Source organism: Trifolium pratense, linkage group LG6, assembly GCF_020283565.1.
Source record: "Trifolium pratense cultivar HEN17-A07 linkage group LG6, ARS_RC_1.1, whole genome shotgun sequence".
Taxonomy (NCBI): domain Eukaryota; kingdom Viridiplantae; phylum Streptophyta; class Magnoliopsida; order Fabales; family Fabaceae; genus Trifolium; species Trifolium pratense.
In genome coordinates, this window is record NC_060064.1 from 15,545,128 (window position 1) to 15,667,023 (window position 121,896).

At 33.5% G+C, this 121,896-nt stretch overlaps 13 protein-coding genes, 3 non-coding genes and 4 pseudogenes across 23 annotated transcripts in view; 8 read left to right on the forward strand and 12 right to left on the reverse strand.

Moving 5' to 3' along the window:
* LOC123889019 overlaps positions 1 to 3,188 on the reverse strand; it is a 7,122-nt gene extending 3,934 nt beyond the window's left edge. Inside the window, exons 1-5 of one of the 2 annotated variants that reach the window (XM_045938192.1) lie at positions 2,798 to 3,188; positions 1,480 to 1,698; positions 483 to 866; positions 235 to 375; positions 55 to 155 (exon numbers count right to left, since the gene is read on the reverse strand). In XM_045938192.1, the coding sequence (XP_045794148.1) occupies positions 55 to 155; positions 235 to 375; positions 483 to 866; positions 1,480 to 1,656 (803 nt within the window). In that variant the 5' untranslated portion in view covers positions 1,657 to 1,698; positions 2,798 to 3,188. Of the gene's footprint in view, positions 1 to 54; positions 156 to 234; positions 376 to 482; positions 867 to 1,479; positions 1,704 to 2,797 lie in introns of both variants that reach the window. The other variant, XM_045938191.1, reaches the window with a different exon arrangement.
* A 10,760-nt stretch (positions 3,189 to 13,948) lies between these two features.
* LOC123890467 (protein EARLY RESPONSIVE TO DEHYDRATION 15) lies at positions 13,949 to 15,775 on the forward strand. Its single transcript, XM_045940074.1, has 3 exons — positions 13,949 to 14,267; positions 14,833 to 15,172; positions 15,440 to 15,775. Exons 2-3 carry the CDS (start codon positions 14,872 to 14,874, stop codon positions 15,475 to 15,477), a joined length of 339 nt encoding a protein of 112 aa, XP_045796030.1. The 5' UTR covers positions 13,949 to 14,267; positions 14,833 to 14,871; the 3' UTR covers positions 15,478 to 15,775.
* Positions 15,776 to 16,954: 1,179 nt separating this feature from the next.
* On the reverse strand, positions 16,955 to 21,966 carry LOC123889998 (GTP-binding protein BRASSINAZOLE INSENSITIVE PALE GREEN 2, chloroplastic). Its single transcript, XM_045939535.1, has 4 exons — positions 21,747 to 21,966; positions 20,345 to 21,630; positions 19,734 to 19,901; positions 16,955 to 17,628 (listed from the first exon to the last, which is right to left on the reverse strand). Exons 1-4 carry the CDS (start codon positions 21,856 to 21,858, stop codon positions 17,266 to 17,268), a joined length of 1,929 nt encoding a protein of 642 aa, XP_045795491.1. The 5' UTR covers positions 21,859 to 21,966; the 3' UTR covers positions 16,955 to 17,265.
* Positions 21,967 to 23,169: 1,203 nt separating this feature from the next.
* Positions 23,170 to 30,478, forward strand: LOC123889750. The gene is made up of 14 exons (XM_045939236.1): positions 23,170 to 23,324; positions 23,408 to 23,509; positions 23,606 to 23,644; positions 23,730 to 23,791; positions 24,199 to 24,296; positions 24,418 to 24,469; positions 25,161 to 25,253; positions 26,121 to 26,231; positions 26,838 to 27,177; positions 27,338 to 27,786; positions 28,022 to 28,131; positions 29,280 to 29,338; positions 29,417 to 29,604; positions 30,066 to 30,478. Exons 1-14 carry the CDS (start codon positions 23,222 to 23,224, stop codon positions 30,252 to 30,254), a joined length of 1,995 nt encoding a protein of 664 aa, XP_045795192.1. The 5' UTR covers positions 23,170 to 23,221; the 3' UTR covers positions 30,255 to 30,478.
* A 1,133-nt stretch (positions 30,479 to 31,611) lies between these two features.
* Positions 31,612 to 31,836, forward strand: LOC123893377. Its single transcript, XR_006803478.1, has one exon. It is a non-coding gene; the product is annotated as a small nucleolar RNA U3 (small nucleolar RNA).
* Positions 31,837 to 35,173: 3,337 nt separating this feature from the next.
* LOC123890241 (probable protein phosphatase 2C 43) lies at positions 35,174 to 37,250 on the forward strand. Its single transcript, XM_045939806.1, has 4 exons — positions 35,174 to 35,716; positions 35,814 to 36,172; positions 36,276 to 36,503; positions 36,675 to 37,250. Exons 1-4 carry the CDS (start codon positions 35,440 to 35,442, stop codon positions 37,107 to 37,109), a joined length of 1,299 nt encoding a protein of 432 aa, XP_045795762.1. The 5' UTR covers positions 35,174 to 35,439; the 3' UTR covers positions 37,110 to 37,250.
* Positions 37,251 to 38,237: 987 nt separating this feature from the next.
* Positions 38,238 to 38,450, forward strand: LOC123893382. Its single transcript, XR_006803483.1, has one exon. It is a non-coding gene; the product is annotated as a small nucleolar RNA U3 (small nucleolar RNA).
* A 1,996-nt stretch (positions 38,451 to 40,446) lies between these two features.
* On the reverse strand, positions 40,447 to 45,151 carry LOC123888765 (TMV resistance protein N-like). Its single transcript, XM_045937926.1, has 4 exons — positions 44,161 to 45,151; positions 43,799 to 44,077; positions 42,428 to 43,453; positions 40,447 to 42,344 (listed from the first exon to the last, which is right to left on the reverse strand). Exons 1-4 carry the CDS (start codon positions 45,139 to 45,141, stop codon positions 40,818 to 40,820), a joined length of 3,813 nt encoding a protein of 1,270 aa, XP_045793882.1. The 5' UTR covers positions 45,142 to 45,151; the 3' UTR covers positions 40,447 to 40,817.
* On the reverse strand, positions 45,142 to 47,494 carry LOC123888767 (annotated as a pseudogene).
* Positions 47,495 to 47,769: 275 nt separating this feature from the next.
* LOC123888766 (pentatricopeptide repeat-containing protein At2g22410, mitochondrial-like) lies at positions 47,770 to 52,320 on the reverse strand. 2 transcript variants are annotated; one of them, XR_006802281.1, is made up of 2 exons: positions 49,527 to 52,320; positions 47,770 to 49,252 (listed from the first exon to the last, which is right to left on the reverse strand). XR_006802281.1 is itself a non-coding variant. In XM_045937927.1 (1 exon), the coding sequence occupies exon 1, from the start codon at positions 51,770 to 51,772 to the stop codon at positions 50,048 to 50,050; it is 1,725 nt and encodes a 574-aa protein (XP_045793883.1). In that variant the 5' UTR covers positions 51,773 to 52,314; the 3' UTR covers positions 49,340 to 50,047. The 2 variants fall into 2 exon arrangements, 1 of the variants encoding a protein (XP_045793883.1); XM_045937927.1 differs by lacking the exon at positions 47,770 to 49,252 and having other exon boundaries at positions 49,340 to 52,314.
* On the forward strand, positions 51,906 to 52,129 carry LOC123893370. Its single transcript, XR_006803472.1, has one exon. It is a non-coding gene; the product is annotated as a small nucleolar RNA U3 (small nucleolar RNA).
* A 3,296-nt stretch (positions 52,321 to 55,616) lies between the features above and the next one.
* Positions 55,617 to 60,638, reverse strand: LOC123891807 (annotated as a pseudogene).
* Positions 60,426 to 65,608, reverse strand: LOC123892989 (annotated as a pseudogene).
* A 6,066-nt stretch (positions 65,609 to 71,674) lies between these two features.
* LOC123891808 (uncharacterized protein At4g04775-like) lies at positions 71,675 to 72,634 on the forward strand. Its single transcript, XM_045941694.1, has 2 exons — positions 71,675 to 72,255; positions 72,341 to 72,634. The coding sequence occupies exons 1-2, from the start codon at positions 72,073 to 72,075 to the stop codon at positions 72,632 to 72,634; spliced, it is 477 nt and encodes a 158-aa protein (XP_045797650.1). The 5' UTR covers positions 71,675 to 72,072.
* A 431-nt stretch (positions 72,635 to 73,065) lies between these two features.
* LOC123889818 (glycosyltransferase-like At2g41451) lies at positions 73,066 to 79,041 on the forward strand. The gene is made up of 11 exons (XM_045939315.1): positions 73,066 to 73,637; positions 74,020 to 74,169; positions 74,310 to 74,362; positions 75,492 to 75,600; positions 75,714 to 75,848; positions 75,981 to 76,025; positions 76,539 to 76,726; positions 77,160 to 77,301; positions 77,839 to 77,885; positions 78,142 to 78,229; positions 78,346 to 79,041. The coding sequence occupies exons 1-11, from the start codon at positions 73,302 to 73,304 to the stop codon at positions 78,631 to 78,633; spliced, it is 1,581 nt and encodes a 526-aa protein (XP_045795271.1). The 5' UTR covers positions 73,066 to 73,301; the 3' UTR covers positions 78,634 to 79,041.
* Positions 79,042 to 81,380: 2,339 nt separating this feature from the next.
* LOC123891581 (F-box/FBD/LRR-repeat protein At1g13570-like) lies at positions 81,381 to 86,371 on the reverse strand. Of its 4 annotated transcripts, XR_006803162.1 has the most exons (6): positions 86,262 to 86,371; positions 85,191 to 86,048; positions 83,549 to 84,702; positions 82,568 to 83,395; positions 82,100 to 82,264; positions 81,382 to 82,020 (listed from the first exon to the last, which is right to left on the reverse strand). XR_006803162.1 is itself a non-coding variant. In XM_045941469.1 (5 exons), exons 2-5 carry the CDS (start codon positions 83,116 to 83,118, stop codon positions 81,715 to 81,717), a joined length of 942 nt encoding a protein of 313 aa, XP_045797425.1. In that variant the 5' UTR covers positions 83,119 to 83,395; positions 83,549 to 84,415; the 3' UTR covers positions 81,462 to 81,714. The 4 variants fall into 4 exon arrangements, 2 of the variants coding, with proteins under 2 accessions (XP_045797425.1, XP_045797424.1); XR_006803163.1 differs by lacking the exon at positions 86,262 to 86,371 and having other exon boundaries at positions 81,381 to 82,020; positions 85,191 to 86,251; XM_045941469.1 differs by lacking the exons at positions 85,191 to 86,048; positions 86,262 to 86,371 and having other exon boundaries at positions 81,462 to 82,020; positions 82,568 to 83,001; positions 83,082 to 83,395; positions 83,549 to 84,415.
* Positions 86,372 to 98,313: 11,942 nt separating this feature from the next.
* LOC123888107 lies at positions 98,314 to 100,946 on the reverse strand (annotated as a pseudogene).
* A 2,856-nt stretch (positions 100,947 to 103,802) lies between these two features.
* LOC123892654 (F-box/FBD/LRR-repeat protein At1g13570-like) lies at positions 103,803 to 106,780 on the reverse strand. Its single transcript, XM_045942500.1, has 4 exons — positions 106,590 to 106,780; positions 105,495 to 106,329; positions 104,837 to 104,998; positions 103,803 to 104,762 (listed from the first exon to the last, which is right to left on the reverse strand). The coding sequence occupies exons 2-4, from the start codon at positions 106,317 to 106,319 to the stop codon at positions 104,466 to 104,468; spliced, it is 1,284 nt and encodes a 427-aa protein (XP_045798456.1). The 5' UTR covers positions 106,320 to 106,329; positions 106,590 to 106,780; the 3' UTR covers positions 103,803 to 104,465.
* Positions 106,781 to 111,084: 4,304 nt separating this feature from the next.
* On the reverse strand, positions 111,085 to 113,134 carry LOC123890175 (F-box/FBD/LRR-repeat protein At1g13570-like). Its single transcript, XM_045939725.1, has 3 exons — positions 112,214 to 113,134; positions 111,823 to 111,984; positions 111,085 to 111,748 (listed from the first exon to the last, which is right to left on the reverse strand). The coding sequence occupies exons 1-3, from the start codon at positions 113,033 to 113,035 to the stop codon at positions 111,452 to 111,454; spliced, it is 1,281 nt and encodes a 426-aa protein (XP_045795681.1). The 5' UTR covers positions 113,036 to 113,134; the 3' UTR covers positions 111,085 to 111,451.
* A 980-nt stretch (positions 113,135 to 114,114) lies between these two features.
* On the reverse strand, positions 114,115 to 120,973 carry LOC123890174 (F-box/FBD/LRR-repeat protein At1g13570-like). Of its 3 annotated transcripts, XM_045939722.1 has the most exons (5): positions 120,612 to 120,932; positions 119,571 to 120,399; positions 118,970 to 119,131; positions 118,618 to 118,896; positions 114,115 to 115,148 (listed from the first exon to the last, which is right to left on the reverse strand). In XM_045939722.1, coding segments are annotated over exons 1-5 (1,290 nt in total). In that variant the 5' UTR covers positions 120,614 to 120,932; the 3' UTR covers positions 114,115 to 115,130. The 3 variants fall into 3 exon arrangements, with proteins under 3 accessions (XP_045795678.1, XP_045795679.1, XP_045795680.1); XM_045939723.1 differs by lacking the exon at positions 114,115 to 115,148 and having other exon boundaries at positions 118,342 to 118,896; positions 120,617 to 120,973; XM_045939724.1 differs by lacking the exon at positions 114,115 to 115,148 and having other exon boundaries at positions 118,342 to 118,896; positions 120,612 to 120,947.
* Positions 120,974 to 121,896: the final 923 nt, after the last annotated feature.

Here is a 121,896-nt window from a genome sequence, read left to right on the forward strand (position 1 = left end):
ATCGTCAAAGCTTGAATTAGAGCATAAGAGACAATGCATTGATAGTTGCTGTACATTGAAAATAGTGAGAGTTGGCTCAAGGATCTTGGGACCACATGTCTTTCAAAGATTCTTTTGGCAGCAGATGTGCAATTAATTGCCAGAATAACTGTATCCTGGGGTGAAATTGAAAAGGCACATTAGCATCTAGGACAAAATCTTATATACAAATATGAATAAGGTAAATTTCATTACCAAATCAATGAATTTCTTCTTTTCATGAAGCTCATCAATCCACTTAGGATTCTTAATAGGAGTTTTCGCTTGCTCATTCGAACCAAAATGACACAATGAGAAATGATGAGCGCCATAAGAAGGCCTTTCATAAACTATTACCTACAATTGTTCAAATATGACACATATCTGTTAGAGAAACGGAAAAGGTTTTGACAACAGCTACATGCAGAAAAGACAAGTAAAAGAAGAAATTGTGACTTACATACGTGAACATCATAATCTGACAGAGTTAGTCCATTGCAATGAATGTGGTGCAATTTAGGAAGCCTGTAAATGCCTACATCATTCTGTTCGGAAGAATCAAGCATCAGCACGACCCAATTACTTTTTCCAATAAAAGATTGGCTACTTTTCCTCAATGATCCATCTAATTGGAGGAAACTGCAACTCTTACAGTTATTCTGTCTGTGTACACTTATACTACCCTCTGCCCATGCATTGCCACAATCAAAGAACTTTTTTTTATCAACGTCTGCTTCAGCTGTCAAACTATTGCTAGTAGTTCCAGTGATACACATACCAAGTACAGAGAACGCAGACCTCTCCTTAAGAATTGTGGGCATGTCCCCGTGTATACCATGAATGATCTCCTGATAGAGAGCAGCAGTTCATGATGTTAGTGGTTCTCAATTCCTCATTATACCATACCATTTCAGAAACCATATAGAATAACTTCTATGGAAGAATTATTAGAAGATTTAACAGAGGGATTTTCCCACAACTATCACAAAAGTCATATGGTCAAAAAAACAAGAATTTTATGACTAACAAACAAAATAGTTATACAAAATTTCATGTAGGAATTGTGCCCAAGAGGCCATCCTAATCAATTTCTTGTCCCGTCAAACGTTTTCTATTTTTCCCGAAAATTTTCCAATAAGCGGGCATGAATTACATATGGACCTTATATTTAGGTGAAAACCTATCAAAATTCAAGATATTGATACCCTACTGAATATCCTAAAAGAAAAAAGGTTAATCTTTGTTTAACATGACAACTATTCCAATATCTTGACTAATATAATATTGCCAATATCGCAAAAAAGGAAACCCAAAATTTCATCAGCAATTATGGTCGGAAAAAAAAAGACAAATAATCATTTCATTGCTGCGAGTTGCGATTGTTATTTCAGTTGTTTTACTCTAAACTGCATGCAATAGATTGTGAAGTCAGGTATATTTAATTTAATTATATTAATATACCTCGATGCCAGGACTAGAACTAGAAAACAAGACTTCGCTGCACGTAAAGGCTACAACAATGTCAAGGGATGACGGTGAGCAGGTAACAAACCACCCCAATAAAAAACTAGAAGAGGATTCTTGGTTTGATGTGAGCTGCCTTGGCCACCAAAGTCTGCAATGTTTTCTCATCTTCATCTTATGATCTTCATGTGAACTAAACTACTGATCATGAAGTCCCTACACTGGACACAAAAAGCATCATTTCACTATTATAAATTCTTAGATAAAATATAGATGCAAAATTTAAATTAACTTGGCCACAAATCATCAATAGATATTATTAAAAACATAATAAACAACCTTTCCACAGTTTCATACAATTTGCAATCATTATGTACTTACATATTACGCACTCTCCATACATTTCCTTTTACAACCAACATAAGCTTAATTTCCAGATTATTCGTGGTAGTTAAAATTTGCAGATTATTTTGTTAGTAGGCCTCCTATCAAGTTTGTCGATACTAAGCGTGCAACACCGAAAAGCCCAAGTGCCCAGGTAATTAACCCCATTTATGTTATTTGGTTAGCTTTAAATAGAAATAAGAATGACAACTAGTTGTCACCAGATTGTGGTTATTATTAGTTGTCATCATAATGACAATTAGTTGTCATCAGAATGACAATTAGGCTCTACAACACCTAGAGGTTTTATTACTGTTATTTACTTTAATTTGGCAGTTACACATTGCTGCTTGTTTCTGTAACTGTTGCAATTGAATAAAGATAGCCACACTGTAATTGCTCCTTGCATACAGTGATTATCCTAATCCACACGGTAATACTTTCCTCAGCAATTATGTGATGGCTAGAGTTTCTAATTGAACATGATCTTAATTATTTTTAAATTATTATTAACTAACATAGATTATTTTTAACCATTAAGCTCATTTGAGAATAGGCACTAACAAGGTATTATTAGTTACTTAAAAACACTCAGAAAAATTAGTAAAAGTTTTTCCATGGCTACTCAACAGCATATCCATCCAAATCCAAATAATCTTATACATGTTAACTGAATCATAGAATAAACAATTTCTAATTAAAACCTAATTAAATAAACACTGCAAGGAAAATAAAGTGAAAAATTGAATAGAACTAAGGCAATTACTGAAGCTGAAATAGTTAAAACTCGATTAAGGATCTGAAAATTTCATAGGTAGGGTTCGGAGGTTCATAATTGTAGTCGTCACTACTAGTTAAGCGTGAGGAGGATATGCATTTGGATCATATAACAGCGACGGAGAAGAAAGAGTGGTGAAATGAGAAGACGTACCACCGTGGAGTTAGTTGGCGGCGGCGAAACGACGGTTGACAGCACAGAAAAGGCGAGAATTTGCGAATAGCGGACAGTGCGAGGCTGAGTGAGAGTGCAAGCAAAGGACGACGAACATTCTTTTCTTTTTTGATATAAGGGAAAAGGAAAAGGAAAAGGATACGGATCCTCTCCTTCAATAGTGTGACAGCTGTATCTCAACTACATATATCAACCCGTTGATATATCCAATGGATGAAAGAGTATTAAAATACAATCAATGACAAAAATTAACGCAATCACTAACCTTAAATCTGTAACGCCACACTCAGACCCTCATCTTCTTCACAGTTAATTAAACCCCCATAAGAGGAGGGAACCACCATGGCACCATTGGAGTTGTAAGTTCATTAATTAACTTCTTAAAAGAATGTTAAAAAAGGTGGTATCCGTGAGTTTACCTCGTTAGAAACATTGCATTATATATGTAAGTGTTGGAGTTCGAATTTCGACACTCCATTTATTCACATATTTGCCGTAAGATGTGTGTGAATAAATTTGGGAGCACGCAGTCCATTGTAGAGAACTTTTAGACTTCAAATTTGTTGGCGCAGCAGAAGCAAGAGTTTGCTTGGTTCAGAGGATGCACGGTTCAGAGGATGTGTTGCCTCTGACTCTGTTGCACTTCAGAGGATGGTTGCAGGCAAGCTCAGCAGGCACGCAGGCTTGACTGTGGGCAAACTAGCAGTTTTGCAGAAACTGCTATATACAAGATGAACAAGTTTCTTGATGAATTGATTAACAACTGAACATGAAAGACTTAGGGAAAATAGAGATTTTATTCATCCTTAATGGGCCAAAAATTGAATTGATTACAGTATAATGCACTAGTTGCACTTTATATAGGGTGACTTATGCAACAAACCAGCTCATCCCTTAGACCTAAACTAATTCCCTAACTACTTAGTTAGTTACTAACAAACTTTAACTAACAAGTTGTTGTAACTAACTCTAACAACACCAAAAAAAACAAATTTCAAGATGAATTAACCACTTTCTTAACACTCCTCCTTAATTCATGCTTGAATTGCAAACAACCAGTCCTAAGCTCCTCCTTAAAAACTCAAACCTGTCAAGCTTCACAGCCTTTGTAAAACCATCTGCAAGTTGTACTTCAGTTGGACAATACTGCACTTCAATCATTCCATTTGTCACTTGTTCCCTAATGAAATGAAATCTGGTAGCAATGTGCTTGCTCCTGCCATGTGAAATTGGATTTTTAGCAAGACTTATAGCAGACTTGTTATCAATCCTTAGGATTAGAGGCTTCACTGGTTCACACTTGATTTCTATCATCACTGAATTCAACCAAATTGCTTGACATGCTGCAAAGGTGCCTGCTATATACTCAGCTTCACAAGATGAGAGAGCAGTCACAGCTTGTTTCTTTGTACACCAAGAGATTGCAGCATTATTGAACTTGAAAACATACCCTGATGTGCTCCTCCTATCAGTTATGTCTCCACACCAATCACTATCAGAATACCCTATCAAAGTACTCCCTGCACTGTTTGTACCAATAGGGAATAGCAAGCCAATTTCCAAAGTACCTTTGAGGTATCTGAGGATTCTCTTAGCAGCTATCATGTGTGACTTCCTTGGATCATGCATAAATCTGCTGATAACACTCACAGCATAGCATATATCAGGCCTACTGTTGCACACATACCTCAATGAGCCAACTATTTGTCTGAACACAGTTGGATCAACCTTCTCTTCATTTGAGCACTCATTAATTTTTGTATTTGTTTCTGATGGATTTGATAATGGATTGCAGCTTTCCATTTCAAATTTTTCAAGCAATTCACCAATATACTTCTGCTGATGCATTACTATACCATCTCCTCTTCTCATAAATTCCATTCCTAGAAAGAATGAAAGTTCACCAAGATCAGACATTTCAAATTCACTATTGAGCTTATCTTTCACTTTTGCAATTTCTGCAATTCTACTTCCAGTTATGAGCAAGTCATCAACATACAAGCAGATTATGACTATATCTTCATCTTTAGGGCAATGTACATATACACCAAACTCAGCAGCACACTTTTTAAACCCTATCTGAATCAGAAAGTCATCAATCCTTTTGTTCCATGCTCTAGGAGCCTGTTTCAAGCCATATAGTGCCTTATACAGCTTATACACCATTGATTCTTTTCCTTTTATTTCAAAACCTGGAGGCTGTGACACATACACTTCCTCATCAAGTGGACCATTCAGAAATGCTGATTTCACATCCAGATGGTACAGGCTCCATTTGTTCTTACAGGCCAATGCTACAACCAATCTCACAGTCTCTATTCTAGCAACTGGTGCAAACACTTCATTGTAGTCAATTCCATGTTTCTGTAAGAATCCTCTAGCAACTAACCTTGCTTTGTGCTTTGAAATTGTGCCATCAGGGTTCAATTTCACTTTGAACACCCATTTCACATCAATTTTCTTTTTCTTGTCTGGCAAGTCAACTAGCTTCCAAGTCTGATTTTTCTCAATTGACTTCAGCTCTTCTTCCATTGCCCTCTTCCACACATTACTTTTCAAAGCATCTCTGTAGTTCAATGGTTCAGAATCAGCTAGTAATGCAAAGTGAATGAGATCACCCTCATCATTCACTGCATTGTCTTGAGTAACTTCACAATCATTCAATCTAGCTGGTACACGTTTGGTTCTTTGAGTTCTTGCAATCATATGAATTCTATCATCATCATCACTTGATAAATTCATATTACCATCACAATCAGTACCTTGATTCTGAATAGTTTCAGCAGCAGGTTCACCTTCATCACCTTCATCAGATTCATCACTTGAACTTGGATAGATGAAAGTTGACTGCAATTCACTATTGTACACTGGTTCCTTCTCCCATTTCCATTTCTCTTCTTCATTCACAATTACATCTCTGCTAATGTGAACCTTCTGAGTAACTGGATTGTATAGCTTGTAGGCACCAGTTGGATGATATCCTATGAGTATCATTATTTCACTTTTATCCTCAAGTTTGGTTCTTCTAGCATCTGGTACATGCTTATAGCATAATGAGCCAAAAACCTTGAGGTGTTTCACACTTGGCTTCCTCCCACACCAAGCTTCCTCTGGCACAACTTTCAGTTTCTTAGTAGGACATTTGTTCAGAATGTAGGCTGCAGTAAGTACTGCTTCACCCCAGAACTTGTGTGGCAAATTCTTCTGCTTAATCATGCTCCTTGCCATATCTAACACTGTTCTGTTTCTTCTTTCAGCTAGTCCATTGTGTTGTGGTGTGTATGGAGCAGTAACTTCATGTGTAATGCCTTGATTAGTACAGAAGTTCTCAAACTCTTTTGAGGTATACTCTCCACCACCATCTGTTCTCAAGATCTTAATTGATTTCTCACTTTCTTTTTCAATCAAGACTTTAAACTTCTTAAACACTTCTAAAGCTTCACTCTTTAGCTTCAAAGTGTATAACCAGATCATTCTGCTATATTCATCAACAAATGTAATGAAATACTTGCTTCCCCCTAATGAAGCAACTTCAAATGGACCACAGATGTCACTATGAATCACTTGCAATACACCACTAGCTCTCTTGGGCATTTCAGCTACAAAAGGTTTTCTACTGTGCTTACTCTTCACACATATCTCACATATGGACTTCTTAGTCTTAAACTTAGGCAGGCCATACACCAATTCCTTAGAATTTAAATCACTGAGGCTTCTATAGTTTAAGTGTCCATACCTTTTGTGCCAAAGTGCTTCAACCTCATCAATCACTGTGGTAGACATGCACATCATATCTACACTTGAGATTTTACACCTGTAGGTTCTGTTGTTTGACAAGCTGCACATCAGAACCAAGTTCTTCATTTTGTCAAACAGCTTCAGTGCATTGTCCTCCATGCTTACAGAGAACCCTCTTTGCACTAATTGACCTAAACTGAGCAAATTGCAATTCATACTAGGGACATATAACACTTCAGAGATGATCACTTTACCTCCCTTCTTACTTTTGATCACTATGTTACCAATACCTTCAGCAGCAAGCTTTCTCCCATCTGCTAGTTTTATACTAGACCTTTTGCTTGCATCAAAATTGGTTAACCATTCTCTATGTGGTGTCATATGATTTGAACACCCTGAATCAAGAAACCATTCTTCATTCTTCTCACACTCATCCCCTATAGTAGCCATCATCAAGACTGACTTTACATCACTTTCTTCTGCAACATTAGCCTCTTGTTGATCTTTCTTGTACCAACACTCATCTGCAAAATGGCCAAGCTTCTCACAATTGTAGCATTTCACCTTGCTTTTATCAAAGTTCTTCTTTTTGTTTTTACCTTTGGCAAAACCTCCTCCTTTAGAGGATTCAGCTTTGTCATCAGTTTTTGAACTCTGATCTTTAAGCCACTTTGGTTTATCTTTGCCTTTCTTTTTGTAGTTCTTGCCATTATCTTCTTTCTTGTTGGTTTGAGCTTGCAAGGCTTGTTGTTCTTTCTTTTCTGAACCTCTACTGAGAACTTTAATCTCATGTGCTTCCAAAGCACTTTGTAATTCTTCAATTTTCATAGTAGCTGTATCTTTCACATACTCTATAGCTATTACCACATTATCAAAGTTTGGAGTTAAGGATCTAAGCACTTTCTCTACTACCATTTCATCAGTGACAGTCTCTCCACAATTTTGCATTTGATGAACAAGTGCAAGAAGTTTTGAGAAGAAATCACTTACTTTTTGATCCTCTTCCATCACCATAGACTCATATTGCCTCCTAAAGGCCTGTAATTTCACCTTCTTGACCTTGGCTCCACCATCATGGTAACCCTCGAGTATATCCCAAGCTTCTTTGGACTTAGTTGATTTTGAAATTTTTTCAAAATGCTGTGCATCACAATTCTGCTGGATATAGAACAAAGCCTTGCAGTCTTTTTTCTTGTTTTCTTTGTAGGTATTTCTCTGATCATTGGTTGGATTTGCTCCCAACTCATCGTATCCATTCACCACTACCTCAAGACACTCTTGTGCTCCAAATAAGGATTTCATCACTGCACTCCATCTATCCCAATTCTTTCCATCAAGAATCAGAATGTTTGTACCAAAACCTTGGGTGTTCATCTTGAATTTTCAAGAAATCAATCTACACAGCTCACTTTGTGTTTCTCCACTTGATTCCTTCACAATTCACTCTTGTTACCTGTGATTGAACCAGGCTCTTGATGCCAATTGTTGGCGCAGCAGAAGCAAGAGTTTGCTTGGTTCAGAGGATGCACGGTTCAGAGGATGTGTTGCCTCTGACTCTGTTGCACTTCAGAGGATGGTTGCAGGCAAGCTCAGCAGGCACGCAGGCTTGACTGTGGGCAAACTAGCAGTTTTGCAGAAACTGCTATATACAAGATGAACAAGTTTCTTGATGAATTGATTAACAACTGAACATGAAAGACTTAGGGAAAATAGAGATTTTATTCATCCTTAATGGGCCAAAAATTGAATTGATTACAGTATAATGCACTAGTTGCACTTTATATAGGGTGACTTATGCAACAAGCCAGCTCATCCCTTAGGCCTAAACTAATTCCCTAACTACTTAGTTAGTTACTAACAAACTTTAACTAACAAGTTGTTGTAACTAACTCTAACAACACCAAAAAAAAACAAATTTCAAGATGAATTAACCACTTTCTTAACAAAATTCAGGCATGACATTGATTGTAATGTTCTTTTTTATATTTTTAGGCGTGCAAGAATATATTTATGAAAAAAGAGACGTTAGTGAACTTTTTGACCGACTCACAAGAAAGACGGTCACACTTTCAGAACGGCAGATGTTATGGTGTACGTATGGGTGGATTGGCGGAAAGCATGCATGTGTGGATTTGACCGGAGTTTCACCACTTGTTGATAATTATTAGTATTAATTTTATAAATTTATCATATTTAATCCTTTTGCTAATGAGATTCAAGCTAATGAGATTCAAAGTATCCGAAATTTGCTTGCTAATGAATGGGATGTGGTGATTAATCATACGCTTCGTGAAGGGAATGCGTGTGCTGATGTTATGGCGAAGTTTAGTGCTATGTCTACCTCTCCGTTGGTGAAAATTGATGTTCCTCCTCGTGAGTTGTTATGTCCACTCTCCGCTGATGCCCGTGGAGTAGTGTTTACAAGAGAATAATATCTTTCTTTTGCTTTTTTTTTTCCCTTTTTTCTCTCATGTAACCAAAAAAAATATTTAATCCTTTTAATTTGATAATTTTATAGAGACAAAAAACATATTTGACCCTTTCTAATTTTATAGATTTCATGTAAAACAAGGATAATTAACTAATGGATTTTTGTTGATATTTAATAAAATAAAATTAAAAAGTTCATTCAACTATGTATTAAATATTTTTTAAAATAAATCAATCCAACGGTAGCAATATTAACACTAAATAATGGTTTAAAAGTAGCGATGTGGTCAAGAGTTAGTTCGATTTTTTACTCATGGGTATGACAAAAATTCGATTGGGAGGGAAGAACTCATCTTATGTGCACCCATATGTTCTCTCATGGAGATTAATCATCACTAACGGTGGTGGAAACTTCGTACTAATATCATAGTAAAAAAAAAATGTTTACTTAATTCTTAAGATTACAAAGAGGTCTAATAAAGTTTACAAACATAAATGTTGGAAGGGAACGCAACTCAAAAGTGGTCTAATAATTAACAAAAAGAGCAGTCAATTCTATCATTATCAAGAAAAGAAAAAAAAACCCAACCAAAATTCGAAAGAGCACCGAAAAATAAAAATGAAACATAAATTTGATGTCACAGGTCAAGCCTTCAATCTAAAGTTTCAAATAATCATTAAGTCATTTGTCAAAAAAAAAAATTAATTAAGTAATTTTTGTAAGTTATAGTTTTCATATTCATGTTTACTTACTAGAAAACTATCAATTCTTAAGGATCTTGGAATATATGATTCTCACATGATAAAGACTTTAAATGACATACCTTCATCCATGATGATGGAAGTAGTAACAATAATTCTCTGATTCTCAATCTATCTCTTTCCCGTCCGTTCTTTCTCATACCCATTCTTGATGGTAATATGGTAGAGAAACATTTATGGAAGAGACATAACCCTTAGACATTCATTGATTGGTTAGTAGCTTCCATCAAGTTACATACATTAATTATAGAAATTCACTTGTACCTCTTCCTGAATTCTTTATCTTTCACATTAATATTCATTCCCTTTCACATGAATATTCACATCCTTACATATATATATTTGCACCCTTTCACGTTAATATTTACATCCTTTCACACGAGTCACCATACATGAAAAATGATAATTAAATTATTCTTACAATTTTAATTACTATTTGTTTATAAGTCTTTTTAATTATGTTTTATGGTACCATCGTGTTATGGACTAGGTCTAGAAGCCCAACAACTGAGGATTTGATAGCTGGGCCATATAGCAAGGCCCAACGAGGATCATCCAACAAATGACTTCTACGAGTCAACGGTCTCAATGCTCGACGCATTGTAACGGCCGATTACTGGAATGATGAACATTAACTGCTCATCATGGCTCTCTAGCTGTTTTCTGGCAGCCACTTGATGGTCATTAATGTCATCAAAGGTCTTGGCCCAGCGCTGGGGGCTATATATACAACCTTCACAAGCATTCACATGATACACATTCTAAACACCCAGAGAAAACTTTTGCTTCACTCTCACTGACTTGAGCTTCGGAACACCTGCAGGTACACAACCCACCGCTTCACCGAGGGTTTCAACGGAGCTATGCCGGATGCGGTCGCAACTTCTGATCAGGTAAGATCACATCGTAAGACCGGTGATGTTTTCGGTAAAGAATCACAAATAAATATAGTGAAGACGAAGATGTTGTGTCGAGTGTGTGCGGTAAAATTATACATGATATTATTAGAAATGAAAGCATCAAAGAGAGTTGGGATAACATAAATCGTTGAAAAGATTGTGGAACTAGACTTGGATGTTTTGAACATGTAGAAAGATTTGTAGATTATGTGGTAAAAATAGGTGGATCGGGTGGATGGTAGTCAAATCACTATAGATGCCAAGAAAGACCTAAAAATGCTATAAAAGTATTTATTAAGCAAATAAAGATTAAATATTCGTTTGATGTAAATAGGATAATGATGTGATAAGATAAGCAAGATATTAGTTATTTTATTTTATATAAATTTTAAACGTACAAAAAATTATATAATTTTGTAATAAAAATCATTGACACTACTCTATAAACATGATAGTAGTTATCTTAATATTTCTTTGAGTTGTGTTGTTGACATTGTAGGTATTTATTATCCACCAGTTCAGTGAACTCTTTTGTAAAGCTCATTAAAAAATAAGTCAATAAAATTGTTCATAATTTTGCTAAAGTGACTCCATGTTTTCATCATATTTCTATATGCATGTATCCACAATATTTTTATAATTATGAATGAAATGAGATAAGATCTTTTAACAGTTAAAAATAAAAAATAAAAACATATAGCTCTAAGAGAATGCTGTTTTCGGTCTATACATGATTATGAATGGAAGTATAGTACTAGTACTTAACTTAAAGAGCAACTGAGGAACAACTTAATTATTTATTTTAAAATTTAAAGCAAAAGAATAATAATTGAACCACATGTGGCAGAACTTTACGATATTATTTTTTTGATAACACGAGCTTTGCTTTACGATATTATAAGTAGGTATTTTTTTATGTTTCATACTATAATATACCTAATTGTTAGGTTAAAAAATATCAAAATTATTAGGTTGAACTTTATGACTGGAGTTCGAATTTTGGCTCTCTCACTTATATGAGTGAGTTTATCATTTCATATTGTGTGATAACGGTGCATACTTTTAGTAAATTAGTGGTGAAGAAATGCTTTCGTATACTTGTCTAATTAACTATAGTATTTATTTGGTGGCCAAGAGAAACATGCCATGTTCAATGAACAAATTATTAGGAGATTTTGGATCAGTGCTCCCAAATAATCAGACATGGAATTGAACTAATTAATTTATGTTTGAATTTTATGATGATAAATTTTAGTTAGATTTTGCCTAATTTTAAATTGAACTACAGATAATCATGACTCATTTTCCCGAGAATACGAGAGTCAACACAAAAAAATATTTGTAAAAATAGTGTTCTTAATTTTTTTGGGTAAAAATAGTGTTCTTAATTTTTTTTGAACCGTCAAAATAATTTTATTAAAGAGCATTTAATAAAGTATAAGTAGTACTAAATCCACCAATATCGAATCAGTACATAAGGTACTTCAACAATAACCCGGAAAAAATAAAAAAGAGCCTCAATAACAAAAATGGGAGACTTCCATACCCAAAAAAAAACTTATAACCACCCTTCCATTATCTAACAATACAATCGAGAGGATATACATTCCATTCATAATACAAACATGGGATATGCTTAATTTTCTCCACCGCTTCGCAAACTTCATGAGACATGAGAGAAAGATAACATTGTTTTTTAAAATAGTGTTCTTAATTTTTTATTTTTTTTTGGGCTTGTTGCCCTCTTTATGTACCAAAAAAAAAATAGTGTTCTTAATTTTAAAAAGAAGAAAGAGTACACCATTTTCTCTCCTCTAAAACTCAACTTGCAAAACAAAACTAAAGGCGGCATTTTAATTTGGTCATGCATTTTTTGTTATAATACAATTTATTTTTCACTCAATGATCATAATACAACTTATCATCTATATCTATATATCCAAAATCGTCATCATCAAGACATTTTATTTATCCATTTTCATACCAACCTTGCTCAAAAGTCACACAACCCATGTTCAATAACTTAGAACATGAAACTTGGAACATGCATCACGTTGTGGGATCCAAAATGGACACACATGCATGCATGAATGCATTTTTTTTTTTTTTTTTGGGTTTCTAATTGAGGCATCTCATGATCTCAAATTGTTTTTCCCTAAAGATTGGCTTTTTACAAAGAGTAAATAAGTAATTTAAGGGGTGTCCATTTTATGGATCACAAATTTATTTTAAGGAAATTTTGGGAATCCTTCATTCTCATGTCTGTTTTAAGTTTTATAAATTATGCTTAGGAACTTTTTATTCATAAAACTACAAATTATATGGCCTTCCTCAATCAACAAATATATTTGGGATATGCTAACTAATGTTTCCGAAGAATCGGTTAAGAAAATAAAAAAGGTAAAGTTTGTATTGAAAATAAACATTCTTTATAAATTTTTTTGAAAAAGTTAAATTAGGTCATCAAATGGGAGAAAACTCATGGATACGTATAATCAAGAAACATGCTTCTATTTTCATTGGTCAGTGCAAGTGGGTTGCCCGAATTTCGGGTCAAAAGCTAAAACTGGTTGTCTATCAGCTATATACTATCTCATATGAAATATGAAATAGTATTAGAAATAGCTAAAACTGGTTCTTTATAAATTAAGGAATAGTACACTCTCAGATCTCAAGTCAATACCATCATACCCATCTAAGTGGATTATAATTTTAAAAATATTGACTACACAAGTTTCAACATAACATTACTATACTATTTGATTTCCTTATTTTTTAGGCCGAACTGGACGTGAACTAGTGTAGCTTCGAGAGAACTAGTTAACATTTTTTTTATATATTTTTCACAATTTAGTTAGCAAGTCCCATCATATCAATTATAATAAAAAAGTCTCATCGTATTTCATTTATCCAATAATAAAAATTAACTCGTACATGATGCAAAACTTATTATTCACCACAAAACGAGCTTCTTTTTTGTCCTTTTTTTTATTTTGATATTTTTTTCCTTTCGTGTCCTTCCTGATCCATTATTTAAATATCAGCATACATAAAAGTTCATTTATACAGTACATCTCAATGTATGAATGAACACATGAGAATACAACAATTTTATGATCTACTGATTCACTAATTTATTAATAAATGTCACAACCATGAGTTGTGAATGTTAATTTAGCTAATGTTTATTGAACATACATTTTACTTTCACAATTAACCAGTTTAGCTAAATTTTTGGAAGATAAGTTTAGATAATCGTGGCACAGAATCTATAATTTATCTTAGAAACAAATTAAGAACCGTAGAACAAAAACACAAACGAGAAAAATGATGAAAAGGTGAGAGATTTAAAAACATTAAACAATTATTAAAAAGATTTCAAGAAAAGTCAACAAAAAAAAATTAAGAATACGCGCACAGTTGAATTGACCAAGCCACCACCACGTTGCGTCCGAACCAAGACGCACACTGGACGGTGCTTTCACCAAACCTACAATAGTGGGCCCCATTTAATTCCCGAACCAAATTAGGTTCGGATATTCTTTTCCCCCTTCTATAAATTCACGTTCTCGATTCGCTTCAACGCGTGTCTCTCGATTCTCGCTAACGATATTTCTCTGGTAATTCCTTTTTCTTCGTTCTCTCTATCCTCGAACTTTCGTTTTCATTTTCTCTACTTTAATTAATTGCACCAAAATTCAACTATTACTTATTCGTTCAATTTTCAATAATTATTTGCTTGATCGATTATCTGAAACTATTGAATTTCATTTTTTGTGTGAATTTTTTATTACATGAATTTAACCGATCTTTACTCGAAAGGAGTCAAAATAGAGTTGATTTTGAATTTTCATTTCAGATCTGGCTTTTCATTTTCTTTTTCTTTTTTTCTTTTTTTTTTTCACGTGTGATCTAATTTTATTCTTCCACCTGCAAAAATCATCACAATTTTTTATGTGATTTATTTTATGATTTTTGTGAAATTATTGGAATTGAAATTATCTCCTGATAGTAATGTTCAGATATATTCAGAAAAATTAGAATTAAAGGTTTATGTAGCAGTTAGATCATAAATTCATAAAAAAAGTTCATATTTTATTATTATGATTAGAATTTTGCGTTGTTTATGGTTTTCTTGGATTATTGATCTTTAATAAGATTGTTGAATGTTTTTTTATGATGCAGATTAAGGAAAAAAGTGATATAAGAGTGAAGGTGATCAAGATGGCATTAGTATCTGGAGGAAGATCAACACTAAACCCTAATGCACCACTTTACATTCCGGCTGCTTTTCGCCATGTGGAGGATTTCTCTCCGGAATGGTGGCAGTTGGTGACAACACTTACATGGTATCATGATTACTGGGTTAGCCAGCTAAATGAAGATGAAGACTTTTATGATGATGATGAATTTGTTGGCAATGATGTGGTTGATTTGTTGCCTGATGCATTTGATCTTGATGTTGATGATGATCTTTCTATTGAAGCTCAACTTGAAGAGTTTATCAGGTCTTCTGAAGCACAAGGTATATAATTGTGTAACATAATTTGGTCTTTGAAATTTTAGGCATGAATAATGGTTTTGAAGATTAGTTATGAAAAATATCTAATTAGTCACAAAAGTATTAATCAATGTTGTTGAATAGAGGCACTAGAATTTGGACAAATTGTTATTGTATTTGAACAAATCGATATTATCTGTAATCTGCGATTGACAACATTGGGATTAATTTTTTATTATGAATAGTTGAGTTTGATTTTTGATTTGCTAATGAGGGGTTTTGATCTTTCAGAGCAAACTTTTGTGGAGGCAAAGAAATTTACTGGATGAGCCGAAGACGGAGCTTCCAACACATCTACCAAAGAGGCCGAATGCGATGATCTTGCTTTAGCTTTCGGTCGTTTAGCTAATGTATCATGTCAGATTTAACTTTCTGTAACTTTTGTATAGGTAAAGTTTCAAATTTCAATCATTCCTTCTTACCAAAATCTATGGTAAATAGAGAGAAGGAAAAGAAAAAATGTAAAAAATATTTCAAGTATTGACGTTGTAATAGCTGCTACAAGTAATATGGCAAAATGAGAATAGAAAAAAGTAAAAAAGAAGTAAGATTTGTTTTACTCATAAATTTTTACCTATCTTCAAAATGGATGCATTCAACTTCACGCTGCCTGTAAATTTTGTTTGACAGAACTCAGTGTGATGGAGTTTGACAACACCATACTACTAATTTAGAAGCAATCAGTTGACCAATATTAAACGTATTCAAACACAAATATTATAATCTAATTCTTGAATATTTAAACAGAAATTGCTAAAACATTCTAATGTATTTTTTCTCGGAACAAAAAATGTATTTTAGCTTCTCTTCTTGTCTGATGAATTGCAAATACGGTGAATCCCTTGCTCCCCAGTGATGTTAATCCAAGACACTCGTGAGTGCAAATTATTTAACTTTTATTAATGATTATCATATTTAATGATTATCATATAAAAATAAAAAACATGAATATTAGAATTATAAGAATTCAATGTATCTATTACTCGGCCTCCTCTTCCTCCCGGAGTTGTGCTTTTCCTTTGTCTTTTGACAAAACCGAGGTTCTGAGGGCTCCCCGAGTTCCGCTTTTCCAGCTTCTCTCGCTGTTTTGGGGAGCTGTTCCACCAGTTGAGTTAGAGTCGAGGTGGGGAAGATCGGTTATTCCTTCATCCCAATATATAGAAGAAGAAGAATGTATATTTACTCTGAGTAAATAATGATTTTGGTCTTCGAGTGTATAAGACGATATTGTTTGCACGTCCATTGAAGAAAAATGCACATCCACACACAACCTTTCCATCGTGGAAAAATACGTTTGTGATTATTCCTCCTTTTATTCCTCTCCAATTCCTTCTCCTTTTGCTTGTTTTGTGAGTGTGAAGAGAGTGAAATTTAAAATAAATAAGTGATGATGAGAGAGAAGAAATGATGAGAGATATAGACACATAAAAAAAGAAGAAGAGGGAATTGGAGAGGAATAAAAGGAGAGGATTCAAATCCAGGTTTACCTTAAAGGTTTCTCACTTAATGCAAACAGACATTTCTCAAACTTTGTTTTAGATCTTATTCTTTGGTGATATAAGGAAAAAAGATAGTACAAAGAGATTTGAGAAGAGGTTCAAATATAAAAAATAAAGGTGCAAAATTTGAATAATTATAATATTAGTAGAAGTTTTTCTAAGTGAAGGAGTGCAGGTACATGATAGAATTTCAAAATTTGTTCTTTAAAATCCGACAACAAAAAGTATGAGAGAATATATCTGTACATGAAAGACACAACACAACAAATCTTACAATTTATTAAAAAAAGTCTTACAACTCATCTAAAAACTACATACAGTCACCAACTTTGACATCTATCTAAACAGCAGCCATGGAGTGTAGTACTAATCTCTATATTCTCTTTCTAAGGTTGGTGGTTGAAATCACATTCACACCAACATGGTGGAGAAAATTGAACGCAAAAGCTTCTCATTGCAAACACATTATTGCCTCTAAAACAAGTCAGTTCAGTTACAGGCTTACAGCTCCTACTATCATTCTCAACGAAAGCCACAGGCAAACCGATTCAATTCTTTTCATGCAGATATCTCTGACCCTGCCCCTACCAATTCTGTATCTTCGTCTTCAAGTTTTTTCCTTCTTTGAGCTTCAAGTTTAGTTTGGTTACCAATAGCTTCAGATATAGCTTTTGGTAACCAAAAACCAGCTTTCTCAGGAGATGGGGCCCGGTCAAGTACCAATGGTTCTCTCAAAGTTATTTCAACTCCATCATAGGTCGATAATTTCATGGTTGCTTCACCTAGAAGACCCAAAGAGAACCAACCGAAACCAGCTATTGATATGTCCATGCAGTTGACATCCCAACTTGTTCCAGATACTTTTACTTCCCTTTCTTTCCATGTACCTAGTTCTGCTCCGCGGTCATTACCGATCGGAGGCTGGAATAAGAACAAAAATGAAAATTTAAATTAGAGAAAACATAGTGTTAGAACAGCAAATCTGTCTCTAAAGTAAATACATAAAAACACACAAGACATAAATCGTTGGTCACAAAATTCGGCCAATTGTCCCTACGTCTTTGACAATAGAGTGACTACTATAGTTTCTATTATCATCTGCAGTGTTTAGGGTTATACAGTACCCTACAAAGCTGTGATTAAATACCACAGTCCAAATTACAGTGTATTGCTACAATCGAGTGTCCGTTCATTTAGCAGTGAATATAAAGCATAAACCATGCAAGCTGCACAAATTTGCCAAGCAATACATATATACCTTAAAACCAAGTCAGCCTACACCCCCCATACTTACTTTCTGTCATATTGAAGTGATCATCTATAAATTTACATCTGAGATCCAAAGATTTACACTTTAATGTGAGAGTATTAGCAAAATTACACTGACAGCTCACTGTAAACTTTAAATAATAAAGGATTATTGAAGACTTCAGAAACAATTTCTGTTCATCAATAATTTATATTACTAGCAACTAATAAGACAGTGTATAACTTATTTCTTTGTGGACTGTAATTGAAAGAAAAATTGTTTAGGACATATCTTCTTTGTTTATTCAATTACTCCATTATGCAGAACAGTTGCCATGAACAGGATTTTATAGTTGTGTTAACATAGGATCTTAAACTAACTAAGCTACAATTAAAAATAATAAAACTTCTACGGCATTAATAAAAAAACTGAATTTAATATTAATATACAATTAAAGAGAAGCGATTACACTTGCCTCTACACTTATATATACCTACAAATTTACGCTTCTAAAATAATCCCAACCCAACTTACATGCAACTGATATGCATAATAAACTAATCTAAAAAACTGAAGAATGGAACATGTATATGGGACCTAAAAAGGTTTTTTTTTGATAAAAGAAATCTCAAGTTTATTTACTTTTTTTTTGAAGAAGCTAAATTAGCCCACTCAAATTGGCGCCAGAGAGAATCGAACCTCAGACCTCAAGAGGAGCACACTCCCAGGTCCCAAGCCAATACCAATGCACCAACCCAAATGGGTTTAAGTTTATTTACTTAATAAAAATTCCTTTTTTTCCTAAGCTTGGGGTTGAATTTAAAAGTGCTTATTTTTAAATAAATTCTAAAGTTTACACAACATACTCCGGAGTATGTAGTATGAAGTATTTTCATCGTCAAAAGACAACGGAAAAGCACCAATCCGGGAGGAAGAGGAGGCCGAGAAAGAAGAGAAGTGGAAGGTCAATCTATCTTCATTCACATGTTTTACAACTACCAACATATGGGGCTTGATAAAAAATAATAATTAACACCGATAATCAATATTATATATCACTGAGCGTGTGGCAACCGCAATCAGCAACAAAGAAGCAAAAAAGCTTCCGTTTTCAGAGTGCTACTGTTAAATGAGATTCAAAGTTTATTTACTGATTAAAATGTCCTTTTTTCTTCTAAAAAGTATGTCTTAGATTTCAGGACATAAAGTAGCACCTTTTTTGCTTCAGGAAGTCCCGAAACGAATTTGTGAAGTTTGAATAGCAAAGCAAAGATCTTTCCAGCATATTCCATGCCCACATTGCCTAGACACCCTACCCTAGACACCCAATTGTATAATGTGCTCAAAAGTCAAAACTCAAATATATAAAAGTACACTCCCCCTACCCTAGACACCCTTTCGAAAATCAAAAGATATATTTCTCGTTAGATTCTTCAAATACAAAAGTATAACATGCAGAGACACCATGCAAAATCTTCCTTTCTATCACATGTTAAGTGAGATATGCAAGAGCATAAAGGGATCAGGAAAAATATGAAATGAGCAAAGATTTAATAATCTTTATGCTTGTTTCATGTAGAAAATCTGTTCTTCCCTAGAGTTCTTCAAGATGGAATTCAGTATGAGCAAATCAATCAAACGGATTAAACAAAAGATGGTCAAGATACTGAAAAATGCAGTCTTATACCTACTCAGTAAAACAAAGTATAACCGCATAAACACTATTGATATTGATGGAAGAATATTTAGTTTTGTAGGATAATAAGAAAAAATTTACCTGAAGCCTGACACCAACATGATTATTCCAAATCTCATTAGCGTTTTCGATTTTTCCCATGTGTAGAGAAACATTTGCCGATGCCCAAACTGTGACATATATTGTTTCAACAGAGGATTCAATGAGGTCAAGTCTCGCCAAGCCGCCAACATGTATAGCTTGTCCTGCCTGCAAAATAAAATCAGCATGTATGATTCAAATAGTATCTCGTGTTTGAAAAATACATCAGTACTGTCAGTTGCGGATTGCGAAAAAAATAGTTGTTTGTTCGAATTCCGCTACGCTACGCTGCAATGCTATAGCGCCGCTGTTTGACAACACTTTGGACTAAATAGTGTATCACATGACAATAGCAATTTGCTCAAATACCGCTATGCTATAGCTGCAATCTAATAACACTGATATAAATACTAATACACACAAAAACCTTATAATCTCCATATACCAGATAATTGCACGGATCGTAAACATTCAAAGAAAACAAAACACTTACATAAGAACTATTCTCATTTCTGTTAGCTATTAACTAAGGGACATGCAAAAAGCACACATATAAATGTATAATCTATGCAAGAAAATAAGAGAATGACAGGTAGCAATAAGTAACTTGCCTTAATTCTATATGTCTGAGGTCGAAGTTCCTTCCGTATCTCAATCATCTTTTGTTCCTCCCGGTTCAATCTCATCGACAATAAATACGGATGCAAGAGCCCTGGAGTATCAAACATCTTAGCTTTAGCCGACAAAATTCCTCCAATTCTCAATATCCCAAGCGTCGTCCCAGGAACTGGAGCTTCTGTGAGCTTTGTAACTTTGGCTCCTTCTTTCTTCGCAAAAGCATTGATTAGAGTCGACTTCCCAGCGTTTTGAGCCCCAATCACCCACACATTCCCACGAGGACCGGCCAAAGTCTTTACAAACGACAACACATTCCTCACTCCCAAATCCTTTCGAGAACTGACCAAATAAACCGCACTTAACTTAGGCGCTCCTCCAGCACTTGCGCGGTGTCGAACCCATCTATCCAACCTCGTAGGAGAAACCTGAGACGGCAGGAGATCAACCTTAGTAGCCACAAGAACAAGCTTCGGCAATCTCTTACCCTTCTTCGAATTCTCCTGAATACCTTCAAAAGCCTTAAACAACGATTTCACAGCCGTTCTCGGGAAAGAACCATCAAAATCAACACAATCAACAACCATAACAACAACAGTAGAACTACCACTACCAGCAGGATTCATTAACCTAGTCGAAATCAACCTATCGAAATCAAAATCAGGGATCAAATTCTCAGCTGTGTTATTCTTCACCTGCCCATAATTTCTCAAGGAATGACACCTAGCACAAACAGTAACCTCTTCTTTCACCTTCTCAGCTTCTCTAACCATTCTCTTCTTCTCAGCTTTTGATACTTTCTTCTTCCTTGCCCTCTCCAAAACCTCCTCAGTAACATTACCATAACCAACCCCTGCTTGTTTAAACCCATCTAAATCAAGCTCACCATCATTTTCTTCACCAAGTAACATAGCTTCTAACTCATCAAACTCATTAATTGACCCCTGAACTTCTTCACCCTCGTCGTCATCATCATCATCATCGTCTTCTTCTTCATCATCTTCGTCGCCGTCTTCTGGTTCTTCATCTTCATCAAACACATAATCATCATCTGTAAAATTTTCAACTTTGACCTCTTTTTGTTGGTAAAACCCAGGAAGGTTTTGATCTTTATCTTGCATGAAAATTCCACAACCAGGGCAAATGAGTCCAAGAGCTTCATCTTCATCTCTACCTTCACTCAAAACCGGGTTTCTACTATCTCTTCTGGGTCTCTGAGTGGGGTTACCGTTCAGCGCAAAAGCAATAAAAGACGAAGCTTTATGAAAGCGTTTAGTAGTATCTAGAATTAAATCATGTAAAATAGAAATGGGTGTGAGAAAAATGAATATGGGGGTGCTGAAAATTGAAAGAGGAAGAAGAAGAATAATGAAAGGAGTAAGTTAGTTAGTTAGTTACCTGTGAAATGGCGAAGAGATGGAAATGCGTGATGTTGTGGGTTGTTGAAAATGGGTAGTTTTGAAGTGAGGTTAGTGGAAGGAAGTAGAATTGTAGAGAATAAAATTGCCATGGCTTCAAAATCAAATTGTGGAGATAATGAGATAAACTGGTTCAGGAGCCAGGACAGTGGCACCAACACAGTATAGTACAAGTAGCGGCAGTCTACGGGGAACAGTCTTGTAAATGTCCAACTTAATACTTGATTTTTGCAAAATTGGCATTTTTTTTTAAATTGTTAAAGTTAGTGGCTAATTCTTAATATTAGATATTTTTTTGGCGAAATGTATCATTTAAGTTTATATTAGATTGATCATTTAAGTTTTTTAAATTTTATGTTTATATTACATTTAATTATTTAAGTTTTTTAAGTTATAAGTCCTTTAGATTTTTTAATTAATAAATAAGTTTTTAAGTTTGTAATTTTTAACATCAAGGTCTTAATTTTTAAGACTTGTCTGTTACAAACGTAAAACTTAAATGAACTATATGATACAAACGTCTATGATACAAATGTAAAACTTAAATGAACTATACATGCATTTTGTTTTTCTTAAAGAACCTATAAGATACAAACACAATTCTAGACCTTTATTTTTAACTTCTTTCATTCTTAACAAAAATCAGGTGAGCGATCCATCCCGCCGCGCAAAATTGGCATACTAGTGCCCTAAATTAACGAAATTTTACGTTAGTCTTTAGTTTTAAAAACGTCAATCACGTAGTCCATCTGTCATTTTTAATTAGTTGATAGAATTAACGTTGCTGACATACTATGTTATTTTCCACATGGCAAATCTCAAAGACTAAATTGAAACGTTTGACTCGAATTACAAAGACACTAAATTGACATGTCAACAATTTGTGGGACCAAATTTAGACTTTTTTGTATTGTTTAAACCCCATTGGACAAGCAACCCTTTGTCTCCTTTTTCACTCTCTCAAAACACTGTTTCTTCCGTGTTTGCCCATTCATGTAGCTCATCCTATACCGCTTTGCTTGCATTTTTTTTATTCAATCAACAAGATTTGTGCTCATTTCGATAGCTCTTCTGTGTTTGTGCTCATCCTATACCTTCATTAAATTGATAAATACTCTCCCTCTGTAACTTCAAATTTAGTGGGGCGTCTATGGAAAGCTAACTTGATTACGATCATTTTGGTACCGGTTTGGTGAATTATTGATCAAAATTGAGTTCTGTTCGAAACTTTGAAGTTGAGGCTCAGAAGCAGATTTTGTGCATAATTTGGGGTTGTAAAATTCCAGATTTTAAAATAGGAGGATAAAATTTCGATTTATTCAAAATAAGAGAGGTAAAACTGCATTTAAGCCTTACTAAAATTAAAATATAGTACTATATAAGGAAAATAAAAATGCGAGTTTAGGAAGGAGCTAGAAAATAGCCATTGATTGCTTTAATAAAAAAAAAATAGCCATGACCTCTCCCGCTTCTATAAAATCGAAAAAGCAAACCCAAATTGAACACCAAAACAAAAAAAACATGGCGCCAAAACCAAAAAACTCCTCAATCTTCATCGGTGATTCATTCTTCAAACCCTAACATCATTCCCTTTTCGATTCCGATAACTGCATTTCTAATCTCATTCTTCTCATTTCACAGGTAACTGCCAAATTACTGTCGAAGCCACCACTTTCACCTGCAATTCCACTTCCAACGATCTCTTAATCACTCTCCCTCGTAGCGGAAAGATCAAAGTATCTGGTAATTTTGTCTTTTCTTCAATTAACAATGTTTCTATTTCTATTCATTTGATTCGATTTGCGATTAACAGTTTTTACTGTGTTTCTTTGATACAAGATGTTTCTGGTAACCATAAAAACGCTTCTGAAGAAACTGGTAAAAAAGTTATCTTTACATTCGATTCGTTGTATTATTCATTTGTGTGATTATAATGATTGTTATTCGGCTAATATTTTTGTAGAACGAGAGTTTGTGTTGCTTAATCCTAAAGATGTTGATGATATTAGCAAAGGATACATTCAGGTAACACCCATTCATGGCTTATTTGTAATTTCTATGAAGAACGGACTCAGTGATCAAAATGTAATGTCTTTAATGTCTCATTGATCAACATTGTTGTTTCGACACATCTTTAACCCTTGTAAATATGTATGTTTTTAAGGAGTAAAGAAAAAATTAATAATTTTGGGACACTTGCCCGCATGTGTTGTACGAGTGTCTTACAAGTGTCATACACCAATCCAAAGAGTGTTAGAGTAAAGAAAAAAATGATTTTATTTGGACACCTGCCTGAGTTGTCCGGCTCCGACACGTGTCGTGTTGGACACCACAACACCCTTAATCATAGATGTATCCGTGCTTATAGTTATGTATAAATCTAGAAATTTTAAAAAAATTAATGCTTTGAATGTAAATTGATGGGTTTGCAGGAAGTATTAGAGATGTATATGACAGAGCTACCTGGAATGAATTATGCTGCGAATACTGGAAAGCAATCGAAGTTTCTTGAGAGATGTGTGACTAATGGGTAATAGATACTTTTCACTGTCTTTGCTTCTCCGCTGTGATCATAATGCACGCTAGATAGTTCACTAACTATGGTGATTTTAATAGATTATTTCTAAAGTATTAATTGTGTGTTCCTGCAGGAAATATCGAACACTACTTCTGAAGTCCAATTTGACCGGAGATTTAGGGAAGGTATTTGCTCGATGACTATAGAAGGCTCGTTTTATATTGGTGTTTTATGTTTGTGAGTCCATATTTTGGTCTTGTATTGTGCTGCGATAAATAATCTATGCTGCACTATCCCATAAATCAGTTAAAAGGACAATGCTTTGGTCCTAGTACATTTCCAAATTAAGTAGAGTCCGTGTCTATTTCTTAATCAGAAATCCTAACACTTTTTTTTTTGTACCAACCCTCTGGTTCCCCGGGGAACAAGACCCCGGTAATCTCGAGTTCGGTCGTGAGGTAAATAAAGCTTGGCCAAGATTTGTTCCTACCAGGAACCAAACTCGGGTTATCCCGAACGATTCGCCCCCAAGATTCCGAGTCTTTGTGATTGTGTATCAAATTACATCATGTCTTTACGTTTAGTCATCATTGCATGCAGTGTTGATTCTACAAGCGGGTTGACATCGTCTCAATAATAGCGCTGGTTGATCTTTGCTGATACTCTCTTTTTTCATCCTTTTTTCATCCTAGGACCATCCAGTTTAGAAATTCCTAGGACCATCCAGTTTAGAAATAAAAGAATACAATATTTTTGCTGCTTCATCTAATTTGAGCTAGAAAATAATGCATACCAGCGGATTTTAGAGAAATAAAAATAAATATCTATTTTAATTCACAACATCTTAAGTTACTACTGACTTTCATCATTTTACAGGTTATTGCTGCAATTACTTATCAAATCATCCCTGCAGATACCCAATATGCAGAGATCCCACTTGCAGCTGTCAATGCAATCTATCAACGGAAGGTCATCTACTGATCTTATATTTTATATATTCCAGTTTTTTTTTTTTTTTTTTGTTATTTAAAATGTCTCCTCGAAAGACGACTGATAGCGCTATTAGGAAAAACTTCATATTAAGTCATGTTGAACGGAAATGGTCGCGAATGTCTAGTTATTTGGTCAGAGTTTCGATCGTTTTATTCTGCCTTCTATTGTTCTACAATGTCTTTATCTTCATTGATTCCGATCCTCTTTTTATGAGGTGGAAATTTACAATCATCAACAGGGCTCTAAGCCTCATCTTTTTTCGACTCGGGTTCGAGGGTCTGGCCGCCTTGGCTATTGGCTTTATGGTGCGAGCACTATTCAGTGCCGGCGTCTTGAGTCAGTTTCAAGAAATTAACTTGCAATGGTCAACCACAGCAACATTCTTTTGGTTTTGCTTACGAAATTTTATATAAAGCTTCTGATTTAGTTCTAATGTAATTTCCTTGTTTTTACTGGGTATAATGCAGTTAATTAGATACCTTCATGATGATATTCTAAGTAACCAGGGTTCGTGCAAGAGATATTTAGTGAAAACTTACATGGTCATTTTGTTTCCAAGGGCACCAATGTTTAGGAATTTACCTGAATTTTTCTTGTCAACTCCAGGATTATGCATGTTAAAGAAGTCTTATGCCATGCAGTATTTAGATGTTCTTTTGATTTATTTGCATCTCAATCATTTTGAGCTGTAGCTACTTACATGAAATGTTAAGCCTTTTCGAATTCTCCTACTCATGTCATCTGCAGCCTTTTTATATATATGGATAGGTGTTCACAATAAATAACTATAATTTACGGCTTCATATAAGGTTTCTTAGTTAGTTACTAGTTAATATCCTGCAGGGTATTGGTCATCTGTTGTTTCTAGAGCTACGGAAGAGACTTCAGAATGTTGGCATTCGCTCCATTTTTTGTTGGGGAGACAAAGAATCTGAAGGATTTTGGCTTAAACAGGTAACGTCTAAACAAAAATTCTCTTGAGTCTTGGGTAGATCATAGTATTGAAGTATAGAAACTGAGAGAGAATTCATAGAGTGTAGATCTGAATTCTGAAATCTTTGATATACCGACTTAATGAAAAGAACCTGCTTACACCAGAATATATAGTCATAACAAACTGTAACTAACTCTAACAGACTTTAGAAGTCTCTGGAATATACGGTGGATTGGGCTCAGGATAGCTTGTTCAATGCCACATTACAGAAGCTATACTACCGACAATACAGTATATCATAAGTGAAGAAATATTCATTTTTGCAAGAATGATTTTAGTCTAGAGTTTTTCTACAGACAGCTGTTTATTATATGAATGATCATTCATTTTCAGTCTAAAATTTTCTATAGATTTGTGATCATCCTTGCAAGAATTCCATTGTGTTTGTTTTCTAGTTTTATCCGCTGCTAGAAAAACTTTACATTTATGCAAAGAGGCCAGTAAATATAGTAAGATAAAGATTTAATGATATTAATACAGTTTGCCGAATTTAGAAGCATGCATTTTATTCAGTAAAAGATGATTCTTTAGTTTGGGATTATAACTTTCTTCAACAAAAATTGCAGGGTTTTTCATCAATAGCACAGGTGGATACAAAAGGTAGAGCCCGCAGGCTACCTGTAAAAGCTGATATTCGCAAAGCATTATGCTTTCCTGGTGGTTCGACTCTCATGATTTTACACCTAAGGAAGGAATTGTTGGAGGACAATTCTAACTCTGGGAAGTGTCTCCCCTCACAGCCTCATCAGAATTCCTTTACACCTGCAATTGTTGAAAATGAGGGGCCTGAATCCTCAGGGGAACCACTCATTAATTTGAAAACTTCCCGTAGAACAGGCACAAATCAAAGTAAACCTAAGGCTTTGGTAAAAGTTGGAACTTCACGAGGACATGGAAAACTCAGTGGTAATTCATCAATCTCTCTCCCATACTCCCAATCGAGATAATTTTCTATATTTTAATATTTTTGGCTGGTATTAGAAAAAGTAAATAAATATTTTATTATGACTATTAGGTATTTTATGCTATATTTTTTATAAGTTGTGAATTCTTGGACAACGGACAGGATTTGACAGTCAGAATCCTAAGAACTGCTGCAATGACACTGTTGCTTCTGCCAGAGCAAATGATGATAGACAAACAAGTGGTGCAGATTGTTCCCAGGATGGAAATAATGCTAATGTAGCAAATTGTTCTCAATCTACAAAAGTTGCAAAGAGGGCCTGGGAAGCTTCTTCATCCTCGTTGAAATCAAAGAGAGTGAGAGGAAGCCAGATAGCTGACTGTCATTCAGATTCTAGCTGGGGTTTTGTCTCAGAGGCTGATAGGACCAATCCTTGTTCTTTGGAAGCCCCTCATTGCAATACTGCAATTACAGAGAACTCAACAAAATGTATTGGAGACCATATGCATGTAGAAGCTCCCCTCAGCCTAAAACTGCAATCAACTAAACAATGCTTTAGAATCATGTTGATGAATATCACTGATGATGCTAAGAAAACACAGCTTGCAAAGGTTTGTGATGAGTAACATTTGTTTTCTTTCTTAAACTGTAGTTTTTATTTAGAGACCTGGTCTCTACGTTTTGACTGTAACGCTCTTTCTTTTTAAGGTTTGGTTTACTGCAGATAGTAGGAAAATAATAGGGGATCTGATTTTTCGTTTCCTATTTTTTTTTTCTTTTCATAGATCCTGGCAATTAATGTAAATACTGGGGTCTAGATTTCATAATGATTTGTTTTACATATAGGTGATTGAAGACCTTGGTGGCACTATTGCCTCTGATGGAAGCACAACCACACATGTTGTCACAGGACAAGTGAGAAAAACTCTGAATTTCTGTACCGCCCTCTGTTCCGGGTAGGTTCAAAACTTCCAAAATGTCAGCCATCCTAATTTTAAACTGAAATTTTATTTATAATTGAAATAAAGTTTTAATTGTATTAAAATTTGCAGATAATTGAAATCTTGGCATCTCTTGGTGTTTTAATAAATTTTTTGAAGTGCATTTCCCTAATCTCTAGAGTTATGAATTTTGCTCATGTTTCTATACTACTACTGCCAGATAATTGATTTGTAATTTATAAAGAATATTATTTTTGCGCTATTTAAAGCTAACTTACGATCTTTGCCAGAGTCATTATTTATTGCAAACCTTATATTTTTGAATCGTCAGTTTTCCGCAAAATATCAGTTGTATGCAATCTGTCAAACTCTAGATGTTTGAGTAGATTAATTTGGGTCTGGTCATTTAAGAACTCATTTGAGTTTGGGAAATATTATACCAGTTTTTTAATTTCAAATTTACCATTCAAATGTGCCAAAAGGTAGCGGTCCATAACTTAGAATTGAGAATGTTGTTGGTTCCACAGAACATGATTAGTGGAAGTACAGTACTAGATTTACCGTGTAATTTCATAGGATCAATGTCATCTACCAATTTATTGTTTTCGGTGTTCATTACTCATTTTAATCAAGTTAAATAAGTAAAACACATGCAACAATATTGGAAGTTGGAGTGTTGGACATTGGATGAAAACTGTGCGCCAGTTGCAGTCTTTTTGGAGTGTCTAGCTATTGAGGGACACAAGTGATGGTGCAGTTTAGTTGTTAACGGATGGAATAAACTGAATAAGTAACTAGTGAAGGCTATTTATTGTAAGATGGATACTTACAGCAAGCTTAACCTTTTTTCTGATGATTAATGGATGCTTTCAAATGAATCCTTTTCTTGGTATGGTATTAGTAATTCATTTTCCACTAAACATGACATTATTTCATATTCAATATCATACCCAACTCAATAAAATGCAAAACAGCATCCTTTGGATGATTAATTGATCCTAAAAAGATAAACAAAACCAAAGTGCTGATATTGTTTTATATTTTTATTCTTGTGAAGTTGTTCTTATTATCCACTAATAATAAATGCCCTACCACATTCTTAAATGCATTCCTTGTTTTGATTATTTATAAATTATAACAAGGATATATTGTTAACTACACAGTGCTTGGGTGGTATCATCAAGTTGGTTAAAAGAAAGTTTTCGGAAAGGCAGATTTGTTGGTAAGATGGATCAAACTGTCTTGTCTATATTGAGTTATTATTCAGGTTGCTAACACAATCTTAAAAATGAATATGCAGATGAATCACCTCACATTCTGAATGATAAGGATTATTTGTTGAAGTATAATTCAGATTTAAGAAGTGCAGTTTTCCGAGCAAAAGCTTGTCCCCGTGCTTTGTTTAAGGGGTATAATATATGTATTGCAGCTAATGTTGGAACTTCTGCAAAAACTCTGTCTGCTATTGTTAGGTCTGCTGGTGGTAATGTAAGTTTTATTTTTCTGGAATTTAAATGTTAACACCCCTTCATCGATGGTTGGTGTATTACTTTTAAAAAAATGCATGACAGAAAGTAAAAAACACCAATTCTAAGAACGGAGGGTGTATACCCTATGTTGGGGGAGATAACTAAAAAATCTGTAAAGCAATTAAAGACAAATACTAGGGTATTAAGTAAAGATATTTTAGTCCAAATATAAATCAATTTACTTTTCCTTTATGCCAAACATGTACTTCTTAGTTTTTGTTTGTGCTCCAAGCTATTTTTAATTAGAGAAATGAATTCAATAATCATATCAAGAGTCATTTATGTTGCATCTTGGATGCATTTTCTCCTGATACATCTTTATTCACATCACTGTAACACATCTACGCACATTCTGTTTTCCTTTTTTCTTTCGGAAACTGAGGCTCACTGGTTAACAAATTTCATTAATTCTTGTATTAGGTTATTAGTGGACTCGAAAAAGTAAATGAAGGATCAACAACAATCTTTGTGACTTGTGAAGAAGATATTGAAGAAGCAATCATGGCTTCAAAGAAAGGTATAAGGACTTTCAGCAGTGAGTGGTTTATGAACTGTGTCATGAGACAAGAGCTTGACTTGGAAGCCCCCCAATTAATAGAGTCCTTATGAAGATATTAACATTCATTTTGGTATGTATAGAAGAATATTTATGTTTCATCTAAAATTTAAATAAATGACTACTTTTTTTTTAGCACAATAAGAGCTTGTTAGCAAGCATGTTCTTTGCATGGAGGATGGTTTACTGGATTAAATCTCAAACTAGGTTTCAAAAGATACTGTAATTGGGCATATGTTAGCTTTTGCAATGATTTTTTCGATTGGAAAACGTATAATATCCATTTGTCAAGGATCAAAAGACTAGGTTTTTCAATTTTCACAAATTTCTTCAAAATATTGGCAACAAAGAGGGAATAGAGCCTCCACATAGATTCCTCTATCAGCTCCCATGGCAAGTCCAGATCTAACAGTTTTAACCTCTTAAGCAGCCCATCTTCAAAGGCAACCTCACAAAAAGGGTTTATTGGCGTTTTCAAGTTTTGGGTCACCACCCATCTCTTTAAAAATCATGTATTTTTCAGCGAAAATTGCAAACTTATAGTGCAGCAGAAAGGGTACCCATTTTAGTGTTCATGAATCATAGTATTAGTTAATAATTAACCTATAACAAGATTAGTAGAATTGGTACTCTCTAGTTGAAAAGTTGACTTTTGCTTATAATTAAGGATGAATGGTACATGTTATAATAATTTGGAAAACCATAAAATTATCCTAAAAGCAAGAAAGAGATTTGTCATTATTAAGGTTGAAATATTTATATAATTTTTTCAACTTAAAATAGTAACACGTAAATGATCCATGTTAATGTCAACGCTACGATAGTAAGTGTAAATTATTTTATGCCTAACTTTGATAGTATAAATACCACCTTATGACTCATGTAAATGCATACTTGACTAGTAATATGAAATCATATCCAAACATTTTCATTCTCCTCAACATTTCCTTAATCAATAAAACACATATTTGTAATATTATAACTGATTAAATATTAACAAAGAATACTTAAATATCTAATTCTCTCAACGGTTGTTAAGATATTAAAGGAGTTATAATAAAATCCAATTAGATTAAAAGGGATTATCAATGCACCAAAGTAATGCTATATTGCCACCTGAAGTCTACTTTATATTCCTGTGTTAATAAACTAAGCATAAAATAAGAGTTTTCAAAGTGTTAAACACTATTCAGTTCCTCTTGTTCTGAAACCACGAATTCAATGTATTCATTGAGCATCAAAAGATTTTTCGTTAAATCGAACTCACTTTGTTATAAAAGCTGGAATAACTTAAAGAATCAGAAGCATTTTTACAAGCGAGTATTACAACATAAACAAGTTCAAAGTCCCACATTGTTAGCGCTTAGTACAAATCAATTGTTTATATACTCAACGCGTAGAGCAACGAACACGATCTTACTTGAACAGGATTTGTTCTATAGGATTGTACTACTGTGTCCTTGATTTCTAAGGAGACAGGAACATACGTCTGGTGGATGAACCACGATCGTGTTATCAGAGCGTGATTAACAGCCTGGATGAAGTCTCGTCTGTGAGACCTCAACCTTCGCTGTGGAGGATCGTTCTTGGCCAGTTTCAACTGACCGGGGTGGTCACACGGTGGTCTGACAGACTCAACATTTTTTTTTTGTAAAACGGCATCGTTTTCAAGAACCCTAAGAGAGACAAAATCCGCTAATTGAAAACTCTAATTTTTCCCCCAAATAAATTTTATGAATTTTAATTAATATTGGGAATAATAATAATCTGTTGCAGGTTATGAAACTATTTTTTATGCTATCACATCACTTTGAAGAAAAATGATAGCATTACACTTAGCATCTTGCTTTTACTGTTGTTAGCTATTTGCATTTTGAACATAAATGGATTCGTCATCACATTCAGCTTCTGTTGCAGGAATTGATGATTCTATGCAACATCTGAACAGCTTAACTTCAATGTCGTAAATTTTTCCGCCAGTGGTCTTGTTGTGGAGCTTGACAACATATGGTTAATTAAATTGGCAGAAATGTGCAACATCCCAGTTCCTATGGAGGTTGTAAAGTGAGTATTTTACCAAACTCATTCATGAATCCATCATTTTGACAATGCACTGGTTTTCAACAAATCCTTGAAACTCAACTTTGAAAAGATATATGATATAACACAATCAGGTAACTCATTGTTGAGCATTTTACTCTTCTTCGTAGTTGCTGCAACCTGCAACCAATAACAAAGACACATCAAACTTCTCTTTTTTATGATCATTGATGTTTCTTTTTGTAGTGTTTTCACTTATTTGGATCATTCTTAGTTATGTTTATACACCGTGTATTTATATATTTTATTTTTAATTTAATTTTTTATTAAAATATTCCGCCAGCTTAACTTCAATTCCTCATCACTTCTTATTCCTTCTAGAATAAACTCTCCGCACTTTTGGCTTTGGACCATAGTCAAGGCCCATTTCCTCATTCACATTCCTATCAACACCCTCCTCCATAATAACAGCCTTGTCCTCAAGGCTAAATTGAGGAAACTAACCTCGTATCATATCATCATCTTCCCATGCATCTATTGATTTATTCTTCCACTGAACAAGGCTTTGAGATATTGTTAACCCATCCTTCACTGTTAACCTAGATCCCAATACCTTTTCAGGGTACACATCATCATTAGGAGATATATCTAACTCTTTAGGGAGTTCACCTTGGACTTGATAATTCCCAATTGCTTTCTTCATTGAGGAGACATGGAAAACTGGATGTATTTTTTATTGAGGGGGTAAAGCTAACTTATAAGCAATTGCTCCCACCCTCTCTATTATCTGAAAAGACCCATAATAACGAGCAACCAACTTCTGATAAATTCTTTTAACTACAGATTGTTGTCTGTGAGGTCTCAGCTTAAGAAAAACCCATTCTCCTACTTCAAATTGCACATGTTTCCTTTTTTTTATCAGCTTGTTTCTTCATTTGCTGTTGAGCTCTTAGCAGATGCATTTTTAATTGATTCAGAGCTTCATCTCTTTCACTAAGTTCAAGTGCCACTGCTTCTACTTTTGTTTCATTACTCAGAAACCTCACAATAGTTGGAGGTGGTCTGCCATACACAACTTCAAAAGGTGTTTTATTAATTGAGATATGATATGTAGAGTTATACCAATATTTAGCCCATGACAGCCAATGAGACCAAGACTTAGGTTGTTCAGATGCAAAACACCTCAGATATCCTTCCAAGCACCTGTTTATCACTTCAGTTTGCCCATCTGTTTCTGGATGATAAGCACTTAGCACTGCTCATTTTGAGATTAGTTCCTTGCAGCTTGAACAATTCCATCCAGAAATGACTCGTAAAAATTGGATCTCTATCACTAATAATAGAACAAGGAATTCCATGCAGCCTGACTGCTTCTTTGACAAACAATTCAGCTATAGTTTTGGCATTGTAAGGATGTTTAAGTAAAATGAAATGACTGTACTTTGACAACCTATCCACTACAACTATAATTGCTTCATACCTTTTAGATTTAGGAAGACAAGTGATAAAATCAATAGATAAATCCTCCCAAATAGCATTGGGAATTGGTAAAGGTTGTAAAAGACCTCCTGGACTAGTAGCTGAATGTTTCTGTCTTTGGCACACATCACAAGACTCTACTTAAAAAAAATTTTGGAGTAAAAGAAAATCGAATTTTTTTTGTAGTAAAAAAAAAAAAAGTTTTTTTGCAGAAAAAAAAACCGAATGTTTTTTGTACATAAATTTTTGCTTTTATTTATGTTTCCTTAATAATTGTCTTGGAGACGTTGTTTAACATGAGCCAATAAATAAATTTTTTTAGGTTCCTTGAATAATATATATATATGAAGAGGGATCCGTTGACTTCAGGAGTAAGTCTCCATTGACTTACTCTGCTTAATAACTCGATATCGGCATTATATTTCTTCAATCCAATCGTTGAATTTAAAGATCTCATCGAGTAGATCAACTCCACACATTTTTATAAAAATTCAAAATCGTTTGATACTTTTTATGATAACTTCAATTGAATGTACAACAAACTTTTAAAAAAACCGTTGAATTTCAATAGTCTAAATACATAACTACTTTTTTTGAATTTTTAATGATAGTATACCAAAATTGACTGTAACAAAAAAAAACCAAAATTGACTTTTCACACTATATTTAATGATAGTATACCAAAATTGTCCTTTGTACTTTCTATAGTCTTTTTATTTTATTTTATTTTTTTTGTCAAATAGCTTAGTGGCTAGAAAATCCACCTTAAAAGTGAATTATTTGGGTTAAATATCTCAGTTTTAGTCATTCTGACTTTATATCACAAAATGTTTTTAGTCGTTATACCCATGCTTGTTCGACCTTGGCTCTGCCCATGCCTCATGTTAGACGTGTTATGATGTTTGACATGCGCCGGTGTCCGTCATTGACACTTTTTTTTTTGTTTACAATATTGACAATGAGAATCGAACTTAAGACCTCATACATACTACACAAATTCCTCACCACTAGACCAAACCTAGTGACTTACATGCGTCGGTGTCGGTCACAGACACATTAAATTATTATATTTTTTCAAATTATTATAAGTGTCAACGTATTTGTTGTTCATGTATGTCGAATGTCCGTGTGGATCTTTGTGCTTCATAGTTATAGTGAACATTCCGTGTCAGCACGTGTTATACTTAAGTTTTAAATTTCTTTTGCCTACGGATCATTGTCCAGGGGTCTCAAATAAATAATTTTTCTTCCTTTTTTATTTTGGCACAAAATAATTATTCTTTTTTTTATTAGAAAAGTAACAAAATTGATTAAAATTATTAAACCAGGATTGGAAAAATGGAAAAACATTTTACAAATGGAAAAATAATAAATTTTGATCTTCATATATAGCATATCATTAATAATATGAAATAGTCAATTTTTACAATAAAATACTCTACATAGTCAAAATTATATTTATCCCATAGTCAACACAAGTTTCATTCAATATTTCCCTTTTCCCGCCAAAACAAAAGTTTACAGCTGGCATTGTTAGATTCTGTTAGCATTCAGTTAGATTATTCAGTTTTCTGTTTTTCAGTTACTTTACTCTCTTGCATTTTCATTCCACATTATAAATACATCATATTGCATCATTCATTTCAATCACATTCATTCACTATTTCTCAGTTTTCATACTTTCAATTCATCACTCTCTCTCACAAATCAAGATCCACAATGCATAAGGTTCTAAAAACTGTAGTTGATCTTTTCAGGAGGAGGAAAGATGATCTCATTACATTTGATCAAGACCGTTACACGAGATCGATCAATCTGAAACGACATTGCTTTGGAGAATTTTCTATGGCTAATGCTCAAGCCAATGCAATTATGGAAGATCAAAGCCAAGTTGAAGTTGCCTCTCAGTATGCACTCTATCTTGGAGTTTACGACGGCCATGGTGGCGTCGAAGCATCTCTCTATGTTCTTAATAACCTCTTCAACAATCTATTGAGTGAGTATCTTTCTTTAATTAATTCTTTTTATTAATTTTAGATTTGTTTCTTGATTTGGGGGAAAATTGAATTTTTACTTTTTGTGGTTCGATTTAGGGTTTGCTCATGAGAATGATGATGCTATAGCAGATAGTTTGAGGAATGCTGTTGCAGATACTGAAAATGGATTTTTGGATTATGTGGAAAATAATATTGGTCTAATTCGGACGATCGGAAAAGTTGGTTCATGCTGTCTTGCTGGGGTTTTGTGGAATGGTGTGCTGTATATCGCGAATCTTGGAGATTCCCGTGCTGTAATTGGTTCTGTGGTTAACAAAAGAGTCAGTGCTGTACAATTGACAACAGATCACAACTGTAATGATCCGGTTATTCGAGAAGAACTCATCTCATTGCATCCCGGTGATCCTACCATTGTGATGGAGCAGAACGGGTGGCGCGTCAAAGGCATCAGTATGGTAATTTTGTTTTTCTTTTAATAAATTTATATAGAGTTTTGGTTTGATTCAATATTTGATAGTAGTTTATGACTGTTATAATGTTTTCTTGAACTTATATTAGGTAAGTAGAAGTATTGGTGATGCATATTTGAAGAGGCCTCAATTTTTGTTGCCGACATACGAAGAAGTTCCTCATCCTTTTGATAGAGGAGTGCTATCAGCAGAACCAGAGATGCTTACTAGAGTTATAGAAGAAACTGATAAGTTTCTTATATTTGCTTCTGATGGACTTTGGGAGCTCATGACAAATGATGAGGCAGTTCAAATTGTTCATAAGAATCCAAGAAAGGTAAGTAATATATCTTTATTTATATCTATGCCTTGTTCTTTCTTAGTTTTTCCTTTTGTGTTTAGAAAAAACAAGAAGACTTGTTTAATTTTTAGGAAATTAGAAGTGTCCTGATTCTTTATAATTTCAAATGCCGTTTGAATTAGTGTGAAGACTTTGAGATTTCTGTAGGGAATTGCGAAGAGGCTTGTGACTACTGCTCTAGTGGAAGCTGCTAGAAGAAGGGGTATTACCTATAGGGCCATGAAGACTGCGACTCCAGGAAAGGAAACTTGTGTTGGCAGGAGGACTTTTCACGATGACATAAGTGTGATAGTCGTGTTCTTAGACAACAAGACGCCACTTTTCAAAAAGCACTTACTTGATCTTTCCTACAGAGGATCAACCAACGGGAGTCAACCATCGGCCTTTGCACTGTCTGGATTAACTGCTACGGAATCGCACTCATTTACGGGGGATCTGAAAAAAAGTTTCATAAAACGGTTTAAGGGATCAACCTCAAAGGGTCGGAGCTCTCAGACTGAGCATCTGCGCCATCTTTATATGGGTCGGATTGATAGTGATGAGAGTTCGCAGACTGAGAGCTCTGTTAACTTTACTGGTTGAGTGATTCTTTCCTTTTACTGCATCAAATATGATTCTAGAAGTTTCGATTTTCTGTGATACATTGATTTTTCCTCAGTTTTTTAGGCATCATACAAATGGAGTTTATGTGATACAGGATTATAGCAAATAAAATTGTGTGATTGTGTCTAGTTTTTGAAATAAAATTTAGAAAATGTTCTGAAATGTTGTATACTGTTTTTTCATATCTGCCATTTCAGTTCTTGGTTGCATAATTTGAAATGCTCTCTAAATGTCATGCATAGTATTAAATAATTGACTTGATCATTAGAAACTAGTCTATGATAGTAAGGAGTAACTTATAGTAGATGTATTTCAGTATAAGGGGGGTAGTCTCCTACAATGTGACGGATCAAAGTTTGATATATCCTTATTACGTTTTATAGTGTTTGACAATGAGTTGAATATATGATTACCTCGCGTGTAGGAAGGAAGGCTATTGCAAACCAAGAAAATGTATATAATGCAAATCAAATTTAAATACATGTGCAAACCAGAATCGAAATTATCTCAGACACAGTCTCAGCTACCTTTAACTGTTATTGATTTCAGCAACTGCATTCGAATAACACGGTGAATTCCTTGCACTTTATGATAAGATTAATACAAAGCTACGTATATAGGACTGTGTATTCTCTGCTATGAAACAACTCCTAGATTTGATAAGACACAATTTAATTAAAACTAAATTTTGTGGAGACTTGATTTTGTAACAATAGTTAAAGGTGAAAGCAATAGCATATGATTGATTGATACATATATGTTTCAATGGTAGGACTAAACACAGCATAAGGCCCGGATCCTTCAATACCTTTGAGGTTGTGATCGAAACACAGCATAAACACACACACACTTGGGAATCTTACCACTTTATGAGCAAAAATGACCAAACTTGGAAATTTGCGATAGCATCAAATTTCCAGACAATCTTTTGGACAATGCGCACGTACTATTCAGTTCCTCTTGTTCTGAAACCACGAAGTCAATGTATCTATTGAGCATCAAAAGATTTTGCGTTAAATCGAACTTCAGTAACAAATTCAAAGTCCCACATCGTTAGCGCTTAATACAAATCAATTGTTTATAAACTCATCACGGAGACCAATAGACACGATCTTACTTGAACAGGATTTGTTCTATAGGATTGTATTACTGTGTCCTTGATTTCTAAGGAGACCAGAACATACGTCTGGTGGATGAACCATGACCGTGTGATCAGAGCGTGATTAATGGCTAGGATGATCTCGTGTGCGAGACTTCAACCTACGCTGTGGAGGATCGTTCTTGGTCAGTTTCACCTGACCGTCTTGTTATTTGCAAAACGGTGCCGGTAGTAAATATCTGAACACCTAGACAAAAACATCATAAAAACTTTCAGCATTATCCATCAAAGGTTCCAGCGCTGGCCACAAGCCTAGTTTTCTCCAACAGCTTACACTATCAGCACAACATAGGAAAAGATGCCAGTTGTATTCAGTATAAGTTTGGCAAATAACACAATTTGAATTACAATCAATGCCCTTACTAATTAGCCTTTGTCTGTTTGGTAAACAATTCCTTCCAAGACGCCACATAAAATGCTTAACCTTCGGAGGAATAGGTAATGACCAAAGCTTTTTCCAGTCACCTTCTACTTTCCATTCATCTCTGTTTATTATAATACGGACATAAACACGATAAGCACTTTTCACTAAATACAAACCTTTTTTGTCATACCGCCATATTATAGCATCCTTATTTGTAAGATTAACAAGTGGAATCTTGAGAATTTCATGAGCATCCCTTTCATTAAATAAGCTACCAACAAGAGATGCATTCCAACTTCTCAGCGTTGTCTATCAACATGCTAACAGTGGCTGAAGCTATAGGCTGAATGCAAGGAGTTGATAAAACTGGACACTTATCATTCCTAAGCCAAGGAGTATTCCAAATCGGTATATCAGCACCATCACCAATTCTCCACCGGTATCCTTCCTTCAACAATATACGAGAAGACCAGATGCTACGCCAAACATAACTAGGATTGTGCCCCATGGGGCGCTCCTAAAAAATCCCCATTTGGGAAATATTTATAGCTTTGAAAACTCTTGAAACCGTAGCATCGGGGTTGGTCACAAAATTCCAACCTTGCTTTCCCAACATTGCTAAGTTGAAACCACGGATATGTCGAAAACCCATACCTCCCCACTCCTTTCTCATAGTTAGCTTCTCCCAACTCATCCATCAAATACCATTTCTACCTTCACCTTTTGTACCCCACCAAAAAGAATTGAGCATCTTTTCAATTTCATCTCCTGTAGACCGTGGTAGCAAAAAAACACTCATACAATGGAATAGCTTGAGCTACCGATTTAATCAAAACTTCTTTTCCTGCTTGAGAAAGCATTTAACTACTCCAACTAGATATACGTTTCCACATCCAATCTTTGAATCAAGAAGTTATTCAAACCAGTTGAACTACCAAATGGAGATTTAAGGGTTAAAGTAAAGCATTGAGTGATAACTTATATATCTGATGCATTTGTTTCTCTATAATTGGTAGCATGAAACTGTCAATATTTCTTTCTTTTTTTATGGCTTTATTTTTTCATTTGTCTGTATAGTGCAATATTCAGCTCAGCACTGCTTCTGTATTCCTATAGCTCTCTAATTTTTGTTTACGTTTTATCTATCAAAATGAAATGAAACACAGACACAACACCAAATCCAACACTGCGCATAGTCATCAATAGAAGTGACTGATTGTAACTACATATATTGGTGTTGATGCAAAATATTTTATAAAGAAATTCTTATATGCGCAGTTTTTTTTTTTTTTTTTTTTTTTTTTTTTTTTTTTTTTTATCAACTTTTCATGATAAATCTATTTTAAAATTTACACTCCTTCTGTCTCACAAAATCACAATTTGAGTGAGTTTTTGGCTTGCCTTGAGCCAGTCTCACAGGCTATTAATGATATTTTTACGTCCAAAATATTATTTTTTTTGACTAAACGTCCAAAATATTTTATGCACTTCTTAAAAATACAGTATATAAAAAGAACATTTCACAACAAATTTGATAATAAAATTTTGATGTTCAAACATCATTTCTCTTGAATAAATTATCTTTCATTTCAATTTTTTTCTTAAACGAATAACATGTTTTTTTGGTAAAAAATAACTTTAATTGCCAATATTTTACTTTAAACTTCTATAATGCAAATCTTAATTTTAAGTTTTTTAACTAATTCAGTCTTGATGGTCACAGTTTCAACTACTTTGTCTCGCTTTATAATGCTGTAATTGTAAATTACCATTGTTTTCCCTCCCTTTTCCTCTAAAACAGAACCATTCTTTTATCTTCCTTCCATCAAAATCCATCTTTTCCTTTTGTTACTATAAAATAAAATAAAATCAATCATATGATTTATTGAAGGATTTTGCTAATATGTATCCTTACGTCGCTTGTTAAGGAATCACAAAAATAGAAATTGTGTTACATGTTTTCATTTGTATATAAATAACAAAGAGTAACTTGGTGCAATGGTCTGTCCCAATCATATTCACAATTGTTTCTGTCATTGACCAACCCCTGCATCCGATTTAGGATCCACTACTTTCTGATTGAACACAACATTGTTTTTGGCGTTCCACAGCTCCCATAGGATAGTGCAAAATAATTGTGACCCTGCAGCATCTCCAATTGGAACTACATGCATGGAAGCTGAACATGGAGGGCATCGGCCACCAATGGCCACCGAAGCTGTTGTGGTGGAGAAGCATGGAAGCAATAGACCTCATGCTGCTCAGCTCCAAGTTTTGATAAAATATCTGCACAAGCATTATCTTCCTTGACAGAATGGACCAAATTTAGGGACCAATTTCTTTGCTTGAGGGAGCGTATGTCAGACACCAAGCTACCATAGACATCATGCTCAATATTGGCCTCCTCAATGTAATTGATAGCTTCCATGGAATCACTTTCAACTAATATATTTCTGTAACCCAAATCCCAAGCTGTGACCAAACCTTGACAAATGGCATAAAGCTCAGCTTTTATATTAGTTGTAAAGCCCAGAGAGCCATAGAATCCACCAAGCCAATTCCCCTCTACATCACGAAAAAGACCCCCATAACCGGCATTTCTAGGATTGTCCATGCAACAACCATCCACATTCAACTTAATAAAATGTCTGGTAGATGAGGTGTGTACTTGTACTAGAGACTTGATCAAAGAATACAATCCATTATCTGTTAAAGAATCTCCCTCGGGGATGGAATTTTCTTCGTCCTTCCAGAGCAGAAAAGTAGTGACAGAAAACCTCAAGCAGTCAGCATCATATGCTTCACAGTTATTTGGCAACCAGGACTTACGAAGGAACCTATGCATCCAATCATGAAGAGAAATTGAAAAAAACTCATCATGCACTTGAGGAGGAACCATTTGAACCCAAATTGCATGAGCTCGCCTACAGTCTCTTAAAACATGGATAGTGGCAATCCCTTCCATGCTACAGAACCTGCACTTAGCAATAGTACGCAAGCGTTCACATAGGACATTCAACAGGAAAGGTTTGAAACATCGGGGAACCTTGAGACAGCTTATCCATCTCCATGATGATGTAAAAGAAGAAGGAGGAGAAGAAGATAAGCAATTGCCTCGTGAAACACATTGGTTGGCAGAAGAAGTGTTGCATTCAGACAGTTTTTTGCGCATGAGTTGAGAATCTTCCTTACATAATATGCGCCACCCACATTTATTTATAACTAACTTACTCTTAAGACTAGAACTGTAAAATATCAACTCAAACTTGTCTTGAACATAAAACCAACGGGATGAAGGACCAGGAATATACAAAACCAATAGGTGAGGATGCTTGGAATTTGGTACTCCAGAAATGAAACCATGCTCATACAACTTTTGACATAGCTGACGCAAAATATTACTGGTAGCAGGAAATTTTGAAAACCAACCAACACGATAGTCCTCGGAAGGTTTAGAAGACACCACATCTTCTATGACAAGGCAAACCAAAATTCCCCACCATTCACTTCTATCATACCGTTGACGAAGTTGAGCTATGTCTATCGATATTGACGCAGTAGAATCAGCCCATATGTAGTTATCTTTTAAATATTGAATGTCCCGATTAAAATAATTTTGATAGAAAAAAGTTGATGGAATTTCATTTCCAGGACTTACCAATAAAGTTTTGATCGGATTTTCATCTTGCAACTGTTACAGGGAAATCAGAATGTTAAAAATTTAACAAGAAACTGTATTATAAAAGAAAGAGATGTATGTTTAGTGTATTGTACCTTATCAAAAGCAAAAGATGACAAGTGACTCCATATCTCTTGTGGATTTGGTAAGGGTTTCATTGAACCACAATCACTTGCATTAACAACATGTACATTTGGCGGTAGCTTAGGCAATGACTGCAGGTTTTGGCAACTACTCAACACAAGTCTTTCTAGCTTCAAAAGTTTAGATATGCAGCCATCATGAAGGTTCACAAAATTGTTCCCACTTATATCTAATGTTACCAATGATGATAAACAGCCAAGATCATCAGGAATTGATCCATCATGGAGATTGCAATAGCTTAAGTCTAGTTTCTTCAATGAGGATAGACCAGAAAAAGAAGGCAAGACTAATTTCTTGGGAATTGGATCAGTACCAAACCTGAAAAGCTTACCCAAAGAGAAGTGTTTGCTCTCTGAGTTCCATGATAGTCCTTTGCATCCATGAAATGAAAGTAATACAAGATTTTTCAAATGAACAATGGATGAAGGAACTTCTCTTATAGCAGTGTCACTCACATTAAGATACTCCAAAGCCTCATTTTCATGCAAATTATCAGGAAGCTTGTAAAATTTTGAGCAACCAGATAAATTGAGCCTTTTGAGAGATTTCAAATTAGAAAATGTATTTGGAAGGGAAGCAATATTTCTACATTCCCGTAAACGCAAGCTATTAAGACCTGTCAAGTAACCAATAGTTGGAGGTAGTTCAGCTATGGGAATCTCATCCAAAGCAAGTGTGGATAGATTTGTCATACTTTCCCCGAAATCAGGAAGCTTTCTAACTGCTGTGCAGCCTGATAGAATGAGACGCTCCAAAGAATTCATTTCCAATTTTCTCGGAAGGCTTTTAAGACTTTTGCAATCTTCTAATGTCACATATGAAATCTTTTTAAGAAGTCCAAGAGAAGCATGAACCTCAACTAGGTTTATGCAGCCTTCAAGATCCAAATTTTCAAGATTTGGAATTCCAGTGAAGTCTGGAGTTTGATGCAGATATTTGGAATTTCTCAAATTGATGATCTTCAAATTTCCAAGAAGCTGAAAATATGTAAATAAATACATTATATATGATTGCATGTGTTGAGATCTCTCACTGACTAGAGATATGACTAAAATAGTCATTATATAAGGCTTGGGCAATCCTTCCCTCTTGGGTTAGCTTTTTGGATTGAGTCTACAACAGATCTAATATGGTATTAGAGTCTACCACAGATCTGTTGCGTTAAGGGTTTAAATCCAAACTCTTAAGTATGTGTATGAGTATGACTATGTTTATACATACACATGTATATACGTGTGTGCAGTGCACACATATGTACCGTGTACGTACATGTTATCTCTTAAAATTAAATAGGTTCTGGAGATTAAATGGAAAATTATTACCTTTGTTCCTCTCCAAAGGTACTTTATTTTGCTATCACACATATTAAGGTCAACAAGTTCGTCCGATTGGTCTCCAACTGGCAATGACACGAGCGGACATTCCCTCCATTCAAGAACTTTTAACCCACTGGGAAGACATTTGAGACCAAGTGGAAGTTGCAATTTATTTAATATCATGAGCAATCTAAGATTACCCATCTTTGCAAAAGCTTCAGGGTTCCAACTTGCATCAAATGCTTCAGGCAGATTGAGAACTATAGCTTGAGTGGATTCAGTTCCCTTCAAAAATAGGACAAGAGAATCAACGTAGGTAATAATGAGAATAAGTTATAAATTCAGTACATATTCATTAAAAATCTTACCTTATTATTTCTCAATACTTGATCAATGTCTTTGAGAAACCACAACCTACTCCGCTTGCCGGCATCATTAAGAGATTCATGGAGAACAATATTTCTACCCATTTCTTGAAGCAAATCATGCATCCCCAAATTCCACCCATCATAAGTTATTAATGATTTTTCAATAAGAACGTCTATACCGATCAATGGATTAAGACCGCAATTTTTCAATATTTGTGTTACATGATCTTTGAGGCTCCCTTTGAAAAAACAAGCAATATCTAGAAATATCGCCTTTTCCATGTCCCTTAATCCATCATAACTTATTCTCAATGTCTTGTAAATATCATTTTGAAGATCCTGCTGCAACATTTTCAAAGCGTCTTCCCATACAGACGCCCTCCTTCCACAGAGGAATGAACCCAACACTTTGAGTGCCAAGGGAATACCTCCAGCGCATTGAACCACCAGTTTTGACAACTCTATGAAACCTTCTTCAGGTATTCCTCTTCTAAAAGCTTTTTGACAAAAAAGTTGAAGGGATTCATCACTGTTTAAGATTTGAGCATCATAACTTTTACACACGCCTAGTGATGCTAGGAGATGCTTGTCTCTAGTAGTTATTATTATCCTGCTCCTTGGACCAAACCATTCTTGCTTTCCAGCTAAATTCTCTAGTTGGATATCAGAACTTAGGTCATCAAGGACAAGGAGAACTTTTTTATTGAATAAAAGATTACGTATTGTCTCCCTTCCTTGGTCCAAACTTTCAATTCTCATGCTGCTTAATTTTAGATGAGAAAGCAATTTTCTTTGTAAACAAAGCAGACCATCTATTTCACTAGAAATCTCTCTAACATTCTCAAGAAAGCAACTAAAATCAAATTGGTGATGGATTTTATTGTAGACAAGTTTGGCTAGAGTTGTCTTTCCTATGCCGCCCATACCCCATATCCCTGAAAAGCGAATTTCCTCAGACTCTGTCCTTAAAAGTGAGCACATGTTGTTTATCCTTGAATCAATTCCAACCAGTTCATCATCATAATGTGGCAATTTAGGTTGTAACCTTTTCCATACTTCTGCTACGATTTCTTCAATGAGTTCTGTTTCACGCCTATAATTATGAACAACTGTGAAATGCGTTAACTAGTACTAATTTTTTTTTTTGGTAGAGTAACTAGTACTAATTTAACGTGAATAATAATAAATCAAGGAACAAAATGATCGCGAGTAGCGACCTATTTGGATTATGGTTTCATTCTATATCTATATTGTTGTATAGCACATTACTTTTGGCAATACTTTTATTATATTATACATCTTCATTAAAAACGTTTTAATTCTATTTCTTGTCCTTAAAACATTTCATCAAGGAAATAGTAGAAACAAAAAATGTTAGTTTCTTCAGAAAATTTTAAAACAAGTAAATGTTCCCAAAAGGATTTAGTGCCTCTTCTAGTAACCCACTTAGAATCATGAATTGAGAAAAAAATTGATCATTTTTTAATTCTTAGTGTCATTAACCATCCAAATATACAATTAACTACGACTCTGAATGTAATTAACTATGATTCTTAAGTGTTCAAATATACATATAACTATAGGTATCATCCATTAACCATCCAAATTGTGTTCAAATATACATGATTTTTAGGTGTTCAAACATATATGATATCGATTAACTACAGTTTTTGTTCAAATATTCATTTCAAAAACGATAATGAGTTGCAACACCTTTTATTTTCATCAACTAAGCCTATGTTTGGAGCCCCAAAAATTGATTCTAAAGGTGTAAAATTGATGCTGGCATGTTTGGTTGCTCTCGGGTAGAATTGGTTCTGCCTTCATAATTGAGTCTAACTTGAAACTAGGATTTCATAATTGTTTCACTGAAATTTATTTTTTTGACAAAACCGAAATTTATCACTTTACATTCAACTCATTTTTAACTAAAATCAATTCATTCAAAACCAATTCTTTTTCACCATAGAACCGATTCCAAATATCCACCAAGGCTCTGTTTGGGAATGTCAATAAGCTAGCTTATAGCTTTTAGCTTATAAACTAAAAGCTCTGTTTGATAACAGGTTTTAAAAAAGAGCTTATAACTTATTTTACTAGATCATAGCTTATTTTTCAAACGCTATTTCAAGTAGCTTATGAGCTTATAGCTTATCATCTTTTCTTCCAATTTTATCCCTATCATCTTACTTGGAAAAAATTAAATATTAATTTTTTATGTCATTTTACACTTATAAGTTAGTTCAACCGCTAATTTTACCAAACACTGCAAATTCAATCAGCTAGCTTCTTATTCGCTATAAGCTCATCCGCTATAAGCTAGCTTATCAGTTATCAGCTATTTTTTACCAAACAGAGCCTAAATGTAATTAACACTGTTTTGATTGACCGAGCAATCACATTTTTTTTTGGATAAGCACTGATTAATCACATTTAAAATGCTATAACCACATTGTTTCACGAAACTTACCTTCCCTTGGAGCTCCAACCAGACAGCTCTGCAACCTGAGTCAAAGCCTCCCTCCATTTCCGAACCTTTTCACTATCATCTCCAAATCTTTCACCATGCTTAACAAAAGCCTGTGCAAAAGACCCTCGCTGGTGTCTCACATCAGTAGGATCCACGTCGTGGAAGACAGGGAAAACAAAATGACCGAATTGAATTCGAGATCAGAGAATGGTAACTAGCTCATCCAAGCACCACCGCGAAGAAGCATAATCAGGAGAGAGAATCACCACGGAAGAAAGAGATTGATCGATCGCATTGAGAAGCTCTGGAGCAATAATTTCCCCTCTTTGAAGTTCTGTGTCGTCCTTGAAAACTGTTAAGCCGCTTGATTTAAACGCTGCGTAGAGGTGATCGGTGAATTTGTTGCGAGTTTCTTGTCCTCTGAAACTTAAGAACACTAGAAATTTCCACGATGGAGAATCGCTCGTCATTGCTGTAGGAAAGATGAATCGGAATTCACAACACTTTTTTTTTTCTGTGCTCTCTCGTTTTTTTCTTCACTGAATTGGTTCAACTTCCATTTTTAACTACAACTTCCATTTTCTTCAGCTAGTCATCATCATCAATGAGTATCACCAAACCTTTAATTCACGTGCCAACTAATTCACGTGCAAGAGTTGCCAACAATTAGTTTTGATAAAGAGTTGCCAACTATGTAGTTTGGTAAAGAGTTACAAGAGACAGTTGAAGTGTCTCGCAGGGACGGATCTACTCTATTTACAAGACATGTTTTGATGATATGCCCCCACTTCAAATGGTATCGTTGTCCCCACAGGCATTCTAGAGATAGAGTTTTAAGCAACTAGGCCATTTGAACAAAAACAAATTTCAATGTGGTCAATTTATCTCTTGCATTTATATAAATAATTATAGGTCTTGTTAACGAATCTCACCGGGATACTCTTTAAGAATTTCATTTATAGAAATTATTTAAAAAATAATACATTTCAATTTTCAATGTGCTAATTTCACAAATTTTCACGAAAATTTATTATTTAAGGTGCTTAAAGAGTAATCGGGAACACTCGTTAGTATTTTTCAATAATTATTAATAAATGACTTTGACCAAACTAGTTAAAATTTCTGGATTCGTCCTGTCTGGTGGAGGTCCTTTCTTTGTGGACCTTAAATGGAGGATGACTTAAAAAGACCTATGAAAGTTGGGGAGTTAGGTTTGTACTCGAAAGTAGAGATTGTCTCGTGAAAATTGCTCTTAGGCCCCCCATGGTACTTTCAGGCCCCCAAAAAATCCAAAAATACCCCTGATTTTGGACCTAGGTTGGTATGTATTATACAATACGAAATCAAAACAACTAGCCTCAATCCCACTAGAAACCAGTTAGTATCTTCATAAAGTTGAATCTCCATGGGTTTGCTTTTAATTTTGAATTGTGAGTTTATTTGGTTAGCGCAAAACAACTTCGGAAGTTAAGATCCGAAAACGCTTATGTTCGGAAGATGCAATCCGAACTCGCTTAGGTTCGGAATCGGCGGTACGAATTGGGTTTTTATAGGCACAAAGGCAGAGTTGTTCCATCAGTTCAGTTTTGTGAGTGAGCAATAATAACAGAGCACTATCTTTTGGTTAGTGAATAAATTCTTTGGATGTGTTTGCTGAAATCAAATGATCCACAAAAATATAGGATCTGATTAGTGAATAAATTCTTCTTAAAGTCCATCATAACTTCTTAAAGTCTTGTAAATATCATTTTGCAGATTCTGCTGCAACATTTTCAAAGTGTCTTCCTATACAGATTCCCTTCGTCCACAGAGGAATGAACCCAACACTTTGAGTGCCAAGGGAATACCTCTAGCACATTGAATCGCCCGTTTTGACAACTTTATATAAGCTTCTTCAGGTTTTCCTCTTCTAAAAGCTCTTCGACAAAAAAGTTAAACGGATCATTTGCTGTTTAAGATCTGAGCAGCATAACTTTCACACAAGCCTAGTGATACTAGGAGATGCCTAGCTCTAGTTGTTATTATTACCATTGTCCTTAGATCAAACTATTCTCGCTTTCCAGCTAAATTTTCTAGTTGGATATCAGAACTTAGGTCATCAAGCAAGGAGAACTTTTTTATTGAATAAGAGATTCCGTATTGTCTCCTTTCCTTGGTCCAAACTTACAATTCTCATGCTTAATTTTAGATGAGAAAGCAATTTTCTAGTAGTAAACAAAGCAGACCATCTCTTTAATAGAAATCTCTCTAACATTCTCAAGAAAGCAACTAAAATTGAATTGGTTATGGATTTTCTTGTAGACAAGTTTGGCTAGAGTTGTCTTTCCTAAGACCCTGTTTTTAGAAGTGAACACATGTTTATCCTCGAGTCAATTCCAAACCTTTTCACTATCATCTCCAAACCTTTCACCGTGCATAGCAAAATCCTGTGCGAAAGACCCTCGCTGGTGCCTCATATCAGTGGGCGAAAGACCCTCGCTGGTGCCTCATATCAGTGGGATCCACATCGTAGAAGACAGGGAAAACATAATGATGGGTATGTTGCAAAGTTACCTGAAAGAGTAAAACAGAAAATGTAGCTTGTCCATGCCGTGATGTGCTCTCCCCTCTTTCCTGCAACACCTGTAAAACAAGTTCACTGAAACTATTACAGGCACAGGAATGCCAGAAGAAAAAGAAAAAAGACAAAGTGAACAGTGTCTTTTCCCATTGGATGACAAGATAACCTTCATTGCATATATTTACTCATCAAAACCATTCAACAAAAAGTATTTGATACAAATACAGACATTTATTAACAGATGCAAGCTACAAGAAAATTGTTAGCATTTACTTGCAAAAACAAATTTTACAATTAAATGTTTTTAAGATGTATAAAAATTTCAAGCTCTTATACCCTTGAACTTGAGTGCAGATACACCAGTGTCTAGTTATTGACAGTTGAAAGATGTTTCTGGATGTCAAAATATATGTTGTTGGAAAAGGGGTTTCCTAAGTCAAGGTGTCTTCTTGGTTAAAAAAAACAAAAAAACAAAAGTCAAGGTGTCTTCCCTTTCAATACCCAGGTGAATAAGCTTAAACAACCTTTGCCCATGAATTTGATGATGTCCTTTAACATCATTATCCCTAGCTGCTATATGGCTCATCTTTTTTGGATCGGTTTGTTCCATTTTGTGCTGCAGCTTTGATGAGTTATTATAATAGCTGTATATAAGTTAGCAGCAGCCATGAATGATAAATACTCGGCCTGTAATCCACAATAAGCAACTATACTTGTATCCCTTGGCAACAGATAGAAGTCACTTGTAAGAAATCGAAGACGACTAGGCCATCAAGGGTCGGGCGTAAATCACAGGGCTATTGGTTTTTCCCCTTGTATTGACCATGATGTCCCACAAAAGAAATCAATTTATATAGTTATAAACGATTGTTCTCCATAACACTCAATTTGGTATCCTGAGAACTGTTTGAATCACTTACTTCTATGGAACTGCTAGCTGATGGTTTCATTACATTACTATTCTTCATCAGTCCTCTCATTTTAACAACATCTTCCCACCTATTGGACACTGCATAAGTATTAGAGGATAGTACATAGTTGCCGCTATTAGAAGGATCCAGCTCTAGAAGCTTTTTTGTTGCAATCTCAGCCAAGGGTAGATTTCCATGAACCTGAGAAGCACTCAGCAATATCATCCATACTACAACATCCGGATTCACAGGCATTCTCCTTATGAACTCATATGCCCTTTCTAAATTACCCGAGCGACTCAAAAGATCAACAACACAACCATAATGTTTCATTTCCGGTTTCAATCCATAAACTTTTTCCATACTTTCAAAATATTCCAATCCCTTATCAACCACTCCAGCATGAGCACAGGCCAGCAAAACTCCTACAAAGGTTCCATGAGTAGGCCTAACACCTTCCCGCAACATCAGTGAAAATAAATTAAGTGCGGAATCTACTGAACCATTAACAGCTAGGCCTGAGATCACTGATGTCCACGATACCGAGTCCTTCTTTCCCATCTCTTCAAACACCGCCAATGCTTTCTCAACCGCACCACACTTGCAATACATATCAATCAAAGCATTTCCAACATAAACATCAGCTTTCACACCATATTTCCTGATATAGTGATGAATGGCCTCCCCAACATCAAGGGAACCAATATGAGCACACGCAGAAAGCGCGCTGGCAACGGATTTTTCATCCGGCTTCACCTTAGCTTCCATCATTTCTTTAAAAAGTCTCACTGCATTCGCAAACTGGCCTGCTTGAGAGTAACCAGTGATCATAGAAGTCCACGAGATCACATCCCTCTGCGGCATTACATCAAACAAACCCCTTGCAGCAACCAAGTCTCCTGTTTTCACATAACACTTGATCATAACATTCCAAGTAACCAAATTCCTATCATGCATTCGATCAAATACTCGCATGGCCAGATTAACCATACGGCGCCGTCCATACATATCAATCAGTGTATTTCCCAGGTAAACATCAACCTCCACCTCGTTTTCCTCAATATACTCAACCATGGCATCAGCAACATTCCACTCACCCAAAACAGAACAAGCCAAAACAACCTTAACCATTGTCACAGCATCACCCTTCACATTATCCATCCTCATCTCTTCAAAAACATCTAAAACCTCTCTAAACCTCTTACACCGACCATACCCACAAATCAACGAATTCCAAGAAACCAAATCCCGTTCAGACATTTCATCAAACACCTTACGCGCGAAACCCAATTCACCAAATCCCGCATACAAATGTACCAAAGCATTAGAAACAAACAGAACTGAGTCAAACCCAAGTTTGAAAACACGAGAATGAACCATTCTAGTGGTGTAAGAACCATGTGGTATACGCCCACATGCCTTGATGAGAAAAAGGTAAGTGATATTATTACCAATTAACCCTTTGCTATACATGATGTTGTAAGTGTAAATTGCTTGAATGGGTTGTTGAGTTTGGGACCAACCACGGATCATGATGTTCCAATGGGATAAAGTGGGGTTTTGAATTTGATTGAAGAGTTCTTTGGCTTTGAGGATGTTATTGGGTGAAAGTGCGTATGATTTGAGAAGATTGAAAATAGAGGAAGGGTCTGTGTGAAGTGTTTTCGCCATGTTTATGTTTGTTTTCAGTGGCAGGATGAAAGATAATGGAATTGGGTATAGCTATATATAAGAAACAAGTCCCACATCGCTAAGAATGAAACAAAATCAAGTGTTTATATAATCAACGCAGAGAACAACGGTCACGACCTTACTTGAACAGGATCTGTTCTATAGGATCGTACTACTGTGTCCTTGATTTCTAAGGAGACAGGAACAAACATCTGGTGGATGAATCAAGACCGTGTGATCAGAGCGTGAGTAACGGCTAGGATGAAGCTCGTTTGCGAGATTTCATTCTCTGCTGTAGATGATCGTTCTCGGCCAGTCTCACCTGACCGGGGTGGTCACACGGTGTTCTGACAGACTCAAACACTTTTTTTTTTTTTTTTGCGATTAACTACACTTTTGGAAAAACTGAGTTGAGAGAGAGGAGAACATGGTATGTGGTTTGTTCTTGAATCCCGTTCCTTCATGCATTGAAGCTTCTCTTTCCTTGACCATGTCCTCTTTCTTCTTCCTCCTTTTCCCACAGAGGTAACACAGTAAAAATGTAGTGCAAATTGGAGTGAGAAAATATCAAGCGTTTATAAACGGAGAAAGAGCATTTTTGTCTATATCATGGAGTTGCCACGTAACAACTAAGTTCAAGCATTCAAGCAATAGGGGGTAATCAACTCTAAAATTGTGACACGTTTTTGGTTTGTAGTACAAGATGGCCTTCTAAAGAGAAAATAGTGTATTGGTGCACTTAGAGCATCTCTAATGGTAGGATTTCCTGCAACTTTAATCCTAAGCAAAAGTCTGATCTTAAATATAAGCAAAAATCAATAAATTCAACTCTATTAATACATTTATCCCAAAAATGCCCCTTCTATTAATACATTATGCATCGGCATGCGTGAAACAGTCAACTGTGTCAATCAAATTGGGACGGAGGGAGTACTATCATTGGAATAATACTCATTGAGTACCTAATAGGTACTGCTTCTCAAATAGGTATCTTCTCTCTCCTCATTATAGTATATTTTTGTGAGACCAACTTATAAAATGTAGAATTATGGCTTAATTAGTAAAATGGTCCCTTAAAGACATTTTTGGTTTCACATTGGTCCCTTAAAGAAAAAATGTCTGAATAGGTCCCTTAAAGAAAAAAAAGTCTGAAGAGGTCCGTAAAAACATATCCGTTAATTAGTTTGGTCCTATTCAGACCTATTAGGGACCAACTAATTAGATGCCTTTAAGGGACCTATTCGAACTTTTTTTTCTTTAAGGGACATATTCAGACATTTTTTTTCTTTAAGAGACCAATCTGAAACCAATAATATCTTTAAGGGACCATTTTACTAATTAAGCCTAGAATTATTGATGGGATATAGAGTTATTAGTGGGACTCATTTAAAACTTTTTAAGAGGTGCTGAGTTAGAGGGATTGAGTACTTAATAGGTACTATTATTAAAAAATAATAAATGAACATGTGTACAACTCAGTTAAGTACTCAAACTTGGAGAGCTCCATTGTGGATGTTCTTATATCATGGACATAGAAGTAGACATGCATAGACTTGTTGAGTTTTTTGTAGGATTTTTTTTTGGAGTTGGATTACATGCAATTATGATAGATGTAGAGTATTTCAAAATCGTCTGATCAAAATTTGACGGTTCAGATCTTCAGTTGCCTTTTATTCTAATTATATATAAAATTTTGATATTAAATTGAATTGTCTAATCTTAAATAGATGGTCCTAGATTTTCGTATGCACGATTGTATGTAATATATGACTGCATCCAATCCTAATCCATTTTTTTTTTTTGTGAATACTATAGTTGTTGTCCATTGGATTTTGATAGAAGATTAATATAGTTAATTAAATAATTATTAGGTAGTAGTTTATTAAATAATTTAGGTATTAATAGTATTTATATTATTAGTTGGACTTTACTTATTGGTAGTTAATTGGGCCTTTAGGCCCATCTAAGGTTTTACCCATTTAGAATAGTATAAATGTAGTGTGTTGAACACAAATCAAATCAATGAAGGAAAATTAATGAATTTATTTTATCTTTATCAAGTTAGAACATCTATAGCAAAGTTCTTTCAATTTAAATAATCTCACGTATACACATCATTTATTCATAATTTTTTAGTAATATTATTAAATAATCTAATAAGTATTCAATTTCTCAAACACATGGTTTCTAAAAATATTACTACATGCCCCAAATGAGCAAATTGACCATGAGAAAGGAATTTGGAGTTATGAATTTTAGACACTTTTACGATTTTAATTTGGTTATGCTAGGGAAGCAAAGTTGGAAATTGTTAACCGACCAAGATGCTATTGTTACTAAAATTTTCAAAACTATATATTTTTCACAAAGTGACTTTTTGGGGGCTCGACTAGGCCACAACCCAAGTTTTATTTGGCGTAGTATCACTTCACTGGTAATAGTCAAAGGAGGACTAAGATGGTGCGTTGGTGATATGGAAAAAATATAAATGTATGGAATGAGCCATGGCTTAGAAAAAGTGAGAATTCATACATCACGAGCCCAGTGTTACAGGGAGGGTGAACATCTTAAAGTGGCAGACCTTATGGATGCAGCAACGTGCACATGGAAATGGGACTTGATAAATGGCAGCAATAAGTGGAGGGGAAGCTGATCACAAAGTATGGAAATTTAATAACAAAGGTTAAGTCGGCATAGGTATTCAATGGAAACTCTAGTTGATAATGAGGAGTATAGAGTCCCCGGCGATCGGATGAAAATTTGAAATTTAAAGATACCACGAAGTTAAAATTTTGGCTTAATTATATTTTTAGTCCTTATCTTTATTTTAGGTTTCAAGTTGATCTCTTATCTTTTAAAAGTTTCAACTTGGTCCCTTATCTTTTGTGCAAGTTTTCAAGTTGGTCCTCAAATTTTTCACTATTACCGTTAAATTTGGACACATGTCATCTTTCCAAGTGTAATTTCCGTTTGTCACGTGTCCAAATTTAACGGTAATAGTGAAAAATTTGACGGGAAGGACCAACATGAAACCCGCAGAAAAGGGCCCAATTTGAAACTTTTAAAATATAAGGGACCAACTTAAAACCTAAAATAAAGATAAAAGACCAAAAGTGCAATTAAGCCTAAAATTTTTATGTGGAGAGTCTTAAGAGGGTGTCTACCGACGCGGGACAAGCTTCAACGAAAAGGAGTACAATACACGGATTTATGCCCACATTGCGAGATTATGTATGAGAATGAATGGCATCTGTTCATAGGATGTGAAAAAGCAAAGCTGAGTGTGGAATGAGGCTGGACTTTGGGAGGATATATCACAAATTGTTGTAGCAGCATATTCGTTTAACTCACTTGTTTTCTCTTTTCTGACAGCAAATTTAGAGCAAAAGTGCAGCGACTTTGTGATGATCGTGTGGTGCTTATGGAAGAGAACAAACGAGAAAATATGGGAAGAAACAGAAAAACCAGTCCATCTGACAAACATGGTGCTGGACTTTTAACTGTTACCCCCAGAAGTCTTTTAACTGTTACACCCCAGAAGTCGTAACTTATCCTCTCATCTACAGAACATTCATTTCCATTCAAGGATTCTCTAATTATCTAATGGGATGATGAACAATAAATGCCTAGCTAAATTTTCACCAGCACTATCAAAACTGACATCACTTCCTTTAATGGTGATAAGGTGAAGGATAATGAGATTACTTGGAAAGCAAGTTAGTTAGTGATTAGTTCACAACTAGCTATCTATAGTGATGTACTGTGCATTTCCTATATAAGCATGTAAGATCACAATGTAAGATTCAACCCATTTTCTGTGTGCTCCTATTCTACGTCCATTTTCTGTGTGCGGCTATCGTGATCCTATTTTCATGGTTTCTCTTTTCTAGTTTTTCAATTCCAAGCATGGTTGTGTAGTGAAACATTAAGTGATTCCAAATTGGATTTTGTGAATGTGACAAGATAATGGATTCAACTCATGATAAACAGGTTCAATCTAATTCCAGCTAGAAAAGCTGAGTGCAAGTGCAATATTTGCAGATCAAGGAAAATGTGAAGACTGCCAAGCTAAATTATCAGCACTTCTTCACTGTAAATTACCACTAGATATTAACATAGGGATTGCTTAGCATTTGTAAGACCAAAATGAATCCTGTGAAAATAATTGTTTGGTGTTATTAAGCTCTTTATCCCCTGTCCATAAGAAAGTTACTGCCATCATCAAATGATTCTTCAACTTCAAGAAAGCATCCATCCTTCAAGTGCTTATAATCATTCCCTCTCCAAACTACAATTTGTTCTATATCAAAAGTCACCAGAATACAGGGAACTAGGTCCTGCATCAACACATGAGTTAACCCAATGGAAACCAGAAATTATGCAATTTGTGCAAACATTTTGAAAGGGTAAACCAAACTTTACCCCCTTGGTTTGACTCACTCATCATGTGTCAAAATCTGACACATTATCTACATGTGGCTTGTTTTGTTATTCCATAGCAACCATGTGCTATTTTCGATCAATTTTTCATCGGAATATATATATAGAAATAGCTTCTTTTTAATTTCTTGTGTAATCAACAATAAGTATAGTTACTCCAGAGAAGATTTTAAGATGTGAATTTCAAATAAAAATTGAAACATATAACCATAAGAGTAGAAGAGTTGACTAGAATTTGCAATTTTTATTTATTTCATATAATTCAACAGATAACCATAAGAATAAATTAGGCAGCAGCCACCATAGGGGGAAATTGTTACACCATGGCCAAGCTTCATTTTAGTCAAATTGTAGTTGACAACATCGGTTGGTGGTTACTAGTAGAAATGAGAGCAAAATGACCAACAATGATACTTGTTACATGGCAGAAGTTTTTCTCAATAAACTACAGTGATAATTGTTCACACAAGTAACTAAAAAGAACTGGTTGACCATGCTAACTTATTTTATATAGTGACTGTTGTTTTGTTCAAAGAAGAAACAGAAAGTGAATTGAGTGTTACTTTTTTAAATATTTGGCAATTTTACTGTGTATATTCCGTTAAAAAAGATGGATGAAAATAATCAAAATATCACAAGTTGGCTATATATAAACGAGCAAACATCAGGAGGGTATGTGTCAATTTTACAAGCCATAAAGACTGTTATTATTGAGGCAACCAAGGATAGTCAGTTGTAAATTGCCCTTATTATGATAACCAGATGAGACAGTGGTGTGAAGACTTTCCATTCAGCTCTCATAAATTAGAAGGAAAAAGTAACAATAATGGTGCAGGGTGCTGGTGGTGGTCTGGCTATTAGATGATAACCATATTTTGCAGAAATAGAATATATAGTACATTGATAAAGAAAGAAAAAGCAGAACAAGTTACATCAATTATCAACCAACCGAAGCATCACGTTGCACACAATTACAGGCAAACAAAAGAAATATTCTCGTCAACTGAAGATATATCACTCATATATCACAAATAAAGTTCTTAGCCAGTTTCTTTTTATGTTCTTTTTTTTTTCTCTAGTATTTAGTCTATTATATTGTGTAGGGTCTATAATCACATTTGGTCCTCAAGAATTCGGTCTTACAATAACCCCGCTAGACCTAGTTTAGGTAGTTTTTCAAAATAAATTCTAAAAAGTTTTTATGTCGTAAAGCTAGTTATTAAAATAGCCTGATTCGGAAAGCAAAATAGATTTGTCTTTAGTCGTTACCCTGAGTTTGTAGCCAATTTTCTTGTAATCACTCCTTTCGAGACCCTGGCAGTCTATCCGAACAAGTTCACACAACAGAAAGCATCTCTGACCATGGTTACCAAATGAGCATAATAGCCATTTTTTGCTGCAATTCAATTATTAGTCAAAAACATTTAAGAAACGTAAACTGGCAACTGAGATTAGGCTGTATAATAACAAGCATACCAAGTTTTGTTAAAGCGGGAACAGCAAATCCTCTCTTCCTCATTGCTTTCGTTTCCTCGATACTTAAGCCATCGATTGTTGTTTTGATCAGTCTCGGGTATACAGGTTCATGAGGTTTCCACAACATCATAGGAATTACAGGCCTCTTTCTTGGATTATAATTCCTACCTCTGTATAATATAAGTGTACCCCCATATCTGAAAATGATCTCTCCAAATGTTTTGTCCTGCAACAAGAACACAAAAATTACTTATGCTAGTGTTATTGGATAAGTTTAGACAAAAGAATGACACAATTCAAAAAGGGGTTCAACCAACAAAGCATATGTTTCAACTGATCATAATCTACACATTCACATTAGAATGCGAGGCAGTCCGTAGTTTTTTTTTTTTTTTTTGAACGGCGAGGCAGTCCGTAGTTAGATGCAAAAGAATCGAAAGAGTATAAATAGTTGGTATGTATGAACCTCAAGCTGAGTGCAAACATTTTTCATATCAACAGTTGGAACACCCATGCATTTGATCCTAACAGCTTCAGTATATTTCCAATGGTTATGAATTTCAATCATGTTGTGAGTTAAACCGTCCCTCCCTGCAACCGTACCAAATCAAAGTCAATCATGAACACAGAGTCACAAACCTCACATGTACTTACACAGACACACATAAATATGCATCAGGGATCCTCACTTACTTTAGAAGTAATTCTTGTTGTGTACATCAAATTCAGCTATCAACAAGTTGACTTACACTATAGCATCACAATGATCGTGAACATCAAATACAAAATAAATTGGACATTTCTAGTTATGCTTAAAATGACCATTAAAAGTTAAATTGAAGTTGTCATATTTATAAAGCATCAAATAATTTTAAAAACTTCATAAAAAATTATCAGAGTTATCATTTTTGAATCAGTTAGCAGAGTTATCTACACAACAATAATTTATAATTTAACAGTTGAAATGATCAAATTAACTGAAGAATTCCAGCATAGAAGACTAAAATTAGAATAGTAGTAATTTATTCCACCATACCTCAACTAATTCCAGACCGGTATTACCGGATTTCAAATCAACAGCCGAACAAGAGAGATAAAGAGCATTATCATCTAGCCTGAAAGATAAGTGTTGATCCCCTTGAAGGGCAACTAAAACGATAATACTCACTAATAATTTCTAATACTCATTAACATAATATCAGCAATAAATTATCATAACGAATCACTAGACAATAACAACACTAGGTGTATATAAAATTACACAAACTTTGGCCCATTCAAGAATCCCATGTAGGTCAGTTATATCCTCTTATCTCGAGATTGAAGCATCTTCTGTCTCAGTATCATCATCACTCCTAAAATTTCCATCTTCACAAGGTGATCCTTGAAAACTGCATAAATCATACCATATGTTTGAAATGCATCATTACTGAGAAATGGATGATATTCACTTCTAAGATTTCTATGTTTACAATGTCAAATTTGGAACCTGCATAAAGCAGACTATATGTTTTGTATGAACTACTTGAAAGGAATTGAATTTGTTTGGACAGTAAATATAGTTTATTAAAGAGAAAATATAAAGAAAAAGAAGAATAAGTGATTCTCTTTAGAGAAAACAACCACCCCCAGCCCACCACCCCAAGCAAAGAGAAACTACAGTTGAGCTGATACAAATCAGAGACTCCAAGATAGTTGCGATGACTCATTGATGTCTACATTATACCAGATCAACTCATTCCATGTGGCATGTGCGATAATGCACCACGGAGCATAAGTAACAGAGACTGAAAAATAATACTACTTTATGCCTATGCCTCCCACTTGCATATAACAAAATCCATTAACATATGATCTGTCAAATGAAATCATACTACAAAGAAAATTCTTTGAACCTATACAGGAAGTTCATCAAACAACACATAGTACAGATTAATGTATAAAACTAGTTTTTATTTTTCATACTTTCAGATCTGATTACAAAAGAAAAAAAATCATGAGATTGGTAATGGCATGAGGCCCAGTAAGGGCTTGGCCCAACGGATCTAAGATAGACATATGATACCATAATAAAATTTGAGATAGACCTAACAAAACCAACAAAATCGGCTTGAAAGATGGGGACGGCCACCACTTATAACCATTATTCCCATTCTGGCTATATCAACAGATTGTGTTTTCAGCCCATATGAGTTTCCTGTCTTTTTTGGCACACTTTATACTTTTCCAACACCGTAATGCCCCCAAACTTAAGTTACAAGCAACCATTACCAAGCTCGGCATGTCTTTTAGACACTGCTAATTATGTGTTTTTCCCAACACCCAAATCTAGATTTTAAGGTTTAGGGATTTACTAAAAATGGAATTTGAATTCTTCACATTTTAAAGATTTAAACAGCATGCAAGAGTAAAATGCCCTTGGTACATAAGTTTCAATTCTATTATACTGTCTTAATAATTAATATAATAAGCACAATGCATAATATTTCTGGAAGCATAGAATTGCATAAATAAAATACCTGCCCGGAATGAATTTCGTTCAACTCACTCATCGAAGGGGTTTTTTCAACAGCATTAACCTAAAATCACATCCAGGAAAAAGAAAAACCTAAGTAAAAACTTCACAGAAGTTATTCACGTGAAAATAAATAAATCTAAAGACAAACATGTACATAAATCTACAGATGACACGCAAAATCAACAAAGCCAATTAAGGCACAAAACTTAACTGTCAAAACAGAAGAACAATAAGTGAATGTCCGAAGGTCAAATGACTACAAAGTGAAACAACAATACACAAATTGTGCTAAAGGTGACTGACTTAGCACATCAGAGGACCAACAATTCAACAAAGAAAAATATCAACTTAGATGTGTCTTCAAACCATAAGTTTCAAACACACCAATGAGCCACCAACATAGAAATACTTGCAGTGGTAGTAAAGAAACATGTCTTCAATCTTCAGTTGTAGACAAACTATCAGCAAACATATTCTCAAACTGAGATTTCTCAAAACAAGTCTGAAGCCATCAACACATATCAACTAAAAAAATGGAACTAAATATGCTCTACAATCATCATTCAAGGAACACTAATACTAACTTCCATCCAAAATTACTCCACAATCTGTGCTGTCACATGACAAAAATCCAAATGCCAAATTCACTATTAATTTTCATGCTACCAATTAAATCTATGAGGCAATCCAAAAAAAACTGTTGCAGGGCTTCAACGAAATAGACAATTGTAACAAGTTCCAAATTACTAGTAAGCTACACAAGCTAAATCTATGAGCATCATAACCAATCTGCTACTCTAGAAGCTTTATCCATATTGAGTAAAATAGAGAATAATGTGCATTGCTATTTCTCCTCAAATTACATGCTTGAAACCAAATAATGGCCAAAATCCAACAACCAGATAACCAAAGGAAAATACAAGTCCAAAGATACGGGAATGGGGAGATATGACATACTCTTGGATATACTTTTTAGGATTAGTTGGATCTGGAATCCAATGAATCTCACTCGTGTTTGGTGTCTCAACACAGGACATGGTAAATTCCCCTATTTTCTCAAGCTTCCCTCTCTTACCAGCCCCTAGAACAAGTTTACGATGCTGATAGGAAAAGATACCATTGGTTATATAAATGATGTCACCTGAATCAAAATAATCACATTCATCTCCCAAAGCTGAAAATGAACTGCAGCAGTTTCATCGGCTACAAGTGCCAAACACATCTTATTTTGTCCGAAAGGGTTTGCAGCGTCTTTAAGGTCCAATCAAGAAGCTAAAATTCTTTTCTGTTTCTACATTAATAGCCAACAATTTAGAGGTTGTAAGACTCGAATATTGAATTTTGCATTCAAAGTCATCAATTAATATATACTCAATTTCACATCACATCTAAGGTAACCAAAAGCACACCACCATCATGCATTCATGCCAACTTATCATTAATAAAAAAGCATCATAGAGTCACTGTATCATGGGTCGTCTCGATATGCATATCAAGTGATAAATAAAAATTCATAATGAAATTGAATTTAGGCCAACAATTTACGGTCATCACGGGATATATATTCAATTTTTGCATCTAAGATCACTCGGCACAAAATCATCATCCCAATTTACCATTACCAAAAACATAGTATAGTCATTGCATCAAGGGTCGTCTCCACTTACATTTCAAGTTAGGACTAAGCATTCACATTGAAATTGCATTCATTCAAACCTTCAATTTAGGGACATCAAGGACATATATTCAAGTTAGGGACATCGAGGGACATACATTCAAGTTAGGGACATCGAGGGACATATGTTCAATTTAGGAACATCGAGGGACATATATTCAATTTAGGGACATAGATGGACATATATACTATTTCGCATCTATAGCACCAACTGTCATCTCCACTTACATTTGAAGTTATGAATAAGCATTCACATTCAAGTTCCATTCAGACCATCAATTTAGGGACATCGAGGGACATATACTCAATTTAGGGACATTTGAGGGACATATACTCAATTTCACATCAAAATTAACAAGTCACACAACCTTCTTCGCAAAGTTTCAGCTTGCATTTAGACCATCAAAATTTTCATGTATACCATCGTGATTCCATATGAATATATAATTCATATTGTAAGCCGCATAATTGGTAAAAAAAATCATGTTATTGGGTCATCCAAATACAGCATCCCAAGACTTGTCTTAAGAATTCTTTAAGCAACTACGCAATTTCATAGGGGCCAAATTAACCTTCTTAGGCATGAAAAATTAAGATTCACTGGCTAGCAGACTCTTGGATAATCAATGCATACAAAAACTACCCAAAACAATATTTCTGTCGAACAATATTTCGGAGAATTTGCGTTACCTTCACGAAAGACAAAATTGAGTCAAATCAATTAGAAAACATTCCAAAAGATAAAGGATAAAAAATTGAAAACAAAGATGTAGAAGTGATAAAAATCACAAGAAATCAAATTGATACAAGCAACACTACTAAATCTGATAGGATTTACAGAGTCATAGAAGGTCCAATCAAGAATCTTAAAATTCTTTTCCATTTCTCATTAATAGCCAACAATTTAGAGGTTGTAAGACTCAAATATTGAATTTTGCATTCAAAGTCATCAAGTAACATATACTCAATTTCACATCTAAGGTAACCAAAAGCACACAAGGTCACTGTATCATGGGTCGTCTCAATATGCATATCAAGTTGTGAATAAAAATTCATAATGAAATTGAATTTAGGATAACAATTTACAGTCATCAAGAGACAATATTCAATTTTTGCATCTAAGATCATTCGGCACAAAATCATCATCCCAATTTACTGTTACCAAAAGCATAATATAGTCATTGCATTAAGGGTCATCTCCACTTACATTTCAAGTTATGACTAAGCATTCACATTGAAATTGCAATCACTCAGACCTTCAATTTAGGGACATCCAGAGACATATATTCAATTTAGGGACATCGAGGGACATATCATACTATTTCCATCTATGGTGCCACAAGTCATCTCCACTTACATTTGAAGTTATGAATAAACATTCACATTTAAATTCCATTAAAGCCGTCAACTTAGGGACATTGAGGGACATATATACAATTTAGAGACATCGAGGGACATTTACTCAATATAGGGACATCGAGGGACATAGACTTTATTTCACATCAAAGGCATTTGAAGTTATGAATAAGTATTCACATTTAAATTCCATTAAAGCCGTCAACTTAGGGACATTGAGGGACATTCTCAATTTAGGGATATCGAGGGACATATATACAATTTAGGGACATCGAGGGACATAAACTCTATTTCACATCAAACGCATTTGAAGTTATGAATAAGCATTCACATTTAAATTCCATTAAGGCCGTCAATTTAAGGACATTGAGGGACACTGTAAATTTAGGAACATCGAGGGACATATATACACTTTAGAGACATCGAGGGACATTTACTCAATATAGGGACATCGAGGGACATAATCTCGGCATTTGAAGTTATGAATAAGCATTCACATTTAAATTCCATTAAAGCCATCAACTTAGGGACATTGAGGGACATATTCTCAATTTAGCGACATATATACAATTTAGAGACATGAGGGACAGTTACTCAATATAGGGACGTCGAGCGACATAAACTCGAGAGCAGCTTTGCTCCTTTTCTTAAGGCTCCTTTTTCTCCTTTTCTTTTTATAGATTGAAGACATGTGGCAATAATAAATCTGATGGTTGGAAATTAAAGACTATATTAAATAATTAAAAATTTAAAACAACACAAATTAAAGAAGGAAAGCGCGCAATCAGTGTGTCTCTCATTCATCATCCCGCTAACCTACGCTGCAGCCAACGCCCCCTTTCCGGCCGTCACAAGGCGGCGGTTTTCCTCACTTTTCATCTTCGCGATAATTCAACAACAGCAACAAAAATGGTAAAACAATAATTAACCCAGAAAATCAACCTTCATCCTCATCGTTTAACACCCTTAATATTAATCTCATAGGTAGAACATTGGTTAATCAAGCCCATAAAACTCACGAAACATAAAGAGAGGATGTGAAGGAATTGAAGGAAGAACTATACAAACCAGATCTAGAAATCAAACAACTCAAATTCTAACAACGTATATCTATAAAATAAAACAGTGGGGATAAGTTTGAGGAAAGAGATTGATTTTGGAATCGAAGAAAGCTTATTTTTTTGAGGAAATCAAACATCTCATGAGTTGATTCTGTAATTGAAAGTGAATGGGAATATGCTGGTGGTGTATTAATGGGGTGGAAGGGAGATGGGTGGAGTTTGAAATTTGTGTGATTTTTTTGTTTGATTCGTGAAAGGCTCTAGAAACTTCTCAATAGGATAGTCGCCGCCTGTTTGCCGGAAAGGGGAATTGCCGGCGGTGGCTGATGCGGAGGTTAGCATGATAATGAATGAAGAAGATGGAGAGACAATATAGTGAGATTGTGGCTTTCATTCTTTTATTTGTGTTTTTAATTTTCAACCATCAGATTTATTATTGCCACATGTCTTCAATCTATGAAAAGAAAAGGAAAAAAAGGAGCCTTAGGAAAAGGAGCAAAGCTGCTCTCCATAAACTCTATTTCACATCAAAGGCATTTGAAGTTACGATTTAAATTAAATTCCATTACAGCCGTCAATTTATGGACATACTCAATTTAGGTACATTAGGGACATATATACAATTTAGAGACATCGATGGACATGGACATTTACTATTAGGGACATCAAGGGACATATCCAAACAAGACCCAATAAAATAAGAACAACATTACAGACGAAAAAGACACAAATCAATTACCTGTAAAGTTATAACAACTTACTAGCATTGTGACTTAATTGTGGATGAGAACTCGGAGTAACAAGTTCCTACAATTCCAGCAACACACAATTAAACATGGATTTAAGGAAAAAGCAATAAAATAATAACCTTTACAATTCGAATTGAGAGTGAAGTGAATCCACACACCTTAGCATCGTTGTCGTTTAATGGTTTGATCATAAGTTGCAAGGGCATAGAATTCTTTTCCATTTCTACGTATCTCTTTCAAATCGAATCAAGAATTTTAGGGTTCAGAAACATGAAACCCTAAAGTGACGATGTTGAATCGTTCAGATTTTTTTTTAGGGTTTGAGTAATCAAAGATTAACGAAAGAATGAATCAACGCTAACAGAGAAGAAATTGGGTCGAACGAGAAAGATTAACGGAGAGTGAATCAGTTTCGCTAACATTGTGGGTTTCTAACTACGGTTGAATCGATTTGATTCGATGATCAATTAGAAAGAAATTGAATTCACAGTTGGAAAGATTGAAAACGGTAACAAAGAAACCTAACACAAACACAGAAACCAAACACACGCATATATAGTGTGCTTTTGTTCTACATGAGTCGTATTTGAAAAGAGCAATTTTGTCCCCACGAGTTAGCTCAATTGGTTGGGACATCAGCATTTTATATGCATGAGCCAGGGTTCGAACCCTGGACACTCCACTTATCCATCTTTAAAGGTGGAATTTCAAGCCACTAGGCTACCTGACAAAAAAAAAGAAAAGAGCAATTTTTTTTTATTTTGAAGCAAAAGTTATTTATTTATGGACCACTATTTTTTTTTTTAACATTCATTTGTATTTTTACGATATAATTTATGGGTCATGCTAACTAGTGTCCTCGGGGCACTAGTTAAGGAACTAAAAAGGGAAAGAAAAGAAAAAAATTGCATTGAAAAAACAAAAATTTAAACTTTTAAGATGTTGACTTCACAAATTTCAAGATAATAATACTATTTTTAGTTACCTTAACTAGTGCCCGGGGGCACCGGTTAGCATTTTCCATAATTTATTTATGAGCAGGGATCCGTTGATTTTATGAGTAAGTCTCTATTGACTTATTATGCTTAATAACTTGATATTGACATTATATTTTTTCAATCCAACCGTTGAATTCGAAAATCTCATTGAGTAGATCAACTTCGCAAATTTTTATAAAAATTCAAAACTGTTTGATACTTTTCTGATGACTTAATTGAATGTACGACAAACTTTTAAAAAAATCGTTGAATTTCAATAGCCTGAATACTTAACTACATTTTTTGAATTTTTATAAAATTTGCGGAGTTGATCTGCTCAATAAGATCTTTGACTTCAACGGTTGAATTAAAGAAATATAATGTCGATATCGAGTTATTAAACGGAGTAAGTCAATGGAGACTTACTCCTGGAGTCATCAGATCCCTCCTCTTTATCTATACTTATATATAAAGAGGATATAAAAAAAAATTGGTGTGCACTTTTCATAATAACAATACCCTTAACGCAAAAATATTTTATTTACAAACTTAGCAGCAAAAATCTTGTATCAACAAACTCACCATAACATAAAACACGTCTTTTTTTTTTACATAAGTTAGACACAGGCAGCGTGGAACGCTAATATATATAAAGAGGATACAAACAAATTTTTATTAACAAACTCACCCTAACATAAGATTTTTTTTTAGGCAGCAAATTTTTTTTATTAACAAATATATTGTTTTTTTTTTAACATAAGTTTGGATGGCTTGTTTATCAACTAGTAAATAATAAAAAAAAAAAAAAAAGGAGAGATGAAATTTATCGGACCTACCACATTTGCATAATGATGTTATGTTACAATAACCATACCAATAATACTTCACCTTAATCTCATGAACATATCTCAAATTATAAAGATGAAAACTACACATCACAAAAAAAGAACATATAAAAGTTATTGTACACTCACGATTGCATATTCTTTCTCCTATGTGAAGTTGTGAACATGAACAATGAACCGGACATTGTTTCACAAAAAACAAAAACACACAAACCACAAATCTTAATCATGAAGAAAGATACCAAGGAAGCCTCCCACCACGTGTTTAACAATCACAGCATCCAAAACAACTAAACAAAATAAACTAGTTTAACTTACCCGTGCGATTGCACGGATTAATGTTCAATGGAAAATATAAATTATTAAAATTTTATTATTTTGTGATTTTTTAATTATTTATAAAATTATTTTTTTATTTAATGTAATTTATTTAAATATAAAAAATAATACTTTTTTAGTGATTTTAAAAGGGAACCAGGGTGGAGAGTGATCTTTCACTCCCATGTTATTTTTTTTGTTAGTCGCAACTCTAACTTTTTTTATTATTTAATCATTTAAAATAATTATTGTGTTAAATTTATATATAGTTACATCGATAATTCAACTAATAAAAAATTTCCATAAAAATATTTAAAAAACAATTGGGGAAAAAGACAAATTAATTTCCTTGATTTTACGAAGTTAAATTTATGTTCCTGAACTATCATCTCAACTATTATTTACATATGATAAAATTATATAATCATGTAAAATTCTATCAAAAGTTCGTGTAAATTAAATATTCATTCCCCGTATGTTGTAAAATAATCGTGTGAAATATTCATTCTCCGTAAATTGTCAGAAATTAGAATAAAGATCGAAATAGGAAGAACATCGAAATTGTAAATATGATTTAATATTAATTTTATAATAATTATCTGATTAGTTAAGTCTGTGTTTGTCAAAAAAAATAATAATGATTATCTGATTGATAAATTATAGGACAAAATGATCTTGTTTCCATTTTTTTTTTGTAGAGTCTTGTTTCAAACTTTAATAGTAATTAATCATATTAATAATTAATTGGGATTGGTTTAATTAAATATATTTCAAAAATTAGTGGATTAATAATTAAAATTTTCCATATTTAATGTTTCAGTTGAATCAAGACATGAATATAGACATTGTTCATATAAAATAATCTGGTCAATAAATTATTTGATTTATTATATATTTGATTTTTTTTTAAGAAATTTACAATAATGTGCATGAATATCTATTTTTTGGTGGAGCACATTAATGTAAATTAACCGACAATAAATAATTAAAAAAAATTCTAAATTGGAAATAACGATTTTTGCCAAATAAAGTAGATGAAGTCCAACTTTAGAATTTGATTTATAATGATAATCGTCATATTGCCAAATAATTGACTTTATAAAAATTAATATAGTACATGAATTCATGCTAATTGAAAAGGTTGTGAGAAAATGGCATCTCAACAAATGCTTATAGAGAACATCCGAATCATTTTGAGGAGGAATAAAAATTATATAAGAAGTGATGATTAGTGTTTTTTCTCGTGAAATCTTGAAATTGAACCCCAAACTATAAATATTGGCTAAATTACAAAATACAATCATTAAACCTAAAACTACAAATCGTTCTATATAATAGACATAATTAAATTATTGAAATCTAGCATCGAATTTCTTGTTGCATGAAAAATTATGCTTGTAATTGTTCCATCTAAAATAACGACTATGTCCTTAGGATCATGGATCAATATGGATTTAACGCATAAAAAATCACCTGAATCACATGAAAAAAAAAATTAGATCATGAGAAAAAAATATGAAAGAAAATAAAGAAGAATAAAAGAAAGAATGAATTATGGGAGAAAGTTGGAAAAAATGTATCAGAAGAGTTGTTTATATTTATACTGAGATGTGGAATACAATATTAATTAACATTCCTTAATTTGTCATTTTGGTTCCTACCATGATATAATTAGTAACAAGTATTAAAACAATTAAATAGAAAATGTGTAATAATTAAGGCAATTGTGAGAATGGTGGTAGTGATTGATTAATAATATAAGATCAAATTAATTAAGAAGATAAGATCGAAATCAAAATCAACCAAAATTGGGTATGTAAACCTTAAGGAGTTTTAACCAAACGACACATAAGCAAATGTGGTCTTAGAAGATGCCATGTAAGATTAGAAAAAAATTGGTTGATCAAGAGAATGCCATGTATGAAAGTTTCCATGAGAAAAAACTCCTAAACATATAAATAATAGATCCCAAAAGTGCCGACTCAAAACATTTAAATAAAGAGTTTGCTAATTTATACTCTCACCAATCACTGTTATACACAAAAAGATTCATTACATTAGTTTTCTAATTAACCTTTTTTTTTCTTTTATAATAGTGGCCGGAAGGAGTATCTATCTCGACTCATGTTAAGGTCATTAAAAAAAATTATATTAAAAAAGTAACTTTAAATTTTTAAAAAATTAAATGCACAATTTTTAAAAAACTATAGATAAAAATTTGTTAACAAAAATTGATTTATTTGATCTAAATTTTGAACTAAATACATCATTTGTGGGATAGATACATGATTGATCATTGATTTGAATATTTGTAAGACTCAAATTTTTTAATCCTTGTGTGATGCAAATAAACTTCGTGAGAAGTTGTTCCCTTTAGATATTGAGAGGTTAATGTTGAGCTGAAATTGCTTGGCGGAGTTGTTAGTCATGAGAGAGGTTTTATCGAGGGAGTAATCATGAAGAGAGCTATCAAGGTTTTTGAGTTAATGCATCTTCTTCCTTAGTTAACTAATACACTTGTGAGCTTTTTCTATTCTGATCATGCATTGGTATCACAAAAAAAAAAAAAATTGGTCGAAAGACGTGCCAACTAAACTATGTTGTTTGGTAAAGAGTTGCAAGACACACAACAATCACAAAGATTTTCTTCTAGCTATCCTTATTGATGGGTGAGACCAACATATATAACTGGTAGAGTAGCATATTATCCTCAAGTATCACCGCATGATTATATTATTTCATATTGATAAAGTTTAGTCTATTTGTTGTATGGAGAGCACACAATTCATTATAAGGAGTTTTCGAGCTTCAAATACAGACATGATTTTGTCATGGATGTTCTTTTGATAATTTTAGGCACATGAGAGTATCTGTGAAGAAAGTGACACCTGTGAACTTTTTGACCAATACATAGAAGGAAAGATCGACAATTAGGCCAGTAAAATATTCTCTTGTAAGCGTAGGTAGGAGGAAACATGCCCATGTAGCCAAAATTGGAGTTCCTCCCACTTGTTTAAAAAATGCCCATTGGCTTAAAATATCATTATTTTAATTATTTAACTATTTAATAATTAGTTTAAAAATAAAATTTGGTATATTTAGAGGGACGAAAAACATATTTAACCCAAAGTAAACTAAAAAAAAATAATCTTTATATTAACTTATTGAATTTTCTTAATTTAATCAATAAAGTGTTATACCTAAAAAACAAATAACTTTATAAGAAAAAGTCCTATACCTCAAAAAAGAAAATTAAGATTAAGTCTTATACCTCAGGCTCAGGTTAAGTTGTTTTGGTCAAATACCTCAAAAACAGTTGCTTAGTCAAATATTAAAAAAATGCACAAATGCTTAAAGTTTTGCTTGGGAGGTATGTTTCTCAAAACTATATTTTTTCAAAACAATAAAAAGGTATATTTCCTTTAAAAAGATATATTTACTAAAAAAAAAATCTATACTTCCTAAACATGAATGGAAACTATATTTTGTTTCAAAAAAAAAATTGAATGCCGTCAAAAAAAAAATGAATGGAAATTATATTTCCCAATTTCTTTTTTGGCACAAAAATATTAGCCAAGACCCAATTTTATTTTGTTACTACGTACTACTTATTAGCATGCTTTTCTTTAGGGAACTTACTTTTTAGCATGCTGACGAGCACTTTGCTCTTTTTTGTTGAATGAAGATATATAACTCGCCTCTATGAAAATTAACTTTGACATACTGTATATTTTGAACCAAATTTAATCAATTAGTATTACTTTTTATTTCATTGTCAAAAAAATTAATTAATTTTTTATGAAATTTTAATTACTATATTTAAAATCTAAAAATGAATTAGAATTCATTTAAACTTTATTTGTAAAGATTGGTTTAAAAATCATATATCAAAATTGATTTGGTTTAAATTAGGATTCAATTCATTTATTTAATAAATAAATAAAAAATCTTTGTAATCCTAAAATAAATAATTCAAAACCAAAAATTGCGCTCAAGTTGTTAACGAGTTTTCCCTAAAACTAATCGTTTGGTAGAATCTAAATTCGATTTCTAGTGGGAATAATTTTTAAATTTTTTGTCAGACTTTACTTATATCACGGTTGAACTCTGGATTATCATACACCTTTAACCGGAACAAGAGGGTTAATAACAAAAAATAAAATAACTTGTTCAAAAAAAAAATAAAATTGGTGCGTATGGAAAAGCATTAATGTGGCATAAGTGGTTGGTCCCTTAATCATTTGATCATGTGTTTGATCATCAGTCAGTGCGTATGGAGAAACATTTGTTAGAAGAAGTCAATCCCCTTAAATTGATCTCAATTACCTCGAGAGTGATTAGTCTCTCGGAGGATATATTTAGTTTAAAAAAAAACCGTTGGATATGCTAGAATTTCTCATCAATTAATTAATTATCTTATTAGGTAAAAATATATCGCGTTCTTTAAAAAAATAAATTATTACTTTATGTATTAATTGCGGAGTAAACTGTCACTTTCGTCCCTGAAAGTGGCACTCGCTGTCATAATAGTCCCCGAATCATCAAAAAACAATTTAAGATCCCTGAAAGTGACTTCCGTTAGTCAGAATAGTCCCCGTCGTTAGTTTGCGTCAAAAAACCGTTTGGTAGTGTTGATGTGGCCGTTTTGTTGACTTTATTGACCAATACGTGTCATTTCTTTTTAAAAATTGAAGCCACGTAGGCAGGGACCAAATTGAAGGTAAAAAAAAAATCAAAAAGGTAGATAACCGTTGAGGGACTAAATTGACGAAAATAGAAAATAACCCCCAATTATAAAACCCTAAATCAATCTCCATTTCTTCCTCTTCTCATCTCCATCTTCTTCCTCTTCTCATCTCCATAACCATTTTCGATTAGTTGAAAGATGAAAGGAGTTCCACCAATTTCACAGCAAAGAGAAGCTTCAACTACCCAAATTGGAAGTCAATCATCATCCTCACGTTTTGATTGGAGGCCTGACTGTTTTTGTGAGAGAAAGACAGTGATGCTTAGAGCAAAAACATTGAAGAATCCAGGGAGACAATTCTACACATGCCCACTAAACAAAGTATGTCATTTTTGTGGTTGTGTTTAATTTATGTTTGTTTATAGTTTTGTGCTTGTGTATGATGCTATGTTATGTTAATTTGCAGGAAGATAGTGCAAATTGCAAATACTTCATGTGGGTTGATGAGTGGGAAGACTATCTTGCAAATGAATCTTTAAGAAGAGTAGAAAGAAAAGAAGGAGTAAAAGATGATGAAATGAAAACTAGTGTTGACAACAATTATGAAAATGATAAGTTCAAGAGAGATGTAAACTCAAAGTTGGATATGTTGGTTGTTGACATGAAGCTTATAAAATACTTTGTATTTGCTTGTATTGTGATTCAACTTTTGTATATGGTTGTTCACAATGGAGGAAGGGTGATTGATGAAGAAAGATGAGTGACAATTGCTTTGTCACTTTGAGAAATGAAGAATGAAAATGAGAGGAGATAGAGAGATGAAACCAAATAGAACCATCTACCGTAAAAAAAAAAAAAAATATCCATCTACCTTTTTTTTATTTTTTTACTTTCAATTTGGTCCCTGCCTACGTGGCTTCAATTTTTAAAAAGAAATGACACGTATTGGTCAATAAAGTCAACAAAATGGCCACATCAGCACTACCAAACGGTTCTTTGATGCAAACTAACGTCGGGGACTATTCTGATTAACGGAAGTTACTTTCAGGGACCTTAAATTGTTTTTTGATGATTCAGGGACTAGTATGACAGCGAGTGCCACTTTCAGGGACCAAAGTGACAGTTTACTCATTAATTGCGAGTTGAATATTTTTCAAAAAATAATAATTTGTGAATTGAATAGTAGTATATGAACTGATACCAACGAGAAAACGGCTTTCATTGATTGAGCAGTTGTGAAAATTCTCTCTCAACTCGTTTTCAGTTTCTCTCACTCTTCTCTTCTTTTCCCTCTTCAACACGATTCATTCCACCAAATTTCAATTTCATTTTCATTTTCATTTATATTTATATATAAACACCAACACCAACATTCTCTTCTAATCCAAAATCCAAATTCAATTTCTTCTACTTGCACCTCCCTCACCATGGCAGGTGCAAACTCATCATCTCATCATCACAAACCCACCGTAACAACCACTTCTTCCTTCTCTCGTCTCCTCGTTCTTCTAACCGTTCTTCCTCTCACCCTTGCCGCTTTCGCTTTCATCCTCCAATGGCGCGGCGGTGTCACCGACCCCGTCACCCGTTGGTCACCCGATCAAAACCTTTTTCCCGGCATGTCAATTTCTACCAATCATCTTCAATCTCAATCTCATCGTTCTCGTTCCGATTGTTCCAATCTCATCGCTAATACTCATTCTCCTTCGTTTCCTTACTTCCGTGATTGGAAACTCGATTATTCCTCCGATCTCTCCCCTAAGGTATGGTTCTATTGTCGTTTTCTTCAATTCGCTTGGATCTATCGTCGATTTTTATATTCTTAAACCCTTCACAGATTCAATTTTATCAATTGATTTTATTATTATTGTTATCATCGTTTTTGTATTTATATTTATATTTATATATTTATATTCTACCACTCATCATATTAGGCATGTCCCGGTGTCTGACACAGACGCATATGATTACATTGAATTACTTCATTTTTTAAAATTATGATCGGCGTGGACGTGTGGGTATGCCGTGTCCGTGTTTGTGCTTCATAGTTTATGTTTGAATCCATAGATTGTGGAATTGTGATTTTTCCCGTTTTGTTGTGAATTTGAATTTGAAATTGTTTTTTTTTTGTTATGTGTGTTGTAGATATGTATTACGACGAGTACTTCTGCTGGTTTAGAGCAGACACTGCCATGGATATTTTATCATAAAGTTATGGGAGTTTCGAGTTTTTTACTTTTTGTTGAAGGGAAAGCTGCATCACCTAATGTATCTAGAGTTTTAGAAAGTATTCCGGTGAGTTTGATTAATTTCGATATTTTCAATGTGAAATGGTTTATTTAAGTTAACACTAATGTTATAGTTTTGATTAGTTATTACTTATTAGTATTGCCCATGTTTTGATCCTTGATTAAAATGATGATTTTTTTGTTTAGGGGGTTAAGGTTATACATAGAACAAGAGAATTAGAGGAGCAACAAGCTAAAAGGTACATAAATATATGCTTTTTCTTGAATTCAAAAGTTTTTTTTTTCCCTTTGTTGAACATGTGACTGTTTATATCAATAATCGTGCCTGTAGTTGTAATGATTGAAATAAACTCCTAGAGTCTGGATTCAAAAAAGAAATTTGTTTTAATTTGAATGAACAATGTTGAGCAGTTTATGTATACTTCATTGCTAGTATGTTTTTGTGGATTTAAAGTTCGACACAAATTCTGGATCTGGTTTGGTTTTACTAGTATTCAGATTGTGTCTTGTTTTTACTCCCAGATCATTGGTAGAGGTTTGTGTTTGAACTGTCTAATAAATAACTGTGTTAGTGTCACATGTCGATGGCAATGCTTCTTACATTTTTTACTCCCAAGATAATTCTAATGTGTTTTACTTAAATGTAAATGCAGTGATGCTAAGTGGCTATTTGGACAATGATCAGATTCAAATAAATATCTGATCAAAAGCTAGTCATGTTTCCTGTCATAGTTCATGTGATTAAGATTTTGTACTTGCAAAGTTTTCATTCCTTTTTAGTTTTTTCATTTTTGTTATGAAAACGAGCTTTGAATAGTTGAAACTTGAACCTTTGCTTAGTAGCTAAAGTTAGATTGGTCAACTGATTCTTTGGCATTAGATCAAAGATGGTTGGTCTTGGTCAAATAATCTGTTTTTTAATTCTTGTTTATTACATTTATCATCACACCCATTCATTAGTTTTATTTCATTTTCCTAAATATCCATTTGCCTTTTCTATTCCTAATCTTATGGGAGCGAGCCTTGTGCCTTAGAGTAGTGGTAAGTTTTCTGCTTTGTAACTGGTAGTCAGGTATTTGCAAAAAAAGTCTCACAATGGTGGGTCACAATGGTGGGAGCCAAGTCTTGTGAACTGATCTCCTTTATATGAAAATAAATTGGGATATAATTTGTGCATGAATTTTGAAGTATAAAATCCATTCTTGGGATTTTGTTTTACAGCTTAAGATATTGAACTTTTATAATTTAAATATTCATTTATAGTGAGACTACAGGATTTTAATATTAAGTGCTAAATTTTGTTACCTCCTCACAATGCTGGAAAGTATTTTGATAGGTTGATTAACTTTGAATTTTGTTATGTACCAGCCGTATATGGAATGAAACTTGGTTGTCAAGCTTCTTCTACAAACCTTGTAATTACGAGTTGTTTGTGAAGCAATCTTTGAACATGGAAATGGCGATTGTAATGGCAAGGGTATGGATTTTCATTTCTTTTATCGGTTTATTTTTATATACCAGCATTCATCTTTTTAAAGTAATTTATCTTTCTAAGATTTTAATGTTAGTTTTATAATATTATTTACTCAGGATTCTGGCATGGAATGGATCATCCATCTAGACACTGATGAACTGATACATCCAGCAGGAACCCAGGAATACTCCATGAGACAGTTGCTATCTGATGTGCCTGGAAATGTTGACATGGTTATTTTTCCAAATTACGTGAGTTTGGGAGTTTTATTTAGATCCAGAAGTCACTAATTCAATACAGTTAGTTTATCTAACTGTGATCTTGTAGCCTCTTTGATATTCGTGGATAATTATAACTTAATGCTGGAACGTTATTTGCTTCAGGAAAGCAGTGTTGAGCGAGATGATATCACGGAGCCTTTCAGCGAGGTATTTGCTTAGATAGATTTTCTTAGTTTTCTAAAAGCTGCTCTATTGTTGGTCGTTGCCTTTGTTTGGAAAATTAAAATATGTACTGAAAACTGAACATGAATTACCAAATCTCTTTAAAGGTTGTCGCTTCAGGAAACAAGATAATAAAAAAATTTGCACACATTTTATATTAGAATAATGAAAGCATACCTGCATAGGCACTCCCACTCAAGAGTTCTGTATATTTGTTACAATGAACCTTTTAAGCAATGGATTCAGTGCAGAAACAGAGTATTAGTTGGATAAAGCTATATTATTGACAACCTTGTAATGTAGTTGTTTTAGTTTCTAAGTTTTTTTTTTCATTTATTTAAACACAATGTTAAAAGTGTCTATTTTGGTAAAAGCCACTGGTGCAGATCCATTTTTACCATGTGTTGTAGCCATTATATTGTTATCGTTTGTTGTTCCAATTTTTTTTCTTTTGGAAACCAAATTATATTCAATGACATTTAACTTACAATGTTGTAGGTCTCAATGTTCAAGAAGAACTATGACCACCTTCCAAAGGATGTATATTTTGGAAATTACAAAGATGCAACTCGCGGAAATCCAAATTATTTTCTTACTTATGGAAATGGAAAATCAGCTGCTAGGATTCAGGATCATCTCCGTCCTAATGGTGCACATAGATGGCACAACTATATGAAGTCACCTAAGTATGTTGATTCTGCACATTGTTAAATCATGAGCATGCATATATACACACACACACAGCATTAGTTCATAGTTAAGGAAGATATTACTGAATCTGTAATATTTTGGAGTTTATGACTACGCCTAGTTGACCTAGGCTAACCATCAGAAGTTCATGGTTATATTGGTTTCATATCATGCAAGTTAACATATGATTTTTCCAAGTTTTCTGCTAACTGCTGATCTTATATTTAATGTTTTTCCGGTTTACCGGCAATTTATGCTATCTTTGGATGGCTGTCTTTATTTTTAGACATGGGCATTTTCTGTCGTAGTAACTACTTTGTGTTAATTTAAGTAGTTTTAAGTAAAATCTATAAATCCATATATTAATAGTGAAGAATTTATTGTGTCTGTATATATTTACACTGATCTGTATTCTAAATATTTGAACAGTGAGATCAAGTTGGAAGAAGCTGCTGTTCTTCATTATACTTACACCAAATTTTCTGATTTGACTTCAAGACGTGATCGGTGTGGCTGCAAGCCTACAAAAGAAGATGTGAAAAGATGTTTCATGTTGGACTTCGACAGAGCTGTAAGTTATAGTTGCCGTTTACATGCTCTCCTTGCTTCTAGTTTTAATTATTAATAATTACTACTGGCTTCAGGAAGTGTTTTTTTTCCAGTACATTTTTATCTGTTGTTGCATTATTATCTATTAGTTTTTGCATCTTTGTTTAAGGTCTTGCACTCAGGTTTCCTAGTGATACCAGAATGGAATTCTTGTTTTGTTTTGTTATTTTCTGTGCATGGTTGGTTATATGATATTCCCTCAGTTTTTTTTCTTCATTTCTTAAAATTGTAATTAATAATCAGTTGTTTCCCAGTTTATTAGTTCATTTCTTAAACACCATTGCCTCTTTTTTCCTTGATGGCTAACCTAACTGAATGGTGTTTTTTCATTGAGCTTTTTTCTTTACTTTCTAGCATATTGGGCTGCGAAGTTGCTCAAGTGCACATTTTGGGTGTGTTTGTTTGGTGGGGGTAGGGGCAGGGGATATTTACATTGCACCCACGTATATATACATACATATACATAGTCTGACAATTTTTTGTTCTGTATATGATGTAGGCGTTTATAATTGCTTCAACTGCAACTGAGGAAGAAATGCTTCAATGGTAAGTTCAGGAATATGAAAATAATACTTCAAACTTTTTACTAACAATAATGAGAAACATAAGTATCTTACAATATAAATTGAAAGTACTGTAACATGAGACATAGATGAAGACAATATTTTAAAATGAATCAATCTCTCAAACATACTAAATTTGTGACTTTTAATCTATAGCAGCCTCCTTGTTTAATTTACAACACGACAAAAATGCATATCCAATGTCTCCAAGTCAGTTTTTCTTTTTTTCTTTCACTTAGGTATCGTGAACGAATTGTGTGGACTAACAAAGCACTAAACATAAAACTAATGAGGAAAGGCATCTTAACTCGCATTTATGCTCCCATGGTAAGTTCATTTGTCTCAAATTTGCATTATGGTTTCTCTCCAAACAATGTATACTGTTATCTGACATAGTTACTAGAGAACATCCTAATTTTTCCTCCAAAAACCTACTTTTGCAGACCATTATTCAAAGTTTGAGGGAATCTGGTGTTTTTAGCTCTGTGATTGCAAAAGCTGCTCAGACAACAATATCAAAAGACAATTTTTTAAAATCTGTTGAGAGTAGCAATTCAACTAGGAATACCAGATCAGAAATGTTATCTTCTAGAAAAATTGATGCTGGTGGAGTATCCCAAGCTATTGGAAGAAGAATCTTGGAGGTTATAGATGATTCAATTCCCTCAGCAATCCCACCATTATCTCCACCCGACCATGATGACACCGACACTGACATCCTTACATCCTAATTTTTTACTGACTCCTTGCCATGGCCGGAAATTATTTTAAACATGTGTCTGATACTTGAATTATGGAGATACTTTTTTCAAGAAATGCAATGATAGAAGCACTGGCTGCCATGATGGGCTTTTCAGGTTTACGACTCATGGGATTTTTCTCGATCATTACCCAAGCGCATTTGTAAATTTCAGGTATAGACTTAGTGTAGGAATCATACAGAGCATACTGTTGTATCTGTTCATTATTCTTTTCCTATTTCTTTTGGGCAGATCTGCGATTGTAATGGAAATTAGTGGCCTGTTCTATTTTTGTTCACACACATTGAGAGAGGCATGTTATACATACAGGTTGAGATTATCTCCCCTGGTTGGAGGAAAGGAGAAATGATTTATACAATGAAAATGATGTTTTACCAATTTTCACCGGCATTTGAATTGACTTCATTACTTTAGTGCCCTACATCCAAAGGGGTGTGAAAGAGTTTTTAGAATTTATGTCACCTAGTGTGGTCAATGAAAAGGTGGTTAGAGTTTTAACTTGGTAAAATACTTTGTCCGTTCTTAATTATAAGCAAAAATAGGTAAAAAGAAAGTTGATATAATTTGTTTAAAATTTAGACAAAATATATGAAACTTTTTCAACTCTTTTAGAGAAAAGTAATTTAAATGAGACTATATTTGTTCCTACCATTTGTTAAATTACTTGCCTAACATGGACATCTTGGTGAGGTAGTGCCCAAGCCTAGGAAGAGTCTTCTGAAGGAGTTTGAACATTTTATTTGAGCAGGTTTTCTTATGTCAATAGGTAAACTGAGATTTTGGGGTATACACAAACTATTTATTGATGGGTTAAGTACTTGACTTAGTTGTACATGGAATTTAAGAAAGTTTATTGTTTTTCAAAGAAAAGTTGATGAAAGTTGGTAGGCATTTTGTGACTGATATGTGGCCCGTTTAGATCGACTTATTTTGAGCTTATGCAAATAAATAAGTTTTTATGTATTATTATAAGTTTTTTAAAGTGATTTATGAGAAAATAACTTATAAAGATACAATTTTTTTTAGTAAAAACTTGTAAATTAACATAAAAAATTATTTATTTATTTGCATAAACTAATAAATAAATGATATCCAAACGGGCCCATAATAGGGAGGCTTCATTACATCTCGATTGTAATTATATTCGAGACGAGATATTGTTAGACCTTAAAATTAAATATAGATATCTCTTTCGTACTAAAAATTGTGACTCAAACAAATTTATTGTTTTATCAAAAATAAAAAAATAAAACAAATTGGGTACAAGAGGAGTGTGTTTGTTAAAGAGTGTGTTGCTAGCATTATTCATGGGTACAAATCACTTCTCTCTTTTTTTAGGGACCACCCATGGTCCTAAGGAAATGACTTGCAATAGTGGGTACAAATCACTTCTCTCTTGTTTACCTCTATTTCACTTTTTACACCCTCATCTGAAATTGGTTTCCACGCTTCACTCATCAATCTTCAGCCATGTTTCCCACCCGGATTCCATAACCATTTTTTTTTAAAATCAACAAATTTTATTAGATAAGAAAACAAATATTCCAACCACAAGAAGTGCAATAGAATAATATGCTGCATAAACAACAATAAGGTTTTTGCTACATAAACACAAATTGAGACCACAAAGCTCAAGGCCTTACACCTGGGAACCGAAAAAGCAAGATAAAAGGGAAAACAAAGGAAAAGAAACAGAAAATACACAGAGAGCAACATCATCTATCTAAGCAAAACAAATGTTATATTGAAAATTAGATGATTAATTGGTTTCTGATTGCAAAAACTCATCCCATTGCATGTACAATGTGAAATAGAGGCAAAAAAGAGAAAAATTATTTGTACCTACTATTGCCGGTCATTTACTAAGCACCATGGGTGGACCTTAAAAAAAGAAGTCCATATTAGGGGCTCCCAAACAAATTTATTGTGCCTAATTATTTACAAAGAATATTATAAACCAATTTTCTAATTGATTGAAATTTAAATGAATCTCATTAAATTATACAGGTGACATTTTTTTTTTGTTCTCTTGTTATTGCTAGTGTTTTTGCTGCCATTTTGTGGTGACTAATATCGGTCGGAAAATCTGCTAAACACACAATGTGAATTTTCCTCTTTCAATCGAAATTTTTCAATATTTCCAAAACCAATTTTCGTCTCAATCAAATCGCCAACACCTTGGCCAATATACTTTATAAAGGCAACCAGCTAATGGTTCGAAATTCCGACAACCTCTAAGAATTAGAAATCTTCAAAATTAACACAATGAACGTGCAATTCGATCCACACACCAGTCTACAATGAGAATAAAATTCATAAAGTCACCTTTTACCTCATCCATTGTTAGTAGTTCCACATAAATTTAATAGGGCATATTTGAATATGAACGAATTAAAGAGAGTGTGTTGAGAAGAATGTATTAGTATCCTAATTTTTTTTTTTTGGAATAGTATCCTAATTATTTATAATCAGTAATCACCAAGTGTCCCCCTCTGTTCAGCAGCCCTGATTATTTTTTTAGCAAATTTTTAAATATAACATTAAGTAAATTAACCAAAGAAGTATATTATTCTTTTTATAAAACCATGAAATTTATATAAATTTTATTTACACCCTATATGGTTAGGGATGATAAAATGGACTAGTCTGTCTCGCCAGGTCAACTAGAGTTATAAGGGTCCCTGTAAACATAACTCAGTTGGTGGAAACACCGCATTATAAATGCAAGACCAGAGTTCAAACCTGAGATTTCTAATCTCACTTATTCACCTCAATGGGTGAATATCTAATTACTAGACCACTTGATCCAAAAAAAGACCATCCAAAGGAAATTTAACTAGTAAACAAATTCAAAAACATACTAATTGTCATTTAAACATACATGATTCATCATCCAAGAATCTAAAATCATCCAAAAAATAACCAAAACAGAAAGTTAACGAGTCTAAACAATGGCCACATAATATCAAATGGCCTGGGGAAAAAGAAATTAAACACTGGTTCAATGTGACAACCATTTGGCTATCATAAATTGTTTGTCAATAAACACAACTAATCATCACCAAAATGAAGGAACTCAACCTGTGCTCTTTGTGATGCTCGTTTCATCAATAACAAGTCTTGTGAAATTCCTAACAACACAAGTGCATATACTCTCTGAGGACCAAGACCAACTCTAAAAGTAAGAGTCTCCAACGACGCAGAATTTGCAAGTATGAACTCAATCAAACACATTGCATACTGAGGGCAAGACTTAATGGAGATATCCACTGTCTGGAGTCGATTAAGGCAACAGCTACTGCATTCAAACTCCTCCAAATGATCGGGCGCTGGAGTAATATCTATACAGTCGTAACCCTGAATTATAAAAAAGTAGAGTCAAAATACGACTAAAGTAACAAGCTAAGAAGCATAGGTATTCCGTATTCATATTCACCTGTATAACAAGTTCAACCAAGCTAGGAGCACTTTTGAGTACACTAACAATATACAAAAGTTCTCGACATTCATTCAAACACACACCATCCAATTTCAGACACTCTATAGAGCCAAATGAGCTTTTTAACAGCATGGGTGGAATAACATCTGCAATCGGGAGGATCTATGCATACAAACAACCAAACCATGAGAAAATGCACAAACAACACTTAAAGTGACAAAAAAAAAACACAACTTTCAATGTAAATATTGGTTTGGACCATCAATCAAAATCCGACAATGCTTCTCTGTTAAATATGCAATAAAAGAGTACTAAGATACAGTCTATAAAAGATCAAACTGTGAGGCGATATTAGATAGAAGTGGTCACAAAAAATAATCAAATGTAAAACAGAACATATGGGCTAAAATCTTGCCCAACTACAAAATAATAAATACACAATTTATAGTGATGTTATTTTCTAACCTTGTTATCGAACCATAAATGAATGTTAAGATTCTGAATTTTTGGCAAACTTTTGATCAAACCAGATACCCAACCTCCATCAGCCACAAGTGTAAGATCAATCAGATTCTTTGCTTTCTTGAGACAAATTGACTTTGTATCTTGATCAATGTCTAGATATAAGACTTTCAGAGAAGGAGCAGCAAAGTCAAAATATTCAAAACCATCACAGTGTTGAATGCTGAGCTTTTCAAGTAACGGACAACTAGAAATAAGACCCTCAAGCGCACCGGACTCGAATGCAACACAATGTAAGTAGAGATTAACCAATTTTTTAAAGCAGCAGGAATTAGGAGGAATTGATAAGTTAAATCCGTAAAATTTAAAGTCGGTCAATTCCTTCCAAGAAAAGACAATATCCGGCATTTGATTGAAAGCTGTACTGAAGTTCGCTAGCTCAAGATATTTAATGTCCCTCCGCCCTGACAAAATCTGAAACCACTTACTGAGGTGTTCCATTGTGATCTCGTCGCCATATGGTATGGAAAGAGTGAACTTATAAATCGGACCATTGTGGATCATAATAACATCCGTGATGACATCAACAACTACAGGGCCAGGGTTATCGAGATACTGGAAACTATCAAAAAAGTTTGTGTCAAATTTAAGTTGTGGGACTGAAGTCCACAAATACCTCCACTTTGTTGATAAAATACTAGTCCTAACTTGGTCTTGGATGTCCAAGTGTTCTAGGATGCCATCAATGACATTACTTGGTAAGTCACTGATTCGATCAATGTTATCCATCTTGATTGCCATTCTTGTTGAGCACAGACATATATAAGGGACCTAGAAATTCAAACAGAAGTGGTAATATTACGAATAATTGAAAAAGTTTATTCCAACTTTAACAATACTAATCAAATCAAATTAGATCATCAGATAACCAAATCATGCAAAGTAAATGAAAGGGTAAAGATTTGTAATTTTATGAAGGCTTACCGCTGACAGCACGAAGGCTCCGGAGATGATTGCTGGGAGCCGCCGCAGTGCACCTTGTTTCTGATGCTTAAATGTCCGCGCTAGGGTTACTAGTTGCTGCGGTGAGAGAGAACTAATTTGTGTGTCTAACTGCTAATGGCACGACCCGGCCCATATTTCAATATTACTATGTTTGTTTAAAAAATAGATGCAATGAACAACAAAGATACTTTTTTATTTCTTTCCACACACACCAATGACATTTTTTTTGGTATTAACCCCCTGGTTCTCAAGGGAATGGGGCCCAAGTAATCTAGAGTTCGGACGCGGGGTAAGTAAAGTCTGACTAAGAATTGTTTCCACCAAGAATAAATGACACATTGTTTATTCGCAATAGTATATTTGCTCAAATAATGTGTCATTTATGTAAGATTTTTATTGACAATGAATGCACGAACATTATGTTCAGATGCAAATTACTGCAGATACATACCACATAAATTAACTTCCATCAAATAAACTGCATGCCTAGGAATGTGCAAGGGTTATGAACCCTTGGTGATGTCAATTATAGATTGATACAATAAAATCAAACCAATTTGGAATGAAGGGGTCTCTATTAATAGAATTGAATTAAAGAATCTCCAAATAATGCATTAATCCAAAGTACACTATAGAAGCCAGCATAAGAACAAGAGTGAAAGACTAGACTCCAAGTTCATTTCACTCTCTTTTTACCAAAAGATACTAATATCCATACATTTCAGTGTTGGAATAATGAAGCACAGAAAAATAATACTAGTAACAATAACATGAATAGATAGATCACTAAGTATTTGTCAAAAAATAAGCAATAAGTAAGAAAGCACAGAAAAATAGCCTGAAGCACTTGCGACGGCATGTTACAGTGTTGAAGGGCGCAGAGAGAGATTGTGATTGAGAGCTACGGTGGAGTTACGGACGAAGGAGTAAATGCGGCGCCGGTTGAACGGAGGAATGGCGGTGCTTATTGGATCGAACGGTGGAAGTGAAGTCTGAACTCTAGTCTCTGAACTCTGAACTGAAGTAGTAGGGACGGCAATTTGACCCGTATTTAGCGGACACCCGCAAAAAATATTCATATGGGTAGGGTAAAAACCCGCATTTTGAGTAGGAGCATGAATATGGGTAATTACCTGCAAAAATAAACGGGTATGGATGTGGGTACGGGTACCTTAGTACCCACCCCGCCTCATACCCGCATAATATATATTTATTTATTTTATATATATTATTATATAATTACATGTCTATATCAATTTTAAAAAATACAACATTATTAAACTATTACACATTTTTAATACCAAATATATACTATGAAGCCCGGACACCGGACACCAGACACGACACAAACACTGACACGTCAACACCATTAATAATTTGAGAAAATGACATATTTAATGTAATCATAAGTGTCGGTGTTGGACATCGACGCTTGTCCGGGACATGTCTAATATGAGGAGTGTTCGTGCTTCATCTAAACAAGATCATATATGTCAGCATGCATACTGATACTTTTATGGTCTTTGTTTCATATCAAAACTATCAAACTAACATATGAGCAACAATCTTACCCAACTGTAAAATAATAAATATACATCTAATAGTGATGTTGTTTTCTAACCTCGTTATTGTAATTTGAACCAATGGAAAACCTCTGCAAATTTTTTGGCAAGCTTTTGATCAAACCAGATACCCAGCCTTCAGCAGCAATGAGTGTAAGATCAATCAGATTCTTTGCTTTCTTGAGACAAATTGACTCCACATTTTCATCAAAGTTTAGCGATAAGATTTTGAGAGAAGGAGCAGAAAAATCAAAATATTCAAAACCATTACAATATTCAATGTTGAGCTTTTCAAGTAACGGACAACCAGAAATAAGACTCTCAAGTGCACGTGACTCGAATGTAACACTGATGAAGTGAAGTTTAAGCAATCTTTTAAACCCAGAGAAATTAGGTGGAATTGACAAGTTAAAGCCGGCAAATTTAAAGTAAGTCAATTCCTTACAAGACAAGACAATATACGGCATTTGATCGAGATGTGTTCCGTGGTTCGCAAGCTCAAGATATTTAATGCCCTTCCTTGACAAAAGAGGAACCCATGTATCAAAGTGCTCCATTGTGATCTTGAAATTGTATTCAGGAGGTATGAAAAGAGAAAAATGATATATTGTCCCATTGTGACGCATAAGAACATCCGTGATAATTTTAGAAACTACAGGGCTACAGTCAACGAGATGCTCATACTCATAAAAAAATTCATCATGCTCATACTCATCAAAAAATTCATCAAACCAAAGTGTTGGGACTGAAGTCCACATATACCTCCACTTTGTTGACAAAATGCTAGTCCTAACTACGTCTCGGATGTCCAAATGTTCTAGGATACCATCAATGACATTACTCGGTAAGTCACTGATTCGATCAATTTGATCATATTGATGGGCTTTCTTGTTGAACTGAGACATATTATAAAGGACCTAGAAATTCAAGCAAAACAGTAAATATTCCAAAATGCTTAGAATCATACTAATTTAACTTAAAAGCCTCTAAACACCATAAAATGAAGTAATTTCAGTGCCCTAATTTTTACTAAATCATACTATCATCACTAGTTATGAAAAGAATGGATGATGATAAAATAATAATAATAACAAGTAAATGAAATGTAGCAATTTGTGATGAAAACTTACAGTTGAGAGTGAGAATCGCTGCAATGAAATGCGTTCACACAAAACTAAGGGTTTATACAGTGATTGAGAATTTGAGATATATGTTCAAATAAAGTAGTATTAATCCGAAGGTGCACAAATCTGTATTTTTACAGTAAAATAAGCAATTTTGGATTTTGGTCCCCCTTTTTTTTAATAATAAGTAATTTTGATCCCATATTTTATCAATTTTCGAAATTAGGTTCACATTTTTCTCTTAAGGTGATGCGGTACATTTTAATATGATGTGACATTTAAATTTAATCTATTGGCCTCTTTGATTCAAATTATGGAGCTGAATCAAATTGGTCTGGAATAGTGGAATTTTAATCGAATCTGATAATTTGTGACAAAGTTGAGTCAAATTTTGAGATGATTCCGATTTTGTTGAGTTGAGTCAAGATGAACCAAGTTTTTCGATTTATTTTCTTGTAGAGATTAGTTATTTGTTAAACGAAAAGGTGAAAACTTCATACCAATAACATAGATATTTTACTCAAACTTAAACTCAAAACCCAGAGGGGTTTCAGAGGGTATTCGGGAGGTGCGGTCGGACAGTGCACCAAGCTTTTAGGGGCACCAAAGTTATTATTTTTAACTATATATATATATATATATATATATATATATATATATATATATGGGGGCTGCTAACTTAGACCCAGTTGGGTCTAAGTTAGCAAGGTGCACCTTTTGAGTTGGACAAAAATACCCATGTTTTTAATTTTTGAAAGAATTGAGCAACAGGGGCATTTCTGTAATTTTCTGCAATTTTACACGCGCCCCCCACTTCTTTTTCCCCCCAGACACGTGGCAGCTTCTCATTTGACAAAAATCGAGCGCGTGCATCACACGCGCCGACAGGCGCGCGTGGTGGAAAGGATGACGCGGAGAGAGAAAGCCTTTTTAAAAGGCAGGCCACGTGTCAGCATATGATTGGCTGCGTTAATTTTTTTTCATTTTATACTTTAAACTCGATTATTTCGTCGTAAATTAATTTTTTATTTTTTAATTTTTATACCAAAATTCATAATTTTTTTTTCTCTACAAATAGAGACTTGGTTCGTTTGATTTGGACACCGAAAAAAAAACGCAATTTTTCACTACTTTAAACTCGATTATTTCGTCGTAAATTAATTTTTTATTTTTTATTTTTTATACCAAAATTCATAATTTTTTTTTCTCTACAAATAGAGACTTGGTTCGTTTGATTTGGACCCAGGAAAAAAAACCCAATTTTTCACTACCTTAATCTCATTTTTCACTACCTTACATCAACTCACTGAAACCATTCTACCAGAAAAATGGTTTCGGAGTACAAATCTCTGAAACCATTCTACAAGCTAAATGGTTTCAGAAGCAAATAACTAATAATCAACTTACTGAAACCATTTTACCAGCAAAATGGTTTCAGATTACAACTCTCTGAAACCATTCTACCAGATAAATGGTTTCAGACGCAAACACAATTAATAAATTACTCACTGAAACCATTCTACTAGTAAAATGGTTTCATAATACAACTATGTGCAACCATTCTACAAGCTAAATGGTTTCAGAAGCAAATAACTAATAATCAACTTACTGAAACCATTCTACCAGCAAAATGGTTTCAGATTACAACTCTCTGAAACCATTGTACCAGATAAATGGTTTCAGAAGCAAACACAATTAATAAATTACTCACTGAAACCATTCTACCAGTAAAATGGTTTCAGAATACAACTATGTGCAACCATTCTACAAGCTAAATGGTTTCAGAAGCAAATAACTAATAATCAACTTACTGAAACCATTTTACCAGCAAAATGGTTTCAGATTACAACTCTCTGAAACCATTCTACCAGATAAATGGTTTCAGACGCAAACACAATTAATAAATTACTCACTGAAACCATTCTACCAGTAAAATGGTTTAAGAATACAACTATGTGCAACCATTCTACAAGCTAAATGGTTTCAGAAGCAAATAACTAATAATCAACTTACTGAAACCATTCTACCAGCAAAATGGTTTCAGATTACAACTCTCTGAAACCATTGTACCAGATAAATGGTTTCAGAAGCAAACACAATTAATAAATTACTCACTGAAACCATTCTACCAGTAAAATGGTTTCAGAATACAACTATGTGCAACCATTCTACAAGCTAAATGGTTTCAGAAGCAAATAACTAATAATCAACTTACTGAAACCATTCTACCAGCAAAATGGTTTCAGATTACAACTCTCTGAAACCATTCTACCAGATAAATGGTTTCAGAAGCAAACACAATTAATAAATTACTCACTGAAACCATTCTACCAGTAAAATGGTTTCAGAATACAACTATGTGCAACCATTCTACAAGCTAAATGGTTTCAGAAGCAAATAACTAATAATCAACTTACTGAAACCATTCTACCAGCAAAATGGTTTCAGATTACAACTCTCTGAAACCATTCTACCATATAAATGGTTTCATAAGGATTTCGGTGTCCAAATCAAACGAACCAAGTCTCTATTTGTAGGAAAAAAAAAATTATGAATTTTGGTATAAAAAATAAAAAATAAAAAATTAATTTACGACGAAATAATCGAGTTTAAAGTAGTGAAAAATTGCGTTTTTTTTTCGGTGTCCAAATCAAACGAACCAAGTCTCTATTTGTAGAGAAAAAAAAATTATGAATTTTGGTATAAAAAATAAAAAATAAAAAATTAATTTACGACGAAATAATCGAGTTTAAAGTATAAAATGAAAAAAATCACGCAGACCCATTCATATGCTGACACGTGGCTGCCTTTTTCAAAAGCAAAATTTTCTCTCTCCAGCTTATAATCTAGTGTGGCGCAGACAGGATGATCTGATAGATCAGGATGATCTGGGCTGTCTGATTGATCAGACAGTCTTAATGAGATCACATCTTGGCTGTCTGATGGAAATCAACGATCTGTAACCATGGTCCTTACAGAAATGCCCCTGTTGCTCTATTCTTTCAAAAATTAAAAGAATGGGTATTTTGGTCCAATTGAAAATGTGCACCTTGCTAACTTAGACCTAACTAGGGTCTAAGTTAGAAAACCCCTATATATATATATATTAAAATAAAAAAAAAATTGAATAAGTAATATAAATACTTTTTACAATAGAGAAAACTTAGGTCAAGTACCATACATCATTTTGGTCATGTTCTCCACTTAAAATTTGGCACATCAACATCTTATTTAAGTGGAGAACAATTTGTTAAAGCTGGCATGGAAAAAATTGTTGATGTGTCAAATTTTAAGTGGAGAACAAGACCAAAAGGATGATGATACTTAACCTAAGTTTTCGCCTTTTAGAATAAGCATAAACTCCACAAAAAAAAAGGTTTACACTAACATACAATACAAAGGAGGATAGATTGTCCACATATGACATGCGTATTTAATTAAAAAAAAATATAGGGTAAATAGGGTTTTACCCCCTGCAAAATAAGCCAATTTTGTATTACCCCCTGCAAAAAAAAACTTGGGATTACCCCCTGCAATATTAAGATTCTCTCTTTTTACCCCCTGCTTGACAACTTGGCATAGAATCTTTATTTTTTTATGAGGTGACATGCATATGTGGCATTTAATTTTTTTTAATTTGCACATGTCATTTTTATTATTAAATAAACTAAAAATTAAAAAAATAATAATAAATTCTTTTCTAATTTCTCCTTCATCCCTACCACGATAACTTTCATCATTCAACAAGAACAACAACATCAACACCTCCAAGAACAACAACAACATCAACAAAATCATCAACACCACCAAGAACAACAATCCAAAAAGAACCCAATTTTTTTTCTTCCAAAAATCAATCTCGGTAAACCCAGAAACATAATCATAAATTTCTTTTGTTCTTCTATTCTTCATCCCTTTGCAACAACCCAATTTCTTCCTAACCCAAAAACATAATTCTTCTTCCCAATTCTTCATCCCATCAATTCAATCCCTAACCCATAAATTCAAAAACTCAGTTTCTGCCTTTATAGGAAATCCGGTTCCTAGTTCCTGCCTTTGTTCTTCATCAATCATTTGTTTCGACGAATTCGGCGGAGTGATTCGGCGGATTTCTAGGTTTTATTTTAGAGAAAAAGGATTCTGGGATTCTGAGTTTGTGTTAGAGAAAAAATAATTTTGGGTTTTGAAAAGAAGAATGAGAAGGAGAAACATTTGTGTTATGTTACAGGAAAAGATTGTGAGTTTTTGTTTTTTTTTTTGCGTTAGAAACAATGGATTAACATATCTTTTTTAATTAACATATTTTATTTTTAATATTTTTTTTTGACACAATATTTTTTATTTTTTAAAAAACTAATTAAGTGGAATTTTTTAAATATTTGTCACCAATTTATTTAATAATAAAAATGACATGTGCAAATTAAAAAAATAAAAATGAAATAAATGCCACATATGCATGCCACCTCATAAAAAATAAAGATTCTATGCCAAATTGTCAAGCAGGGGGTAAAAAGAGAGAATCTTCATATTGCAGGGGGTAATCCCAAGTTTTTTTTTTTTGCAGGGGGTAATGCAAAATTAGCTTATTTTGCAGAGGGTAAAACCCTATTTACCCAAAAATATATTACTCTGTAACATATTATAATTAAAAAAAATGGGGCATCAAATTCTCAGGGACGACCATGTCAAAACCTCGTAATTGTGTATATGAATTTCAATGATACTTGTCAATGTGAGTTGCAAGTGAGTATGTTTTTATCATAATCATTTTATAAATAAATAAATACCCATAGTTTGTCCTACCTTAATTCAACTCCTAATACTTACATTTTACGGATCAAACAAACCTTGTAATTTTTTAACATATCAAAATTATAAACATATCTACAATTTTTTTTTTGTCAAACTAAAATGTGTTTTTTATTGATTAATTTTGTTCACAAATTATTAATAGAGGCACTAAAAAAATATATACTAGTTGAGTTTTGTTTTAAAAACTCGTTACAGTGACAATACTTTACACATAAATTAGGACTATACTAGTTGAGTTTTGTTTTAGACAAACACTATGGTATCTTGTAATTTATTTTTATTTTTTTATGAAAGCAAATCATTTTATATAGGCTTAACTACACATTTGGTCTCTTTGGTCTCTTACGTTTATTTTAGGTTTCAAGTTAGTCATTTCCGTCAATTTTGACACATGTGGCAGTCAATTTGCATATGTGGACAGACACGTGACACTTGTATACGCTGACACATGTACTGTTCAAACGTTGTTAGTGACAAAACTAACGGAAATGACTAACTTGAAACCTAAAATAAACGTAAGGGACCAAATTGATACTTTTTAAACATAAGGGACCAAATTAAAACCTAAAATAAACGTAAGGGATAAAATGTGTAGTTAAACCTTTTATATATATATATATATATATATATATATATATATATATATATATATATATATATATATATATATATATATAGGGGGCTGCTAATTTAGACCCAGTTGGGTCTAAATTAGCAAAGTGCACCTTTTCAGTTGGACCAAAATACCCATTCTTTTTAATTAATGAACCAAATTACCATCAATGGACGCGAATCCAGTGTCGCGCGAGTACCGCAGGACCATGGTTACAGGCCGTTGATTTCCATCAGACAGCCAAGATCTGATCTCATCAAGACTGTCTGATCAATCAGACAGCCCAGATCATCCGAATCCATCAGATTCCAGCGCTTGCACCACACTGGATTACACCCTGGAGAGAGAAGAATCTACTTTTTAAAAGCAGGACACGTGTCGCTGTCTGATTGGCTGGGCGTGATTTTTTTCCATTTAATACTTTGAACTCAATTATTTCGTTGTAAATTAATTTTTTTTTTTTTTTTTATACCAAAATTCATAATTTTTTTTCTCTACAAATAGAGACTTGGTTCGTTTGATTTGGACACAGAAAAAAAAAAACCCAATTTTTCACTACCTTAATCTCATTTTTCACTACCTTACATCAACTCACTGAAACCATTCTACCAGGAAAATGGTTTCAGAGTACAAATCTCTGAAACCATTCTACCAGCTAAATGGTTTCAGAAGCAAATAACTAAGAATCAACTTACTGAAACCATTCTACCAGCAAAATGGTTTCAGAAGCAAACACAATTAATAAATTACTCACTGAAACCATTCTACCAGTAAAATAGTTTCAGAGTACAACTATGTGCAACCATTATACAAGCTAAATGGTTTCAGAAGCAAATAACTAATAATCAACTTACTGAAACCATTCTACCAGCAAAATGGTTTCAGATTACAACTCTCTGAAACCATTGTACCAGATAAATGGTTTCATAAGCAAACACAATTAATAAATTACTCATTGAAACCATTCTACCAGTAAAATGGTTTCAGAATACAACTATGTGCAACCATTCTACCAGTAAAATGGTTTCAGAAGCAAACATTAGTTTTTAATTACCGTTTTATCTCATTTAATTAACTAAAAATAGTTTCAGGTCTCCAAAAATTTCATAAAATATACCAAAAGTTCCAGAATATTATCTACTATTTTCCTGGTATAATGGTTTCAGTGAGTTGGTTGAGTGGTGCGTGTTAAATTACAACACACAAGTAACGTATTTAGTAGACAAAAAATGAGATTAAGGTAGTGAAAAATAACATTTTTTTTTCGGTGTCCAAATCAAACGAACCAAGTCTCTATTTGAAGAAAAAAAAAATTATGAATTTTGGTATAAAAAAAAAAAATAATTAATTTACAACGAAATAATTGAGTTCAAAGTATTAAATGAACAAAAATCACGTCCAGCCAACCATTGTGTGACACGTGTCCTACTTTTAAAAAGCAAATTTTTCTCTCTCCAGGGTGTAATCCAGTGTGGCGCACACGCTGGAATCTGATGGATCAGGATGATCTGGGCTGTCGGATTGATCAGACAGTCTTGATGAGATCAGATCTTGGCTGTCTGATGGAAATCAACGGTCTGTAACCATGGTCCTTCGGTACGCGCGCAACACTGGATCCGCGTCTATTAATGGGTATTTTGGTTAATTAATTAAAAAGAATGGGTATTTTGGTCCAATTGAAAAGGTGCACCTTGCTAACTTAGACCTAACTAGGGTCTAAGTTAGAAAACCCCATATATATATATATTATAATTATAATAATTACATATGAACAAAAAGTTGACCGGCAACAAGCTGCGCCGCAAAACCGTTTTGGATAGCAAAACCCAATCTTTAAAAAACCACATTCATTAACTTAGGCGACACAACATTACTATGCATAACCTTTTAAACTCTCTTTAAAGAGTTTACTGTGGTGCTAGAAATTTTATAACCAAAAGTTATGAGAAATTTTATATTTCCTAAGAAAATTGATCATTGACCACGGCGTAAATTAGGGCACATATATGGTCCATTTTTTTAGTATCCTTTAGGGGTGTATTTAGGGATGACAATTTTATCCATACCCAGTAGGCACACGCAAAAAATATCCATAACGGGTAGGATAAAAACTCGCATTTTGGATACGGGCACGGATATGTGTAATTACCCGCAAAAATCAACGGGTATGGGTGCGGGTACGAGTACCTTAGTACCCACCCCGCCCCATACCCGCATAATATATATTTATTTATTTTAAATATATTATTATATAATTACATATGTATATCAATTTTAAAAAATACAACACTATTAAACTATTACAAATTTTTAATAAAAAATTTATTTATAACATAATACAAACACAATGTGAATATGTCAATAAATAAATGAACTTTAACATGAGATTAGTAAAATTTTTGTTTATAATTTTGATGAGTCAACATTAAAATCTTTAAAAAAAAATTAATTATATTAAAACGATATGATATTTTATAATTGATCGATTTATTTTTAGTAAAATTGCAGGTAACGGGTACGGGTATGTGTACCTAGGTACCCATATGGTATGAGGACGGGTACAAAGGTTGTTACCCACGTGGGTATGGGGATGGGTACGAGTATTTTTTCAAACTGCGGGTATGGGGATGGGTACTATAGTACCCTACCCATACCCTACCCATTGTCATCCTTAGGTGTATTGGATTAAGATTTCAACACAATACAATTTTAGCAAATTTTTTTTTGAAGATTTTAAAAGACTTTGTGAGATTGTATTGATTTTATGAGATTTTAGAAGACTTTTTTTTAGGGATGACAATTTAACCCATACCCAGTGGGCACCCGCAAAAAATACTCATAAAGGGTAGGGTAAAAACCCGCATTTTGGGTACGGGCACGTGTATGGGTAATTACCCGCAAAAATCAACGGGTATGGTTGCGGGTACGAGTACCTTAGTACCCACCCCGCCCCATACCCGCATAATATATATTTATTTATTTTAAATATATTATTGTATAATTACATATGTATATCAATTTTAAAAAATACAACACTATTAAACTATTACAAATTTTTAATAAAAAGTTTATTTATAACATAATACAAACACAATGTGAATATGTCGAGAAAGAAATGAACTTTAACATGAGGTTAGTAAAATTTTTGTTTATAATTTTGATGAGTCAACATTAAAATCTTTAAAAAAAAATAATTATATTAAAACGATATGATATTTTATAATTGATCGATTTATTTTTAGTAAAATTGCGGGTAACGGGTACGGGTACCTAGGTACCCATAGGGTATGGGGACGGGTACAAAGGTTGTTACCCACGCGGGTATGGGGATGAGTACGGGTATTTTTTCAAATTGCGGGTATGGGGATGAGTACTATAGTACCTTACCCATACCCTACCCATTGCCATCTTACTTTTTTTAAGGGTCTGTTTGGTGCACAAGATAAGAGACAGGATAGGATAACTGTATCATATCCTGCCGCAATCCAGTGTTTGGTGATACAACAGGATATGATAAGTTAACCCTGAAGCTTATCCTATCTTGTCTCTCTAGTTATAATTCTTATCCTGAATTTGAGCTGGGTTACCAGCAGGATAGGATAAGAAAAAAAAATACTGATTTATTTTATAAAATATATTTTAAAATACATAAAATAAAATTAATAAAATATAAATAATAAAACAATTAATTAATTAATTTTTAAATATATATGTGATTTTCTCATAGGGGTAATTTTGTAATTTATATATTCTAAAAAATCAAAATTTTACTAAAATTACAATATTTTAAAGTAAAACGATTATTAAAAAATTGACAAATAGGGATATTAATTTAAATTTTATAAAAAATTAAATATAATTCTTTTGCAATAGTAGTTTTATTATTTACGTATGAGATATATCATATATTTATTTGGCTTATCTAACATGTATATATTATTGAGTTATTTATTTGATCATGATTCATATAAAAAATTAAACTTGATTATTTTCTCATGATTTTTATTTTAAATTATATAAAGTTATTTGTTTACTTATTTATATTTTTTATTTATAAAATTCAAAGTATTACAAAATAATTTTAAAAAAATAAAAATTGTTTTATAAGAGTATTTTTGTCAATTAAATATGTTATATATCTTATCATATTATTATGAACAAGTATGTATTAAAAACAAAATATAATAGTTATCATGTTTGTCCTTTGTTATCCTGTGTGCACCAAACACAGGATATGATAACTGAGTATAATTGTTATCCTGTTGTTATCATATCCTATCCTTATCCTGTTTTATATCATATCTTGTCACTATGCTATCCTGCGTACCAAACGAGCCCTAAAGACTTTTTACAATCAAGATTCTTATACACAAGAATTTGTGAGACTTTAGAACACAAACTTTTGATATTTCAAAGTACTTTATAGACTTTTAAAATTTAAATGACTCAATAAATTCATTATAAATTTCTTCCAAAATAATAATGAATGAATCAATGAAAATGAATAATTCCTTAAAAAAATCAACGATGTCATTAATATCACATAAATGAATATTTTTTATTCGAAAAAAAAGAAGTAAAAATCAATAAAAAAGATGAATAAACATTGTAAAGAAAACAACAGTATTTTGACCATGTCATTGGGTTTAAGTGGTTAATGAGCTTCACTCAAAAAGGACGAACTTCGGGAGAACCCGAGTTCGATTCCTGGGTGGAACAATTTTATTGTCAAACTTTACTTACCTCGCGGCCGAACTCTTGACTAATAGGGCCCCTTTCCCCAGTAACCAGAGGGTTATAAACAAAAAACTAGTGCTCTTTTAACTATTCTTACCACTTTGTTATAAACGTTGCAGAATCACAAAAAATTCTATAAAAACAAGAGAAACAACTACGAGGCTTGGTTGCAGAATATTTTTTTGGTAGCCAAAAGTTGCAAAATTATGTCACAGAATTATTCAAAGTGGCTCATATAATAATTGGAATGAAACATATATAGTTTGCTTATTTTCGTGTATGAATGTATACGATGAACAATTTTAAACTGGAATTGTATATGATAGCCATTCAAGAAGACGATTGAAAGTATAAGATGTTATAAAAGAAAGAACATAAACTCCAATTTTGCCTTGTTCAAAAAAAAAAAAAAACTCCAATTTTGCTGGAAGAAAAAAAGTCTTTAGAAGAAAAGAAAAGCTTTGAGGGTTTGAGTGAGATTGTTAGATGACAAAAATATTTATATTTTCAACTAAAAAGTCCATAAAAATCCATCTCAATCCAATACACCCCCTAATCTAGCTAGAGTTGTTCGTGGACGTTAATCGAGTCAAGTTCAAATTGATAAAACAGCTTGTGACATATTCAATGTTCAGCTCCTATTACTTTTTTAACGAATTTTTAAATATAACAATAAATAATTAATTTAACCCAAGAAAAATATATTATATCAAGTTGCATGACATTTACATAAATTATTATTATTATTATTTATTCTCATTAATAATTTTTTTATATAGAATATAATCATTTTAAATGTTTTTTTTATCTGAATATGAACTACTATAAAAATGATAATAATAATAATAATAATAATAATAATAATAATAATAATAATAATAATAATAAACTACAGATGAAGTAATATACCATAATTGTCAACTGAATCAAATTGTGGATGCAATTTCATAACATTTGATAAATCTATTGCTCAATTTTTGGGCAAGAGTGAAACTCAACAGATAAAATCCTATAGAGTCAAGACATTTGTTCTTTGTTGGAGACTTTAAAGATTGGGTGAATTTTAACCTCATTACTACTGGATGGAGAATAGAGAAATTAGAATGGAAAAATGTTTGGGCTACAACATGTTATTTCCTTTGGCAATGGAGGAACAAGGCTGTTCATGATGATACGTATCAAAGACCCTTTCATCCAGCTAGACAAATAATGCAATATGTTCAAGATTATGAAGCTGGTGTCACATATGGAGTTAAAACAGAAGCAAGCCAACATGTTACAGTTCAGGTTCGATGAATGCGTCCACAACAAGGATATCTAAGTTTGAATACTGATGGTGCAGTTAAAAATGGAAGTCAACAAGCAGGTTGCGGCGGCGTGATCAGGAACGACAGTGGCAACTGGGTATGTGGTTTTGCGAAAGCCTTGGGTCCTTGTAGCGCCTTTGTTGCAGAATTATGGGGAATTCTTGAAGGAATTATTATAGCAAAAGATAGAAACATAATGAGGATCGAGGTTCAAGTTGATTCTACGGCGGTTCTGCAATGTTTGACAAGTTCAAAGAATGGCAGCGTCCGCGGTAGAAGATTGGTGCGAAAGATTCGGGAGTTAATCGAGCAAGGAATTGAAGTTCAATTCAAGCATGTGTAGAGAAGCAAATAGGGTTGCGGACTGGTTAGCAAACCTTGGATGCAATTTGGCCAATGGAAGTACTTTGTTTGAGTTTCCACCTAGAGAAGTGCAGTTTCTAGTCGATGATGATGTAATGGGAGTCTATACTTCCAGGATGATAAGTGTATAATTTCCTCTTTTGGGCTTTTTAGCCCCTTTTAATCCCAAAAAAAAAAAAAAAAAAAATCCTATTCTCAAAAATAAAATTAAGCAAACACCGTGGTCTTGAAAGTTAAAATATTCCCAATTTTCCATATGTTCACAATGAAGGAAGGAACTTAACTTGTGCTCTAGGTGATGCTCGTTCCATCAATAACAATTCTTGTGAAATGCTTGCCATTGCCAACAAAGGTGCATCTAATTTCTGATAACTAAAACCAACTTTAAAAGTAAGAGTCTTTAACGATGTAGAATTTACAAGTATGAACCGTAACAAACTCATTGCCTGCTGAGAGCTAAATTCAACGATGATATTCACTATCTGAAGTTGATTAAGGCAACCGTTACTGCATTCTAACTCCTCCGAACAGACACGCGCTTGTGTAATATGATCTTCGTTGCTGTGAGTGTTACTCTGAATTATAAAAACATAAAAAATAGAGTCAAAATGCTACAATAATTAAGTAAGAAGCTTAGGTATTCATATTTACCTCAGTAACAAATTCAACCAAATGAGGAGCACTTTTAAGTACACTAACAATATACAAAAGTTCTCCTCTTTCATCCAACTTCAGATTACCCAATTTCAGATACTTTATGGATTTGAATGAGCTTTTTACCAGCGTCAGAGGAATGATATCTGCATAAGAGATCTATGCATACAAACAACAAAACTATGAGATGCACAAACAACACTTACAAGTGAAAAATAACACGACATTCAATGTAAATATTGGATTGGAATATCAATCAAAATTCAACATTGCTTCTCTTTTATATATACAGTAAAAGAGTAAATAAAGTCTGTTAAGTTAAAAAGGGTATTATATAGAAGGGGTGATAAAATAAAAAATCAGATATATCTATAAAGCACGGACACCGGACATCGACACGTCGACATTGTTAATAATTTGAGAAAATGACATAAATCAATGTAATCATAAGTGTCGGTGTGTCGGTGTCGGACACCGACGCGTGTCCGAGACTGGGACACACCTAATCTGAGGAGTGTCTGTGTCTATGTTTCATATAGTATATATCTAAACAGGTCCATATATGTCAGCATACTGATACTATTGTGATCTTTGTTTCATATTAAAACTACCGAACAAACATATGAGCTAGAATCTTATCCAACTGAAAAATAATAAATATACATTCAATAGTGATGTTGTTTTCTAACCTTTTCAGTTAAATCATATGAACCAATAGAAAACCTCTGCATATTTTTTGGCAAGCTTTTGATCAAACCAGATACCCAGATGTCATTAGCGTCATTTATGAGTGTAAGATCAATCAGATTCTTTGCTTTCTTGAGACAAATTGACTTCACATTACCATCAAAGTATATCTCTAAGACTTTCAGGGAAGGAGCAGAAAAATCAAAATATTCAAAACCATTACAGAAATAAATGCTAAGCTTTTCAAGTAACGGACAACCACAAATAAGACTCTCAAGTGCACCTGACTCGAATGTACAGGGACGGATTTAGTGTGGGGGCAGTGGGGTCAGCCGACCCCACTTGCCTATTATATTTTTAGTTAATACTAGTATTATTTATGCAATGTGACCCCATATATCTGGTATTATCGTTTTTATATAGTCAATTTATTACACTATGACAAATATAAAATTAATAAGACTAATTTATAATACTAATGAGTATTTTAAGAGTATTGACTAATAAACCAAGATAAGTAATTTTGTATAAGAAAATGTTAAAATTATATAAATAATAATTTATATTTTTTTACGTTATAATTTTGACCCCACTTACTAAATTTTTTGGATCCGTCCCTGCGAATGTAACATACTCTAAGTAAAGATTAAGCAATCTTTTACACCCGGAGAAATTAGGTGGAATTGACTAGTTAAATCTGCCTAATGTAAAGTAAGTCAATTCCTTACAACAGAATACAATATATGGCAAATGACTAAGAGCTGTTCCGAAGTCCAGAAGCTCAAGATGTTTAATGCCCCTCCTCGACAAAAGGGGAACCCACTTGTCAAAGTGTTCCACTGTGATCTTAAAATTAAAGTCCGGAGGTATGAAAAGAAAAAACTTATATATCGGCCCATTGTGACGCATAAGAACATCAGTGATAATTTTAGAAACTATAGGGCCAGGGTCATCGAGATGCTCATACTGTTCAAAAAAGCTTGCAGGAAACACAAGTTGTGGGACTTAAGTCCACATATACCTCCACTTTGTTGACAAAATACAAGTCCTAACTTGGTCTCGGATGTCCAAGTTTTGTAGGATACCATCAATGACATTACTCGGTAAGTCACTGATTCGATCGATGTGATCTTCTTCATTGGGCTTGTTGTTGAGCAGAGACATATATAAAGACCTAGAAATTGAAGCAGAACAGTAAAAATTACTAATTGACTTCAAAATACTTAGAATCATACATACTACAAAGATTGAATGAAACAATACAAAACTGAGTTTATCATATTAATTTAAAAGGCTCTAACCACCATAAAAAAGTGCCCTAATTTATATTAAATGATACAAACTGGTTATGAATCACTGCAATGGATAATGAATAATGACAATAATAAAGAAATGAAATGTAGTGATTTATGATGAAAGCTTACAGTTGAGTGAGAAACGGCGATGGCTTGTGGGAATCGCTGCAATGCACTGTGTCTGTGTACGGTGTTTCAGACTTCAGTGAGGGAGTGGAGAGTGAGAAAATGGAATTGCCTTGTCAAAAAATGTTAAAGTAGTGTGAGAAAATGATAATGTTCAAAAAAAAAATGTTTATTTACCCTTGCAAAATTAGTCGGTTTTTCTGTTTACCCCCTATAATGTACAGATTTTCTCGTTTTCCTCCCTAGATGGACAAGTTGGCATCTGACTGTGTATCTTTGCTGACGTGACATGCATAGGTGGAAATACATTAAATTTATATTTATTTTTAAAAATTCACGTCAGTTAATATTTTAGTTTTAAAATAATAATAATTTTTTTGAAAAAAATTTTCTTAAAACTTTATTATTATTTCCTTTTACTGCCAATTTTTTTTTCAAAAAATAATAATTTTTAAAAAACAAATTCTTAAAACTTTATTATTATTTTTTTAAGAATTTTTAAAAATTATAAATAAAATTAAAAAGAATTTTAACAAATAAATTTTAAAAATAATAAACTTATTTTTTATTATTTTTATAAATTCTTAAAACTTTATTAGAACTGTTTTACAGTAAAAAAATATTATTATAAAAAACATAATAATAAAGTTTTAAGAGTTTTTTTTATAAAAAAAAAAAATTATTATTCCTTTTGACAGGAAAAAAAATTATTAAAAAAATAATAATAAAGTTTTAAGAATTTTTTATATTTTATTTTTTGAAAAAATAAATAAAAAAATTTGAAAAATAATTTATTAACTGACGTGGATTTTTAAAAATAAATATAAATTTAATATATTTTCATGTATGCATGCCACGTCAGCAAAGATATCCAGTCAGATGCTCATTTGTTCATCTAGGGGAAAAATAAGAAAATCTTCACATTGTAGGAGGGTAAAGAGAAAAAAAAAATTCACACAGGGGGTAAACGAAAACTGGCTAATTTTGCAAGGGGTAAATAGGCATTTACCCTAAATAAAATATATCGTAGAGTTAAATATATTTTAAGTCTCTATATTTTGACAGATTTTTAAAAGTAGTCCCTATATTTTTTTTTATTATTTTTTTAGTCCCCATGATTTTGCTGTTTTCAACAATGATCCTTATTAGTATGAAATTTTGGTTGATTGAATAGATGAATAGTGCCACATAAATGTCACACATACTCATTTAATGATTTGGACAATTAAAGTAACCATTAAATGAGCCTGTGTGACATCTATGTGGCATTTTCCGTCGGTCCATTCAACCAAAATTTTACAGTAGGGTTCAATGTTGGAAACGACAAAAACGTTGAGGACTAAAAGTATAATAAGAAAAATGTAAAGACTTTTTTAAAAGTCCGTCAAAGGTTTAAAAACATATTTAACCCTAATAAATATATGGTGAAAATCCTGATGAGCTTATATCAGTTGGTAGGACATCATATTATATATGTAAGGGTCAGGGTTTGAACTCCAAGACCTCCATTTATTCACTTTTAACGTAAAAAATTTAGCCACTAAATTACTTGACCAAATATATATATGTGGTGAAATACATTCAAGGGTTTTAAAGTTTCGCGTTTGTATTATAAAAATAATAAAATAAGTTTCGCATTTGTGATAGTTAAATCTTTAAGTATTTTAAGTAATAGTAGCATCCTTTAAGTTTTTTAGATATAGAACGATCATTTACATTTCTAACTTGTTGTATTGTTACCCTTCTAATTAACCTCAATTACCTCGTTTCACCGTAACTGTTAAGGTTGACTATTTTATGAAAAAGACACATATGATGGAGAATATTAACCTAAAGGTAACAGTGATACAAATTTCTGTAATAGAGGATAACAATAAGGGTAATGGTGTAGTAGCAAATTAGAAACTTAATTAAAGATATATTTATTACCTAAAATACTTAAGGACCTAACCGTTATAAATGTAAAACTTAAAAGACTTTTAGTCTTTAGATACATTTGAAAATATCTAAAATTCTACTGTTGAGAGAAAAACCAAATTCGAATGTTAGAATCTAGCGTAATAAAATACCAAAAAATATTTTTTGATTTTTTTTTTTTTGTACTTTCATCACCAGTTTTATGTGGTCAGTGGTTAGCTCTATAATCAAGTGATTCAAACATCCTCCTGGCCGCATGGGGATTTTGAAATGAAAATTTTGTCCCGTAAAAGTTAGAAATGTTGTCTATAAATATAATTCTTATGACATCATGAAGATAAATAGAGTTGTTTTAATTATCTTGTATAAGTTAAGTCCAACACAGAATATCAACTTAATTAAATTCTTCCCAATTTTACTATTCAAGTTCCACATTAGAATCTTTCAAAAAAAAAAAAGTTCCGCATTAAAAATAGGGTCATGCTAAACAGTGCCCTCGAGGCACTTGTTAAGCATACCTAAAAAGGAAATAAAAAATAAAATTTATATTGAAAATAACTTTTTGTACTTTTGAGGCATTGAATGCACGTATTTCGAGATAAAATTTCTATTTTAACATGCTTAACCAGTACCCGGGGCACTGTTTAGCATTTTCCTTAAAAATACTGTATACTTTTCTTACGCTCTCTTTTTCCCCTCTCTCTTTATCCTCTCTCTCTCTATATATCTCTCTCTCTATATATATATATATATATATATATATATATATATATAGAGAGAGAGAGAGAGAGAGAGAGAAAAGTTTAAGAGTTACGAGAAAAAATTTCGTTTATAAGATCTTTGAGCATAGTATAAATTATATGGCACATATGTGGTCCATATTTTTTATTATCTTTTGGTCTATTTGATTTGAACTATGGAACTAAATCGAATTGTTCGTGAGTTTTAATCGAGTTGAATTTAAATTGGAAAAAATTCGTGATAAATCAAGGTGCTCCGTTGTTAAGTACAAAGGTATGAAAATACAAACCTTATATATCGGTCCAAAGATATGATTTCATTGTGAAGTAAAGAGATATGAAAAAAAAAATTGTGACAAATCAAGGTGTTCCATTGTGAAGTAGGGTGGATATATGAGTCCAGCCATGGGAAGACACAAAGATACGAAAACACTCATGTCATGTGTATGGAAGAAAAAAACAAAGTGAAATTAATGACTATTGTGCAACTTTAGACTACAAAGCTAAAACTTTAGCTAACACCTCAAATGTTATTTATCTGATTTTTTTTAAACTGTAAATATATTAATAGACTGAAACCTATGCACAAGCAGTACAAATAGGAGAGAAATAAGGTTACACTCCTGAACAAACAGGAAAGGATAGCCGGGTTCTCAAAATAAACACAAACTATATCCTTAACTAGTCTTGTGAAATGCTTGTCAAAATAGGTGCATCTGATTTCTTACCAACTTCAAAACTAAGTATTTAACAATGATGAATTTGAAAGTATAACTCGTTTCATCAAACACATTGCATGTTGAGGACATAGATGATATTCACTGTGAAAGTTGATTAAGGCTGAACTACTGCATTCTAACTTCTCGGAATGGTCCAACACTTGGGCTAGTCTGGAAAATTAAATAAAGCAAAGACACCGAGCAGAACTGTGGTGTTTACAGATAAAATCCAATACATTCTCAATGAATGAACTTAACCTGTGCACTCTGTGATGCTCGTTTCATCAATAGCAAGTCTTGTGAAATGCTTAACAACATAGATGCATCTAATTCTCGAGACTCAAGACGAACGTTAAAAGTAAGAGTCTTTAACGATGTAGAATTTGCAAGTATGAACTGTATCAAACTCATTGCATGTTGATGAGAAGTAGCACGAATGTTGATATTCACGGTCTTAAGTTGATTAAGGCAACAGCTACTACATTCCAACTCCACCGAGCGGTCAGACGCTTGTGTAATATCAACATGGCCGTTACTCTGAATCATAAAGAATAAATAGTTAAAACACAACAATAGGAAAGAAGCTATGAAGCATAGGTATTCATGTTCACCTCTACAACAAGTTCAACCAAGCGAGGAGCACTTTTAAGTACATTAACAATATACAAAATTTCTTTTCTTTCATTCAATTTCACAGCACCCAATTCCAGATACTTTATGGAGTTGAATGAGCTTTTCACCAGCGTCAGGGGAATGATATCTGCATAAGGGATCTAAGCATACAAACAACAAAACTATGAGATATGCACTAACATCACTTACAAGTGAAAATAACATAACTTCTAAATGTAAATATTGGATTGGACTATCAATCAAAATTCAACATTGCTTCTCTTTTATATATACAATAAAAGAGTAAATAAAGTCTGTAAAACATCATACCGCGAGGCCAAGCTAGATAGAAAGGGGTGATAAAATAAAAAAAATCAAATATCTATAAAGCATGGACACCTGACATTGATACGCCGACATTGTTAATAATTGAGAAAATGACATAAATCAATGTAATCATAAGTGTCGGTGTGTCGGTGTCGGACACCGACGCTTTTCCGAGACCTAATCCGAGGAGTGTCTGTCTTTCATATAGTATATATGTCAGCATACCGATAGTATTATGATCTTTGTTTAAAACTACCGAACAAACATATGAGCTAGAATATTACCCAACTGAAAAATAATAAATATTCAATAGTGATGTTGTTTTCTAACCTTGTTAGTTAAAACATATGAACCAATAGAAAACCTCTGCATATTTTTTGGCAAGCTTTTGATCAAACCAGATACCCAGCAATCCATAGCTATAAGTCTAAGATCAATCAAATTGTTTGCTTTCTTGAGACAAATTGACTTCACATCTTCATCAAAGTATAGCAATAAGACTTTTAAGGAAGGAGCAGAAAAATCAAAATATTCAAAACCATTACAGTCTTCAATGCTGATCTTTTCAAGTAACTGACAACCAGAAATAAGACTCTCAAGTGCACCTGACTCGAATGTAACATTGTATAAGTTAAGATTAAGCAATCTTTTAAACCCAGAGAAATTAGGTGGAATTGACAAGTTAAATCCGCCTAATTTAAATTTGGTCAATTCCTTACAAGAGAAGACAATATATGGCAAATGACTAAGACCTGTTTCGTAGCCCACAAGCTCAAGATGTTTAATGCCCCTCCTCGACAAAAGGGGAACCCACATATCAAGGTGTTCCACTGTGATCTTAAAATTGAAGTCCGGAACTATGAGAAGAAAAAACTTATATATCGGCCCATTGTGACGCATAAGAACATCAGTGATAATTTCAGAAACTATAGGGCTAGAGTCATCGAGATGCTCGTAGGATTCAAAAAAGCTTGCAGGAAACACAAGTTGTGGGACATAAGTCCACATATACCTCCACTTTGTTGACAAAATACAAGTCCTAACTTGGTCTCGGATGTCCAAGTTTTGTAGGATACCATCAATGACATTACTCGGTAAGTCACTGATTCGATCGATGTGATCTTCTTCATTGGGCTTGTTGTTGAGCAGAGACATATATAAAGACCTAGAAATTGAAGCAGAACAGTAAAAATTACTAATTGACTTCAAAATACTTAGAATCATACATACTACAAAGATTGAATGAAACAATACAAAACTGAGTTTATCATATTAATTTAAAAGGCTCTAACCACCATAAAAAAGTGCCCTAATTTATACTAAATGATACAAACTGGGTTATGAATCACTGCTAAGAAGAGTAAGAAATGGATAATGATAATAATAAAGAAATGAAATAGTATGGATTTATGATTGAAAGCTTACAGTTGAGAGCGAGAAACGACGGCGATGGCTTGTGGGAATCGCAGCAATGCACTGTGTCTGTGTCTGTTTACAGTGTTTCAGACTTAAAGTGACTGAGTGTGAGAAAATTTGACTGGAGTGGAGAGTGAGCAGTCCCATATCCAATTATCCACCATTAAAATATGAATTTAATTGTCCATGTGACGTTAGCTCAATTGTTAGCCACATAGAAGCGGGTTCGAACATGATATTTATCTATAAGATGGATTTTCTAACTACACCAGACTATTTAATAAACAAAAATTAATTTATTGAAAAAAAATAATTAAATCATATACATGGACGGCGTAAAACTTTTTTAAACTCGCATCAAATTAAATTATGACATCTAGATACTTGTTGAGATATTTTTGATCGGATGCATCTGTAAAATCATAGTAATTAATATCTTAAAATATTATTATCTCTTTTTTTTTAAATTTTTTTATAATTTAATTTATATACACTGTCGGTGTGACAAAATTATTTTACACAGTCCAATAATATATCAACACATAATGTATTACTTTTAAAAAACATGATGTGTCACGTTCATTAATTGATGTGACAACACATCATTGGATGCATGTTTAAAATTTTAAATTTCTAACTTGTTATAATAGTTACTCTTAAGATTAACCTCCATTAAAATATTCATCATGATGTGGAAGTCAGCGTTACCTTTCAAATTAATCTCTATTACCTTGTTTCACAGTAACCGTTAACTTCCATTGTGGTGGATATTTTGATGAAAAAACACATATAATGAAGAAAATTAACCAGAAGGATAACAATGCTACAAATTTTTGTAACAAATAATAAAATTGGAAGGATAACAGTGTAGTAAATTAAAAACTTAAACACTTAACTGTTATAAAGGTGAGGGGTGAGATAGCTCAACTAACATACTACAGCTATATTTTTTTATTTTGGTCAATTCTATTGTTTATAGAAAAACCAAATGTGAATGTTAGAGTTTAATGTAATAAAATACTAAAGTATATTCTTTTGAAATGAAAATTTTGTCACATAAAATTAGAAACATCGTCTATAAATATTCCCTTCGATTCTATATATAAGAAACATCTCACTTTTTCCCTAGGGTTTTGCTTGGCCCTAGCCATGCCGCCGTATGTAGATGGCCTTGCTTGGCGCCTCCATCTCCAACGAAACCTGCTATTGGTTCTACCCAGCTCCGGTCGTTCTCTCAAGTCCTTCATGACTCCTGCGATGTTCAAGTGAGTCAGTTACCATCTCCGGCAATCAAAGAAGATTCATTATGTATCAAAATAACTCAATCAGAATATGAAAAAGGGTTAGCCAACTGTAACAAACATCTCCATGGAAGATTGGTTCTTCACAAAGGGGATAAACCAATTTCGGCCAGAGATTTAAAGAGCAAGCTGATTGCACTTTGGAAGACAAGCTATTCGTGGCATATGGTATCGCTAGGGCGAGGATTTTATGAGTTTTAGTTTACCTTTTTTGAGGGCATGCATTTAGCATGGTCTATAGGATCCATGAATCTTATGCCTAGCGTCCTGCGACTATCGAAATGGACGAACGATTTCAAGTCTTGTACTCAGCGGCAAAGACATGCTCAGATTTTGATACGCCTTATAGAATTGCCACAAGAATATTGGAGGCAGCGCACACTTTTTGAAATAGCTAGTGTTATTGGAACACCTCTCTCGCTTCATGAGTCCACCAAAAATAGAGCATTCGAACATTATGGGCGCATTCTAGTGGATATGGACCTTTCATGGCGTGTGTTTGACGTAATTCGGGTAGAACGTGATGGTTATGCATTTAATTTGGAAATTGTTTACGAACATCTACCTTCGTACTGCTTCCACTGTGGAATTTTAGGGCATGATGTTACTAACTGTCAGCGGCTACAAGAATTGAAGCCTGTCGACAATGGAATGAAGAGGTCAGAACCTGTCAAGCAGAAAAAACAGTATGCTGCCAAACCAACGACGACTCAAATTGAGAGTAGCATTCCTAGGGTTGAAACTGTGACTGCAGCACCTGTGTTTAATGAAACAAATACAAATCCTGCTGAGAAACTTGTGAATGCAGCTCAGGTCGTTGTTCATCAGCAGCATGATTTGGTGCATGCTCAGAATTTTGGAGACAATCAATTAAGTGTTGAGACCAGTACTAACACATTGGCTGCAACCTCTCATAAGCCAGCTGCAGTGTCTACTTCTTCTGATAGACAATATGATAATATTATTGTATTGGAACCTTTAATATGATTTTGTGCAAACTGCTATTTCGACGCAAGGGGATGGCGTTATCAGTGATAGTGATGATGAAAATACTATTGTGGTTGAACCAGTGAAAGTTAATGTGATTGATCCGGTAGCGAAGACTGCAACCATGACTAAAGAAACAAGTTAATGCAGTTCATGTGGTGAAGGGTATTACACCTAAACAAACAGATGTTGGTAATTTTGACACTATAGCAACACAACTCACAACCCTTAATATGTAACAAAAATCCTACTGGTGTTGATGATAACGTCATAATGCAAAAACATGTTGTCAACAACTTCAATGATGTGGGTGGGCATGAGAACACAAGGTTGGAAAATCAGACATGGGATAAAGGAGCTAACACCATCTTGGTTGAACCAGAACAAGAATATGTCCTGGAGACTCAAATAAATATGACCAATCAACCCTCTGCTAGTAAGCGCACTGATCCTGACACTTGCGTGGACAATATCTTTCGAGATACACAAAGGTTGTGCTCTTCCTTTGGTATTACAAAGAGATATGCAACCCATACGACAAGTGTGGGTAGACAAAGGAGAGCAAGCACAAGAGCAAGAGTTCACAACAGCTGTATCGAAGCAACGAAAAAAGAAAAACAACAGATTAGCCACCAACACTGATCAACCTTACCAAACTCGGTCCAAAGGTGCCCGCCGGTATGAAGTGTCGGTACACTGAGATTGGAGAATAGTAATGCTTTTAGGCATAAAATAGATATGAAAGATAAGTCCTTCATGTGGTGGGTGTTTGGCTTCCACTACCGGATTGATGAGTCTTTGAGGGACATTTTAGAATCTCATTGTTCTCGTAGGTTGTTTCACATTCGGGGTTAGGCCTAGTCCCCCCTTGTATATTTGTTTTCCTTTATTTATTTATATATGAGCTATTGGCAGAGGAGACGAGTGATTAGGCTTCGTTGGTTTGCTTAGTTATTCTCTAATGTCATGATGCTCTTAATTCAGTAAAAAAATAAATGTATCTAGACAATAATATAGTCTAAATACATATATTTTACAATGAATCTAAAAAGTGAAATGTTTCTTATATATAGGATTGAAGGGAGTATAATTCTTCCTGACATCATGAAAGTAAATAGAGTTGTTTTAATTGTGATGTTTTCATTTATTTATTTCTTTTTTTGGTTTTTCGCCATTAGCATGCAGTCCACTGGACCGTCTAATCTGGTTTGGATGTCAATTTTTACATCAAGTGGTTTCAGCCCCCTCCCGATCACAGTTGCGGGAGATCTAACTGTGGTTCTCCGTACCAAATTCATCGTAATCATTATGTATTTTTTTGCTTGTTAAGTGGCCTAGTAGTTAGAAACTCCACATTTAAGGTGGATAAATGGGATAATCAAAGTTCGAACCCCGACCCTCTGCATATGTACTCTCTCTATTCCTAATTATAAGACCCTTTTACAAAAAAAAAACTTGTCTCTAAATATAAGACCATCAACACATTTCTAGTCAATAATGAATGCAAATAAGACAAAGAGTATTCAAGTAATAGTCACACACATTTCAAACAAATTCATCACTTCAACAACTTTTCATAAGATCTGTGATTTTTGTAAAAGGTTAATACAATTTTATGCCAATTAAGCTAAAGCTAAACTCATGCTACAATTGTCATATTGCATAAAGTTAACAATTTAGTTAAGTCCAACACTCATGTATGGAAGAACAAAAGACACTCATGTATCGTGCCAATCAAGCGTGCAATCATAACTAAATGTATGGAAGAACAAAAGACACTCATGTCCCAATGATTGAGTGGCGTAGAAGCATTAATAGATACTCCCAATTTCAATCATTCATTTAGTGAAATTAATGACTATTGTGCATCTTTAGGGTCCGTTTGATCTGCAAAATATAAATACTGGACAGAACAGTACAAGACAGAACAACACAAGACAAACGTTTAAGGTATTGAACAAACTTTGTGTTGTACGATGTTTGGTGAACAAAATGTTATTTTGGTATTTTAGACAACTTGTGCTGAGGACAAAAAGTTGTCCCGTAGTTCTGTGGGGGACAAGAATTTCAAGTTTTGTCCCGTCCCTTGGCCCCCAGTTTTTCCGGTACCAGGAACAGTTTTAAAATCAAACACAGTACAACAGGAGTTGTCCTGTCCAGTCCTTTATTTTTTAGCAGATCAAACGCACCCTTAGACTACAAAGTAAAACTTTAGCTAACACCTCAAATGTTATCTGATTTTTTTTTTAAACGGTAAATATATTAATAGACTCAAACCTATGCAGAAGCAGTACAAATAGGAGAGAAATAAGGTTACACTCCTGAACAAACAGGATAGCCGGGTTCTCAAAATAAACACAAACTATATCCGTAACTAGTCTTGTGAAATGCTTGTCAAAATAGGTGCATCTGAATTCTTATCAACTTCAAAAGTAAGAGTATTTAACAATGATGAATTTGAAAGTATAACTCGTTTCATCAAACACATTGCATGTTGAGGACATAGATGATATTCACTGTGAGAAGTTGATTAAGGCTGAACTACTGCATTCTAACTTCTCGGAATGGTCCAATAATACATTCTCAATGAATGAACTTAACCTGTGCGCTCTGTGATGCTCGTTTCATCAATAACAAGTGTTGTGAAATACTTAACAACATAGGTGCACCTAATTCTCGAGACTCAAGACGAACGTCAAAAGTAAGAGTCTTTAACGATGTAGAATTTGCAAGTATGAACTGTATGAAACTCATTGCATGTTGATGAGAGGTAGCATAAATGTTGATATTCACGGTCTTAAGTTGATGAAGGCAACGGCTACTACAATCCAACTCCTCCGAGCAGTCAGACCCTTGTGTAATATCTAAATGGCCGTAACTCTGAATCATAAAGAATAAACAGTTAAAACACAACAATAGGAAAGAAGCCATGAAGCATAGGTATTCATGTTCACCTCTATAACAAGTTCAACCAAGCGAGGAGCACTTTTAAGTACACTAACAATATACAAAAGTTCTCCTCTTTCATTAAATTTCACAGCACGCAATTTCAGATACTTTATGGAGTTGAATGAGCTTTTCACCAGCGTCGGGGGAATGATATCTGCATAAGGGATCTATGCATACAAACAACAAAACTATGAGATATGCACAAACATCACTTACAAGTGAAATATAACACAACTTTTAAATGGACAATATTGGATTGGACTATCAATCAAAATTCAACATTGCTTCTCTTTTAATTATACTCCAAAAAAATGTAAATAAAGTCTTTGCTTCATATCAAAACTACCAAACAGAAAAATAATAAATATACATTTTATAGTAATATTGTTTTCTAACCTTCTTATTGAAAGATGAACCAATAGAAAACCTCTGAATATTTTTTGGCAAGCTTTTGATCAAACCAGGTACCCAGCCGTCATTAGCCATGAGTGTAAGATCACTCAGATTCTGTGCTTTCTTGAGACAAATTGACTTCATATTTTTATCAAAACCTAGCAATAAGGCTTTGAGAGTAGGAGTAGAAATATGAAAATATTCAAAACCATGACAGTATTCAATGCTAAGCTTTTCAAGCAACGGACAACCAGAAATAAGACTCTCAAGTGCACCTGACTCAAATGTAACCATTTGTAATTTAAGATTAAGCAATCTTTTAAACCCAGAGAAATTCGGTGGAATCAACAAGTTAAATCCGCCAAATTTAAATTCAGTCAATTCCTTACAAGAGAAGACAATATATGGCAAATGACTAAGAGCTGTTCCGAAGTTCAAAAGTTCGAGATGTTTAACGCCTCTCCTTGACAAAAGAGGAATCCACATATCCAAGAGTTTCACGGTGAGCTTAAAGTTGAAGTACATAGGTATGAAAAGTAAAAACTTATTTATCGGCCCATTGTGAAGCATAAGAACATCCGTGATAATTTTAGAAACTACAGGGCTAGGGTAATGGATATACTCGTAGGGATCAAAAAAATTTGGGTGAAACTCAAGTCGTGGGGCTGAAGTCCACATATACCTCCACTTTGTTGACAAAATGCTAGTCCTAACTACGTCTCGGATGTTTAAATGTTCTAGGATACAGTCAATGACATTACTCGGTAAGTCACTGATTCGATCAATCTGATCCACTTGATTGCCCTTCTTGTTGAACAGAGACATGTGTAAGGTAAGGGACCTAGAAATTCAAGAAGAACAGTAAAAATTATTATCTGAGTTCAAAATACTTAAAATCATACAAACTACAAAGATTTGATGAATGTACCAATACACCAAAAAGTGAAGTAATTTCAATGCCCTAATTAATACTAAATCAATCTACTAGTTATGAATCCTGCTACAAAAACTAAGGAACAGATGATGAAGATGTATTCAATAATGAGAATGAAGTATTCAATAATGAGAATGAAGTAGAAGAAGTAAACCCAACATTAGGAAATCGACAAATCAAGAAACCCTCATGGATGGATGATTTTGAATTTTCTGTTATTCTTTATTTTCTTATCTTTATGCAAGTTAGTTATGTTTATCCCTTCCTTAATTTTAAGTTTGTTTCATTCCTTAAATCTAGATAATAAGTTAGTAATGCCAATAGGCAAAGTTAGTTTCTTTCCTTAATTTTATACAAGTTAGTTATGCCAATTTGGCTATACAAGGTGTATTCATAAGAACATTGATGCCGATAATTTATGAATAACTAGCGCGCCAAAAAGTCTACACCAAAACTTTTGTATCTCTTCTTCTCTAATAATCTAGGAGTTTACACTCACTCGAAGAGTGCCTTCTGTTTACATACTTCCTGTGTGCATGTGCAGACGTATCAGAAGATGATGATAATAATAATAATAAATAAATGAAATAGAAGGGATTTGTGATGAAGGCTTGCAGTTGAGAGTGAGAAACGGCGAACGCTTGTGAGAATGTTGTCACATTGGTCCTTGACTCATCCAAAAACCCAGTTAAATCCTCCATGCTTCAATTTGTTAGTCAGTTTAGTCCCTAACATTAACAAAAACGTTAATTTTGTTTTTCCACAAATTCCCATTTATAGTTGTATCAAATTCTCGTGTGATGCTTCATCGAGATCAATACATGTTACCAGTAAGGGTGAAACCCTTATATTTGCACACATACACTTAGATCGTCTCCAATGATGATACCACTTTGGATATCATAGATTGCTAACAAGTAGTCTCTACAATGTCATGTACTAATACTTATGCAACTCATACATATTTTGCTTCAATGGTGATACCATCATACATTACTAAAAATGGTCCTTTCTATAATTGGGGGAAGAGCAAAAAATTTATTAATCAAAGTGACATTAATGACTATTGTGCAACTTGAGACTACAAAGCTAAATTATTACAACTTAGCAAACACCTCAAATGTTATTTATCTGATTTTTTTTTTAAACTACAAATATATTAATAGACTCAAACCTATGCACAAGCAGTACAATAAGAGAACAAGAAGGTTACCCTCCTGAACAAACAGGAAAGGACAGCTAGGCTCTCAACAACTGAAACCAGGAAACCACACAGGCAACAAACTAAACCAGGAAACCACAAACAACAACTGAAACAAAAGCAAAGGCACCACAAAACTAAACAAATGCTATCTTAAAAAAAACACAAATACAAAAGCTTCAACACAGCCACCTTGGAGACACACTATACGCACCACAAATCAATTTGCCTCCCATACAAGCCACTTGGAGCAAAATAGACTTATGACAAACAAATTGATTCAAAACCAGAAGCGCAGACAATTACTGAATGAATAATGCCGTGCACCAGCTGCTAAAGAAACACCGGAACCACAATCACAGCAAGACAACCAAAAAAATCTTATCTCTCAAAACAATCTACCAGGTTCGAACGCCATTAGTTATCTCTGAATATGAAACATTATATAGGTGCTCTTGGTGATGTTCGCTCTATCCATAAGTAGTCTTGTGAAATGCTTGTCAAAATAGGTGCATCTGATTTCTTATCAACTTCAAAACTAAGTATTTAACAATGATGAATTTGCAACTATGAACTGTATAAACTCATTGCATGCTGAGAATTAGCTTTAACGTAGAGATTCCTTGTGAGAAGTTGATTAAGGCCACAACTACTGCATTCTAACTTTTTGGTCCAACACTTGGGATAGAACAACACCCAATAGATAAAATCTATTATGGAAAAATAAAATAAAGCAAAGACACCAAGCAGAACTGTGGTGTTGAAAGATAAAATCCAATACATTCTCAATGAAGGAACTTAACCTGTGCTCTTTGTGATGCTCGTTTCATCAATAACAAGTCTTGTGATACGCACAAACATCACTTACAAGTGAAACTAATACAACTTTTAAATGTAAATATTGGATCGGACTATAAAAGAGTAAATAAAGTCTGTAAAAGATCAAACCGCGAGGCCAGGCTAGATAGAAAAGAAAAAAAAAATCAAATATATATCTAAACAAGTCCATATATGTCAGCATACTGATACTATTATTGTTTCTTATCAAAACTACCGAACTAAGATATGAGCTACAATCTTACTAAACTGAAAAATAACAAATATACATTTTATAGTGATGTTGTTTTCTAACCTTCTTCTTGAAAAATGAACCAATAGAAAGCCTCTGAATATTTTCTGGCAAGCTTTTGATCAAACCATATACCCACCCCTCACTAGCCATGAGTTTAAGATCAATCAGATTCTTTGCTTTCTTGAGACAAATTGACTTCATATTTTTATCAAACTCTAGATATAAGACTTTGAGAGTAGGAGTAGAAATATGAAAATATTCAAGTGCACCTGAAATAAGACTCTCAAGTGCACCTGACTCAAATGTAACACCATCTAATTTAAGATTAAGCAATCTTTTAAACCCAGAGAAATTAGGTGGAATTGACAAATAAAATCCGCCTAATTTAAATTTGGTCAATTCCTTACAAGAGAAGACAATATATGACAAACACGACTAATAACTGTTTCTGAGCTCACAAGGTCGAGATGTTTAACGCCCCTCCTTGACAAAATACCGAAAGTAAAAACTTATATATCGGCACATTGTGGAGCATAAGAACATCTGTGATAATTTTAGAAACTACAGGGTCAGGGTCATCGAGATGCCTGTAGGTTTCAAAAAAAATTGCACGAAACTCAAGTCGTGGGACGGAAGTCCACATATACCTCCATTTTGTTGACAAAATACAAGTCCTAACTAGGTCTTGGATGTTCAAATGTTCTAGGATGCTATCAATAACATTAATTGGTAAGTCACTGATTCGATGGATGTGATCATCTTGATTGGACTTGTTTTTTATCAGAGACATAGGTAAGGGGCCTAGAAATTGAAGCAGAATAGTAAATATTACAATCTGACTTCAAAAATACTTAGAATCATACATACATGCTACAAAGATTGGATGAAACAATACACAACTGAGTTTATCATATATCATATCATATCATATTCATATTAATTTAAAAGTAATTTCAGTGCCCTAATTAATACTTAACCCTAAGAAATAATAATGGGAATTTTATTCCCATGTATTTTTAAAAAAAAATGTTTCGTTCATATTTAACTACATTTCTAAGAATTATCGATAAAAGTGGATAAAAAAAAAATTATTGAAAGTTATTTAAAATGTATTACCATTTTCATGGGAACTTTTCTTTCCCACCTATTTCCTTGGGAATAAAATCATGGAAATAAGAGAAGTTATTGAAAATTATTTTATTCCAAGGAAACTTCATACCCATGAATAATTTCATGTCAACCTTGTAACAAACATGATTATATTTATTTATTCCAACCCATATATTTTTAGGAATATTATTCATATCCTTGAAACAAACATCTCCTTATTATTATGTTGATAGACAAAATATCAAAGTCATTGAAAACTCACATACAAAGTGGAGTGACCGGGTTTCGAACTCCGATCTTGAAAATACTGACAATTTCAACGTTTTTGCCAGTTCAACTAGGATTTGTGGACACAAAATTAATTTATAAATTTGCCAAAAAAATTAAAACAAAAAATATAATTTTTTAATATAATTTTTCTTACCCAAAAAACGTGAGTGACTGGAGCAGGTTTTTTTTTGTCAATGCAATTTTTCTAATTTTGTCAACGCTATAAACTATAAAGTTCTCTTCTTTCATGCAAATTCACTTCATTCAATTCCAAACAATCTAAGAAATAAATGAGGTTATTAGCAACGTGGGATAATTGATATCTACATACAAGATCTATGGGCTTATTCTAACATGAAAGACCCTCTCATGTCTTTCATGGTGCACCACTTATTTTATTTGTTGGATTGAATTACCCACAAGATCTTATCATGAACAGTCAGTACTATATCAACTCTCGTTATTTATTTTTATTAAAAAACACAGATCTTTCTTTCTTCTTTCTTCTTCTTCATCAATTCACATATCTAACAATGGTGAAAGAAAAACAAAATCAGTAATCATTTCAAATTTTCAAGATTTATAGTCTTAAATTATCAAGATCTGACTTTTCTACAATGAGATTTAAGAACAAGACCATCATGCATAAATTCTCAAAAGAAAATCCATGTCATTTTACTGCTATTGTATATGAAATCAGAGAAGGTCAAGACTTAGTACAAAATATATTTGGAAGCAACAAAAAAAAACTTGAAGATTTGGTTTTTTCATCAATGCTGGTACAAAATCGAAAATTTCCACGACCGCATTTCTTTACCCAATTTTTCATAAGCAAATCTCTCTGTCGACCCCCCCAAAAAAAAATTCTTGCTCTCTACCCATTTAATCTAAATTATGTAGAGGGGATTTGAGATGAACAATCCTCCTGTTTGGGTTTTCTGTAAAAAATTGCAAGATATTAATTATAATTTAGAATGAATTTAGAATTAATTGTAATGAAATTGATATTTTATATTAGTAGTAACCAAGCCCATGGATCTAATTAAAAAAAAAAAGAAAAAAAAAAGAGGGTGTCCAATAATAAACCACAAAGTTCAGAAGAAGATAGTGGAAAAAGAGGATGTTTGTGTTTGGTTCTACCGAGGAAGACTGGAATGTGGAAGATGAGAAAATAAATTTGGTGTGGAAGGTGTACTCTGATATTTAGTGGGCCTTTTAATCCAATGGTTAAAAATAGTCTTGCATGGTGCAAGACTTAACCCACTTGTTCACCCTAGAGATCGCCAGATCTATGTATACAAACAACAAATCTATGACATTTATTTAACATCACCTACAAGTGGAAATAAATAACACAAATTTGAATGTAGATATTGGTTTGGACTTTGGACCATCAATCAAAATTCAGATCGAGGTGGAGTACATCTTACCAAGTCACTCCACATAATATTATACACTTCTCTTTCAAATAAAATCTACCAAACTAACATGAATATGAATTATTATATAATTATAAAAACATGAAAACATATGTCATCATATCATATTTGAATAAAACTCAGATATAGTATACCATAATTGTCAACAGAATCAAATAGTAGATGCAATTTCATAACATTTGAAAAATAAATCCATTGCTCAATTGGGATAAAGACACAATGAACCATTGAACCATATCACAGCTCTCCTGCATTCTAACTTCTCGGAATGGTCCAACACTTGGGCTAGAACAAAACCATGATAGAATAAAGCAAAGATACCAAGCAGAATTGTGGTGTTGACAGATAAAATTCAATACATTCTCAATGAAGGAACTTAACCTCTGCTCTTTGTGATGCTCGTTTCATCAATAACAAGTCTTGTGAAATGCTTAACAACACAAGTGCATCTAATTTTTGAGAACCAACACCAACATCAAAAGTAAGAGTCTTTAACGATGTAGATGTTGCAAGTATGAACCGTATCAAACTCATTGCATCTTGATTTGAGGTAGCACAAATCTTGATATTCACGGTCTTAAGTTGATTAAGGCAACAACTACGACATTCCAACTCCTCTGAATGGTCAGGTGGTTGTGCAATATCTACAAGGCTGTAATTCTGAATCATAGAAAAAAATAGTCAAAATACAACAATAAGAAAGAAGCTAAGAAGTATAGGTATTCATGTTCACCTGTATGACAAGTTCAACCAAGCAAGGAGCACTTTTAAGTACACTAACAATATACAAAACTTCTCTTCTTTCATTCAAATTCACATCAGCCAATATCAGATACTTTATGGAGTTGAATGAGCTTTTTAGCAGCGTCGGAGGAATGATATCTGCAAAAACATTCTATGCATACAAGCAACAAAACTATGAGATATGCCCAAACTTACAAGTGAAAAATAACACCACTAGAAGAGTAAAATTCAACATTCAACATTGCTTCTCTTTTAAAAATACAATAGAAGAGTAAATAAAGTCTGTAAAACATCAAACCGCGCGAGGCCAGGCTAGATAGAAGTGGTGATAAAAGAAAAATCAAATATATCTATAAAGCATGGACACCGAACATTGACACGTCAACATTGTTAATAATTTGAGACACCGACGCGTGTCCGAAACCGGGACACACCTAATCCGAGGAGTGTCCGTGCTTCATATAGTATATATCTGAACAAGTCGATATATGTCAGCATACTCATACTATTTTGGTCTTAACATATGAGCTAGAATCTTATCAAACTGAAAAATAATAACTATACATTTTATAGTAATGTTGTTTTCTAACCTTCTTATCGGAAAATGAAGCAATACAAAACCTCTGCATATTTTTTGGCAAGCTTTTGATCAAACCAGATACCCAGCCCTCACTAGCCACGAGTGTAAGATCACTCAGATTCTGTGCTTTCTTCAGACAAATTGACTTTATATTTTCATCAAACTCTAGATATAAGACTTTGAGAGTAGGAGTAGAAATATGAAAATATTCAAAACCATGACAGTATTCAATGCTAAGCTTTTCAAGTAAAGGACAACCAGAAATAAGACTCTCAAGTGCACCTGACTCAAATGTAACACTTTCTAATTTAAGATTAAGCAATCTTTTAAACCCAGAGAAATTAGGTGGAATTGACAAATTAAATCCGCCAAATCTAAATTTAGTCAATTCCTTACAAGAGAACACAATATATGGCATTTTGTCAAGATATGTTCCGTGGTTCACAAGTTCAAGATGTTTAACGTTTCTCGACAAAAACGGAATCCAAGTATTAAGGCATTCCAGTGTGATCTCAAAACCGCAACCATAAAGTATGAACAGATTAAACTTATATATTGGTCCATTGTGGAGCATAAGAACATCAGTGATAATTTTAGAAACTACAGGGCTAGGGTAATTGAGATGATCGTCAGGTAAAAAAGATCTTCCTTGAAACTCCAGTGTTGGGACGGAAGTCCACATATACCTCCAATTTGTTGACAAAATGCTAGTCCTAACTACGTCTCGGATGCTCAAATGCTCTAGGATACCATCAATGACATTACTCGGTAAGTCACTGATTCGATCGATGTGATCATCTTGGTTTGCCTTCTTGTTGAAGAGAGACATATATAAAGACCTAGAAATACAAGCAGAACAGTAAAAATTGTGATCTGACTTCAAAATACTTAGAAATCATATCATATATACTAAAAAGATTTGATGAATGTACCAATACACCAAAAGTGAAGTAATTTCAATGCCCTAATAATAATAAATCATACTACAAAAATTAAGGAATGGATGATGATTATAATAAATAAATGAAATAGTTGGGATTTGTGATGAAACATTACAATAGAGAGTGAGAAACGGCAATGGCTTATGGGAATCCCTGCTGCAATGCACTGTGTTTATGTATGTATGTTGAAGCGTTTCCACAAAAACTAGGGTTCATACACTGATTGAGTGACGGTAAGAGTTCGGATAAACGGGTTGTCGGACTGTAAAATCGGTTTTATACAGTGGCATCCGTCGGGTTCGGTTTCTGAAAAGCTACCTGTCAGTGTCCGAAACCGACCGAGAAAGATGAAGATACAAATAAATTTACAGAAAAAAAATGCAGAGTGAAGGAAGAAGATGAAATGCCTCTCCCACTACTCTAATCTATTTTCTTGTCTAACTTATGCGGCAGTGTGGTTAGTGGCTACAACATTAATTACTAATTACTAGCAGTAAACTTTGTAATTCCAACTTCCAAGTACCAGTAATTTGCTCAAAAAAAAAAAAAAATTCTTCTTGCCACGATATACGTCACTTTGACACTTTTACTCATATTAAGAAATTTAATTATTTTTGTATTAAAAAGAGAAATTATGAGTTGGTTTACAAAATTGTATGAGAAAGATAAATTGAAGAATTGAAAAAAGAAAAAGTAATAAATAAATAAGGGTATAATAGAAAAATAGCTTTTAATGCTTCGTTGATATTGTAAAACGACATATAATTTAATACAAATTTTTTCTTAAAAGTAACATATATTGTGGGACAGAGTGAGTAAATAAGAACTGGTAATAAAAATCCGTTTTACTTTTTACTGAGTTGATGGGCTTGGTTGGGAGAACGTGGGACTTCTTTATTGACACAAAAATTATTTATTTAAAATAAATAAAACAAATAGTAATTTTTTTTTCATATTATAGAAGTTTTTTCTAATAGTATATTTTATGTTCTATAAGGAATAAATGTTAATTTTATTACAAATATAATCGATACATTTTTAGCTTTCTTATAAAAAAAAAATTCTTATTTATTTTTTTATAAATATAAATTTTACATTTGGTTTTTCTTGTAATATTTTTTACTAAAAAAAATGCACTTTTTTATTAGGTCTCATTTCAATGTCGGCTTTAGGCCTCACATTATGTTGGGCTGACCCTGAATATAATTGATAATTGTCGCAGAATATTAATTTTTAAGAGAAAAATGTATATGCACAGACAGTGTAAACTGATATTACACCGTCAATCAACACTAACCGTGTATTCCACCAAATCATCCACTATGTCCCACTACAATTGTATGACGTGGAGAAATTAATTTACACTGACAGAACATATCCATTAAACTCAATTTT

Excerpts from the sequence above, each read along its gene's own strand:
- LOC123889998 (XM_045939535.1), bottom strand. The coding sequence starts at position 21,858 with ATGGCAATTTTATTCTCTACAATTCTACTTCCTTCCACTAACCTCACT. Across the intron at positions 21,631-21,746 it reads ATCTCTTCGCCATTTCACAG|ATACTACTAAACGCTTTCAT; the intron begins GTAACTAACTAA and ends ATTTAATTCTAG. Across the intron at positions 19,902-20,344 it reads CTCAGACATATAGAATTAAG|GCAGGACAAGCTATACATGT; the intron begins GCAAGTTACTTA and ends TTTATTTTGCAG.
- LOC123890174 (XM_045939722.1), bottom strand. Across the intron at positions 119,132-119,570 it reads CTTCATTTTCCGATAAGAAG|AATGTTTTTGCAGATATCAT; the intron begins GTTAGAAAACAA and ends TTGTATGCATAG. Across the intron at positions 118,897-118,969 it reads TGGTTGAACTTGTCATACAG|AATTACAGCCTTGTAGATAT; the intron begins GTGAACATGAAT and ends TCTATGATTCAG.
- LOC123891581 (XM_045941468.1), bottom strand. The coding sequence starts at position 83,365 with ATGGCAATCAAGATGGATAACATTGATCGAATCAGTGACTTACCAAGT. Across the intron at positions 82,265-82,567 it reads ATTTATGGTTCGATAACAAG|ATCCTCCCGATTGCAGATGT; the intron begins GTTAGAAAATAA and ends TTGTATGCATAG. Across the intron at positions 82,021-82,099 it reads TGGTTGAACTTGTTATACAG|GGTTACGACTGTATAGATAT; the intron begins GTGAATATGAAT and ends TTTATAATTCAG.
- LOC123892654 (XM_045942500.1), bottom strand. The coding sequence starts at position 106,319 with ATGTCTCTGCTCAACAACAAGCCCAATGAAGAAGATCACATCGATCGA. Across the intron at positions 104,999-105,494 it reads CATATGTTTTAACTAACAAG|ATCCCTTATGCAGATATCAT; the intron begins GTTAGAAAACAA and ends TTGTATGCTTAG. Across the intron at positions 104,763-104,836 it reads TGGTTGAACTTGTTGTAGAG|AGTAACGGCCATGTTGATAT; the intron begins GTGAACATGAAT and ends TTTATGATTCAG.
- LOC123888766 (XM_045937927.1), bottom strand. The coding sequence starts at position 51,772 with ATGGCGAAAACACTTCACACAGACCCTTCCTCTATTTTCAATCTTCTC.
- LOC123891808 (XM_045941694.1), top strand. The coding sequence starts at position 72,073 with ATGAAAGGAGTTCCACCAATTTCACAGCAAAGAGAAGCTTCAACTACC. Across the intron at positions 72,256-72,340 it reads ACACATGCCCACTAAACAAA|GAAGATAGTGCAAATTGCAA; the intron begins GTATGTCATTTT and ends GTTAATTTGCAG.
- LOC123889818 (XM_045939315.1), top strand. The coding sequence starts at position 73,302 with ATGGCAGGTGCAAACTCATCATCTCATCATCACAAACCCACCGTAACA. Across the intron at positions 76,026-76,538 it reads TCACGGAGCCTTTCAGCGAG|GTCTCAATGTTCAAGAAGAA; the intron begins GTATTTGCTTAG and ends ACAATGTTGTAG. Across the intron at positions 77,886-78,141 it reads GAGGAAGAAATGCTTCAATG|GTATCGTGAACGAATTGTGT; the intron begins GTAAGTTCAGGA and ends TCTTTCACTTAG.
- LOC123890175 (XM_045939725.1), bottom strand. The coding sequence starts at position 113,035 with ATGTCTCTGTTCAACAAGAAGGGCAATCAAGTGGATCAGATTGATCGA. Across the intron at positions 111,985-112,213 it reads GTTCATCTTTCAATAAGAAG|ATCCCTTATGCAGATATCAT; the intron begins GTTAGAAAACAA and ends TTGTATGCATAG. Across the intron at positions 111,749-111,822 it reads TGGTTGAACTTGTTATAGAG|AGTTACGGCCATTTAGATAT; the intron begins GTGAACATGAAT and ends TTTATGATTCAG.
- LOC123888765 (XM_045937926.1), bottom strand. The coding sequence starts at position 45,141 with ATGTGCTCACTTTTAAGGACAGAGTCTGAGGAAATTCGCTTTTCAGGG. Across the intron at positions 44,078-44,160 it reads AAGTATTGAGAAATAATAAG|GGAACTGAATCCACTCAAGC; the intron begins GTAAGATTTTTA and ends CTATTTTTGAAG. Across the intron at positions 42,345-42,427 it reads CATCTTTTGCTTTTGATAAG|TTGCAAGATGAAAATCCGAT; the intron begins GTACAATACACT and ends TCCCTGTAACAG.
- LOC123889750 (XM_045939236.1), top strand. The coding sequence starts at position 23,222 with ATGACCTCTCCCGCTTCTATAAAATCGAAAAAGCAAACCCAAATTGAA. Across the intron at positions 25,254-26,120 it reads ATGCAATCTATCAACGGAAG|GGTATTGGTCATCTGTTGTT; the intron begins GTCATCTACTGA and ends AATATCCTGCAG. Across the intron at positions 29,339-29,416 it reads TCGGAAAGGCAGATTTGTTG|ATGAATCACCTCACATTCTG; the intron begins GTAAGATGGATC and ends ATGAATATGCAG.
- LOC123890467 (XM_045940074.1), top strand. The coding sequence starts at position 14,872 with ATGGCATTAGTATCTGGAGGAAGATCAACACTAAACCCTAATGCACCA. Across the intron at positions 15,173-15,439 it reads CAGGTCTTCTGAAGCACAAG|AGCAAACTTTTGTGGAGGCA; the intron begins GTATATAATTGT and ends TTGATCTTTCAG.
- LOC123890241 (XM_045939806.1), top strand. The coding sequence starts at position 35,440 with ATGCATAAGGTTCTAAAAACTGTAGTTGATCTTTTCAGGAGGAGGAAA. Across the intron at positions 36,173-36,275 it reads GCGTCAAAGGCATCAGTATG|GTAAGTAGAAGTATTGGTGA; the intron begins GTAATTTTGTTT and ends AACTTATATTAG. Across the intron at positions 36,504-36,674 it reads TTCATAAGAATCCAAGAAAG|GGAATTGCGAAGAGGCTTGT; the intron begins GTAAGTAATATA and ends AGATTTCTGTAG.